Source organism: Electrona antarctica, assembly GCF_951216825.1.
Source record: "Electrona antarctica genome assembly, chromosome: 7".
NCBI lineage: Eukaryota > Metazoa > Chordata > Actinopteri > Myctophiformes > Myctophidae > Electrona > Electrona antarctica.
The window spans coordinates 20,016,957-20,161,135 of record NC_136812.1 but is presented as its reverse complement, the minus strand read 5'-3'; the positions used below and the strand labels follow the sequence as shown (position 1 = coordinate 20,161,135).

At 42.1% G+C, this 144,179-nt stretch overlaps 7 protein-coding genes across 13 annotated transcripts in view; 3 read left to right on the top strand and 4 right to left on the bottom strand.

Moving 5' to 3' along the window:
* Nucleotides 1-38,314, top strand: part of arhgef18b (rho/rac guanine nucleotide exchange factor (GEF) 18b) — a 46,626-nt gene extending 8,312 nt beyond the window's left edge. For all 6 annotated transcript variants that reach the window (XM_079505102.1, XM_079505099.1, XM_079505101.1 and 3 more), the window contains 22 exons: nt 2,719-2,786; nt 3,498-3,543; nt 5,064-5,304; nt 6,015-6,121; nt 8,986-9,126; nt 13,683-13,933; nt 14,125-14,250; nt 14,351-14,468; nt 14,731-14,985; nt 15,578-15,654; nt 15,896-16,074; nt 16,217-16,290; nt 17,044-17,229; nt 17,370-17,516; nt 17,960-18,066; nt 19,729-19,800; nt 20,218-20,265; nt 22,049-22,330; nt 22,500-22,649; nt 33,314-33,704; nt 33,994-34,122; nt 34,645-38,314. In XM_079505102.1, the coding sequence (XP_079361228.1) occupies nt 2,719-2,786; nt 3,498-3,543; nt 5,064-5,304; nt 6,015-6,121; nt 8,986-9,126; nt 13,683-13,933; nt 14,125-14,250; nt 14,351-14,468; nt 14,731-14,985; nt 15,578-15,654; nt 15,896-16,074; nt 16,217-16,290; nt 17,044-17,229; nt 17,370-17,516; nt 17,960-18,066; nt 19,729-19,800; nt 20,218-20,265; nt 22,049-22,330; nt 22,500-22,649; nt 33,314-33,704; nt 33,994-34,122; nt 34,645-34,946 (3,497 nt within the window). In that variant the 3' untranslated portion in view covers nt 34,947-38,314. The remainder of the gene's footprint in view (nt 1-2,718; nt 2,787-3,497; nt 3,544-5,063; nt 5,305-6,014; nt 6,122-8,985; nt 9,127-13,682; nt 13,934-14,124; nt 14,251-14,350; nt 14,469-14,730; nt 14,986-15,577; nt 15,655-15,895; nt 16,075-16,216; nt 16,291-17,043; nt 17,230-17,369; nt 17,517-17,959; nt 18,067-19,728; nt 19,801-20,217; nt 20,266-22,048; nt 22,331-22,499; nt 22,650-33,313; nt 33,705-33,993; nt 34,123-34,644) is intronic.
* Nucleotides 38,315-63,455: 25,141 nt separating this feature from the next.
* Nucleotides 63,456-78,099, bottom strand: enc3 (ectodermal-neural cortex 3). Its single transcript, XM_079506795.1, has 4 exons — nt 77,761-78,099; nt 75,443-76,477; nt 74,536-75,308; nt 63,456-65,162 (listed from the first exon to the last, which is right to left on the bottom strand). Exons 2-3 carry the CDS (start codon nt 76,463-76,465, stop codon nt 74,562-74,564), a joined length of 1,770 nt encoding a protein of 589 aa, XP_079362921.1. The 5' UTR covers nt 76,466-76,477; nt 77,761-78,099; the 3' UTR covers nt 63,456-65,162; nt 74,536-74,561.
* Nucleotides 78,100-82,213: 4,114 nt separating this feature from the next.
* timm13 (translocase of inner mitochondrial membrane 13 homolog (yeast)) lies at nt 82,214-84,472 on the top strand. Its single transcript, XM_079505916.1, has 3 exons — nt 82,214-82,505; nt 82,661-82,729; nt 82,945-84,472. Exons 1-3 carry the CDS (start codon nt 82,386-82,388, stop codon nt 83,041-83,043), a joined length of 288 nt encoding a protein of 95 aa, XP_079362042.1. The 5' UTR covers nt 82,214-82,385; the 3' UTR covers nt 83,044-84,472.
* A 213-nt stretch (nt 84,473-84,685) lies between these two features.
* tmprss9 (transmembrane serine protease 9) lies at nt 84,686-96,416 on the bottom strand. 2 transcript variants are annotated; one of them, XM_079505060.1, is made up of 16 exons: nt 96,047-96,416; nt 94,887-95,117; nt 94,004-94,131; nt 93,827-93,894; nt 93,175-93,350; nt 92,938-92,979; nt 92,383-92,496; nt 91,851-92,016; nt 91,375-91,649; nt 90,975-91,117; nt 89,494-89,776; nt 89,119-89,232; nt 88,847-89,015; nt 87,744-88,015; nt 86,465-86,601; nt 84,686-85,286 (listed from the first exon to the last, which is right to left on the bottom strand). In XM_079505060.1, the coding sequence occupies exons 2-16, from the start codon at nt 95,026-95,028 to the stop codon at nt 85,125-85,127; spliced, it is 2,391 nt and encodes a 796-aa protein (XP_079361186.1). In that variant the 5' UTR covers nt 95,029-95,117; nt 96,047-96,416; the 3' UTR covers nt 84,686-85,124. The 2 variants fall into 2 exon arrangements, with proteins under 2 accessions (XP_079361186.1, XP_079361187.1); XM_079505061.1 differs by lacking the exon at nt 96,047-96,416 and adding an exon at nt 95,716-95,811.
* A 1,092-nt stretch (nt 96,417-97,508) lies between these two features.
* Nucleotides 97,509-100,627, bottom strand: lsm7 (LSM7 homolog, U6 small nuclear RNA and mRNA degradation associated). The gene is made up of 4 exons (XM_079505681.1): nt 100,474-100,627; nt 100,165-100,255; nt 99,236-99,307; nt 97,509-98,124 (listed from the first exon to the last, which is right to left on the bottom strand). Exons 1-4 carry the CDS (start codon nt 100,477-100,479, stop codon nt 97,982-97,984), a joined length of 312 nt encoding a protein of 103 aa, XP_079361807.1. The 5' UTR covers nt 100,480-100,627; the 3' UTR covers nt 97,509-97,981.
* A 4,101-nt stretch (nt 100,628-104,728) lies between these two features.
* Nucleotides 104,729-107,352, top strand: LOC306926403 (kelch-like protein 23). The gene is made up of 3 exons (XM_079505670.1): nt 104,729-105,731; nt 106,102-106,513; nt 106,711-107,352. The coding sequence occupies exons 1-3, from the start codon at nt 104,741-104,743 to the stop codon at nt 107,018-107,020; spliced, it is 1,713 nt and encodes a 570-aa protein (XP_079361796.1). The 5' UTR covers nt 104,729-104,740; the 3' UTR covers nt 107,021-107,352.
* Nucleotides 107,353-110,444: 3,092 nt separating this feature from the next.
* LOC306925864 (ceramide synthase 2-like) lies at nt 110,445-135,633 on the bottom strand (the record flags this gene model as incomplete). The annotated part of the gene is made up of 10 exons (XM_079505001.1): nt 110,445-110,899; nt 111,257-111,413; nt 111,961-112,067; nt 115,059-115,187; nt 116,238-116,330; nt 129,370-129,420; nt 129,863-129,920; nt 130,008-130,126; nt 132,779-132,896; nt 135,458-135,633. 10 exons carry the CDS (start codon nt 135,631-135,633, stop codon nt 110,699-110,701), a joined length of 1,209 nt encoding a protein of 402 aa, XP_079361127.1. The 3' UTR covers nt 110,445-110,698.
* Nucleotides 135,634-144,179: the final 8,546 nt, after the last annotated feature.

Genomic DNA, 144,179 nt, shown 5'->3' with positions numbered 1-144,179 from the left:
AATTCGAATTGAAACGCACAATGACCGACCTCTGTAGAGTGCACCTCCAAAAGCTATTTACCCACGCAGCTTCCTCGGCTCCTGGCGGCTGCAACCACAACTTGGAACAGTCCTTGTTAGGCAACCTAGCATACTGTATGTGCTCCATGGAGCTCACCTTTATAGTTGGTTGTATCGTGCAAGATCCCATCTGATTGGATCATTCAATTTGTATACAGGGTGCACTCTGACTACATGATGACATCCTTCATAGGCGAAATAGATGGAAAGAATAGCAACAAATGTTTGAGTCTACAGAAAGAAATGGCAAGAGAAGTAGATGGATTACTTTGAGATGGATTTCTTTCAAGTAGCTGGCGTAGGCCAGCTACTTCGACGATTCCATATTTCAAGGGACGGTTGGCAACACTTCTGGCAGCTGAACCGTAGAAGCTGTATCAGACATGTTTGCATTGTATTGTTCATCAGGAGCTGCAGCACCTTTTGTGAGCAGCCCATGTAACCTGGAGAGTTATACAATTACCACAGCCACGTGTTCTGCTTCATGTATGGTGTCACACACACACACACACACACACACACACGCGTGGAAACATGGAGTTGCTAGGAGATGTGCAAATCAATGTGTTTAAAGACAGACTGACTGAAAAACAGAACATCTCACGCACACTTTCTTCCCAAATCACTGGTTATTGACCCACTATACTCTACTCAAGGGGGTACCTATAAGGTATATGTCTCTCTAATGGCTGTGTTAGGCAAAGGTGTTTGAAATAGGCCGACCTCACGTCACTAGACGTTAGATGGGGGTGGGGGGCATGTATAGCGAGAAGACAACATAATTTGTATCATGAGCCAAGGGAGAGCGATAGCCCTTAGAGAGAGGAGGGATAACTGGTTGCTATGGATCCCTGAATTGTTTGCCAGACAGAACATGACCACAACTGTGGTCAGAAAGAGTGAGGATTAGCTAGTAGGGCTGTCAGTTCACCTCTATAATCTCATTAGAATTTCATTGCTTTATTATTTTTAATATTAGAATATTTACATAATGAATTTTAGCTCATTATAGACTATAATAAAAAATTTTCATTTTCGAATTTCATTCATATTAAGAAATTTGTTCTGACAGCTCTATTAGCTAGTCAGTCTGACAGAAAATATATATGAAATCAATAATTTTACTACTATGCCAGCCTCCAGCACACACACCACTGTGTTCTCAATTTTCGAACGCAACGTTTGTGCCTGTCTTTCCCCAAATAATTTCTGCATTATTTCCTTGTTATTGATAGTGAGGGATAGAAAGAAAGACAGGAGAAAGAGAGGGCATAATTCAAGCAAAGAGCCTCGGGTGAGATTAGAACACAGCCAGGCCAGCTGCTGGAAGGACTATAGCCTTATTTATGTTGTATTTGCTCTCGCCGTGTGAGCCAGTGGGGCGCCTCAGACTTCGTGAGCTTGACGAGACTGAGGTCTTTTTCTGCGATTATCTTGTATTGTATTATTCCTCTCTATTTTGAACAATGCACTTGCAGGACTAAGTGTTCTCCTACTTGGATCCTTAACTAATGATTACGGGCTCGTAACGTAAATATTAACGTTCCCATACCGCTTTGTGATGTTTTGACCGATATTCAAAAGGCTCCGTCTGTAAATATTAACGTTCCCATACATATTTGTGACGTTTTGACCGATATTTAATTCTTTGTACGAGATATCTCGTACTTTCCCTCTACTCCCGTTGTATGCTAAGTAAAGATAAAGAAAACTTTATTGTCCATGTTCACAGCAGTTGGCACAAAGGAAGTCTTGTAACCCTTCTTTTTAGCTAATTTTGCTCTAAGCCTCCTGCCTGATGGTAACAAGTCAAATTCAGAGCGAAGAGGCTGGGTAGAATCATTGTAAATCTGAATTGCCTTTATGCTATATGTAAGTGTATATATATTTATGAGCTATATGTCTGGGTGGGTGGGTCTGAGCACGAAAACAGCACGGTTGTTTTTCACCACCTGTGTGTGTGTGTGTGTGTGTGTGTGTGTGTGTGTGTGTGTGTGTGTGTGTGTGTATATATATATATATATATATATATTTATGAGCTATATGTCTGGGTGGGTGGGTCTGAGCACGAAAACAGCACGGTTGTTTTTCACCACCAGTCTATATTTATTTATGAGCTATATGTCTGGGTGGGTGGGTCTGAGCACGAAAACAGCACGGTTGTTTTTCACCACCTGTGCGCAACCACACACACACACACACACACACACACACACACACACACACACATTAATTGTATATATGATGATTTCGGGTGTGCCAGTACAGTAGAGGGACCCCAGTAACCAGTTGAAGCCCTATTCCAAAATGTAAAAAAAAAGCTTGTGCCTTTGATTGTAGATAGATATTTTTGAAAATGACATGCCCAAAAATAGATGCCATGTTGAAACTGGTTACAAATCAGGAAATAACAGCTGCATACTGTATTTGTCGATACCGATGTAATCAATGACGTAAAATAATGACTCTATTCCTGACTTGTCCACTATGTGTATGGTCTCTGGATGGACTCTATTCCTGACTTGTCCACTATGTGTATGGTCTCTGGATGGGGGCTCTATTCCTGACTTGTCCACTATGTGTATGGTCTCTGGATGGACAACGGATCTTCTACAGTAAAGTCTGAACTCTGAAATTCCCATTTTTGCTGGCTTTCAGATTGTGCAGTGAATGTTCACAAGAGCTGCAGGACTCTGCTGGGTGACTGCAGCAGCACAAGGAACAAGGTCAGAAAAACAACAGCATAGAATGTAACATACTGTAGCTAACAAGTTTTTTTTCTTCCTTTCCCTCAGGCCCTACCAGTAGTGTCATGATTGTCAAATTCAATACCACCATTAGTCATTAGGGCTGTCACGATCATGAAATATTCACACAAAGTATTGCGATTAACAATTTAATTGTGTTTTTGGCATTGAACATATAAATAATTATCTCAAATAATTGCGATTAGGCCTTGCTGTCATGTAGTATATGTCCTTGTATCAGCATTGTAGCTCAGCTGATGTCAGAGTTAACCCATTTTGGGCGGGAACCCCTTTTGGTGTTAGCATTATGTTATGCTTTAGCTATTGAAAAATAGCAGACAGTTTTGAAAAATCGAAGAACGACTGACATAGAAACATAGCTTTTTCAGAAAACTGTCAGGATGTAGAAGACATTTTTAGAATCGTTCCCAGGTCAAAATGGGTTAAAAACCATGACTTCAAACAATCAAACATATAAAAGCAGTGTTGCTGAGAGCCATGGTGCCACGTTGTTGAGAAGCACTATAATAGATTGTGTGGTTAGTGTTCAGAGGCATTATAAGTTCCTTGTTCATCCATGTTGCTGGGACTGTGTGATTATTGCAGTACTTGATTTTATACTATAATTCTCATTATTTTTTGTTCGAAAGAATACCTTCCAATCAATGCTGTCCTTTTTGTCCTCTACAGAGAGATTCCCCGCACAGGACGTCATCAACAGCCTCTCCCAACCTTGGTGAGCACATGCATATAGTGTATATACAGTAAATTATATAAGTGTACATGCACACACAAGACTTATTTACTTATATCATTGACATTCATAGTCTAATGTATGAAGAGAAAGGGGGATGATCAGAGGGCTGGCTTGAAGTCAGAGGGTGTAGTTATTGTGTCAGTCCCACTGTGTTCAATTAACAGGTTCTGGTAGCTTCTTAGAACGTGTGTGTGTGTGCGCGCAAACTTAAAATACACAACTGCAGTGTACATTAGTATACTTATAAGATTAAGATGCATCCATGAATACATTCCTGAATATTATAACCATCGTTGGGGTTGTGCTAGGAACGATTATAAATTATGGGAAGAAATCATGTTAATGAGCTCTCAGTTGAAAAGCAGTGAACCAATCCATTAAATAAAAGGTACGGTTGTTCACAAACGATGCCTTTGAGTGGAGCCACAGGAGACAGAGGTGCAACGTCAGAGCAGTAGCTCCAGTTATTGTCCTATAGAGATTGTTATCCTCAAGGTTGTACTTTATTGTTCCATCTTGTGTACAAGAGTAAAACTTATTTTAGTTTGGCTTGCTTCAGACAATGCAGCAGCAAAGATTATAACAGTAAAAATAATGTAAAAAGCTTAAAGAGGCTAAAACCGATTCAAGAGCATCATCAAATGTACTTGTGCTTATAATCTTAGTATATTGGTGGTAATAGCAGTTTAAAATCCCTCTCAGCTGGAGTGCCCTTACCTCCTGCTGAATCCTGTAATGGTCTGTACTGAGTACTGACCAATCAGAGGCTGAAGTGTCAGGAAATAACGAGAAAAACAACTAGGGGGGGCGGGGGTGATGTGGAGACAGAGAAGAGATGAGAAAATTGTGAAGTTTGAAGTACATGTCACGCATGCTGTTGGATTCTAGAAGGTACCAGATGAGATCATCAGGCACATGGGCGGGTCAACTGATGCTATAAATCTGCTGTGTGTCCACTGTGCAGTGTTTGGCACACAGCATCACCTGCAGCCCGGACTCTCCTGCATCCCATCTGGTCCCAGCCTTGCTCTGATTAGGACAGAAGCCTACTGCTCTCACAGATATACGGCTATCTTTGTCTTTGCCATAGTTCTACTATTCATTATACTGCACTTGACTGATAGTAAGAATGGAGGGTGCGGTAACCAAGGGCAGTGGTCGTGCCACTAGAGCGTCCAGAAGATCATCCTCCTCTTCCTCCTTCAGCTCGTCCTACAACAATTTGGGGGCTCGCGTGTTAATGCACCGTGACCTTGCCACCTGCGACTTCTTTGGATCCTTCCCCCGATCCTGGCTAGTGAAGTATGGGAGGCCTGGGGCACACCTTGGACGGAAGTCCAACAAGAACCCACTGGCCTCCTCCTCGTCGTCGTCGTCCTCTTCTCCTTCTCACTGGTCATCTGCTCATCTCACCCTGTCCCCTCGTTTCACCTCCTCCTCGTCTAACCGCTCCTCTAACCGTTTTCTTCTCTCATCCCTCTGTCGTATTCCATCCCCAGTGGCGAGAGAGCGGAACAGGGAGCGGGACCAGAGCGACCCAGCGTCGGCCCAGGCCGTGAATGGCCCCCCGGGTTCGTCTCGCACCCCAGGCATGACCCTCACGCCGCGGGCAGCCTGCACTCAGCCCACCACCGCACACGTCTCCAGCATCCCCACCACCGCCACGACTACCACCGCAGCACTTCCAGGCACATCGTCCAGCTGCAGCCACCATCACCGTAACAACCACAGCAGCTCAGGGTCAGTACCTCAGCCGTTTTGTCTATTATTGTTCTTAAAGGGATATTTCACTTCTAATACGCGAGGGGGACGCCCTGTCTCTCCATTCCACTGTTTTTATTGATTTTATTACATAGACTTAATTAGACTTGTCTTAATGTTTTATCTAATGGCGTTGATCTTTTTTTGTTTTCTCCTCCTTTTGAGATATTAAGGCTGACTGACACTGTATTCATACTGTAAATCAGTCTAATATTCTCTTGATAGTAAATATATGAATCTATTCATATATTAATTTCCAATAGATACATACATTAACTGGTGATAGCTTGTACATTTATACTTGTACTATATTTATTGATAGAATGTGACTCAGTCAGACCAAGTGAAGATGTCTAGTGGCACTCCTCTAGTAATAAAGTCTTATCTTAAATGGTTAACTGTTTAACTGGAATTTGTGTTGCATTCTGAGACGGAGGAGAGGCAGTGCGGAAGAGGAAGGCAAAGCTAAAGAGAAATGGAGAATAAACTTAAATAAAAAGTGAGACAGAAGGAAATGGTAGAATTTGACTGAAGTAAGGAATTTGTAGAATTTGACTACAGTATACAGCGATAGAACCTGCACGAAAACGAATTTCACACACTTTCATTTTTCTTTTATTTCTTTATTTCTTTTATCTTATGTAAACCTGATTCTGATTCACTCTGGACATATGGTTGTCTTCCCTCAGGTCTCTGCTCGGGGAGATGGACGAGACCGACACCAACCGCTTAAAACGCTTCAACGAAGACACCGTTTCCATCGCTCCTTCCACCACAGAGTCCATTATTGTAGAGGGTGAGTTCACTGTCTGGGTTATGTAGTTGGTAATGAATAGTTGAATACCTGAGCTAAGTTGCCCCCAGCAGCCTTGCTTGGCTTGACATTTGATGCAATTAAATGAATATATGTTAACAACGGTTTCATAAACTCCATTTCATAATGAAGAATGTTATCTTCAACCATCCCAGTCCAGGCCTTAACAAGTAGTGAAAATAGCCGATTGTAGATCTGCTATTTTTACTAATTTGTGTCCCGGGTGAATGTCTAATCTCTCTTTTGGGTCCCGACTTGAAAAGTTTGGGGACCACTGGTTTAGCATATTTGCAAACTGTGAAGCATGCTCTCAAAGCTGTGAGGTTTATTTGTTTTTTTTATAGCGACCAGATTGGTTCTTATGGCTTAAGTATAGTATGCAGTACATCTTTCCACAGTAATAATGAGCAGGGCAAATGTTTGTCTTATCTTACATATGAGGTAAAAAATACGAACTCTCTTCCCTGTCTCTTTTAGACAGGGAGGAGAATGTATGTGGGAGTCACAAGTCACCTTATACTGTCTCATTAAGCTGGAGTGTGTGTGTGTGTGTGTGTGTGTGTGTGTGTGTGTGTGGGGGGGAGAGGGCAAGCAGGCAAATAATATGCAACATAGTACCCAGTCAGCCTCTCTGTGTTACAAGGCATGTTGTAATATTAGACTCACCCTTTTTATGAAAGAGCTACTGTAGCGTGCAGCAGCAGTCAGCAGATACTGTACCGTGCAGCAGCAGTCAGCAGATCAGATCTTTCCTTAAAGGTTCTCCAAGATTCTCAATAATATTGTCCATCTCCTCCTGAGAACCAGCAATTATTTTTACGGGGGCCAGTTTCGAATTGCAGCCATCCGTAGGTGCCCTTTGAGAGCGGTTTTGAAGGAGTCAAGGGATTCGCATGTCTTAATGACTGTTGGTAGGGCGTTCCACATTTTGGTGGCATAGGAGCGAAAAGAATTTAGTCCCTTGTTTGTGCCGAATCTGGGTTGTACATGGTTCGTTGCTCGTTGCACGGTATCTTTAACGTTCATGTGTGCTCAGCGAGCAGCAGCAACAACAAGCTGTAGACTATCGCGCTATTGAAACAAAACGCTACACGGTGACGGTACAGGATTATTATTGTCAAAACAGTCGAGTATCAGAAGATCATGTTACCCAGGTAAAGTAATGCGTCACTCTGGACATGTGGAAAACTTTAGTTAAATATGCAAAGTCATTTCTGAAAAAGACATAAGCCTAACCTTTTTTTAATCATACTATCATTGTTGATATAACGCCATTTAGCCATGTTGAGCTATTATTATAATAATAATAAATATAGCTGCAAGCAGCGATAAGGCGGGACCAAGAAAGAAGACAATACGCAATAAGAACAATATGTACAAATAAGACTGACGAGCTGAGTTGACAGTACCCGGATTTGAACACGAAGGCCATGGCAAGAGCTCTACTGACTGAGCTACACAGACAATTAACATTTCATGCAAATGGCTCAAAACACAAGGCAGAAAATCAGGTATAAGCGTATTTTAAACTGCTCAAAGTGACACGTGTGTTCCCCATGAGTCAAGGAACAAATGGAAACAAGTGCCATGACTTTTGGACAAACGAGGCATGAGTTATGCCTGTTCAAATGTTTCATTTTCAAAAAATTGTCATAGCGCCCCCCTTTGACCTATTGGAGTAAGACTGCTTTCAGTGCTATTTGGCATGACCCTTTACCATACTGTACAGTTGCAAAAGCATATGACGCTGCATGTATGTATTAGGGACAAAAGAAGAATTTTCACAAACCAGCAATTTTCATTTGCTCATAAAAACTTAATTTTTTGACCTAAAAGAAATATACTACGATTATTTGTCCGTATAGGTCCAAAGTTCACGTGTAGACGTTTTTGTGCATTTTGATCAAAGATCCTGGGAGGAGATACATTTGAACTGTTTTTCATATAATTAAAAATGGCGGGTGATCTAAAGGTCAAAGGTCAAAAGTCAGAACACGAAAGTTGTTCGGCATGAGGAGACACATGTGTATCAAAGTGTCATTGCTAACGGTCAAACGGTTCATGAGATATTCACGTTCAAAGTTTTCATTTTCAATTGAGTGCTATAGCGCCACCATTTGGCCAATCTTCATGGGCTTCGCATAGTCACCGTTTGGCATGGCCCTCTACCAGATTACCGCGTTTCGCGAAAACCGACTGCACCGTTCAGTCAGAACTGCAATTTTTGGCGGAAGAAGAAGAAGAAGAAGAAGAAAAAAAAACACAAACAATAAGTGACCAAAGTTACTTTGTGACTTCTTGGTCCCTTAATAATAATAATAATATAGCAGCGGATAGCCTGCCTACTTAAGGGCCAGTCAACTGTCTTCCGTGAGTTAGGTTTTGGTATGATGACGCGCAATGCCTACCCCCCCCCCCTTCAAAACACCACTGAGCAACTTCCATTGAAGTGAATAGCGGGGCTATCGCTCCTCAATTCGTTCCCTAGATATATTCTAGCTCTATGGCCACAGCCCCGACATTGTCGGGGTGTCATCTGTAAGTAACAACAGGACTGAATAGAGTATATTATTCGAGAAAATGTACAAAAACTGATGCTGGGTCTCAGGAAGACAGGGATTCTCAAACTTTTTAATTTCAAGGACCCCCAGTTTGATATGCAATAGGCCACCGGACCCCCATTTGATCTCTGGGACTCCAAGATCCACATGTGGCCAACTGGAGCCTGTACCACTACTGGAGGAACAGAAAAGATACTCTCATACTTGTAGACAGATTAGGGTTCAATAGATTTGATCACTGCAGTTGTCTATCATGGTTGCTGACGCCTTGGTTCTTTCCTGCAGATGCTCACTATGCAGCAGTGCGAGCTGATCTGGATTCAGACGCTCAGGACCTGGAAGCTGAGTCCTGGAGTATGGAGGTCGACCAGCAGTATGTGAAGACATTTACTAAAGAAATGGTGAAGAGACAGGATGTGATATACGGTGAGTCTATGCATGTGAATGTGTTCACTCCTCACTGTCAAGAGAAGAGAAGTGGCTGACAACGTCATGTATGTCACAGGAGACGTGCTCATGTAGACCCTCCCACATGACCAACTGTAGGGTTTAGCAGTGACGTGTGTGTGTGGGGAAAGTTGGGAATTGACATAATGACTAAATAGGAAGAAGAATGATTGGTGGGAAAAGGCTACATTATCTGGTTATTGCTGTTAGCCTTCTAGAGGTCTCATGATGAGCCTAGTTCAGAGAATATGTGATATGACCATACGGGCCTACAGTACATTAAAATAGCAGTAACATACCTGCTCTCACGTCACCCACTAGCCTTTCCTCTGACATGCATAGCAGAGTTCTACATAGAGTAGGTGCTCAACATAATTTAATGACACAATACAACAAAATTGGCTTTCTTTGTTGGTGGGATGGCGGTAGGGGAGGGCGTTCTCTGTTGCTGCAATAGTGACTGTTTGCTGTAATCCCTGTTCAGTAGGGAGTAGAACTGGGAGGGACACAAGAGAAGCAGCTGGTAACACCATGTGTATCAGAAAATGAAAAAGATCAAGAACGTAGCAAGAAGGACAATTTCAAACAGAAACTAGAAAGGTCGCAATTTAAAAAAATTGCAAAGTGTGGTTGCCGCAGTCGCTTACATAGTCCAACTCAAAAATACTTGAGTTGGACTTTTAGATCTTCCCATGTTAAGTGAATGGGGAAAATTAATTTACTAATTAATTAATATCAATTAAACTATACAACATTTCTCTTAGCAATGAGCAAGCACACCATTCCCGATGAAGTCGTCGATTTGACATATGGCTCAAGTGCGTAGCGTTTCAAAAAATGTCTTACTCCAGTAAAAATAAAGTGTTACAATTACAATAGTCTGGCAACCACACTAATAATAAATAAAGTGTTACAATTACAATAGTCTGGTTGCCCACACTAATGAATGAAAAGAAAAGGTAAGGGGAACAATAGTATGGTTGCCCATAGGCAACCACACTAATACAGTGTTACAATTACAATAGTCTAATAATAATAATAAAGTGTTACAATTATAATAGTCTGGTTGCACTAACTAGCTTTGGGGATGCGTCAGAGCTGGATTCCTGAATGGGAAATTCTGGGCACAAGCCCTGCAGGGCCCAAAGAGCAGGGTGGCACTGTAGAAAATTAGGCCAATTAAGTCAGAGGCATTCACCCTGGAAATCTTAATTATAGCGGCTCTCATATAATGTTATGTATTGTTACATATACAAATAATAAAGTGGTGAAAGAACATAACCAGCTGATCAGTCAGTCTATCATATGATTCTAAAGTAAAGGGCCCCAGCACGAAAAGCTACTATAGTGTATCCACATACGGCCTGTTTTGAAACCGAATATACAAAAGATATTTTGACACTACTTTTCTTTCACTTAAAGGAGGAAACTGATGACAAAAAGATACAAAAAGAGAGAACTATGACTCATTTCGACTTCATGTTGACATATCCATGGTGCAGTAGATCATATCATGGAGATGCGGTCCGATACGCTCTTAACCCATTTAGACCTGAAGACGTTTCTGCAAATGTCTTCTAAATCCTGACAGTTTTCTGAAAAGCCTATGTTTCTATGTCAGTCGTTCTTAAAGTTTTTCATGTCAAGGACCCCAAAAATATATGTAATTGGCCGCCGACCCCCATCTGAAAATATGTTGTTCCAGGGATCCCCCATGAAGCAAAGATTGAGTTAAAAACGATCGCTTTGACAGAATATATATTCAAAGATTTGCACCACATTTTCTCGATTTAAAAAAAATAGCAGACCGCTATGAGCTTGTAGATCTGCTATTTTTCAATAGCTAAAGTATAACATACAATTTGATAGCATACAGTAGATCACCCAGGTTTTATGGTTTTTCAATCCCCACACGTGTATGTATAAGTGTTGCAACACTTAAAATGCAGAATATGAAATTTTAACGGTAATATCGTATATCATATCGATATCGCAATATTTGGCATAAATACAGAGATATGAAATTTTGTCCATGTCGTGCAGCCCTACTTGTAATCCAGAGCCCATAGAGTATAGACAGAGTTACGACAACTCCGTTCACTTCATGGGGCCAGTCCTCTTCTACATAGACTTCTATTGGCGAATAGGGACACCGGAAGTTTACAGAATCTATTGTAGTCGATAGGGCTCGCGCGAGTACATGAACCACGTGACCGGGCTGTTTTCTGCCCCCTCAATGTCGCAACTCTGTCTATACTCTATGGCTCTGTTGTAATCCAAACGTACATGCGTGTGGGGATAGGGTGGCCTGGCTGGGTGTATGACTTGACTACCGCGGCCTGAATGATTCAGCCCTGCAGCCCTGGTGTGAGATATGATCTGGACAACAGATGTCAATATGAAGTTGAGGATAACATTGACCACTTCTGTGTCTTAGTCATACTTCTCTCTCCTTTCTTTCGTAATCTTTTTTGTCAGACGGACAGCTTGGTCATATACTTCTCTCTTTGTTGACGTTTTGTTAACTCATCCTCCTGCCGTTAACCCAGTGGTGGAAAGTAACTAAGTACATTTACTCAAATACTGTACTTAAGTAAAATTTTGAGGTATTTGTACTTTACTTGACTGTATTCCATTTGAAAATAGCTGCTCTACAAGCTCACAATGCGTCGCGATGCGATGCATTGTGTGCGACCTCTCTTTTCTATTCAAATATGAATATAAACTGAAAAAGTGCAAAGTGTGGTTGCCGCTGTCGCTTACATAGGCCCCTCCCACTAATATTGCCAGCCAATTACAATGTCGCGTCACCCCTGTGATCATGTGTAAGTAATTCGAGGGGATTTATGCCCCCAAAAATCATGTTTTTTTGCGACAAACGGTTAAAATCTTCGCATTTGTGGCGCCCCCTATGGATGAAAATGGAATTGCTTTTGGCTTTTGGTTGATTAAACCACCCACGACATTTGATTCAAATTTGGAGTTGATTGGACGTTTGGTTCGTGATTTGTGGCATTCTTTGTAAAATAGGCCCCTCCCACTAACTTCGGAAGCCAATTACGGCCGAACGATGCGCATCAAAATTCCGCCTGTGGTGTTTTCATCGGAACAGTCCAGAGATCATGTGTACCAATTCTTGTGAGATTTGGGCAAAATCTGTAGGAGGAGAAGCAAAAAGTGTGTTTTGGAGAAAATTCAAAATGGCGGAAAATCTATCATGACGCAAATGGGCGTGGCCTATATGGGGAGATGCGTCATGACCCAAGCCAGGGAAAAATATAATTTTGATTTTACAACCTACGGTTCAAGAGTTATAAGCCAAAACGTAAAGTGGGCTGTTATAGCGCCACCATGAGGCCGACCGATAACATTATAAGTTGATTAATTTTAGTAATTATTATGAACCTACCCTCCAAGTTTTGTAACTATAGTGATTACAGTCTCTGAGGAAAAATACTTGAATGTGAGAAAATGCGAAAAATCGCATTTTACCATTCATGTCAATAGTTAATCAATTAAACTATACAACATTTCTCTTAAAAAAATACAAGCACATCCTTCCCGATGAATTCGGTCAATTTGAGATATGGCTCAAGTGCGTGCTGCCAAAACTGTGGGAGAAGTAGTGTATCAAATAAAGAAATAAAGAAAGTGTTACAATTGCAATAGTCTGGTTGCCCTTTGGGCAACCACACTAATGAGATACTTTGACTACAGGAATTCTTCAGCATACCCCCTGTGACATCATGTGGGAGCCAAGTCTATGGATACCTTTTCCCTCATTCTTTTTCTTTTTTTTTAAGCATAGCTTGAGTCGAATAGTCAAGCTGAAAATAGCCAGAGAAATTATTGACATACATGATTCAAATTTCAAACATACCGTGGAGAACATGCAAAAACAGTATGTGCATTAGAGATGGACAGTTAAATGGTCACTAACTTTTAAGGACTAAGGACTAATAACCGACATTAACAAATTAAAAATATATAAAATGTTAATGATATAATTGTTCATAAAACATTTGAAGAGAAGAAAACATTTCAGATTCAGATGGACCTAATGTATGTCACACTGATGTTTTCGGTCCTATTTGAACTGCCCACACATAGGACTGCAACTTAATTTATTGATATGATGTCATAGACTGTTAACCACGTTTAACTGACCACAGTCCAAAGGTTAAACATTTACCAAAAAAGGTCCAACTGCCCAACTCTAATGTAATGTTCATGTACGATAATATGGCTGCAGCTCTAAATAGAATACATTATTGACCATTGAGTTTGTGAGGACAGAGACCCTAGTCCATTGCCTGCCTCTAAAATAATAGGGGATGCACACACAGATTAGACACCAACGGACTGACATGCGGTCGCACATGCGGTCGAACATGCGCTGCTCCCGTGCTTGTTGGTTAGGGTTAGGTTCGGGTTCAAGGTAGGTTGTCGGTCTAATGACAGTCGGACCAATAGTATGTCTAAACTAAAGCCTGTACTAATAGGAGCAGTAATAATGCTTCTGTTCCTTGGTATAGAACTGATGCAGACAGAGATGCACCACGTGAGGACCCTGAAGATCATGTTGCGAGTGTACATCCAGGAGCTGAAGGAGAACCTGCAGATGGACCCGGGAAGGCTGGACTGTCTCTTCCCTCGGCTGGAAAAACTCCTGGAACTCCACACCAACTTCCTGTCCCGCCTCAAAGAACGACGGCGGGAGAGCCTTCTGTCACCCAACGACAGGAACTACTCTATCAATAGACTGGCCGATATACTGATCACACAGGTACTGGCCGTAGTAGGGTCCAGCAAGCATACATTGTGCATGCAGATATTCACTCACACATACACATGCCAAGGACACGACAAGATTTTTTTATATACATTCCCAACATGACACCCATGCCACCCTAGGTTGTGCGAACAGAATAATGAGCCTTCTGGCCATCAGAGGTGACTGTTGTATTTGTTGTCCAGTTCTCAGGTGATATAGGAGACAGGATGAAGGAGTGCTACGGAGATTTCTGTAGCCACCACACTGAGGCTGTCAGCTACTACAAAGAACAGCTGCAGAACAACAAGAAGTTCCAGCACCTCATACGAGTGAGCATTTGGCATTCTTCTGCTTTCATTTGAAATCCACTCTCTGAGACAAAACGTTTCATATTCTAAAATACGGTTCTCTTCTGTTCTTACCTGTCAGAAACTCAACAATCTGTCCATTGTGCGGAGGTTAGGAGTGACTGAGTGTATTCTGCTGGTGACGCAGCGCATCACCAAGTATCCAGTGCTAGTGGAGCGCATTCTACAAAACACTGAAGGTAAAGTGTGCTGCACACATTCTCAAATCCTTATTTCATTCCTCATAATATTTGTGTTTCATGACAGCTAAGCTACACAGCAAGTGAAGGTAGTCTTTGCTAAATAACTCTCAGCTGTGAATGGATAATGATGAAAATTAAAGTATTAAAGTATTGCTGTCTCATTCATTTAGTAATTATAACTTGCTTCAGGGGTGGCATCAGTGACAGTGTTTTGCGATTTGCTCCATCTAAGCTGTGTGGGTGTGCGTTGTGTCTCTAGCCGGTACTGAGGAACATGAGGAGCTGACACGGGCGCTGGGTCTGATCAAAGACACCATCGTCCGGGTGGACGCACTGGTCAATATCTACGAGAAGGCCTCTCGACTGCGGGACATCCACAACAAGATGGAGCCCAAGGTGCTGGGCAAGTTCAAAGATGGCCGTGTGTGCCGCAGGGAGGACCTGGCGCAGGGCAGGAGGTGGCTCCTGCATGAGGGCACAGTCAACTGGAAAGCTGCCTCTGGTAGACTCAAAGGTACTATATATATACACTTAGGGTAGATTCACACTATGGTCCCGTGTGTGCACTCGGGACCACTTGTGGTAGTGTGAATGCTGCGTACCGGGAGCGGATCACCCAACCGTTCCCGGGACCACATGGAGGTAGTCTCTGGCCCGATTGAAGTGTACATGGATATGGATCGCTGCAATGTGAAAACATTGAATACAGTTGAATGAAGTGTACTCTGGTGTGGAAGAAATGAATCAAGGCCAATGTGAATCATGGCCAGCGGTGACCAGGCAATCATATTTGGGAACAGTTTTAATCAAACAGACACTTTTTTATTGTCCGGTATTGTGCTTATGAACTAGTCTTATGTAGTATGTAAAGGGTAAAGACTGGCATTCTAGTTCAAGTACTCTTGATTAGGGAGACATTTCCACTAGACATTGCCATTTCCATTGTCATTGCTAAAAGCAATGCATAATGCCTAACATATAGTAGATATAATGTGTCATACTATTTTATTTCAATAATTTTAAAAATGTTTATCAGTGTATGGCTTTCATATGTCCATTTCGTTACATTGTTTAATAAAGGCTATTTCTAATTTCCACCCCTGTAGAAATTCTGGCCGTGCTGTTGTCCGATGTGGTGCTCTTGCTGCAAGAGAAGGACCAGCGATATGTGTTTGCTACAGTGGTGAGTAGACTAGTGTATCTCTACAGTATATGCCATTATGTGTTGCATGACAACTACTGCAGTGTGTATGTGCATCATACATTAATATGATTGAATGGTAAATGAGAATTAATTGTCCCCACAAGTCGGTGAAATCTTTTCACTCCCGTTTCAGTTCAGAATATTTCAATTCATGACTTCAAATCGGTTGATCTGTTTACACAACCGACGAATGATCTCTCTCGCTCTCTCTCCATTCTAGGACAACAAGCCGCCAGTGATCTCTCTCCAGAAGCTGATTGTCAGGGAGGTGGCTCACGAGGAGAAGGCCATGTTCCTCATCTGTGCCTCCTCCAGCGAGCCGGAGATGTACGAGATCCACACCACCTCCAAGGAGGAGAGAAACGCCTGGATGAGCCAAATACGACAAGCTGTCGAGAGGTAAACTCCATTTAAAAAGGAGACGCAAAAATGTTGCGTGCACATGTTCTCCTGAATACACACCGCCTTTAATCACTAGCGCAATACTGCTAAAGTGTGTTCACCTGTCCCCACATCTTATCCACACCTCTCTCCTTCTCAGCTGTCCACATACTGAAGAGAGGCTGTTCAGTGAGGAGGAGGAGGCACGAGCTGCCAGGTTTAAAGACTTCCAAGGTAACTAGGAATGACTTCTTGACACAGTGAGAATAACAACAGACCTCAATGACGAATAATAAATACACTGTCTTCAGCGGTTCAGCATCAGCAATGAAGGACTATGGGGCCGTTGCTGTGGTCGAACGTTGTGCGTAATGTGTGTTATTAACACAAATAGCCTGGTTGAAACAACGTAAATATCAGGTTGTAAATGACTGGCTTGCCACAGCCAGGAGGTTAAGAGATTGATGAGCAACACTCCTCTCCAAAAGATTGCTTGGTCACTGGGAAGAGGAGTGACCCAGCGTGTCTTTACCATAGAAATGCATGACAACTAAAAAACAAAATCACTTTCTGTGGACATTTCCCCTAAACTTGCCTTCTTTGCCCACTAGAAGGTGCTCATGCATCACGCTAATCTGAAAAATCATCAGGTTGTTGCTTTAGTTTTGATGATGTGGATTTTTAAACTTTTGTCATCTAGGGAGTGTGTGTGTGTGTGTGTGTGTGTGTGTGTGTGTGTGTGTGTGTGTGTGTGTGTGTGTGTGTGTGTGTGTGTGTGTGTGTGTGTGTGTGTGTGTGTGTGTGTGTGTGTGTGTGTGTGTGTGTGTGTGTGTGTGTGTGTGTGTGTGTGTGTGTGTGTGTGTGTGTGTGCGTGTGCGCGTGCGTGTGCGTGCGTGCGCATGACAACATTTCAGATCCTCATCCAGGGTAAGAAGTTAGAAATTATGCCATTCCACTTCATTCACACATTTCTTTCCTAACTCCCAGAGCGTCTGAGCCAAAAAGACACGGTGATCATCCAGGCTCTGACTGAGAAGCTCCAGCTCTTTGCAGACATGGCAGAGTCTGTGACTGGACTTGAGGACACTGCCTCCCGCTCCAGACTGCTGCTCCGAGGTGATGCCTCTGACCTCCAGCAGGGGGAGACTCTGCTCAAAGGAGCCATCACTGAGGGTAGGTATCTCATTGATCACCAGAGAATTGCAATTGGCAACATTGCCAAAATTGTGTGAATTTGACTGTGCCCACATACATTTCCAGTTTACATTCTGTATATACTTATACATCTACATATTCCCATCCCTGCAACCCAGTGGAGAACCTTCAGAAACTGCTACAGTCTGGAGTGAGGGAGGAGGCTCCAGCTCCACGCTCAGAGGAGGGGGGCACCTCCGGGGCTCTGCCCAGGAGAGCAGGCACCTTCGGGGGCTACGATAGCAGCCCAGCCATCCTCCACAAGAGTGAGTCCAGCGCACACCACGCTCAGAGGAAGTCCACTTAGGGCCTCCACTAAAGGCCTTCATACCTGCTATTCTCAACTTCAAAAATAAATTGGAGAAATTCAAGCCTATTGGTTGTTTTGGTTGAATTTATTGACTGATCTTGATAGTTAATTAGTCAGTTGGGAATTTAGTTAGAGACTTGGTGCACAACACCAGCAACAAAACACCTTGCATATGGGTGCTTTCTTATATCTTATGTCTATAGACGTTGTTAATGTTTGTTCATGTTTGGGTGTATCTGTTTGTTATATGCCTGTGTTGTGCTCGTCCATCTTTTGGTTTATTTGTGTATTTCTCTGTGTGTGTTTGTCTCTTTATCTGTGTGTGTGTGTGTGTGTGTGTGTGTGTGTGTGTGTGTGTGTGTGTGTGTGTGTGTCTGCGTGTGCGTGTGTGCGTGCCAGATGGCAATGTGAAGAAGAAGAACTGTTCTGGTAGAGACAGGAGCCAGAGAGCCAGCTCTGACCCTCAGCTCAAAGAGATCTGTGGCAGCCACACCCTGGAGCAGACGGTGGGACACACACACACACACGGACACACGGACACAGAGACACACCCACACACATACACAGAGACACACTTCAATTCAAAGGGCTTTATTACATACGTTTACATTACTAAAGCAAAAGGTGGAACAATACAATCAAAACAATGTATACACAATTGAAAGTCAGAATCTCCAATAAATCAATTTCTCTACCCAGTGTCACAGAAATACGTAAATATGTATGGAATTGCAATTCTTTTTTTTATGATCAGTACACTCAGCACAAGCAACAACAACAACAGAATACGTCTACATGGACATTATGTATGAGCACAAAAACATAATATAAAACAAGGATAGACAAGATAAACAAATACAAATTAAAATGAATCAAATTAAAAGTTTAAATTAGTTTACACGACCAAACACGCAGCATCGTATCATATGTATACTAAGACAGTAAGTTAATCAAAAGGGCATTGCCTGACCATGGATCACATCAAGGACCTGCAACATGACTGAGGAACACGTTCCACTTCAAATCATATTTATCCAGCTGATTATTCATAACTTCTCCAAAGCAGCCACAGTACCAAGCTGAGTGAACCATACATGTGCTGGAGGCAAATCCTCAGACTTCCATTCCTTAACAATGATTTTTGGAATTGCAATTCTGTACATGCACACCTAGAAATCTGTACATATGACACTGAAATCCACCCCATAGACAATGACGAAGGGGTGCCGTCTACAGCAGACTCAGCCCCGTCCGAGTTGTAACCCGTTATGGATGGTTAGGGACAGATGGTTAGGAAATGTAGCTCAGTTTCCACTTCATTTTGTGTGCAGTGGGTTCATAGCCTGTCTTCTCTAGGGCTTCCTATGACGTCTTTCTCGATCGCAAGACTGCTCACTGAGTTTGTACCTAGTTACACACACACACACACAATCTTTCTCTCTCACTCACACGCGCGCGTCACACACTATGATGGTTACGCATGCACCACACTATTACACACTATAACTAGTACACACGGACTATCGGCACACATACACGATATGCAACACACACACACACACAAACATGTACGGTACCTCATGACTGTGTCACGCCGTCACAGTGTCCAGGTATTTTCTGTAAATAACAGTGTCCAGGCCAAGTCATTCGTCACTCAGAAAGTTTCCATGTCCTCATGTTGACTTTAACCTTGTTCTCTTAGGTAACTGTGTTTGCTCATAAATAGATTAAGCCCTCAACACTGAAACAATATTTCCTGAACATTGTATTAACCTGTCCTTAGTGCAAGGTTCTGGGCCCTAAGACCCAGCAAAATAGGATGATCTCACTCTGGTCAACCCAGCCATCTTTCATCTACCTTAAAACATTTAGGATAGAAACCCCTTTTGGGGTTTTTACCTTTCAAGATGGGAACCCATGTTTGGGTTCTTGTTGCTATGTATAGTTTATAACAACATAATTGTTTTTGTAATTTTTTCAGAAAAAGGTCAGGATTCAGAACGCGTTTTTAGAATCAGACAGTCACCTTAAACACGCTGATCTTACTGATCCCGAGTGTTAGTACAGCACATTACCCATAACCCACCATTTTGGTTAACCATCGGTAATGTTTGTGTCACTGCTTCGTGATCTGTGTACGACTTGTTGATGTCTATCTTGTTGCTCAGGTTGATGAGAGCTGCTGCTCTTCCCCAGCCACCTGGAACCGCATCTGGTCCAATGCCTTCCCCGAGGCTGAGGTTAGCTCCAAGCTTGCTCTCTGATCTGTCACCCTGTGTTAAGGCTGTGTTAAGGGCACCAAGAATGATGACTATGATCACTGATAACTATAAATATATCATTTTATACATCGTTCTAACTCATGCGGATGTCATTGGGAACTTTTTCAGAGCAAAACAATGACAGCCAATCACCAACCCATCTGAATGTATTATACAGGGCAGCCCGTTCAACACGTCATGTTCAGTACATCACCTACGTTCGACATGTTTACTGAACGTTATCGTTCAGTGTGGCTGCTCATCGTTATCATTATGGTTATTATTCTTGGTGTGGACACATTACCGGATTTATCATTCTGATTGAACATTTACATCATCTCAGTGGCTGTTTGATAGCATACATTTGACCTTTTGTTTCTGTTTTTGTCTTTTCAGTTCTTTGACAAAGTACTGATGCTGTCCCAGAGACTCTACAGTCTACAGGTGAGACATCAACGTTGTGTCACTAGAGACCACGTGTCTTCCTCTCTGAAAATAGTCTTCATGTAATCTGTAATGCATCTAACGAGACAAGCACTCGTTATTTAGCACTTAGAAAAATAATCATCTGCAAGGAAGTTATTGACAGGAAGTAGCTCATAACATGTCTACGGTGGATTTTTATGAAACAAACACTTTGCAGATAGTAAGACGATAATTCAAGCTTTTCGTACAGCTGCAATGTTGGTGAGTTTGATGTTATTTAATACAATGAAATAGGACTTTTCTGTTTGGATGGATGGGCTGTCTATGGGAAGTTGCACCTCGGTAGCACCTTGCTGGCAATATGGCAGCCGTGTGCATATCATCATAGGTATTACGAGTCACGACACATCGATGACATCCGGGATATCATCAATGTGTTGATGTGCAAAATGACATAAAAGGGACATGGACAAACAGATATCCCAGACAGACAGATCTGCAGATTTTTTTAGAACAGCCGTGTGCATATCATCAATTGATGTCATAGACTGTCTTCCAAGTACTATGATACTGGCTAATAGGTACTGTACTGAGTTCTCGGACAATGGGTACAAAAGTATTTCATAACTGTAGGGGCATGCGTTCCGATGTGCATCATCATAGTACTGGCATCATATACGCCATAGAGTGAGTGCAGTATCCAAGTAATGGAAACTGCACTAAGTAACTCAGACAATGGGTACAACAGTTGGTGCCAGGATATTTGTTGTTGAAGTGTCACATGGCATGGTGGTTATGCTTTATCTTAATAAAAGAAAATGTAACTGTTGTCGCAGTAGCAATAGTTTACAACTTTACATCATATCTTGCGATGTTTGATTTGAAATAAAGAGAAAGGATGAACTAATTGTAAGTTAACTATTGTAATTATCTTTTGACTGAGTCAGTCAGTCAATGACGTGTGTGTGTGTGTAGCGCTGGTTCTTGCAGGTCCAGCCAAAGATCCTCAATATAGCAAAACGTTTTTTGATTTGTAATGTGTGGTGTCTGTGATCTGTGTACTCTATGGACCCCCTGTGTGTCTGGAATGAAGTTTGAATTGAAGTTTTTATTCATTGTTTGCGTTGGAAAATACTTTAAAGTGATAGTGATCTCAACCAAATAGTGATGTAACCACATTTGCTGCAGTCAACATTCCCAGTAATGCTTTTTTTTGCTGATGTTTGTATTTGGTTTACCCACATTCTATATTCATGCAGGCCATTTATCACAGTAGACCAAGTGATGGCAACGTACCAAATACATGTTTACTTTTGTGATATTTTAAACGAGTATGAAAAATTCACTTGACATTTGGATGGAGATATAAATATCGTGTGTGTGGGGGTGTGTGTATGAGTTGTGAACACCCTTTTGATGTTAGCTTGTGTACGCTGTGAAAAAGGGGCAAGACAGACACACTTTTCACACTTGACAAGCCTAGACGCCAGAGAGGAGTCGAGAGGAGTCTGAGTTTTCAGAAGGATGTACCAGTGAATTATATGTTTTGATTTTGGTCTTCTGTGATACTGTTCAGCTGAATAACAAACGTGGTTTTAACCACATTCTCTGAGCTCTGCAATGTGTTTTTAGTTAGAAATTTAAAGCGTGTGCATATGCTCCCGTAAACGTGGACATTTACATACTAGCAATTCTGAAGGTTGTAACTTGTAATGCATGTCTGGTCTCATGTCTGTGTGACACTGGAACTTCCAGAACTGTTAGGAATCGTGGATCTAAACAATAAACCCTCCACCTCCAGGCCATCGTCTCACAGCAGGACAGTCACATAGAGGTCCAGCGGGCCTCGCTGACCGAGAGGGCCTCCCTGCCGGGCCGGCACCGGGGGAACGTCTTCTTGGAGCAGGAGAAGCAGCGGACCCTGGCCCTGCAGCGGGAGGAGCTGGCCAGCTTCCAGAAGCTGCAGTCCCAACACCGCCAGGAGCAGCAGCGCTGGGAGAGAGACAGGGAGAGGCACCGGCAGCAGGCCGAGGCCACAGAGGCCAGGCTCAGACAGAAAGAGGACGAGTGCCGAAGGCTGGAGGTGAGTGTAAATGTGGTCGATAGACCCTTGGGGGGGTGTTTTAAAACAAATCTTCTCTTCTGGGGGTCCCTGGCACAAAATATTTTCAGATGGATGCCAAATACAGTACAATTCGGGGGTCCTTGACATGATAAGGTTGGCTAACGTTGACTGCTCCCCTGTGACACAGGAACGCTTGGCGGAGGAGAGGGCGGAGCTGGAGAGGCAGAGGGAGACGTACCAGCAGGACCTGGAGAGACTGAGGGAGTCCACCAGAGCTGTGGAGAGGGAGAAGGAACGCCTGGAGCAGCAGAAGAAGATCAAGAGGAAGACCATCGAGGTGGGGGATCTAGTCAGGGTGTCTGCAGGTTCCAAAATAGTCTTAAAATGTCTCAATTCAGACACTCTTATCCTCTCATTTTCCATTCATGTTCTTTGAGTGAACATGAGTCTTATATTCTAACCAGTATTCAAATGATCTTAAAATGTCTTCAATGTATCTTTCTGAAACATGCAGTCACCGTGTCTGGTAAAGCACTGGTAAAGTGATAAGTTAGCATTAAGCAATTATTCATAATTTATATTTTTAATATATTTTGGGGGGTTTTCTGCATTACAGTGTAGTGACCATACCAAATAGATGCCTTCATAGAGAAGCATCATTGATAACTTATTTAATTATTGGCTTGCTCACAATGATGGTACGTAGTGGAGCATGCCTTAGTCAATTTGGTTCTAATCCAAAGTGAGGAAGAGTTGGAACAGTTTACACATCATACATGTACTCAACTGTACAACAGTATCATGTGTCAAAACGTGCCTATAACCCTGACTGGTGATGAGTGGAGTAAAGATAAGAGATAATTACAAACAGGATGGTGGTGAATAGGTTGTTTTCAACCCCCACCATGTTCTCTCTCTCTCTCTGCCTCCCTGCATCTCACCTTCCTTGGTGCCTTCCTTCATTCCATCCCCTGGGCATGAATCCTGTATCCACCCTTACAACTCCCACAACCTGTTTGATAGATAGATGAGTGGACACACACACACACACACACACACACACACACACACACACACACACACACACACACACACACACACACACACACCTGCCTGAATACAATTCAAACACTGGAAACCACCTATGCAGAGAACAGTCTTTCCCTTTACCTCTTTCTCGCCTTTCCTCCCTCTCTTTCTCCTCTTACCTCCATCCCTCTCTCTCTTCCTAGCTTTATGCAGCAACAATGCGTGGCATTGTTTTTGAGTTTCATGGGAGAGGAGCCTTTATATAAAAAAAGAAAAGATCCACTGACTGTAATTTCATGCTTGGTGTTAATAGATATTTTAGAGTAGCTACAGTAAAGTTACCCAGTATCAGAGTCTTTAATGGTGCTCTCACTGGTAATGTAAGGAGAGGGAAGGGGAATTCTGTAGCCGTGAAGTTTCACCTATCTGATGTGGCATGTATACATGCATGATTCTGTGCGTGCACATGGACGCTGATGCATACATGCACACACGTGCGTATACTAGTATACGTCTACTATATACAAATGTTTTTATGCTAGGTTTGGTCTGATTCGCGTTGTCTCCATTTTGAGCATGTTGAGATGTCATCCCTAGCTCTGTGCCGTCTGCCAGAGCTACTGTTACTGGCTGACAGGCGCCTGTCCGATATATCTTATTGGACAGCGTCTCCTCCCTCTTGGCACAGAAGGCTGACTGAATGACTGAGAGATGACACAATGTAAGCCATTCAAGTCCCGACCTGCTCACAAGCCTGTGTTTGTTTGAGCAAAGCATGCATTCCACTTAGGCGTTTATGTTTATTTGCACTATTTCAAGTTAACTGTTCAACTGCTGAGCCTACCAATATGCCGGTGAAGTCTGTCCGTCTAGCAGTGTGGCTGTATTTCAAGAGCTTTTGATGATACTCACTTGGAGTCTTGACTAAGCATCACACACACACACACACACACAAACAAACATCTGACATGAATTACTGCCCCTATCCTGCCCTCATCATCTCATTACCGCAACAGGCAGGCCTTTCATTCTACCAGGAGTTTTGCCCGTAACCATTCTACGGGGGCTCCTGGAAAACTACAACTTTTGGCCTTCTGGAGTGTGCTGAATTCATTGGTTGAATTGAGCTAATATTATCGCAGGGACCCAGGTAATCCCTGGGGCAGTTTATAGGCGAATCAGATTATAGTGTAGTGTGTTTCTATGTGCCTATGACTAGACCTGACTGGTCAAATCTTATCGACAACCCCATAGGACCCCATCTCTTAGGGTTTGGGTATGTATGATTATAGAGTTCGGGCATATGCCTTGCATATGTACACAATCTGTTTTTTGGGGCACACATTCTTTTCTGCAATCGTCATCCTGGTTTCTGAAATGCTGCCCTGGTGCTGCAACCGGGGGACTTTTTTTCTTGTCTGTGGTTCCACAGCATATTTGGAGACGATTGTGGACCCCCCTTCTTTTCCCAACATCAAACGTGGTCTTTTTCATCAGCTGTGACCTCAGCATCTGCTCCAGGCTGCTTGATATCAACAGACGTTTAATCACCACCACCCTTAAGTTAAGGCTCATCAACCAACCCACAGACCCCCACCCATCATTAAAAAAAGAAAAAGAGGCCAGCCAAGGCCAGCCATGTTATGTATTTGTATGTGTGCACAAGATGTGGCAGTTGTCCCAACATGTCTTGACTTCAAAAGAACCTCGCTCTCTTTTTAAAAAGCGCTATCTCTCAACTGATCACACTTGGGTAATGTTACCACGGCACCCGCAATGGGGAGTGGTGCCGGGGTGTTTTTTTTTGTTTGTTTTTGTGTTTACTGTAACTGCCTGTGCCCACAGGGCCTGGAGAATGGGTGGAGGAAAGATAGTTGCGAAAGTGTCGGCTACACTCTTCAAGAAGGAATGTTCTCACAGTCACACAGAGCAGGGAAAGACCTGGGCTACAATTGCTCAATAAGCCTGTGGAAGGTTAAAGGTGGTATTTTGTTTTAATGCCCGGAACGGCCCGCCCAGGCAGCACGGCATGACTCGACAGACGACAAAGCCCCAGAACAGTTGCATCCTTTAGATATGCTGGTGATTTTATTCAAACCAGAGGTGGTTTGAGTCCGTCCTTCCACTCACAGGTGGAAGTCGATGTTTTAATCCTTAACTTTTCCCCCACAAGAACTTCCATTGAGGTTTTTCTTACCCAAGGCACTTAACCTCCAGTTGCTTCAGCAGAGCTCCTCTGTGGTTAACGGTAGGAGACTGTGGCTTTGTTTGGTTGCTCCCTGGTGAGAGGGCAGTGTGTGCAACTGTATGGACACACAGTTGGGCGTTGGGGAGAAAGATTTTGTCTTCTATACAAAAAAAATGCCCCGTATTAATAAAACGAACATCACAAGATCACTCCTTCAACTATGAATATCATTATATTTACCTTCACATGGTGATCTCTTACACTTTTTAGTGCTACTAGCGGTGGGGCCTGATTGAAATGACATTAATGTAGGCTCATTAATTAGCCCACGATGTAGACTTACTCTCTTTGTACTTGTACTACATAATCAGGACATATTATACCGTTGTCCCTATTATCATACTTTTTCCATGTCTCTTTTCTAGTCATATGACTATATTTTGTCATTTGCAAATGGTTGTAGCTTGTACGTTCTTTCTTTATTTACAAATTTGCACTTTGCTTGTCTTGTGGTGGTTGGGAAGTAAGGTTCATACTCCATTGAGATCCCTAAAAGTTGGTTTGGAACTAGAACCAAAATAGACTTCTTCTTGGAAACCAAAGTGGGCGTGTCACTATTCGGGTTGGAAGATGCAGATGTGATATAAACCATTATAAAAGAATGGAGTTTTAGAACCAAAGAAAAAGGGGCCTGCTGGGGCCTGGGTTTCAGTTAGAACTAGAAAAAGTGCCCTTCTGGGCACAGGTCTCCACCAGGAGGATAGGACTGTGTGAGATGTTTGGCAAAATGTTTAGGAGTAATATAAACATTTTGTGTTTTGTGTTTTTTGCAACAATTTTCATCATTTTGTTGAGGAAATGCAGAGCCAGATCACTCATAGCATCTCTGAGGATATAATTCTGGATGAGCAGGACATGTGCAGCAATTTGAACGAAACGGGCCACTCCTGAAAACTTTGGAAGGCAATGTTAGCCAATCAGTGTAGAATCTGAGAAATCCAGCAGACTCGTCTTGAACACATGACTACAGAGATCATGTGTACCGATTTGCGTGAGATTTGGATGAAATCTGTGCGACTAACATGTAAGCAATGTGTTTTGCAGAAATCGGCCTCATGGTGGCGCTATAACCGGCAGATGTGGAGGGATGCAGGGACAATGTTTTTCCATGGCCTCTAGGGAGTGCGCATACATAAGTTGTATACAGATTGATGCAGTTATAGCTAAAAACAGGAATTGGCCTGTTATAGCGCCACCATGAGGCTGATTTGGAAAAAAATGAGTGGCATGTCGTCCTCCGCCTAGTGGAAATGTGCGTGTATATTTTCCCGGAAATTGCACACTGTTTGTGATTTGTGGCATTTTGTTCGAAACAGACCAATCATGTGAGCTTTGGAAGCCAATCTTAGCCAATCAGGATGGAAGATGGGAAATGGTGCAGATCCGTGTTGATCACATGACTATGGAGATAGTGTATACCGAATTGTTTCATGTATGGATAAAATGTGTACGAGTAATCTACAGAAATGTGTTTTGCCTAAATCGGCCTCATGGTGGCGCTATAACAGGCCGTTGAAGAATATTTGGGGCAGAGGTTCGTCGTTGGCATCCAGGGAGTGTGTGTGCACAGTTTGGCATGGATTGGGCCAACGGTGCCGGAGATTAGCTGGTAACAGACGGAAGGAAGGAAGGACGGACACACACACTCACTCACTCACTCACTCACTCACACACGGACGGACGGAGTACAAAACATACTCTCTCCCCATGCCTTCGGCCTGGTGGAGACAATAAACACATGACATAATGCTCAGGTTTATTTAATATTATATATGTACACAATATAATAAACAGTCATGCCATTGCGGAGCAACAGCACAACCACAGACCGCAGATTGGGGACCATTGCCCAAGCTGACTGATGATCTGACTGTGTTCCTGTTCCTGTGTGAGACGGTGTTAATTTTGTAGACTAAACAATTTCAGATGATTGAATAGGACTACAACTAAATGGTGTGTTCAATGACTAAGACTGAATCATAATTTGCTGTCAAAATGAACACCGGTGTGAGAAACCCTCTGAGTAGTTCTTAACCCTTGACACATACACAATGTAGACACACTTAGACCCTGGTGAATCATTTCCTGTTATGTGGAGTCAGACTCTGAACAGATCATGTATCCCGAGGGGAGCCATTCTCTCCACACTTTATGTACCGTGTCGCTACAGTAATTCTACCTCTAGGCTAACCAATACTACACTTAACCAAGTCATACCTGGGTCAGTATGAGTGTACAAATTGTGTGTTTCACACTTCCTAGTCATAGCATGACATACTCAACTGAACAAACTGCAGCCAGTGTTGGAAGTCACTCAGCTTTTTTTCATACTGATAAATCACAAACTGTCTGCAGACTCACTCTGCACGCCCTTTGAGCTAAGACTTGAGACACTACAGTAGAGTAGGTGTAGGCCTACTTGCTGATCTAAATGAGTGCTGTGCTGCTGTGCTCCATGGTGCACTGCAGAGGGTCATTCAATAACACACATCCTTTGTCATGTTGAGATTTCCCCAAAATAACCACTCCACAGCCCAACACTCCATTAAGGTTTCACAGCCAGCGTCCTTTCCCATGGCGTCTATTGTGTACCAGGCAACACATTGTGGACGCTAAGCTGTTTGTATATGCTGATACAGGGCGGCGTATCCAGGCAGTTTTGACGATGAGAGGAACCTTAGCTGTATAATTAGCCGACCCAAGCTTGTCATTAATGGAGGCCTCTGGAAGGCAGCCAGTGCTAATTGTTTATGTGCTGTCAGTCAGGGCTCTTTGTGCTCCCTGGCTTCCGCACAGTTACTGCCCTGGAAACCTGCTGTTTATGCTGCTTAATGCTGTGCACCTCACGCTGGGAACAATAGAACATCTGTGTGCCAAGATTAGTGACTATTGGAGGAGAGGGAGGAAGAAATAAGGGGATGTGAGGGAGCTATGGACTGGACAGGTTTCCCAAAACGGGGGCCCCTTCTCCGCCCTAGGCTACACTGTTGTGCCTCAGCAACAGCTGAGGGAAGTCCCAATCTACAGTATATACACACACACACACACACACACACACACACACAGAGTTATAGCTGGCTGTCTGTGATACATTGTGTCATGTGTACCTTGTCCTCTGCAGGAAGTAGTATGTACACACTACACAGTCATCAGTCATCAGCACTGGAGGTCGACTTTTATCCGTCCGACTTTTGTTTCAGTAATTAACACGGAAGCCATTTGCTCTCACTTCACATTCGTGGGGATGGGAAACCCCACCTAATATATTTATTTGTATTGAGGTTTCACAACAATGTCACAAAGAGCTTGTATAAGTAAAATGGTAATACACATAAAATGAAGTGCAATGAAACGGCATAATGCAAATATACACAATGGCAATAACCAGGGATACCAAAACAATGGTCTAATGTGGTCTAATATTTAAAAAATATATATAAAAGAAATAAGCAGAGAAAAACGTTCTTGGCAGTGTGCACAAGACATTGGCCACTGATCCGTCCAGCAGTTTGCGAGATTAGCCCTCACGCATCTCACAACTCGCACACAGACCCTCTCCTAGAGAGCTTGGCTCTCTTGGAGCCATGCTGTAAAACTGCAATGATAAACAAGCAATAAACATATAAGAACTGAATTATACTGGGCAATAGAAACCATTTTGAACCTTTAAATTACAGTTTTGACTTTATTAGTGTAAAGATGAAAGGATATATAATGACCATGCTGATAAGATAAAAATACAAATCAGTAGGACAGATTTATGGAGCTGTTGCAGGTGACCTTGTTTTCATGGCATGGCTGTCTATGTGTGTGTGTACGTTCACACACATTGTCAGTAGGCCACAAAAGTATCTCCACATTTCTTTTCACATACAGTATGTTTTATACTTAACATTATTTAACATTCGTTTTATAAGTCAATGGCCAATGGGGCTGTGATCATGCTGAAACCGTGCCCAGATTTGGAGTCATACGTCATAGATATGTCAGACCACTGACTCATAGAACACTGGTCACATGAAGACGGAGAGCCACATTGGAGCCATGCTGTTTCTATGTGGATCCAGAGAGACGCATCATTCATTTCCTAGTAGTTTCTAATTTATGAGAATTCTGTTTTTGAGGGGCTGTTTTTTGGCCCCTCCAATGTCTGGCTTTTGAAATGACGTCATATTGCAGCCAAGTCTATGGACTTTTAATGTTTGTTCAGAGAACATTTAACAAACAGAGTAGCAGCCAAGTCTATGGACTTCCCTCCCGTTACCATAGGCAGGATCGTGAGGCCAGTGTAATGCGCGAAATTAGCAAAGAAGAGCCTAAACATAATCAAAATGAATGTTCTTCCAAAACTACTATATTATACTACTACTGTTCTAATTTCATTTGGGGCAATAGACGACACAGATTACGTTTTACTTTATATTTACCATATGACAGAGGGGGACTTAAACTTCCAAATATTAAAAAGTTAAGGAAACAAACAAGCAACCCTTTCGTACTAAATAGTCAATGTGTGGCACAATACTAGATAAATGATGGGGGAAACCAGTGTGTCGTTGTCACAGTTTAGCCCAATATGGGGAAATGACCTATTTAAACCAGGAATAACAGACCAGGGGTTCTGCCTTTGGGCTAATAAAGGTCTAACTAAAATAGGAGATATGTTCCAAGATGGAAATCTGATGACATTTGAACAAATGCGTACAAAATTTGATCTTTCAAATAGCCATTTTTTCAAGTATTTACAGTTAAGAAACTTTATAAGAGCATTTGGTAACCAAGCATTGATTACTCCATTTCTTTCGGGAATGGAGAAACTTATATCTGATCATTGTTATAGTAAAGGGCGTATCTCCGTGATATATGACATGCTGGTTTCCAATTCATCTGAAAGCTCTAATGATAGACTGAGTGAGGGCTTGGAAGGAAGATGATACAAGATGATATATCCTTGGTTGACTGGGGTGCCATATGTGCGGAAGTACACAGACAAACTGCAAATACTAGATTAAGATTGCTACAATGTAACTGCTTGATATAACACCAGCTAAATCAGTTCAATGAAAATATTCCAGATACTTGTAAAATGTGAGCAGTCAAAGGGCACACTTTTTCACTGTATGTGGGAATGCAGAGAGATTGTGGCATTTTGGAGTGAGATCTTACAAATACTTTATAGAATGCTGATGTAAGGATACCATTGGATCCAAAACTCTGCATATTGGGATTGTACCCGGTAACCCTGGTCATACCAAGGAATAAACAAATTCTTATAGATATGTCACTACTCCATGCAAAGCTCTAACATGGAAAAACACTCAGAGACCACGAGCAAGCCAATGGCTCAGGGAAATGAGCAGCTGTTGTGCTATGGAAAGGATAACTTATATTTTGAAGAAAAAAAGTGAAATGTATGAGGAAGTCTGGGGACCTTTCACCCAACTCTCAACGAATGTTTATGTGTTGAATATGCTTCGTAATGATAATGGAAATGCCTCATAAACTGTAGTGATCTTATGGACACTCATACATCTCACCTGTGAGGACCTATACTCATTTATCTGCTTAAATATATTGACTTCTGCTAAATGTTTTGTTTATCGTCGTTGTTTGTTGTCGTTTTGTTTTTAGTTTCTTGGTCTGCTTTATTGATCCTCAGTTTTATGTTTTATCATGCTCCCAACATGGTACTTTATCGGATAAAGTTTATCCCATTCTGAGTAAAAAAAACTCTAATAACGTGTGCGCGGGTGTATGCACAGACGTGTGCACCGAGGATTCGGATGTAGCCTATTTCTACCATGTGAGTAAAAAAAATATTTTTAAAGCTAGATTAATGCTCTTTAATCAAATATCGTAATCTCGTGATTGGTATATATGGATTAAGTATCTATTCGCGAGTTATCTCGAGGTTGGCATAGGTTGGCGTTTTTAACGCCTTAACTTTTTTTTTTTTTTACTTTTTTTTTTTCAATCTTATAAAATAAAATGAAAAAAAAATATATGTTGGCGGTTGCTGAACTATCGGCGCCCCCTGCTGGCCGGGAATGAGTAGTAGTAGCCAAGTCTATGGACTTTAAATGTTTGTTTAGAGCCCTTTTAGTTTTAACAAACGAGTAGCAGCCAAGTCTATGAACTTTTAATTTGTTTACAGCACTTTCAATAAACATTACCAGGCACTCCTCACTTCACATGAGTGTGATTTTTTTTTTTTAATTAATAGATTATAATTGTTTTGTACTATGCATACCCCCCCCAATGCATTTCATATCAACGGTCTCAAATGGTGCTTTGCATGGCTAATCCAATCAAATATTTATGGATGTTCTCCAAATGGTAATATACAGTGCTCTAAATGACTGATGTCTGTTTGATCTCCAGATTAACATTTTACCAAGAAGGTAATTAGATGGACAATACAGTGAGTTACTTTATCCACTGATGTCATAAGAGCCCTTCATTTGTTTATTTAAACGCTTAGTTAGTTAGACACACCTTTTATGTGTGCAGGGACTATGAAGGGTTTATATTTCATGTTTTTGTGTGTGCTTGTCCCAAAGCGCCTCTTGGAGCACTTGAAAAGGCTGTACCAAACTGTGTGCTCAGCAGAAAGAGAAGCATGTGTTTCTGATTCCCTTTTTTATCCCGTAAATACAATGTGCCTCAACAGATTGTGTTTCGTTAATGGCATAGCGGTACACATGCACAGATTTATTGTGTGTGTATGTGTCGTCTGTGCTGAGCTCAGCCACTCTTTAGATGTTGTTCAAAGTTTATTTTTTTTCTTCTAAAACATGCTCTCATGCACAGGCCGCCACACACACACACACACACACACACACACACACGGTTCCACTTGAACTCAAATCCCTAACTCAAATCTGACCACAAAATAAGGATAATTACAGTGGAGAGTTGGGAAGCCATCCTTTGTGAACTTTGAATAGTAAATCCAAAGCCTCGTATGATGTAGTTTAGTTTGCAACCATTGAAGACACAACATGTGACCTCCCCCGCCCCCAACACAAGTGTTAGTCCGGGGATGTAGTTGGGGGCGCAGCCCCAACTACATGCACACTTGGGACCAAATATGCTAATATGTTTGGGGAAAATCATCTTCATCCGTCCCTGCCTGAGAACATTTCAGATTGATTGGTCTACCCAGTGAGGAACATAGCCAGCTTTCTGTGTCTGTGTGTACCACGGAATTGAGGATAAAAGAAAATCACACCCGTGTGAAGTGAGGGGTGTTCTTATCATCATACATCATCTCATTCTGGCCAATTCGAATATGCGTCCTCACCTTCGTCTACAATGTTTGTGTTTCCGCAATGTTTGTGTTTACACAAACACTCAAAACTGACCATTATCAATGGCATTTAATGTTTGTGTTGGGACAATGACGTAAAACTGGCCATTCATTATCAATGGCATTTAATGTTTGTGTTGGGACAATGACGTAAAACTGGCCATTCATTATCAATGGCATTTAATGTTTGTGTTAGGACGATGTTTGTTTACACTCACCCTCAAAGCTGTGCATAGGAGGGGCTAGCGCCCATCAAAAATGAAGACAGAAAAGTGGGGACGCCAATTGTGATTGTCCAGAATGTGATGTATGACGATAAGAGCGCCCCTCCCTTCACACGAGTGTGATTTTTCTGTATTTTGTAGTAGTTTTAACAAATGTATAATCTGTTACTCCCTCCCATCTATTGTCCTAGGTGGCTCCTCTGTCGGGCAGTCTGAACGGGGAGCTAATGCTATCCTCTGGGCTGGGCATTGGTGGGGGTCTCTCCTCCAGCTCCAGCACTGGCTCTGACCTGCATCTTGTGCCCCAGAAGCCCCTGGTGCGCTCCAGCCTCTCTGTGGCGCCGGCAGACTACCTGGAGCGCCCCGAGGTGTCGTTGCGACGTGAGGCGGGCGGCGGCGGGGGCTCTGCCGCCACGTTGCCCGTGAAGACGGAGGTTCCTCTGCATCTCTTCAGCACCACCAACCAGCAGCACAAGCAGCTGGGGGTGCAGCAGCAGATCCCCACCAAGCTGGCAGCCCTCAGCAGAGGCAAGGAGAAGGGAGGCAAGACTGGGAAGGCATCGCATCGTACCGACAGCACTGGTGAGTGTGTGTGTGTGTGTGTGTGTGTGCGCGCGTGTGATCAGACTTGACAGCTAGGCAGAAGCAGGGTGGTGAGAAATGACTGAAAGGGCACAGGTTCAATTCCCCTTGTGTTCTTGAGCAAGATCATAACTACAGCCCAATGGCTGTAGTTATATTACTGTAATGGTACCTGTTAAATATTAAAATCCAGCTTACCATGCTCTCTCTGACTCTTTTTGTGGTCTGTTTTGTTTACTCCTTCCTTCTTTCCTGCTGTCCGTCCTTCCTTCCTACCTTCCTTTCATAGCCTCTGTGGACATGAAGCAGATGCTGTCGTTGAAGCTGTCAGCCAGAGAGGACAGCACACTGAAGGCCAAGCGCTCCATCAGTCCCCACCAGCAGCTCCCCCACTCCCACTCCCACCATCACCTCACAGGTAGTGCAATTATACGCACAGACACAATCTCCACCCATCTGTCCTAAATTAGGATAAGACACACACACACACACACACACAACTCCTGGGAAAACCTAGACCCACCCAGGCGCATTCCCTGTGTAAAGCTTAGCTCCATGCCAAGCCTCGCCCTGTGTAAACACCTCCTGATGTTCCACATGCTTCCCTCAGACTAATGGCCCTTGTCACTGATGGCACAAGGCTTTTTTGCACTTTGAAGTAAATCCCTGCACAAATACCATTTGCTAAAAGAATCGATGTGCCTTGTGGCTGTGAGGTTAAACGAGGCCGATTGTATGAATCAAGCAGAAAAGAATCATGTTTATAATAGTGTCTCTGCTAACAAAGTTACCTTCAGCCGTCTGATGGATTATCTGTTCACTGTTTCCCTTAAGTGTGTTTATTGTAAATGTCAGAGCAATTTTTCATCTCCACTGAAACAAATTCCCTACCCTGGCTGTGTTTTACAAACGGAGGATTTCTCCTCTCTCTGTCTTCCAGATCAAATCAACCTATCAGACAACAGCGGAGCGGACAGCCAGTCCTCCACCACCACCGTTATCAGCTGCCACCCTTCAAGTAACCAGAAGCCCCCCATGCCCCCTAGTCAACCCACTGCCCCTGTCCCCATCCATTCTTCCCAGAGCCCCAGCTCCATGTATTTCCAACCCCAGGGCCTTAGTCCTAATACCCAGTCTCTGTCCGAGGGCCAGCTCCATATCCAGGGGCACAGCCTCAGCCTACCATCTCCCTACAGGATCCCTGCAGAGGAGCTAAACAAGGAGGACGTCATCTTCTTTTAACCTTCACTCTGATCAGCTGCTGTTCATAAAACCAGGATGTTGTCTGGGCCGGCGCTTCTACAAAACTGGCCCCTGATCAATAAGTCTAGTCCAAGAAGCCTGTGGCAGCCTGATGGGTGAGATGGTAAGGGTATGTAGCCATAAAATGGTGACCTACATCTGCACGAGGGTGGGTTTTCTGGGGTTTGTTCGAGTAACTTAGCCAGAGTTTCCATGGTCCATGGCAAGGACCAAAGGACACACCTTTATTGGCAGAACTTTAGAAGCACACAAACTACACAGAAAAACATCATTACATTTTTTTTTAATGTGCTATTTTAGAAGTAGACTATTCCTTAGTAGTAGGATCACTGATTGTAGCTTTTGCTATCACATCATTTTTACATGACATTTTTTTAAACTGGGTGTCGGAAACTCGACTAACATACAGGAGAAAACTGACAAGATGAAGGCTTTTTAAAACGCATAATAAAGTTATACTGAATCCAAAGACGCTAGCCCAGAGAGCTGAAGTGATATATCCTGACGTGCATTTCAGACAGGTTAGTGGAGGCAAGGAGACGTGAGTGCCTCTGTGTGTCCAATGGACCTCCAGTCAACACAAAGTGAAGGAACTAGAGCAGGGAGCCAGAAGGAATCAAACGTATTGCATGAAGACTCGCATTGATGTTTGAGAGTGGTTTCTTTTGCACAGAGTACATACTCCATTCTAGACAAATGAATGAACTTGGATGGGGGCAAGCAATAGAGGTATAGCTTGTCTGTGCAGTTGTCGTCATGAGGGTTCATTTTATTTCTAAATGATGTCATTCTTATTGCTGAAGAGTGAAACACTGGACTGCAGCTTTTAGACATTCTTATTGCTGAAGAGTGAAACACTTGACTGCAGCTCTTAGCAGTGTCATTTGTGAAGTCACTTGAAATGTAAAACGGTACAATTCCTGAACCAAATCCAAGTATCAAAATTAACAAAGCACCTGTTGCTACAACAAGTTCTGTTTATATGATGCATTGTATGCTTGTAAACTGTAGGAGTGCAATGGCTTTTTGAATGCTTCAGTTTTCTAATCTAGAGTGTTACTCTCCCCGGATTAATTGAAGGAAGAAGGAAGTCTAATTATGGGAATAAAGCATGAGTAAAACACAAAGGTAAATAAAGGTAATAAATGTTCATATAGTTGTTCATATAGTTGTTGCAGAAACAATATGTTATGGAGATGTATGATATAATTTTTTTGAGTTTGAGACATGGGCATCGTATCCTCCTCTTGGTCTCAGAACATCCACATAGCCTCAGGACAAACAATGAGGCTCATCTCTTGTAGATAATTGAAACATTTAAAAGTATAGTATATTCCCCAAGCCAAACAAATGCAGTTGACTTCAGTCAAGCCCCAAGGTTTTGTCGACAATTCTTGAAGGTTTATGCCATTAGAACAGATCTGGCTGACTTGACAAACTACACATCACTAGGCATATTTCAGAGATTTGTACTTGATGTGTCAGTGTAGACTGAGGCCCCAAGGCCTCGTGGACACTCATTGAGTTTTAGTGCGCTTGGCGATGACATTTCATTAACTGGGTCTTACATCTTCAAAAGGGTTTCTTCCACACACATGTCTCTGTCTGACAGACAGCTGTTTTAACTCAGAGGAGAGCAGTGGGCATACGAGTAATATGTAATAGTAATATGGCCCCTTTTTATTTGCGTACATCACCAGCCAGTGTAGATATTTATAAATAACAACGCGGAAAAGTCGGCATGTTAGAGAAAGGGTGACATTATGGACAGAAATAATTTGTCAAGACATTTTGGCTTTTAGTTTCACCTCACGGCTAACTTTTGAGTTTGTCCAAATAGATATGGTACTTAAGCCATGATCACCATCTTGTGTGAACTAGAACAGCTCCTTGAGGTAATTCTGTCAACCCTGTATTTATGTATATTATGTACATAGTGATTTATTGGGAATTGGTCATGTCTCTTTACATGTGTATGGAGATATTAAGGTCAGGGCTTTTCATCATCAATTCTGATACAACTTTTGGCCAAAAGTCCATGTGTCCATGCGCATACAGTACATGTTTATATAATGCGTAGATTCATCATCGGTCAGGGATGTGTTAGTTTGTACAGTACCATATCCCTAGGATAGACTGTAATGATGGTTTGTGACCCAACCACCACCACATGCCAATGCCGAATGAATTTAAAATGAAGGTACTACGTATTTAATGTGCACTCTCGGTGCACTCTCCATTGTCTCCGTACTCTCTTTGTAACGACACTGATGTCTGACCAATATTTTGTAGCAGTGATGTATCTTAATTCCAATTAATTAACCAAAGAGACTATTGACTGAATGAATTCTGTTTTCTTACTGTACTCCAATATTATGAAGGGTTAATGTTACTGTGATGATAATAGGGTACAAGTGTAGCACCGTTGCTTTCATATTCCTCACACCAGCTCTTACCCTGCTTCGGGTCTTAATTGGGGACATCAATATTATCTGAATATTGATGTTGTGCATGTAAAGGTACACTTGTTTGTGTTGCAGGAAAGTCTCTGAAATGTAGGTCTCTTTAAAGTGAGCTTCCGTAAAATACAAAATAAACTGTTCCAAAAAAATAAATAAATGGAGACGCAGGTATGACGACTCATATGAGAGCACTTTATGAAAATCCACTCCCAGGAAAAGGACCTAAATCTGGATGACATTTGGACAAGCTAAGGTTACAGGAAATCAGAAGTCTACTGTATATTGGTATAACTGTTGTTTAGTAACAAATTCTAGTCTTATTGGTAGAACTGTTGTTTAGTAACACTCCAGTCTTTATTGGTATAACTGTTGTATAGTAAACTCCAGTCTTAAATGTCCTGTACGGTTGCTGTACTGAACCACTTAAACTTGTGCTGTGTCTTAAACTTGGGAGCCAGTCAGTCATATTACTGTACGTGAGTGTATACGTTTGTTCGAGTGAATATTCTGGGTTTGCTGTTCACACACTGGGACATTCTTAGTTGACTTTCAGTTGTGTGTGTATTCCACACACCACCTACACACATACTGACTTATCTTTGGACCTGTAACGTGTAAATAACCGTGATCATGTTTGTTTCCTCTGCCAATTTACACTAGTCACTTTTGGATAGTAGCATACTTGAAGGGGGAAAATGAATGTTTAAAATGCATATTATTGTGTATTGTGAACTTTTATTTACCGAGAGCTGTTTAATGATGTTTGTAGCACACGGAGATGAGGATGATGATTTTTTTACTGCAAGACATTAGAGAAAACCTGTGGACAGAAAACTGCTGCCTTAGAGAAATCAGATTTTTAGTAATAAAATGTCTTAAACATAATTTGTCCTCTGGCTCTATTGCTGTCCGAGTCTCTATTTTTACATTCCTGGTTGGAACGATTTTTCACTTGGGTTATTAAGGCAAGACATGCAATGAATATTCCCATGTAAGCAGACGTGCATTTTTAGCAGGATTTTCTTTCGACAACCACATGTGCATGCAGCATATAATAATGGCACATTATTGTTTATCCCCTTCATTCATTCTCATTTAAATAATCCTGACCACCCATTTAGCCACAACCATAGGTATTTCTCTGTCTCAATGTGCAATAGAGGCCCTTATTATTGACCCTGTGTTTAGACTGACTAATGGCAGTCTATTGCCAGACAAAGGTCTATTTTCAGGTGCTGTGGCTGGGGCCGTTCATCCCTCTGTAACCCGCTGTAACAGCAGGGCAGCCAGTTCCTGTGTTATTGTTATTCTGACTGGGAAGATACTACAGTAGTGGTCAGTTTTATTGTCTGCCGTCATTAGTGGCTTTCCGCTGTCTCCTCGTAACAATCATTTTTTCCAGGCTGCTATAGTATGCCCTGTGGAGGGATGGTAGCTTTTGAATTTGCCATTGTTTCTGTCAATTCCGCCACACTGTCTCCCTCAGTCTAGCAAGTCTCTCCCTTAACCTCCTTAACAGAGCTCAGAGGAATAACAGTGCTGTTTGTAGGAAGTTGGGAGTCATGACTATTTATTCCATGTCAGAGATTTTTCTCACCATAAAGCTAAAACAAATACAATATGTTACAGAGACAGTCACACAGACCTCCCTGTAACTATATTCAAGTCAAATACCAATCCAGACCGGCCATTTGAGATAATTAACCTACCTACTTTAACAAACCATTGCAAGTTTCAAAACCCACTCATTGATCACCACATGATCATATGCCAATAATACTATTATTTATCAACCCTAGCCCCCAGCAGCCTACAAACTCTTTGGAACCCTAGTTGGAGAAATGTCCTGCCTGTGTGCATATCTTCTCCACTGATGGCCTGTATGTTTTACTGCTCCTAAAAGGGACACAAAGACCTTCTGTGTTATAAAGACACAAAGCAGACTATTCGTCTTCCTCTGCAAATACCCAAGGTGATTATAAAGAGATAGCCAGCAGTAAAACATGTCTCCCAGACAGGCCGACTTAAGTCTTGAGTTGAGTTGTACAAACTCACACTTATGTAATCACCTTGGCTGGCTTGGAAGGAAGTTTTGTTCCAGATAACGCATCATTTGACTTTTCTGGTTGAGGCTTTTTATCTGAAACAGGCCTGTAGGACAAATACAATACAGTTCTGTAACCTACAATAAATGTTTGTTATGGAGTGTGTTGCCCCAGCAACAGGGTTATATAGCAAAGATGCTTTATTTTATGAGCAGTAGCCTGCCGCTGGGTTCATAGTTCTGCTATGAATGAATAAGATGCATTGTTCCTTCAACCAGCTCCCTTCATCTTCCATTCTGAATCGACAATGGAGATCCCTGAGCAGGCCAGGACAACACTGGAAAGGCTTCTGCAGCAAAGGCCCATGCCAGGTAGGAAATCAGATCAGATGTATACCATATTGTTCCACTTCCACCAGAACGCCTCGGGTGAAATTGAAACAGGGAGATGGTTTAGAAAGGAAGTGTGTTCTACGCTGACTCGCACATTGTGTTCAAAGGATTTGCATTTTGTCAGATGTTGGTTGTCAGTTGATGAGAGATCACCACGGCTGTTCAGTTTTATTCCCATGCAGAACTCATATCTGTATCTGGAAGTTTGAGTTTGCTGTTGTGATAGAACAATCTGTCCCTGAGAAAACAAACAAGGTAGAGTCTCATCTAGTAAAATTACTTAAGATTAGTTTTCATGACACTCTTTTAAGTAAAATAATGGCTTGATTACTGGTGGGTTTAGCCTGAGGATAGTAATAGAATAAAAGATAATTAATTCCTCTTCACCCTATGAGGTAAGAAGGATTTCTCATCCTTACCATCTCATCCTACCAATTGAAAGCAAGTCTTCAATCTGTACTCGTATTCTGTGCTGTCGGATACATGCCAGGGATGATCTGTGGCCCACCACTATTCAGCAAGCTCATATTTTTCACTTCTATTTCAGGATACAGTTCTTCAAGGCTGATGCTGCGTGGGAGGTCTCTGGCAGATGCAAAGATGTTGAACGAATTCTACTCTTTCTCTACACATACACACAAACAAGCACATGCACACATACACACGTATACAGTACGTGTGTGTGTGTGTGTGTGTGTGTGTGTGTGTGTGTGTGTGTGCACGCACACACCCACACACGCACGCACGCATGCACGCACGCACGCACGCACGCACACACACACACACACACACACACACACACACACAAACAGATGCATAGTTTTGAAAGGCAACCCTGGTACTTTAACTCAAACACCATTGGTGCCAAGACAAATAGCCTCCTGGCAACAAGTGTGGAAAACCCTAGCTCTCCTTCACAGAATGTGTAGATGTGGGCAATTTGAGTTGCTTAGTTTCCCTTTCCCCATGGGTAGAACAAATAGGAGGTTTGTGCAAAGTTTCATGCCATCTACAAGGCAGTTTGAGATCTATGCCAAACACTGGAGGATACAATCACTGTGAATGTTCTAAGCCTAAGGTTACCAGAATGGGAATTAGGAACGGAAATACAGAAATATTAATAGTATAATAAAATAATAATATAATATAATATATTTTAGCCAGAGGTGGTTAAAATAAAACCAGTGCAAAAGATCGAGAGATAAAAATACAGATGTACCTGTAATATCAAACAATGAACATTTGTGGTGCTGGCGGCGTGTTTCCTCCTCCTTTCCATCAGTGCCCATACCCGAGGCGAGGTTGGCGAAAGGGCCTTTCTGTGTGGAGTTTGCATGTTCTCCCCGTGTCCCCTAGGGTAGGTACCCTCACAAAAAACATGCAGTAATCCTGGTCTCTAAACTGCCTCCCCCTCTGGCCAAATATATTTAAAAAAACAAAACAATGAATGTGTGGCTCTGTGTATGTCAGGTAAAGTTTGCTTTTGGGTGGAAAGTGCACTTTAACCATTATCTCAAAGCTAGCTTTTTCTAGGAGGAAGGGAAGGCAGCCTGTGGCCACATAATATATTGTTGTGTTTTATATACGTGCTGTTTTCTTTGATATTTCATGAAACAGTGACATCCCAAATGCCACAACGTTCTCTAACCCTGTCCTTTTTGGATTCGTTTTGCATGTTGACATCGTCTGATGGGTGAGCTCAAGCGAAGACAAGGAGAGCATTTACTGGAAAGCCCAACAGACAGGCTGCCTGTCTGCGCCCGAGCAGGAAGAGAAAGCTCTGGCCTCCAAAAGGGACAAACTGGGGCGTGAGTAACGGCTCCTTCAGCTCAGCTAGTGCTTCCTTCTTTCATCTTCAAGCTAAAAGCCGAGCTCAGCCCAGTGCAAGAGTAGAGCTTCTCTGTGGGTGGGAGGGTGGGTGAGTGGGGGGGCTCTGATTTAGGAGCTGGAACGAAGCAGCCGCCAACCTCCCACCGGAACTGGCAGGGTTGGCTGGCTGGCTGACTCAATGCTGCGCCTGCAATGCAAACAACACAATTAGACTGGGCTGAATTGAGAGAGCCAAAGAAAGAATCTGTTTTCATTGCACTAAGGTGCAACAATTCCCTTCAGATATACAGCCTAGTGGCTCAGATTTAGATTTCATGTGGTCTGTTACTCTCATGCTTGGCCACATAGGAGGTACTTTGGCATCACAGCTTATTGCCACTCCACTGATCTATAAACAGAAACACTAAACACACCCACATACAGTACATACAGTACACACACAGCCTCTACCAGGTTCACCTTATCGCTCTGTTCACGCCAATGACTTTCACAGAGCCATTGTGTTCTGATAACGTTCTCAACACCTCAAAAGAAGAAACTAGGCCTGTGCAGTGCACTGTTCACAACCCTGTGTGATGACACAGTGGCATGCATGCCTGCATGTATTGTGTGCACAGTCCGCACGCACGCACGCACGCACGCGCACGCACGCGCACGCACGCACGCGCACGCACACGCACGCACGCATGCACGCACGCACGCACGCACGCACGCACGCACGCACGCACACACACACACACACACACACACACACTGTTTCACTACAGTTCTTTTGTACATGGGTCTTGTTTCAGATCATGCATCACTGTGCAAAGATACAAGTATGCACACACGACACACGTGCGCACGCGCGCACACACACACACACACACACACACACACACACACACACACACACACACACACACACACACACACACACACACACACACACACACACACGCACACTCTCTCTCTTGTTTCAGATCATTATCATGTAAAGGAATCTTGGCAGAATGTCTTACAACAATTTTTCCAGGATAAGATAATGACACAAGTTCAAATGAATGCACAAGAACCTGTTAAACCACAAACAAAGGAATACTGTACTATTGTTTAATCCTCCCCTCCTGCCTGTTCTTGTCCTCCTCCTCCCTTCTTGTCCTCCTCCTCCCTTCTTGTCCTCCTCTGCGGGGTTTCTCGTTTATTTCACAGTTACCCCTCCTTCTGTTTTAATTATCCTCCCCTTGGCCCTCTGGCAATCCCAGTCAGACAACCAATCAGTGGAGAGCAGTCCTTCTTTGAGACTATATACCAAATCAATTCAACCCTGTTCACCAACCACAGACCACCACCAACAACAACAACAACAACAATGAGCAATGTTATACATCCTGATATCTAGATTTTGTATAAATTCCATCATGCAGACTATTTCTTACTTTTTTAAGGATTTGTTTTTATTTATTTTTAAATCAGTGTAGATCAGATTTAAACCCACATCACGTCCACAGGCACACACAGGGGTGTGTGTGTGTGTGTGTGTTTGTGTGTGTGTGTGTGTGTGTGTGCGTGTGCGTGTGCGCGTGCGTGCGTGCGTGCGTGCGTGCGTGCATCGGTGTGTTTGTGTTTGTTAATATAGCATGTGTTGGCTCCATTAGTTTCCTATAAGCCTCAGTGAAAGAGGAGTGAGGAGGAGGAGTAGCATCATCAGGGTGACACACGCGTCGCAGTGTCCAGACTCCAGACAGGGACAGATGCCGCGGAACAGGTCCCAGTATCTCTCTATTGTATTATTCATCCCAATGTCACCTCCCATCCGAAGTGATCAGTCCAAAAGGTCGAGGAGGCCTCAGTCTGTTCAAACACACACACACACGCGTCTCACACACACACACACACGCACGCACGCACGCACGCACGCACGCACGCACGCACGCACGCACGCACGCACGCGCATACATGGCACACAACAGATTTTCATAATATTGATTTGGCGTGTGTCTCGCTACTACGTGTGAGCGTGTGCTGGGGGTGGATTTACATCTGTCACACTTCAGCTGTGAGGGCAGGCACTGTGGTACACTATTCTATAAGCATATCAATGGGGGGAAGGCTCCAATTTGACGGTCTTGACGCAATGTGACGCTTTGTGGTCATTTGTGTTGTGTGTACCGTATGTGCATACTGCATACTGCATATGTAAGTGAGCGAGTGTGTGTGTGTGTGTGTGTGTGTGTGTGTGTGTGTATGTGTGAGTGCGTGCGTGCGTGCGTGCGTGCGTGCGTGCGTGCGTGCGTGCGTGCGTGCGTGCGTGCGTGCGTGCGTGCGTGCGTGCGTGTGTGTGCTTGTGTCACCTCAGGCAAGATATCAACCCCCCCTCCCCCAACGTTCCCCAACCCCCTCTTATTAGAGTCCCACTTCAACACAACTGGGAATTCATCTCTGTTTTATTAATGAAACTGGAAGGAAGTGACAATAATGAGAAGGGGAAAAAATCCCAGTATTTCCAGAAACAATTAGTCTTTTTACAACATGGCTAACGTTGCATACATTTGTCTTGGACTGATGTAGGGCTGCATCACAGATACACTAGTCTTTGTCTTGGACTGATGTAGGGCTGCATCACAGATACACTAGTCTTTGTCTTGGACTGATGTAGGGCTGCATCACAGATACACTAGTCTTTGTCTTGGACTGATGTAGGGCTGCATCACAGATACACTAGTCTCTCGAGACAGACTGTTGATACTGTAATGCAAGGAAAAGAGGGCACTGTTTTTCGTTTATGTTTTGACGATGCATGGGTTCTCAGATTGCAAATACACAAACATGCACACACACAATATAACATGTACATGTGTGCGTACGCACGCGCACAACATTGGTCTGGAAATTAGTATTTCTACAACGTGGCGAACGTTTTATACATGTATTATACTTTGTCCTGGACTCATATAGGGCTGCGACACAGTCAAAAAGGTCGAGCCCTACATCATCAAATAGTGAACATATATATCAAATCTAAAAGCTCACACGTGCCACATTATTTTATATAATATAATCGGTAAATGATTATTTTTTCATAATCAAATATGTAACATTTATTTCAGCGGGGCGTAGCCCCATTCACACTAATTCAGTTCACTGTGGACACACATGCTGGAACTTTTTACTTTTATGTTTTGTAGTTTTTGAGATATTTAACTTAAACTTAACTTAACGGCAGACTGCTGGGCGAGAGCTGGCGCTTTCGGGCCTGTTGAGAACTCTAGTTTTCGGTGGTTGCTGGGCACGGGTGCACTAATATCTTTGGGGCAGGCCCGTCTGGAGTTTGAATGAACAGGTATCAGTCAACTTGAGTCAAGACTCAAAAGGGATCGTCTCCATATATGGGCATAACAGGGATGGTATTAGGGTATCAGCTGGGAATGCCCCATTACCATATATGGGCAGATCAACACTGACATCATCATTTGGATCATCAGGTGGGAATAACGACACATCACTCTGACAGTATCTGGATCTCCATATATGGGGATCAAGACTGACATCATCATTTGGATCATCAGGTGGGAATAACGATTCCCACCTGATACCTGACAGTATCTGGATCTCCTTGTATGGGGATAATGACACATCACTCTGACAGCAGACTAAACAGCATAAAAGAAACCTCTCTGCTTTCAACCAACGCACACGGTATCTTCAACGATCTCAAATCCTACAGGACCCAAGCAAGACACAGGATACCAGACACAGCACATAGTATACAGTACTGTAAGTTAAACTAGGAGTATACCAGTATACAAGTATTATACTAGGAGTATAGAAACCCCATTCAAACTTTTAAATGTTCATCTTACGGTGGACATGTTTGCCTGAAAATTAATATTTGAAATATTTCATAGTTTTATGACACATTTTTACTTTGAAATGTTTTTTAGTTTTTGAGTTATTTAACTTAAACGCCCAATGCATTCTCAATGGTAATAGCACAAACTTTGGCATGCTACTAGTCCTACATACTTACACCTAGAAACTCCATTCAAGCCTATTTAGGTTCATCTTACGGTGGACATGTTTGCCTGAAAAGGAATCTTTGAAATGTTTAATAGTTTTAGAAATATATAGCTTTCAAATTTGAGAAATTCAGAATGGGGCTCAATGGCAGACCTATGGCACGTCAAAAAAACACTTTCACCTAGAAACTCCATTCACACTTTTTATAATTCAGCTTACTGTGGAGACACATGCTGGAACTTTTTACTTTGAAATGTTTTATAGTTTCTGAGTTATATAACTTAAACGCCCAATGCATTCTCAATGGCAATAGAACAAACTTTGGCATGCTACTAGTCCTACATACTTACACCTAGAAACCCCATTCAAGCCTATTTAGGTTCATCTTACGGTGGACATGTTTGCCTGAAAAGGAATCTTTGAAATGTTTCATAGTTTTAGAAATATATAGCTTTCAAATTTGAGAAATCTATCATGGAGGTCAATGGCAGATATTGGCACGTCAAAAAACCACTTTCACCTAGAAACTCCATTCACACTTTTTATAATTCAGCTTACTGTGGAGACACACGCTGGAACTTTTTACTTTTAAATGTTTTATAGTTTCTGAGTTATTTAACTTAAACGCCCAATGCATTCTCAATGGCAATAGAACAAACTTTGGCATGCTATACTAGTCCTACATACTTACACCTAGAAACCCCATTCAAGCCTATTTAGGTTCATCTTACGGTGGACATGTTTGCCTCAAAAGGAATCTTTGAAATGTTTCATTTTAGAAATATATAGCTTTCAAATTTGAGAAATTCAGAATGGGGCTCAATGGCAGACCTATGGCACGTCAAAAAAACACTTTCACCTAGAAACTCCATTCACACTTTTTATAATTCAGCTTACTGTGGAGACACATGCTGGAACTTTTTACTTTGAAATGTTTTATAGTTTCTGAGTTATTTAACTTAAACGCCCAATGCATTCTCAATGGCAATAGCACAAACTTTGGCATGCTACTAGTCCTACATACTTACACCTAGAAACCCCATTCAAGCCTATTTAGGTTCATCTTACGGTGGACATGTTTGCCTGGAAAGGAATCTTTGAAATGCTTCATAGTTTTAGAAATATAGTGCTTTCAAATTTGAGAAATCTATCATGGAGGTCAATGGCAGATATTGGCACGTCAAAAAAGCACTTTCACCTAGAAACTCCATTCACACTTTTTATAATTCAGCTTACTGTGGAGACACATGCTGGAACTTTTTACTTTTAAATGTTTTATAGTTTCTGAGTTATTTAACTTAAACGCCCAATGCATTCTCAATGGCAATAGCACAAACTTTGGCATGCTACTAGTCCTACATACTTACACCTAGAAACCCCATTCAAGCCTATTTAGGTTCATCTTACGGTGGACATGTTTGCCTGGAAAGGAATCTTTGAAATGTGTCATAGTTTTAGAAATATAGTGCTTTCAAATTTGAGAAATCTATCATGGAGGTCAATGGCAGATATTGGCACGTCAAAAAAGCACTTTCACCTAGAAACTCCATTCACACTTTTTATAATTCAGCTTACTGTGGAGACACATGCTGGAACTTTTTACTTTTAAATGTTTTATAGTTTCTGAGTTATTTAACTTAAACGCCCAATGCATTCTCAATGGCAATAGCACAAACTTTGGCATGCTACTAGTCCTACATACTTACACCTAGAAACCCCATTCAAGCCTATTTAGGTTCATCTTACGGTGGACATGTTTGCCTGGAAAGGAATCTTTGAAATGTTTCATAGTTTTAGAAATATAGTGCTTTCAAATTTGAGAAATCTATCATGGAGGTCAATGGCAGATATTGGCACGTCAAAAAACCACTTTCACCTAGAAACTCCATTCACACTTTTTATAATTCAGCTTACTGTGGATACACATGCTGGAACTTTTTACTTTGAAATGTTTTATAGTTTCTGAGTTATTTAACTTAAACGCCCAATGCATTCTCAATGGCAATAGCACAAACTTTGGCATGCTACTAGTCCTACATACTTACACCTAGAAACCCCATTCAAGCCTATTTAGGTTCATCTTACGGTGGACATGTTTGCCTGGAAAGAAATCTTTGAAATGTTTCATAGTTTTAGAAATATAGTGCTTTCAAATTTGAGAAATCTATCATGGAGGTCAATGGCAGATATTGGCACGTCAAAAAACCACTTTCACCTAGAAACTCCATTCACACTTTTTATAATTCAGCTTACTGTGGATACACATGCTGGAACTTTTTACTTTGAAATGTTTTATAGTTTCTGAGTTATTTAACTTAAACGCCCAATGCATTCTCAATGGCAATAGCACAAACTTTGGCATGCTACTAGTCCTACATACTTACACCTAGAAACCCCATTCAAGCCTATTTAGGTTCATCTTACGGTGGACATGTTTGCCTGGAAAGAAATCTTTGAAATGTTTCATAGTTTTAGAAATATAGTGCTTTCAAATTTGAGAAATCTATCATGGAGGTCAATGGCAGATATTGGCACGTCAAAAAAACACTTTCACCTAGAAACTGCATTCACACTTTTTATAATTCAGCTTACTGTGGAGACACATGCTGGAACCTTTTACTTTTAAAAGTTTTATAGTTTCTGAGTTATTTAACTTAAACGCCCAATTTATTCTCAATGGCAATAGCACAAACTTTGGCATGCTACTAGTCCTACATACTTACACCTAGAAACCCCATTCAAGCCTATTTAGGTTCATCTTACGGTGGACATGTTTGCCTGGAAAGGAATCTTTGAAATGTTTCATAGTTTTAGAAATATAGTGCTTTCAAATTTGAGAAATCTATCATGGAGGTCAATGGCAGATATTGGCACGTCAAAAAAGCACTTTCACCTAGAAACTCCATTCACACTTTTTATAATTCAGCTTACTGTGGAGACACATGCTGGAACTTTTTACTTTTAAATGTTTTATAGTTTCTGAGTTATTTAACTTAAACGCCCAATGCATTCTCAATGGCAATAGCACAAACTTTGGCATGCTACTAGTCCTACATACTTACACCTAGAAACCCCATTCAAGCCTATTTAGGTTCATCTTACGGTGGACATGTTTGCCTGGAAAGGAATCTTTGAAATGTTTCATAGTTTTAGAAATATAGTGCTTTCAAATTTGAGAAATCTATCATGGAGGTCAATGGCAGATATTGGCACGTCAAAAAGCACTTTCACCTAGAAACTCCATTCACACTTTTTATAATTCAGCTTACTGTGGAGACACATGCTGGAACTTTTTACTTTTAAATGTTTTATAGTTTCTGAGTTATTTAACTTAAACGCCCAATGCATTCTCAATGGCAATAGCACAAACTTTGGCATGTTACTAGTCCTACATACTTACACCTAGAAACCCCATTCAAGCCTATTTAGGTTAATCTTACGGTGGACATGTTTGCCTGGAAAGGAATCTTTGAAATGTTTCATAGTTTTAGAAATATAGTGCTTTCAAATTTGAGAAATCTATCATGGAGGTCAATGGCAGATATTGGCACGTCAAAAAACCACTTTCACCTAGAAACTCCATTCACACTTTTTATAATTCAGCTTACTGTGGAGACACATGCTGGAACTTTTTACTTTTAAATGTTTTATAGTTTCTGAGTTATTTAACTTAAACGCCCAATGCATTCTCAATGGCAATAGCACAAACTTTGGCATGCTACTAGTCCTACATACTTACACCTAGAAACCCCATTCAAGCCTATTTGGGTTCATTTTACGGTGGACATGTTTGCCTGGAAAGGAATCTTTGAAATGTTTCATAGTTTTAGAAATATAGTGCTTTCAAATTTGAGAAATCTATCATGGAGGTTAATGGCAGATATTGGCACGTCAAAAAACCACTTTCACCTAGAAACTCCATTCACACTTTTTATAATTCAGCTTACTGTGGAGACACACGCTGGAACTTTTTACTTTGAAATGTTTTATAGTTTCTGAGTTATTTAACTTAAACGCCCAATGCATTCTCAATGGCAATAGCACAAACTTTGGCATGCTACTAGTCCTACATACTTACACCTAGAAACCCCATTCAAGCCTATTTAGGTTCATCTTACGGTGGACATGTTTGCCTGGAAAGGAATCTTTGAAATGTTTCATAGTTTTAGAAATATAGTGCTTTCAAATTTGAGAAATCTATCATGGAGGTCAATGGCAGATATTGGCACGTCAAAAAAGCACTTTCACCTAGAAACTCCATTCACACTTTTTATAATTCAGCTTACTGTGGAGACACATGCTGGAACTTTTTACTTTTAAATGTTTTATAGTTTCTGAGTTATTTAACTTAAACGCCCAATTAATTCTCAATGGCAATAGCACAAACTTTGGCATGCTACTAGTCCTACATACTTACACCTAGAAACCCCATTCAAGCCTATTTAGGTTCATCTTACGGTGGACATGTTTGCCTGGAAAGGAATCTTTGAAATGTTTCATAGTTTTAGAAATATAGTGCTTTCAAATTTGAGAAATCTATCATGGAGGTCAATGGCAGATATTGGCACGTCAAAAAAGCACTTTCACCTAGAAACTCCATTCACACTTTTTATAATTCAGCTTACTGTGGAGACACATGCTGGAACTTTTTACTTTGAAATGTTTTATAGTTTCTGAGTTATTTAACTTAAACGCCCAATGCATTCTCAATGGCAATAGCACAAACTTTGGCATGCTACTAGTCCTACATACTTACACCTAGAAACCCCATTCAAGCCTATTTAGGTTCATCTTACGGTGGACATGTTTGCCTGGAAAGAAATCTTTGAAATGTTTCATAGTTTTAGAAATATAGTGCTTTCAAATTTGAGAAATCTATCATGGAGGTCAATGGCAGATATTGGCACGTCAAAAAAACACTTTCACCTAGAAACTGCATTCACACTTTTTATAATTCAGCTTACTGTGGAGACACATGCTGGAACCTTTTACTTTTAAAAGTTTTATAGTTTCTGAGTTATTTAACTTAAACGCCCAATTTATTCTCAATGGCAATAGCACAAACTTTGGCATGCTACTAGTCCTACATACTTACACCTAGAAACCCCATTCAAGCCTATTTAGGTTCATCTTACGGTGGACATGTTTGCCTGGAAAGGAATCTTTGAAATGTTTCATAGTTTTAGAAATATAGTGCTTTCAAATTTGAGAAATCTATCATGGAGGTCAATGGCAGATATTGGCACGTCAAAAAAGCACTTTCACCTAGAAACTCCATTCACACTTTTTATAATTCAGCTTACTGTGGAGACACATGCTGGAACTTTTTACTTTTAAATGTTTTATAGTTTCTGAGTTATTTAACTTAAACGCCCAATGCATTCTCAATGGCAATAGCACAAACTTTGGCATGCTACTAGTCCTACATACTTACACCTAGAAACCCCATTCAAGCCTATTTAGGTTCATCTTACGGTGGACATGTTTGCCTGGAAAGGAATCTTTGAAATGTTTCATAGTTTTAGAAATATAGTGCTTTCAAATTTGAGAAATCTATCATGGAGGTCAATGGCAGATATTGGCACGTCAAAAAAGCACTTTCACCTAGAAACTCCATTCACACTTTTTATAATTCAGCTTACTGTGGAGACACATGCTGGAACCTTTTACTTTTAAATGTTTTATAGTTTCTGAGTTATTTAACTTAAACGCCCAATGCATTCTCAATGGCAATAGCACAAACTTTGGCATGTTACTAGTCCTACATACTTACACCTAGAAACCCCATTCAAGCCTATTTAGGTTAATCTTACGGTGGACATGTTTGCCTGGAAAGGAATCTTTGAAATGTTTCATAGTTTTAGAAATATAGTGCTTTCAAATTTGAGAAATCTATCATGGAGGTCAATGGCAGATATTGGCACGTCAAAAAACCACTTTCACCTAGAAACTCCATTCACACTTTTTATAATTCAGCTTACTGTGGAGACACATGCTGGAACTTTTTACTTTTAAATGTTTTATAGTTTCTGAGTTATTTAACTTAAACGCCCAATGCATTCTCAATGGCAATAGCACAAACTTTGGCATGCTACTAGTCCTACATACTTACACCTAGAAACCCCATTCAAGCCTATTTGGGTTCATTTTACGGTGGACATGTTTGCCTGGAAAGGAATCTTTGAAATGTTTCATAGTTTTAGAAATATAGTGCTTTCAAATTTGAGAAATCTATCATGGAGGTTAATGGCAGATATTGGCACGTCAAAAAACCACTTTCACCTAGAAACTCCATTCACACTTTTTATAATTCAGCTTACTGTGGAGACACACGCTGGAACTTTTTACTTTGAAATGTTTTATAGTTTCTGAGTTATTTAACTTAAACGCCCAATGCATTCTCAATGGCAATAGCACAAACTTTGGCATGCTACTAGTCCTACATACTTACACCTAGAAACCCCATTCAAGCCTATTTAGGTTCATCTTACGGTGGACATGTTTGCCTGGAAAGGAATCTTTGAAATGTTTCATAGTTTTAGAAATATAGTGCTTTCAAATTTGAGAAATCTATCATGGAGGTCAATGGCAGATATTGGCACGTCAAAAAAGCACTTTCACCTAGAAACTCCATTCACACTTTTTATAATTCAGCTTACTGTGGAGACACATGCTGGAACTTTTTACTTTTAAATGTTTTATAGTTTCTGAGTTATTTAACTTAAACGCCCAATTAATTCTCAATGGCAATAGCACAAACTTTGGCATGCTACTAGTCCTACATACTTACACCTAGAAACCCCATTCAAGCCTATTTAGGTTCATCTTACGGTGGACATGTTTGCCTGGAAAGGAATCTTTGAAATGTTTCATAGTTTTAGAAATATAGTGCTTTCAAATTTGAGAAATCTATCATGGAGGTCAATGGCAGATATTGGCACGTCAAAAAAGCACTTTCACCTAGAAACTCCATTCACACTTTTTATAATTCAGCTTACTGTGGAGACACATGCTGGAACTTTTTACTTTGAAATGTTTTATAGTTTCTGAGTTATTTAACTTAAACGCCCAATGCATTCTCAATGGCAATAGCACAAACTTTGGCATGCTACTAGTCCTACATACTTACACCTAGAAACCCCATTCAAGCCTATTTAGGTTCATCTTACGGTGGACATGTTTGCCTGGAAAGGAATCTTTGAAATGTTTCATAGTTTTAGAAATATAGTGCTTTCAAATTTGAGAAATCTATCATGGAGGTCAATGGCAGATATTGGCACGTCAAAAAAGCACTTTCACCTAGAAACTCCATTCACACTTTTTATAATTCAGCTTACTGTGGAGACACATGCTGGAACCTTTTACTTTTAAATGTTTTATAGTTTCTGAGTTATTTAACTTAAACGCCCAATGCATTCTCAATGGCAATAGCACAAACTTTGGCATGTTACTAGTCCTACATACTTACACCTAGAAACCCCATTCAAGCCTATTTAGGTTAATCTTACGGTGGACATGTTTGCCTGGAAAGGAATCTTTGAAATGTTTCATAGTTTTAGAAATATAGTGCTTTCAAATTTGAGAAATCTATCATGGAGGTCAATGGCAGATATTGGCACGTCAAAAAACCACTTTCACCTAGAAACTCCATTCACACTTTTTATAATTCAGCTTACTGTGGAGACACATGCTGGAACTTTTTACTTTTAAATGTTTTATAGTTTCTGAGTTATTTAACTTAAACGCCCAATGCATTCTCAATGGCAATAGCACAAACTTTGGCATGCTACTAGTCCTACATACTTACACCTAGAAACCCCATTCAAGCCTATTTGGGTTCATTTTACGGTGGACATGTTTGCCTGGAAAGGAATCTTTGAAATGTTTCATAGTTTTAGAAATATAGTGCTTTCAAATTTGAGAAATCTATCATGGAGGTTAATGGCAGATATTGGCACGTCAAAAAACCACTTTCACCTAGAAACTCCATTCACACTTTTTATAATTCAGCTTACTGTGGAGACACACGCTGGAACTTTTTACTTTGAAATGTTTTATAGTTTCTGAGTTATTTAACTTAAACGCCCAATGCATTCTCAATGGCAATAGCACAAACTTTGGCATGCTACTAGTCCTACATACTTACACCTAGAAACCCCATTCAAGCCTATTTAGGTTCATCTTACGGTGGACATGTTTGCCTGGAAAGGAATCTTTGAAATGTTTCATAGTTTTAGAAATATAGTGCTTTCAAATTTGAGAAATCTATCATGGAGGTCAATGGCAGATATTGGCACGTCAAAAAAGCACTTTCACCTAGAAACTCCATTCACACTTTTTATAATTCAGCTTACTGTGGAGACACATGCTGGAACTTTTTACTTTTAAATGTTTTATAGTTTCTGAGTTATTTAACTTAAACGCCCAATTAATTCTCAATGGCAATAGCACAAACTTTGGCATGCTACTAGTCCTACATACTTACACCTAGAAACCCCATTCAAGCCTATTTAGGTTCATCTTACGGTGGACATGTTTGCCTGGAAAGGAATCTTTGAAATGTTTCATAGTTTTAGAAATATAGTGCTTTCAAATTTGAGAAATCTATCATGGAGGTCAATGGCAGATATTGGCACGTCAAAAAAGCACTTTCACCTAGAAACTCCATTCACACTTTTTATAATTCAGCTTACTGTGGAGACACATGCTGGAACTTTTTACTTTGAAATGTTTTATAGTTTCTGAGTTATTTAACTTAAACGCCCAATGCATTCTCAATGGCAATAGCACAAACTTTGGCATGCTACTAGTCCTACATACTTACACCTAGAAACCCCATTCAAGCCTATTTAGGTTCATCTTACGGTGGACATGTTTGCCTGGAAAGGAATCTTTGAAATGTTTCATAGTTTTAGAAATATAGTGCTTTCAAATTTGAGAAATCTATCATGGAGGTCAATGGCAGATATTGGCACGTCAAAAAACCACTTTCACCTAGAAACTCCATTCACACTTTTTATAATTCAGCTTACTGTGGAGACACATGCTGGAACTTTTTACTTTTAAATGTTTTATAGTTTCTGAGTTATTTAACTTAAACGCCCAATGCATTCTCAATGGCAATAGCACAAACTTTGGCATGCTACTAGTCCTACATACTTACACCTAGAAACCCCATTCAAGCCTATTTAGGTTAATCTTACGGTGGACATGTTTGCCTGGAAAGGAATCTTTGAAATGTTTCATAGTTTTAGAAATATAGTGCTTTCAAATTTGAGAAATCTATCATGGAGGTCAATGGCAGATATTGGCACGTCAAAAAACCACTTTCACCTAGAAACTCCATTCACACTTTTTATAATTCAGCTTACTGTGGAGACACATGCTGGAACTTTTTACTTTTAAATGTTTTATAGTTTCTGAGTTATTTAACTTAAACGCCCAATGCATTCTCAATGGCAATAGCACAAACTTTGGCATGCTACTAGTCCTACATACTTACACCTAGAAACCCCATTCAAGCCTATTTGGGTTCATTTTACGGTGGACATGTTTGCCTGGAAAGGAATCTTTGAAATGTTTCATAGTTTTAGAAATATAGTGCTTTCAAATTTGAGAAATCTATCATGGAGGTTAATGGCAGATATTGGCACGTCAAAAAACCACTTTCACCTAGAAACTCCATTCACACTTTTTATAATTCAGCTTACTGTGGAGACACACGCTGGAACTTTTTACTTTGAAATGTTTTATAGTTTCTGAGTTATTTAACTTAAACGCCCAATGCATTCTCAATGGCAATAGCACAAACTTTGGCATGCTACTAGTCCTACATACTTACACCTAGAAACCCCATTCAAGCCTATTTAGGTTCATCTTACGGTGGAAATGTTTGCCTGGAAAGGAATCTTTGAAATGTTTCATAGTTTTAGAAATATAGTGCTTTCAAATTTGAGAAATCTATCATGGAGGTCAATGGCAGATATTGGCACGTCAAAAAAACACTTTCACCTAGAAACTCCATTCACACTTTTTATAATTCATCTTACTGTGGAGACACACGCTGGAACTTTTTACTTTGAAATGTTTTATAGTTTCTGAGTTATTTAACTTAAACGCCCAATGCATTCTCAATGGCAATAGCACAAACTTTGGCATGCTACTAGTCCTACATACTTACACCTAGAAACCCCATTCAAGCCTATTTAGGTTCATCTTACGGTGGAAATGTTTGCCTGGAAAGGAATCTTTGAAATGTTTCATAGTTTTAGAAATATAGTGCTTTCAAATTTGAGAAATCTATCATGGAGGTCAATGGCAGATATTGGCACGTCAAAAAAACACTTTCACCTAGAAACTCCATTCACACTTTTTATAATTCATCTTACTGTGGAGACACATGCTGGAACTTTTTACTTTTAAATGTTTTATAGTTTCTGAGTTATTTAACTTAAACGCCCAATGCATTCTCAATGGCAATAGCACAAACTTTGGCATGCTACTAGTCCTACATACTTACACCTAGAAACCCCATTCAAGCCTATTTAGGTTCATCTTACGGTGGACATGTTTGCCTGGAAAGGAATCTTTGAAATGTTTCATAGTTTTAGAAATATAGTGCTTTCAAATTTGAGAAATCTATCATGGAGGTCAATGGCAGATATTGGCACGTCAAAAAAACACTTTCACCTAGAAACTCCATTCACACTTTTTATAATTCAGCTTACTGTGGAGACACATGCTGGAACTTTTTACTTTGAAATGTTTTATAGTTTCTGAGTTATTTAACTTAAACGCCCAATGCATTCTCAATGGCAATAGCACAAACTTTGGCATGCTACTAGTCCTACATACTTACACCTAGAAACCCCATTCAAGCCTATTTAGGTTCATTTTACGGTGGACATGTTTGCCTGGAAAGGAATCTTTGAAATGTTTCATAGTTTTAGAAATATATAGCTTTCAAATTTGAGAAATGTATAATGGGGATCAATGGCAGATTTTGACATGTCGCAGAAAATCGCTTTCACCTAGAAACTCCATTCACACCTGTTATAATTCAGCGTACTGTGGACAAACATGCTGGAACTTTTTACTTTGAAATGTTTTATAGTTTTCGAGTTATTTAACTTTAACACACGACAGACCGACGGACAGGGTTTGCAGGTATAGTTGCACCGCTCAGTTCAAATGGGTCTGACTTTTCTATGATTTAAACTGTCCAGCTATTGTAATGACACAGGATCACAAAGGATCTTTCATCGAAGTGCATATTTCAGATGGTCTTCCCACTTCTGTTTGTAAAGGGAAGAAAACACATGTGGGCGAAGCATCTTAAAAATGTTCTTTTTGTGGACAGGCTAGGTGGAGGCTTGATCATATTGACAGGACAAATATGTGAGCCTTCTGATGAGTTCCCATTGCGGGCAAGTCGGAATTTGAATCTGAAGGCAAATTGCAGTAAAATAGCTAGGTTGGGTGGGTTTGTATCATGCATGCCTGCGTAGTGTATACAGTATGTACCAGTGTGTGTGTGTGCGTGCGTGCGTGCGTGCGTGCGTGCAGGGGTGCGTGCGTGCGTGCGTGCGTGCGTGCGTGCATGTGTGACACCCAGCCCTGAGGCAACAAACATAAAACAGAGCGGCTCATCAAAAGCCTGAACCCTGAACAATCAACTCTCTCACTGTTTGCCTGCCAACACCACTTTGTTCCTCTCCTCTCCTGTCCTCTGCTCTCCTCTCCTGTCCTCTGCTCTCCTCTCCTCCACTCTCCTCTTCTGTCCTCTGCTCTCCTCTCCCCTTTCATTTTGTCCCCCTGCAATTTACTGGGTAATTATTCTATTGTGTAAACAGCTATTACTGTGGCCAAATGCTGGCAACCCTCAAAGTGCCTTCCTGTCACAATGCTCTCTCCTTTTGTCAAAGCCGCAGCTCTGCACAGACACTGTCAAAAATAGAAGCCACGCAATTCATCTGCAGAGAGAGAGAGCGAAATAGACAGTAAAAGGTTGCTATATTATGTAGTCAGAAACATAATAATCAACTTCACGTCACATCACACACATCACATCACACTGTTACAGGTGTAAAAGAGTGGGTGAGATTATTTTTGTGTAGCTGTAACATTGCAGTTACAGGAAGGTTGAATAGGGAAAGAGAAACTATAGAGAAGAATGGAACACAGAAGAAGTCAAATAACAGGAAGGCAGAGTCAAAAGCAAATATACAAAGTCCAATAGGCAGAAGTGCTTATTGTGCAGGTGGAAAACATATCCAGCCTATAAAAAGGCTTATAAAATCACACACATGAGGAAAAGATCATTAGGTTTAAAATTACATCATATAGCAGCAATTAAAATTTCATGTTTCATGTTTCATGTTTCATGTGCATCATTAAAGTGTCATGGTAAAGAAAAATGTAGCAATATACTGCAGGTGCATAACCGGGTGGGCCGAGCATACCCAACTTGCATTGTTCTAGACTTGCGTGGCCCCATGCCTGCCGATGCCGGGCACCGGTCTATGATGTAATATAGTATGACCTTTTTTACGACATGGTACCGAATGGGTCAGCTCAGCTGACCTGTCTGGAACAGCCTTTTGTCTGTAATGTACTGTGACCCTTTTTGGGACCCTGCCATTATGTGCAGGCTTCTAAAAGCCAGGCGCCCCTTATTTCACACGAGTGTGATTTCTTTATTCCGTATAAACTTTTTAGGCCCCTGCATCACGCAGATCAAAAGTGGTGTCATCATCATCATCATCATGATAAAAGGCACTGTTCACTTGAAAAATTAGATGAAAAGAAAGAAAGCATAGGGAATCTTGCATTACAGTTAGCTACAGCCAAGTGGTTGCATATAGGGTAAAGTTTGCAGATGTTATAGCTGCATTGAAGCAGGGTTCTGGAATTATCTGACCTTTCCTTTCCCTTCACGTGGCAGGGAGCAAACCTGCTGCACTGCTGTGTTCTCCCAGTCAGTGTCAGGCAGGATAGATCAGACAGCTCACTACATTCACTTGAGCGGTTAGCCTGTCTGTCTGTCTGTCTGTATGGCTGGCTCAGACTGTTGACTCTTTCCGTGCTTAGCCAGCCAGCCAGCCAGCCAGCCAGCCAGCCAGCCAGCCAGTCAGCCAGCCAGCCAGACAGCCAGCCATAAGCAGAGACAAACATTGGGGGACAAACAGACACACATACAACATAACATGCAAGAAAATGCACATGCACACATACGCACACATGCACGCATGCGCGCACGCACGCACGCACGCACGCACGCACGCACGCACGCACGCACGCACGCACGCACGCACACACACACACACACACACACACACACACACACACACACACACACACACACACACACACACACACACACAGAACCACAGTCTCACCTAGGAATTCAGGCCAGTGTCTTCATCAAGAGAGCCAGCAGCCTGAGGTGACTGCTGTGGTTTGACACACACACACACACACACACACACACACACACACACACACACACACACACACACACACAACTATCGTACACTGCTGTATCTCCGTCCGAGTGAGAGAGGAGTGAGAGAGGATTTACAAGTGTAAATCTCCCAGTCCTTTGTCCAAATCCTTACCAGGCTTGACAGGATGCATTCCCCCTTTCCATCTATTGCTCAACATAGCTGATTAGACTTACTGACCATGTCCTCTGTTTTAACCATTTCTTAGGGAAGGGCATTACTTATTAACCATAATATGATCTGTCCACAATGCACTGCGGACAGAGAATAACATAACTGATAATAACAAAACCTTTCCAGGTAGTCCTCAGTAGAGGAAGATAAGATTACCAATGCTGATTTAACCTATGTTGAGCCTATCTAATTAACCCCTTTGATGGTTGAAAGCAAAGGCCTGTCTGGACGGATCGGCCCTTGATTTGACCATAATGTGTGTGCATCGATCCTCTCCCTGTGGGGCTCCCTTGTCCAGCCAGCGGAGGCGTCTGCCTGGCTCCCTCCCTGGGGAAGGTGAGTGAAGGTCCATTCTAAGACCTAATCAAGGGGCTTTTGTCCCTAGCCAGAGCAGGCGAAAAGGGGGGGGGGGGGTTTCAGGGGCCACAGCTGTGGGGTTCTCAGGCCAGCAGACACACGCCAATATTTGGGGTGTTCGTTCCAGCTCGCTGCCTCCTTTCTTGGGAGATAACCAGAAGCAGAACTGCCCCCCCCCCTGCCTCCGCCTCTCTACCACACACAGATGCACAAACTACAACCTTGTATGCAGACACATGCCCTGCAGCCCCCCCCCCCCCCCCTCCCCACCCACACACACACACATGCACGCACACACTCACACATGCACTAAACATTTACTCAAAAGCAAACACCCACACCCACACACACTCAAAAACCATTCATCAGTCCAGATTGTTGTGGCGGTTTGTCCTTTATCTCCTGTTATTCCCCTCCCTCTCTCACTATTTTTTTCTTTTTTTTCTGGTGAATTCTGGGTTTCTTTTGTCTTCGGCCGACTTTCAAGCGTCTATTTATGCACGGTGGTTTAATTGTGTGTTGGCTGAATGTGTTTGGAATTGTTGGGTTTGCACATTTTGCATAACAATAGGCCCCATTGACTGGGCCTGATCGTCCTTCTGTCCAGTGCCAGGTCCCACTTTTCAGACTGAAGTGTTTCATCTTTTTATGCATAGATATCGGCATTGTTTTTGAAAATCCATACATTAAACTTTGATGTTTCCATGTGCCCGTACTGCCACAACCATGTCTACATGCTCGACTGGTCACACATAGCCTCTGGCAGGCATGATGTCATGGCTTGTGAGAGGAAGGTTTTGAGCTGCTCTATTGTGTACATCTAATTAAAAGGATCCTTTGATGTGTTGTTTTTTTTCTTTCGGGGTGGCTTTGAAAAATATTTAACAATGCGGTTGCATTATGTCACCATTTTGTGGCCGTTTCAGAGCGCCGTTTCTAGATTTTATGTAATTTGTTAGTTACAGAAGCGCTTTAATGTAATTTATAGCCAGTAACATGCAGTTCACACTGGACCTGTTGCTCGCTAGTCCCTTGTAAACATTTTGCACATCACGTTCTACGTCAACACTGTATGGTATTAAACATACAGTATGTAAGATAGGACTATTTGACATTCAAATAATTGAGAGCAGATTGCAAACAAGATGCAAAACAGTCCAGACAGCCATGCTGCCCATTTCCAGTATCGATGACATAATTAATCTCCCTAGCATGCCGCTCCCTTCCTTTCTTGCTTTCTTTATACACTTTCTTATCACACAAACACACACACGCCCACGTGCACACACACACGCCCACCCCGCGCGCACACACGCATGCACACACGCACACGCTTGCGCACACACACACACACACACACACACACACACACACACACACACACACACACACACACACACACACCATTGCATCCCATCCATCCATCCATGCAGCACAGCTTGGGTCGATGTCTCACCCTTTCCCAAACAACCCCAAGTACCACATCTCCACTGGTGCAGAACAACTGTTTGACAGTGGACACTAAGGGGGAAATAGTCTAGGGGAATGTTATATGGAAGGGAGAACTGGATGAGACAATTATATGTAAGAATTGGTCACGATTTCGGCCAAAATACTATTGCGAGTTTATTTTCAACTCTCCATAAACTAATACTGCATGTCTACCCAGACCAGACTTGGGGGTTTCATTTACTGTTGCCACCCAGTTGCAGTGTTTGCTCGGCATTCAATCACACAGGTTCAGACTGTCCATGTCTGGGCCGCAATCCTCCTTCTCTGTCTGTCCTCTCCTCCCTTCCCTGACATCTGCTGTTTCGCTATATTTTATAAAACCATATTTAGCCCACACAAGCACAAAACAACAACCCATTAACCATCAAACCAAAAGCTGACAACAGCATACTGGGTTCTTATTTGGACTCCTTGGACAACATCAATTTGGGTGACTGTAATGCAGCAGACAATGGCAGTTGACAAGTCAACTTTCAAAGGCAGTCAGAGCCTGGCTGCAATGCATTTAAAGTGCACAAATGGATGCATAAAATATAGAAGAGAGTTGGGTCTGGGTTTGCATGATATCCAGCCATTATTAGAGATGGATGTTGGCCCATTGATACTGTATGAGCAAAAAAACACAATGATGATCTCTCTCTCTGCCAGTCTGCACTCAGGAATGTGCCAGCTAGCTTTCCTTTTGCCAACACCTCATTTTGCTCTTTGTCTGTAGGGTGACATTTCTCACGAAAACCTAGACACTGAAGAATGAAAGGTATGAATTGGTATAGCACCTGAGTGCCACAGAACAGGATCAGTACATTCTCAGAGATTTGAGGGTAATGATGTGTTCAATGTGTGCATATGTGCGTGTCTGTGTGGCAAATGCCAGGGGAAGAGACGGAGACAGTTCCCATACCGCATAATCAGCCATTACGCTGAATTGCACCTTGCGGTGGGTGTCTCTGTTCTGGGGCAGAAGGAAGGGCGTTTCATCACATTCCACTGTTCAGTGGCAGGTAACACTGCAGCACTGTCTGCAGGTCAACGAAACATTTATTTACTTTTGAGGAAAAAAATAGTGTCTCCTTTTATCTCTATATCTCCATATTGGGACAGGGACAATTCATGTTGTTTCATTTGAAGTGAAACTATGAATACGATTTATAAGTATTTGCATCAGCATGCGTTACGTTACTGTGCACAAATGCACGTATGGCATTGGCTACTGGTCCTGATGGAAACCCTGGACGCAGTCTCTGGGTTTGCGCTGAACAGCTGACTGGAGTCCTGACGGACATCTTCAAGCGGCTCTCCTCATGTGCTTCAAATACACCACCGTTGTGGCGGACAGGTACTGAAACACTTTTCTGCAGTAAGTCTGAATGACTTCTATTCTGTTGCACTCGCCTCCATGATCACAGAATGCTTTGAGGACCTCAGATGGAACAGAGGTGGTTGGATGCTCCCATCCATCCATCCATCTTCAACCGCTTATCCGTAGTCGGGTCGTGGGGGCAACAGATGCACCAGAGAGCTCCCATCTTGCTACCATCTACATCATTTCTCCTTGAAAAAAGGAAAATGCGTGAGCACTTCAAAGTGTTGTTCACAATAAAGATATTTGAAACAAACAAAGGGTCCGTAATTCAAAAGATCTTTCCTGGACCCTGTTAACACTTTTGGGGCCTTAGATTCATCTATCCATCCATCCTATCTAGGCTGCCGGGATCGATCTATTACCTTTGGAGCATACGCCGAAGTATTTGCAGCTTTGATTCACGAAAATCCGGCGGAAAATAGTCCCATGGTTTGTTGAGAAAAACCATGCCGCCATTACAATGCAAAACGAAACCACCCTGCACAGCATGTTGTAGTCCAAGCAAACCCACCAATCACTTGCATTGAACTCATTTTCCCAGAAGCCTTAGCAGCCCAGAGCATGGCTAGATTTCCGCTCTTTAATTATTAAGAAACAGCGAATTAAACACATTAAACAAATAGCGGGTTTAGCGTATTACGCAGCACCGACACATGGATTAAATAGCGGGGAATGCGGGTTACGCAGAACAACTGTTAAAAGAACCCACCATTCTTTTTTTCCTGTTTTGGAAAGTATTCAAAGCATGCTGAAAAATAAATACCTGAGAGATTATATGGCTGCCAAAGATGTTTTAGTGACACAGCTATTCTACTTACTATTTGGACAACAAGACAAACAGAGCATCCGTTTCCAAGCAGATGAGGTTTATTGACAAGTTATAAAATGAACTGGACATGTCTATTGCAACATGAAGTAACATTTCATCAATAACTTTCATAATAATGCAAAATCAATAGTTTACATTAAAAAAGACATTTCAGAATCTATGCACTCAGAAAATGTTGCTACAAAAATGCTTTGATTATTCACATTGGCCAAGCATGGGCCATGACAATGATACAAAAATTAAGACAAAAAGGAGATCTTTGTACAAATTATGTGCAAATCAAAGGTTTACTACAAATTAATTACAAAACTTACATACTATACACAAAAGGTTTGTATTAACATTACAAATGCAGAGAGAAAAACTATAAATACAAATATTTTGGGGCTTCAACTTGGTCAAATTGCCATGAATGTCCAGAATATCACATAGGTTGGGAGGGTGTTGTAAGTTGTGTGTGCAATGTGCATGCATGTTTGGAAAAATGTATGTTTGATAAATGTACATGGCATTCATACAGCATCGAAACTGTAGCTTGGACATGAAAAATCAGTGGTTGGCAATATCTTTAAAAGATTAGTGTAATTTGTAAATGGAGCCTTGTCAAAACTTGTGTAACAATTGTACATTCACAGAAAATATACATTAAAAAAAACATGAGCTTTGAGGTCATTTTCATAACAGAAAAGACTAGGTTAGCCTACTTTGAGCAAATAGAGACAATGTCTATCTATACAAAACAAACTATATATAACCCTGAGACACAAAACACAGGAAAAAAATGACATGATTTGCAGCAACATCGTGACTTAGAATAGAAATGCATCTTCTTTTTAATCATCATGGGTCACATTCTCTCGGCCAAGTTTTTTAACTTAAGGAAGAAGATACAGATTTAGTTGACCAAAATTGAGGGACGTTTGCGTCCAACTGCTAAAAATACAGAGACAAAGATTGCTTCTGTGCACAAAATCATACACTAGCCAGAAAGCGAGGCATGGCAAAGGCCGTATTCGGTCAGCAGTCCAAGTAAATTATACCTGAGAAACAGAAAAGCGGCCAGTGTCAGGAGAGGAGCATGAGCCACAACAATACACAAGTATATACATGCATGTCTTTATTTTAACATCGGTCGCAAAATGAAACAAAATGGCATCCTCCTCATGCCATCATAAATGAGTCAGTGACAACACTAATGTCGTCCCTCCAGAGTTCGACGAGTCTCAAACTCTTTTTCTGATGTTCTGCGATTATACAGTCAGTCAGTTAGTTGAACTGTGCTGGATTGATACGGTCAGTTCTTTCCCTCAGTTTGTTAGCCCCAGGAAGAGAAGGTCTGAACAACTAAAACCTGATTCATACTTTGTCGCAACACAGTGTCAAAATATAACATTTTAAAGGTAAGAAAGTGACAGCCAACGTTGATAGCTTGCAGTTTCCCACAAGGAGACATGATCAGGATACAGATCAGGTGGGGAGAGGCCGGAACGGGGGTATGGGCCGGGCAAGGAGACACAAGGCCTGTAGTCACAGAGTCACTGAGCGGTCTCCCAGAACCTGTGTCTTTTGGTCCTGCAATGCAGAGGACATGCAATTCATGCTGGGTTGTACCGATAGCCAGCAGGAACACCCTCCTTACCCCCCTCTTCTCCTCCACACCCATGCAGAATTCCACAGCCATCGGAGGGAGACACATGCCTGCATTCCAGACATCACTGCTGTCCGATCTGGGAAGAGAGAGAAAGAACATGGCGTTAGGCATGCAAAGAACTCTTGAAGAGCCACTCTATGGGAATCCTTCAGATTTGTGTGAAGGCGGACCACATGACCGTAGGGCAGTCTGGACATGCTCATAGAACAGAGAGCAATGTAGTCATTCAGATTTACAGATCAGCTTATCACCATACCACATTATCAGGCTTACCCACATAGCATTAATAATGCCTTAGGAATGGGCAGTATTTAGCCAAAGTCCTCCAGGCATGCAGGATTAAGCAGCTCTAACCATTTATGTCATTAAGAAATAAATTAAATATCCCTTTTAGTGGATAGAGTTAAATCTCTAGGTGATGTGCGTACAACGGATGGACGGACACTCCAAAACCTGAATTATAATTTATTTACTTACTACAATATTTATTGTACATTTGGGGGGTTTCAGCTCTCCCTTCTCAGTGCTGATTAGCATCTAATTTGGAGTTCCTAAATGTGTTGAGCGCCAGTTCTGCACTGCATACGTTGTGGTGAATTCTTTGGCTACCAGAGCTGGAATCTCTCATATCCCATCCCGTCTCTGCGGCCTCAGAGATATTTTAGCATCTAATTTTCCCTCCCCTGCTGTTAAGATGGAATGCCTGAACATATCTTTTTTGGGGTAGGAGAGAAAAGGAGACTGAAATGGATCTCTCATTTGCATAGTTTTAACGATGCAAAAGCTAGCAATGAGATTCTGCCAGAAAAGATGAAGTGTGTCTGTGTGTGTGTGTGTGAGTGTGTGTTTGTGTGAGTGTGTGTTCCATCCTGAGGCAGACAGATAGAGGCGACATAGCCTGTCTCTGCTGGGGGCTTTTTTGGTCGGCCTAATGAGCTCTCATTAACATGGCTGTCTAAGCCAGCAGATATAACTAAACCTCCACTGAATGGTAAGCATCTGCCAGTTACTGTTGAGTACTGAAAAACTTAAAAACTAGCCATTCAACTAAGAACTCTATAACTATCCAACTAGAACTCTGAAAAAGCGATGGAAGCTTTGATTACTTCTGTGAAGGTGTGTGTGTCTGCTCCTCTTAAATTCTACTGCCATTTTAATCTCTTACGAGTGCACATGATGCAGATACCAGACATCTAAAATACCCATCCACTCTGCTCCACTCCACGACAATGTGAGCAGCAGCTTTATATTGATAGTATATCGCTCCATTGCATGGGAGAGGGCTTTCAATCCTTTCATGTGTACTCATGTACAGTATACCTGCATTCCTGTTCACTTGCCACTTGCACAATCTCAACTCATTTAACCACTTGAGGCGCAATGACATTGGTTAGCAGTTTCGGTCGTATAGTCAGTATAGTCACCGTGCCATGACATAACTCCAAATATCGGTGAGATATCTTACTCTATTGATTAGAAATTGATCTAAAATAGTTTCCTGGTTCATTTACATTTCACGGTAAAACAGCTCTCAAAGTCACTCGTTTAGCACATAACGCAAAGAAACCAAATACTGCTAAAATACAGTATAACATCGCAAAACCCAGTAAGGCATTTAAAAAAGAAAGACAGCCGTCAATGTGTGTTGATTTTGCCATTTGTATTCGGAAGTAGATGTGGACTGGATTTGCATATCCAGATCTTCAAACGGTAAAATCATCAGGAAGTATAAAAGAACACACATTTGTCGTTTGTGATGTTGTATATTGGCAGAATCTGCATATTTATGTGAAGAAGAGTGATGAAGGAGACTATTTTGTATAATTTCTAATTAACGGAGCAAACTAGACAATATGTGGAGTTACATCACGACATGGCAAATACACATGGTAAATACACAAATCTAAACGTCTAGAAGTGTCATTGTCCTTTAAAGTTGAACCCCTATATTCAGTTCACCAGATTCCCACAGGCTTTATACTAGCCTAGGCTCCTTCCCCGTTTTCATTATATACTAAATATCTTCGCTGGAAATAGCCAATCTACAACGTCACGTGTTGCTTTGTGAGATTGTAGATCTGCCTCTTTTTTTGTAATTCAAAAGTTTATTTATTTTTCAAATGTAACCTTCGGAATAGCTACGCAAAGGATTCATGTGGTCATCAAGTACCCTAAAATTAATGAATTAGTTTCATGAGAAGTTGTATCACATTTAGTTGTAATACACACACACACAAACACAAACACAGCCTCACTGTCATCAGTTCAATAACCATCAGACAGCACCTTCCCCGACTGCCATTATCCAACCTTGACTCAGTCATTACACAACAAGAGTACCACTGTCACCAGAGATGAGCTCTAGCCTGTAAATCAGTCTCTTCATATTACTTGCCAAGTTGCCAGCCAGGTCACGGTCAGTTTGACAGAACCCTGGGTTGTATCAGCAAGGCTGTTCAGCTCTCAACCATATAAAAAAAGAACACATTCATTGTATAGATAACACAGAGAGGTAGCCGTAAGCAGGATAGCGAATACAGTCTCGGTCCCTGCTTGTAGGTTCCTATCCACAGCACATATTTGTGGATTGTCAGATATCCAAATCTTATCTAACCATGCCGTTACATATTTCATATAGCCCATGCTCCATCTAGCTACATATCTGGCTTTCTCTACTGAAATCACACTGAAATCATGGAATTTAATAAGCATGCAAGTGCATGGAGGGATAAAGAAATCAAATTTACACAGTGTTTCCAGCCTACTCCACATAACAGTTTGACTGTGGATCACGACATTCCAGACTTTTGTTTTGTTTAATTCGCCGTTTTTTGATAACTTTTAAGGTTTCCGTCAGACATCCGTGACACGTCACACGTTTGGATCACATAAGAGGGGGGAAAAAAACACAGACGCTCGATTCCTAGGGCTTCTGGGAAATTGTAATTCTTCAAAGGTTAGTGAAAACATCGACAGGGAACGGGAGTTTAATTTAGATTAATTTATAACGCAGTCGACGTGTTAATGCACTATAATATGCACTATAATAACCATAGGATTTCTTCCCATCGTGAAGTCTGTGACCGTCACCAGACCAAGCAGCTGTGCAGGACAAAACATGAAATGACTGGAACACACTACACACACGTCTTTCACACGGCATCTTTCTGCCCCATATGGGAATGTGGTCAGATTGGCTGGCTTCAACATCACTGGAACACAAGAAAATAATTACCAACCCACAGACTTTTGTTTGATGGTAAGAACAAAATGCCTCCAGCAAAGAACGCATGGATACAGTGTGGGGGCACAAGTACACAGTGGAATCCACTGGAGTCCACTCTGCACACACCTACAGGCAGGCAAACAATGATTTCAGAGAAGAAATGTACACACTTCCCCACTCCAAAGTGTGTACTGTTCCTTCCTGTACATCATGTAGTAGGTCACAACCACATAGGTTTCATATCATTTAGCAGGGTGCCGAATCTGCCATAGTCGAGTGGTTAAGGCATGTACCAAATAGGGCCTGACAGCCGAGTCCCTGGTTCGATTTCCGGGTTGGGCGGACCTTTGTGGTTTGTCACTCCCTGACTATCTCTCCTCGCTTCCCCTCACTCTACACTGTAATTATCATATCAATAAAAGGCAAGAAAGCCAAAAATCTGCATTTAATTTCTCCACCAGTGCCAAGACTAGCTTCAATAGAAATCTGATGATTTCCTGTAGAAACTAGGCAGACTTCACAGTGCTTGCACAATGCTTAAGGACAGTCATTTCTATTCCCTTTAGCTTTGTCATACCATCGCATCAACATCCCCAAGAAACCCAATTACCCACACCAGAGTCCCCATCCTTTATGTGTCCCTCGTGTCCATCAAGGTCTGCATCATGTTTACTAATGTCCAGCTACAATTACACTGTATTGACTAACGTATTTCCAGACAAATCCTCATTCATTTACCTCATGAATTTACATGAGTTTTAGGGTTTCATGTTTATAAATAGGCCATGGTTGGCGTAGCAATAATGAATAACACCACTGATGCAGTGTGACAAATCCTACCAATCAGCAGTATCTGCCACTGGCGGGCGGAAACACGTGTACGTCCAAAACGGTTACTTTTCAGGAAGCGGAAAAAATAACCTGTGTGCTAGTGGATCCAATGTACTAGAATTTGGTCGATTACATGATTTATAGAGGCATCACACTGAATAACTTTCAACCTGGCATCCCTATTGCACATGTCTTATGTGTAAAACAAGCTCACATCGCTTCGTGACTATTTAGGGCATTAATGTATTTAAAAAATATATATACACTCACACACACGAAATATGGAGATAAAGGCATTCTGGCCGACAGCAACAATAGTCTTCAGTGCTGGATTGCAGCTAGCAGCGGGCACAAAGTAATGGCGCTGTGACTGAATACCAGCCACTCTATTGCTACTTCAGAGAGACAAATGTTACATAATGCAGATTAATTACAAAGCGTCTCTAAGCCCAGCTGGCTGTTCTGAAAAGACCCCAGCTAACTGTATGACAGCTCATCTGTTTTTAAAGGAGTTAATCAAATTAGTCTGGGAGATTATTCAGCCACTTTCAGCATCTTTCTTTACCCTTTACTTTTTTGTCACTCTCAGCATGTTGAAAAATAGACCAATAAAAACTCTATTAGGTTTATGCAAATTTCAGAAGCCGTGCCGAGGGCTGTAATGTGGCAGATTGATTACTCAGGGGACCGTAGACACATGATGTGCGCGTGCTCTGCATCTGTACAGTGTGTGTGTGTGTGTGTGTGTGATGGGGTTGACCGAGAAGAGGGAAAGGGATAGTTGTTGTACACAGATGCCACAATAAAAGGCTCATTCAGCATGCGTTGCTGGTGGCCCTCACAGCCAGACATTAATAAAACATTAGAATAGAGTGTGTGGGCCTGTGGGGCCCCTCTTCTCCTCCTCCTCCTCCTCCATGGTCCTGCAGTGACCTCTCCGTTTTACAGCAGCTGTCTGGGGATGAAGTCACCCGCCCCACCCCACCCCAGCGACCTTTGACCCCCCCAGGTGTACCCTAGTATCACACAGAACCGTGCCCTCCTCATAAGGGCTTCATTTGAAACCTTTAAAAAGGAGAATGCTTGCGTCGGTGACTTTTGGACGTGTGTTTGCTGGGGGAGTGGTGGGAGGAATGTATGAGTGGATGGAGAAGGTGGAAATGGGTGCAGAGAAGAAAGGGCAGCTTTACAAGTAGACAACTAAATAGCCATTTCTATGCCTCTATAGTTCAGTGGTGTGTGTGTGTGTGTGTGTGTGTGTGTGGGGGGGGGGGGGGGGGGGACCATGCTGAACTTTGTGCAGGAATCTCCAATTACATTCTGTCTGCCTTCACTCCACCACAAACTAATAATGCAGAGACAGGATGAAGCAAAATATTACACTCTATATACGATAATTGTACTGTGTCCACCACCAACTACCATATTATACACATTACTGGCAACTACCTTATTAAAAGTGAAAAGCATATATTAAAAGAACTTAAGAAAACAACTAGCTACAACAAGCAAAAAGGTGATGAAAGGAGAAAGTCAAGCTGAATAACCAATGCTTTATATGTCGGTTTCGTATTTTGTGTCTCTGTCAAAAATAAATCTTTGTTTCATCTCTACTCTCGGCCATAATAACAAACAAGCCATAATACTTTCACATTTACAAATACTTTTCCATCAACAGTGGGTTCTGGTCTGGCCATGCAGTCTGCGGTTAGTCACATCTGGGGTAATGCAGGGATAGACACGAGGTGGTGACGACAACACTGGAGCGGCCTCATAATAACAACTTAACAAGCAGGGCAGACCCAACAGAATGCCTGGACAAGTTGAAGGCTTTATATTTATATTGTTGTACGCCCGTGTTGTGTACCAAAAAAAAGAAAAGAAAACAGATCTACAAGCCCATGAGTCACGCGTTGTGAGCTTGTAGATCTGCTATTTGTGTCCTCCACCATTGTAAGAGGATGTATAAATTAAGCATAAAACCTGTCAACTGCAAAGCAGCATTGACAAATTATTGCTAATGGAGACCCAGGCCATACCTTCATTCCTCCCAAATTAGAATAAGGATGGCTGGCTTTTTAAAGGACAGGCCATGCCAGCAATGTGATGCCGGTTTGTGTGTGCGTGTGTGTGTGTGTCATACAAAGTTTCACAGCTCACAACATTACTGGATACTGAGGAAAAACAGACCCTGACTGTGATGGTTTTCAGCCCCTCATAAACATGAAGATGCAGGCACACAGACATACATACACACACACAATTATTTCTCTCTCTGACCCTGGTTGAAAGTTGACAGCCTAGGGAGCTAAGAGTACTATTTTTAACCCAACGTTAGTCGTGGCTGCCAAACGGTGCAAAATATAGCCCAACTGCAGCACTGTCTCACTCTTGTTTTTCCCAGTCCCAGAAATCCCTCTTCGTTTTGCCCCCCCCCCCCCCCCCCCCCCCCCGTCACGGGTGAGAGGGAGTCTAGCGTCTTGGTGCCGTGGCGTCAGAGGAACAGGGTAGGATGCCCGCTTAACAAGCAAGGCTTCTGGAAATCTGAGCTTTTTCCATGTCAGTTGTAATTAAACATAAAGACTCGGGCAGCAGGATGGTTGCTACTGTAACTCTTGAAAGCTCATACGGATTCGGTGCCTTGATCTTTCATTGCCCGCCTGTCTGTCTCCATCCCAGCCAGTAGCCCCAGCCCAAAAATCTAAACTAGCATGAAAGCAGTGTATATACCAGGAGCCCCATGCTGCTAAGCCCGGAGTTCCTCCTCATACAGCTGTTTACTGTAGGGAGAAGTCAAACATAAGCCCCCTGCTTCTCATAAATTTGCTGCCGCTCAGCTTTTCTCTCCAGCTGCTTGTCAGTGGCACACAAAGGGGTGCTTTTAAATTACTTTCCCCATTTTCCTTTAGATGAAGACCAGCTGTTGAAGATAAAGTACAGTAGAACTTGGCCAAACTAAACGGCTGGACTAACAAACTATGCAGAAATTCAATTCAAATTCAATGATTCAATTCATAGTTCCACTTTTAGAGCATATCCGTGGCCATGATATGGGCATACCCAACAATAGATGCCAAAACAATGGGAACATTTCCATTTTTGTATATAGCCACTTCTTCCTTTGAACGAAAACTACTACCCTAAGATGAATATAAATCAATCTTGATTTCATTAACCTGTTTGATTCCCATAGCTGCATGTTCCTCCAAACACAGTTGATTTTGATTACAGAACTACTCTGTCTACTACACCGTCTGGATGTCATTCAAGATGACATCCAGACAGTGTATTACTAATTTTAAACTTAATCAGCACACTAAAATATGTATCTGAAAACATAACATGGTTTAGAAATAAGTCACGTAGTAGCAAACATGCTGAGCTGGACGTCTGTCTCTCACTTCTCTTAACAGGTATTAATTAATGAATTATTCCACCACTCACTGCCAGTGTTTTTCAGTGTAAACCCTTAAGGTCCACTGGGACCCGAGACATGAACCGGATGTAAAGAAAACGCAGTGTTTTGTCACCGACGATCGTCTTTTACCTGGAAAATACATTTTGTAACCACAATCGGTTCATTAGTTATGGGCCGATGAATAAAGCTCATCTGTCCAGAGCCTGGGCAGAGGCCTTTTTTGGCGATTCTGGACAACCATGGATCCGACCAACTCAAGGCCGGCACTGCACTCCCTGTGGTGGTGTGGAACGTGTGTCGAATTTGAAGTCAGTGGGGCGAACGTTTCTCGAGTTACGTGGATTACAGACGTACGTACAAATGTACAGAGACATGGTGCATTTATAGATAGATTAATTAATTAACTATCTAACTTGTTAGCACAAGGACGCAGCTAACAGCAGTGGGTTACACTTTCTCATGTGCTCCAGTTTCGGTATCAGTGTTTGTTTTCTTGGCTGAATGACTGAAGCTCTGTGGCACTGCTCTTTGAACCATATTGAACCTGTAGCATAGCACGCACATCAAGAGGACAGCATACCCTTTATGAAGGCACAGTGAGCCCCATTCAGAAAGGTTAATAAAGGACACCATGCCGCTTTGTTTGCTTTTGTGGAATGACAGTTTGACATTAGAAGACTATTACCCTAATTAAGAAGGAAAAAACTAAAATGTGATGAAAGATGAAGCCGTGTTTGAGCTGAATATAATTCAATTGACTAGAGTGGCAAATAATTTTGCCCCACCTATTGCATCAGTGCCAACAATAGATCACAGGACGGGCTTCAAGTCATGAAAACAAAACGAGATCTAATATTGCCAGTCGACTCACAAGTCAAAACAACCTGGAGAATATTCTCAGTTTTCCCTATCCATCTTCATCAACCCCCCTTGCCTTTCCTTTCCTTACCCTGCCTGAAAGCCAATACACCTCAGGAAAAAAATTTATCATCTCTTATCAGAGTTGAAATGACATGAAGCTATGAAAAGTCAGCCACCTGTCTTTTCATCACACAGACTTTCCCTCGGGCCCTAGACATAGAATGTTACAAATCAGTCGATCACTTATCACATCTTGAAATGGATCCTTGCCCGCTGTCCTGTCTAATATTTACTCTTATCTGCTTTTATTACTTTGACTAGCACTGATTGTTGTGTGTTGTGGACACAGATACTCCATTAAAATGTATACATTTCCTTTTGTTTATCCATAATTACTCCGTTTTTGCACAAAAGCACATATTTTGGATAAAAACTAACATCTAACCACCAAATGGCATTTTAAACAGCATATGTCGCCTCACTTCAGACAAATGACACCACATCTTGGAATACATTTCAATGTATTGACTCATCTGCAATTAGTTTCTACCTTGGGCTTGCCCTGCAGTGCACCCTGTCAACTTTCATGCCGGCCTTGCAAGCACAGACCTGATCCCATTCCCTGCACCATCGCTGCTCACTGCATTCAGGGACTGAGCACTGCTGTTGTACTGGAGACTCTACAGTGTAGAGCTCTGTCTGTAATTACTAGCCTCGGTGACATTCTTCCTTCACTCTAAACCAAGACTCCTCCGTGTTTATTCAACACCCAGCAGCTAGATAATGTGTAACTGTAACCACTGGCAACCCTGAAAACAGCTACAGGGGATTTTAAACTGACCTTTTCCACAGTCAAGTGTCATAAACATGGGTCCTGTTCAGTGAAGTACAAGTTGGTCTTGAAAGTCATTCGATTTAAAAAAAAACAAAAGAAAAAAGAAAACACTTCTTGTTTGCTATTCCACATTCATGTTATAGGCATTTAGCTGAACAACATAGGGGTGATAAGATAATGATTATTGCTAAAAGTAAAGTAGGGATGGAATCCCACTCAAAAGAAACACATTGACAACGATAGCGATTATGTAATTTTAAGAAAGTCAGTGAACTCACCAAAGAACCATAATCATTCCTCTCCTCTAGGCTGAGAGGTACTTCCATGTGCTGACAAAGGCAGTGGGGATGAGAGAGTAGGGAACACTGGTCACACTGTCCCAGGAGTCAGACGACGGGTCATAACAGTCCAGTGTCTTGCACCTCTGAGCCCCGAAGTACCCCCCGACCACATAGAGCCTGTTCCCCGACGCCACCGCATGGCAGCTGATCCGCTTGGCCGTCACGTCGCCAAACTTGGACCACTGGTATGTCTCACTGTTGAACCGGTAGGCCGAGCTGGCAGAGAATTCCGTGTCCCCACCAATCACAACCACATGGTTGCCAACCACCGCTGCGGCCGTGTAGCGCCAGAGCTGCGGGCAGGAGGCCGGTACCGTCCACCGGTTCTGGACCGGGTCGAAGCACTGGACTTTGGGGAACTTATCTCTGTTGACGCTGGTTCCCCCGAAGGCAAACAGTTTGTTTTTGGCTCCAACCACAGCAGCGTTGCTCACCCCTTCTCTGAGGGGAGCCACAAGTGTCCACTTATTGGTCTGAGGGTCATACTGTTCTACCTGTTTGAGAGAGACAGACGGGGAGGCAGGGAAGGAGCCCGTTAGAGACGTGTGTCCTCCCACGACATACAGGATGTGGTCGAGCTCCGCCGACCCATGTCCAAACCTAGCAACCAACATCGGTGCCGCTTTGGACCACTCATCGTGTAGTGTGTCGTACACCCAGACATCTTTCGAAGCCCCGTTCTCAGAGCCACGGCCCCCAGTAACATAGACCTGAAATGAGACGAGAGAAAGAAAGAAACTGCATTAGGAATATTTTTATAGACATTCACATATTAAGGACATTATGTACATTAATTAACACGCAAGAAAATACATTATATTACACACACACACACTTCACATACCTTACAGCCAATGGCACAGGCACTACACTCTTTCCTTGGGCTAGGGATGTCCGTTTTTGGTGTGATCTCTTTGGTCTTATTGTCGATCATGTAGATCTTATCACACATGAAAGTCTGTCCACCCAGGAGCAGCAGAGCCTGGCTGACCTTCCTGGGCCGTGCGCAGAACCCCGTAACGATGCCGTCGTTCTGGAGGATCCTCATCTTGCAGCGCACAGCGTCCTCTACGATCTCCCGGCCGACCTTGTGGCCCATCACGAGCTCCTCCGAGGCGACGTTCTGCAGCAGGTACGTCTCAGGAAGCAGAGCGAGGCGGACACAGCGCAGCAGCTCCGGCAGCTCGCTGTGCCTCCGCTCCATGTCCGCCTTGACCCAGTCGATGACGGCCTCGTACACCAGGCTTTCATCCTCCACCTCCAGCTCCTCGCTGAAGATCAGCTCCTGCACTTTGTCCCTGGGCAGACTGAGGAAGTCCTCCGTCCTGTAGAGGGCAGCAAAGTCAGCCAGGCACATCCTCCAGGACAGTTCGTACAGCCTGTGACACTGGTGGGCGTCCGACAGCAGCATCATCCCCAGGCAGTTTGACGGGTGAAGGTTCTTCTCGAGGAACTCTGCCGCCGCATCCATGATGTCGTGAAACTGAAGCATGTCGCCAGCTTCCAAGAGTGACTCAGCGTTTTCCTCGTTGATGAGGATTCGGGCTGAGTAAGCGTAGTCGAGCAGAAGCTCAAGCACCTCTGGGTGGAGAGAGTCATGAAAGTCGACTTCAGCGTCACGACTCTCCCGGAGCCCGCCACTGAACATGGCCTCGAAATAACGACTACACGAGGCCAGGACGGCCCTGTGGCAGGGGAATGTTCGGTTACCAGCCTTCAAGACCACGTCTGTGAAGACTCTCCGTTTGCGGAGCAGGTTGAGTTGTGTCAACAAGCTGTCGGCGTGGGACGTCTTGTGGAACAGATGGATATTCATGGAGCCAGAGCTGGACCGGGACTTCCTGTTTTCGTGGTTACTGACAGACATCTTGACTTGGACCTGGAGAAAGAAAGACAATGGGGGAAGACATTTTATCAGTGGAATGAATAACTCATTTCAAAGTTATGTTCCATTTGTTTTGAATAGTTTGGTATAATCCAGGGGGAGATTGAAAAATACACTACTCTCACGATCTGGTCAGTTTGATGCGAGTGCTACAGGGATGCAAAAAGCTCACTACACTCCCTTTCCAAATGAACAGAATACAGTGTTCAGCTGATGATTAAGAGCAAAGTAAAAAGCCACACGATTGAAATTAGTCATACACCTCATATCAGTATGCTTGGTGAAAGCGGAAACTACCATAAGACTATCACAGGGATGAAAAGTGATCAGATAAGTGCCATTCATACAGGAAAGCATGTGTGCGTACTGTGTGGCAGAGTGATATCAGTATGTTTAAAGTCAAATCAATAAATGTGTCTGATCTGAATTCATCTACTCTTGTTGTATCCTTGGGTAATTAATAAGAAGGTAAGAAAGCATCTGAGTGTCAAATACATCCATGCTCAACACCTCTGTCAACATGCCATGCCTCTGAATCACCTCTACGGCATTTAAGCCAATAAATTCCTGGCAAACTGCTCTGTTCCCATGTTGGCTCACACATACAAGACTGAGTGTGTCAACGGCTATTAACTTTCAAGAATATCTGATGACAACATGCAAGGACTGTACAAAAGATAAAACTGATTATTTTGATTTTGTTGTGTATAATTCAAACTTAAATCCAAGAGAAAACATTCTACAATGTGTAGCGACCAAGTCTACAACTGGATATACATTTGTTATAACTTATAATATCATTATAGCGCCTGTTAATATATTTAAATTAAATGTATGTAGCCAAGACAAGGTACTGGTAGGTAGGAACTAAGACGTAATAAAAAACACCATGACAGCTTGAAGACTAGAGAAGAAATACACGCTACAGTTTGTTATAAGTAACTCTTCTAAATAAAATACTGTCTACTACTCAATGTGACAAGAAACAAGAACCCATGGACTTCCGTGGGATGTGAGCCCGGGGGCGATCTAAAGCGAACCCTGCGTGAAATCCAATTCGTTTTGTGCAGTAAATGTAACCCTTTGTCAGCAGGTCGGTGTGTGATCAACTTTCCTCCGAAGTTAGCAACAGTCCGCAAAGCTCAAACTGCGGCTACAACTGCCAGCTGGAGCATAGATCAAAGGGTCGGATGTTACAAGCTGTAACCAAAGTAAAACACTTCGGAAGTTCACTAAATGGCAAACAAGCCTAACTATTTATTTGTAATCCACCTTACCCAAGTTGTGTCTTTGTTGACCGCTGGAGCACAGCAGAAGAACGAAGTTGCTCAGATGTTGCTGGCCGTTTCTCAATTTCGACAAAACTGCTTTCCGACCCGCAAAGTTTTTGGGGAAAAAACATGTCCCGATGAAATGGATGGTTGATAACCCATCGCGGGCTTCGATGTGTATTCCACGTTATACGTACAAAACGTTATCAAAGTTTGGTAGCTTTTATCAAACCTCTCCGGGCTAACTAACCACAGCCGCGTGGACACCAGGCAGTAGGCAGCAGCAGTCACTGTGTGATTACTGTGATACTAGTGACGAGACCAAAGGCACTAGTAGTGTTCCATCTGGCTCCTCCTACTCTTCCCCAGATTCATGAATCTCCCGAGTCCCAACATCCTTGACTGACCAACAACAGCCCTATTCATTTCTGTGTTTATAGCATGAATAACATGTTGACCGACCGCATAAAGATAATCTCAACCGAAACACAGAGCTAACCTAGATATTCCTAACTTAATAACTTTTCTAGCACAGACTTGATTCTCAACCCTTATCATTTCAATAAATTATGACTCCCAATTTAACAGGATAGTACATAGTAGTATGCATTAATTGTGTGTTATCTCTTGGAGTGGAACCCCGAATCTAAGAACATTTTAATTGATATATATTTTTATATTCAATATGGGCATTGGTCTGTCACATAGTCTATCTATACCAGGGGTGTCCAAACTTTTTTCAAAGGGGGCCATATTAGAAAATATTAAAACACCCAAGGGCCAACTACATAATGTACCTTCGGATTTAAACTCTTCTATATATCCATATTTAATATCAATGGTCTTTTGTCAGGTGTGTGCTGTGAACAAAAAGTGTATCTCAGCCTTTTTTCAGCCTTATGGCACATTACCAAATGTAACCAAGCAAGCAAGGTAAAAAAAGAAAAAGAAAAAAAGAAAGAAATACAAGGAACACTGACAAATTATACTCTGGGAAATGCCCAGGTTAAAAAACTTTAATGTAAAAATGTCCCATATACTGTTGGGCGGGCCAGTCATAATGCAATTCAGGTATGAAGCTGCGGGCCGTATAAAATTCGTCCCTTGGACACAGCTGATCTATACTGTGGTCTGTAGACTATAGAGTGAAACTGGTCAAAATAGCAAATGTACATTCTCTAGTTGTATCTACTTATAGGCTTACATCTGTAGGCCTAATGATAATAATGTGAAGATTAACTATGACTCATTTAGCCGGGAACCCATGAAGGACTCCAGTCCACTCCACTGCCTATCACTTTATAATTGAGCTGGACTTGATGCTGGCTACAGCTAAAGGTCATTATGATGATCATATGGCAGGTTAAAGTCCTTCAGAGCACCATGGGTTATTGTCTTCAGCTAAATTCCAAGCATTTTCTGAAGGATTCAAGCAATCATGAGGTTCATGGAAACTTCTCAAGAATGTCTCACTGCTCGATTCAACTAGACTACCGGTATTTACTTAACAGCATGTATGTGGTCATGGGTGTAAGAAAAAAGAAAGGATTCCAAGATACACAACAATGGGTCAAACAATAGAGGTGTTAGATACTAGTGTTCACACCTACTAAAATAAAGATACATTTGAAATGACAAGGGAAGGGATATGAATAGCTGACGTTTTCAGATGTGTTCCAACAATAAAGGCTCTGGTGGACATTGAACCTTCACAGCATCAAGCCCAAAAACAGACTGTGAGTGACCATATGCCCAGTTGCCCACCCACGCCATTGATCTTCAAAGTACCGTGGGGCCTCAGTGGGGCCTCGGTTCACCACCACCATCAACACCAGCAGTACCAGCTGGCCAGGGTCGATACCACACTGATCAGGTTCCCCCCCCCCCCCTCTCTCTCTGTCTCTCTTTTTTGATTCATCTCTTTCTCTCCCACTTCTTGTCAATCAGCAACTGCTTTTGAAGATTATACTGCTGCCCCGTTTCTTGGTTGTTTAGTACACAGTAGCCTACTGTGTGTGTGTGTGTGTGTGTGTGTGTGTGTGTGTGTGTGTGTGTGTGTGTGTGTGTGTGTGTGTGTGTGTGTGTGTGTGTGTGTGTGTGTGTGAGATGCATTAGAGTCGAGATACTCATTCAGTCATCCTTTCTAACAACATAGATTGTTTTTGTATCCTTTTGTGTTATTGACCTTGAAAGAAAAGAGCAGTACTTAAAATGTGTTGCATATTGTATTATTATTATTGTTTAAATGTAACAGTTTATTTTTGAGCGGTGCCTCCGCTCCACTACAGAGCTATCAGCTATGTGTGTCCATCCATGTCTGTCTCTGTGTCTGTGATGTCTGTATGTATGTATGTCTGAGCACGGAAAGCTGCACCTAAAGTGGCCAGTAGAGTACAGCACAGAGTAAAGTGGCACAGAGTGAACTACAGTACGAGCCCTGGGCCGTTCCTGGGGCTCTGGATGTTCCGGGGACCCCCGCGGACCCCCACATGGTAACTCTGTCATTTCTCTGCCGTTTCGGACGCGGGGCAGCTCACCGGAACCGGGCCGGCACCCTGGGCGTGTTCCTGGGAGTCTGAATGTTCCGGGGTCCCCTGCACAGTACACTACAATACAGTACAGAGCACAGTAGAGTACATTAACTATAACAATAAATGTATATTTGCACCGCTCCGTTCACACAGGTGTGATTTTTACTGTCATCTTCACTGGAAGGCTCAGTGGTTGGCACTGTTGCCACACAACAAGAAGGTCCTGGGTTCGAACCTGATTGGGGACTTTCTGTGTGGAAGGCCCATGTTCATGTGGGTTTCCAAAACAAAAGACATGTTAGGGACAGATTCATGGTCAGTGTTTGCCCCCTGAGTTAACCCCCTGGGTTAAATGCAGGGGACAAATTCTGTGTGTGGGCAAATGTTCTTGGCAAATCTGTTATAGAGATAACATCATTGCATCTTATTGCTGATAGAGTCAAATGCGTTCATGTAGCCTACAAGTATGCCAATGGGAGATTACGATTTTAAGAAGATTAGTTTAATGAACTCAAGATTGTAATCTAAGGTTAATCATTTTACTGCATTTTAACCCTATACCACCACCACCTCATTCATTCCTGTGGCTTGGGGCCACAGGAATTGTGTGTGTGTGTGCGTGCGTGTGTGTGTGTGTGTGTGCGTGCGTGCGTGCGTGCGTGCATGCATGCGTACGTGCGTGCGTGTGCGTGCTTGCATGCACACACTGTATAACTGATTGTTAATTACTCTTACATACTGCCAGTCAGACCCCCCACAATTTCTTTTCAAATCCTCCCAGCACCACAACAGTGAACAGTCTTGCATTGCAGCGTGGCGGACAGTAACGGTCACTATATTGTTGTCTCTACTGTATTACATGTTAATTTTCCCATGGCAGGTGGCCGTCTCAGTGAGGTCATCCAGTCTGAAATATCAGTGTTGGAAAGTAACTAAGTACATATACTCAGGTTCTGTAGCCTACTACAATGTACTTTTACTTTACTTGAGTATTTTAATTTCTTCACTCCACTACATCTCAGAGGCAAATACTGAATCTTTAATCTTTTAGTCCACTACAATTATTTGAAAATATAGAAAAAGAGACGTCATGCATCAATGTACTCATATAAAGATATAGATGATGAACAGATAAACCAAAAACAAAAACAGACTACAGACCGTTACATATGCATATGCGGTATCATGCATTAACAACATACTTAAATTAATACACAAATATAAACGTGCACATGCGGCAGTTACTTCTTCCACCATTGATTGTTGTCTCTACTGTAGGCTATTTTCTCAGGGCAGCTGGCGATCTCATTGAGGTCATCCAGTCTGAAATATACAGTAAGGGGGGTCCTGGGGAGTGGGACCGCCTCATGTCTGGGCTGCTTCAACAACACCAAAACAATGCCATCACCACACATACAAACTATCAGGGAGAAGAACAGAATGCTAGGCTAAAGGGGTCATGTGAATGGTCTTATTCCAATCTTAATCCTCCATTAAATGTATAGGTATTAGTTTTTGGTTAAAACAAAAAGTGTACTGTTCTTCAATATAATGTTTGTTCAGTAACAGGGGTTACTGTCTCTGAGTCTCCATCTCTTTGATAAACAGAACATTTTCAGGTAGCTGGCAACATTTCAGCCAATCAGGAGAGAGTACCCATTCATCAGCTTCATTTGTATTGTGTTGTTGCGCATTTCTTTGTATCATGAGTATCATATAAGTTCCATATAAGTTCTCTATCCTGATTGGATAAAACTTAATTGTGTCCTGGCCTGAAAATGCATTTTCTATTTAATAAAGAGCTGGGGCCCAGTGGCCTACTATCAGAATAATGAAAATATAAGAGCAATTTACTTATTTAACCAAACAAAATCACATACCCTTGATATCTTTGAATACAACGCCACCAAGTGGAAAACATGTGACTCTGCGTGTTAACCACTAATCCAAAACTACACTACCCATGTGCACGTGGAAATGACGCACTGAAGCTTCCGGCGCTGTCAAGGGCAACTGGCTAACTTTTATCATTTGGTTCACACACACGTGCAGTGTAAAATAACATTATTAGTCTGAAGTAAAAAAATACCAAAGCTCGAAATGGACGGGTTTGGTTCAGACATGTCAGCTGGCGGAGCGGGCGGTAAAATGGATTCTGCGACGATCATGGAGCAGGTCAAGGTCCAGATGGCGGTAGCTAACGCGCAGGAGATACTGCAGGTAACTTAACGCTAGCTCCTTTAAGCTAGCCATTGAATTGCATCATTATTATATTGTTTTGTTGTACTTGCTGTTGTGGTAAGAAGGTGGTATTCAAAGTTGACTGTTGGCTGCCTACTTTCAAGTTGCAATCATATCTTCATGACATCTTTCAGAGAATGAGCGACAAGTGCTTCAAGAAATGTGTAGGCAAACCAGGCAACTCTTTGGACAACTCTGAACAGGTATGGTATTATGGTGATCCAGGATCCTCCACTGAGTGACCAAATTGAAGTTTATGTGAAACTGTTACAAGAATAACCAGCACTACTGTCTGACTACAGAAGGCCACATTTTACATTATTACTCCATATTTCATTGACATCGGAATTACCCATAACGGGGCTAAGGGGGCTTTAAATAAATGTATCTCTCTCTCTCTCTCTCTCTCTCTCTCCAGAAATGCATTGCCATGTGCATGGACAGGTATATGGATGCTTGGAACACGGTATCTCGGGCCTACAACTCCAGACTACAGAGGGAACGAGCTCGCATATGAGCATCATCTCCTCAGTCCTCACTCACCCTGCCTGCCCTCTCCAGAAGTCAATCTCCAACTTGACTTATCCAATAGGAACAGGATGTTGTACCACTGATGCTAAGAACTTACCCGCTGTAATACCTCACAGACAGGCTAGAAGAGCTGTAGCCCTAGAATGTATCTGTTGTTGCATGCATTGCCAAGTATTTCACATACAGAGCCATAGAACACCCGTGTCTGCTTCCAGTGAGTGCCGGGACATGTGCGGCATAAATGTGATTAGCCCTGGTCCAGCGTGTTGGCGAATCTCTAGACACTCTATAAGCACTGGACCAGGGCTAAAATGTGATCGGCGCTCCGTTTGTACTCACCCATTATTCTGGGCCCCTTTGCCCGGAGTGAAAGATGTCCATGCGAATCCGGTGGAAAAGTGGAGATATTTGACTAAATACATGTTTTGTGCCAGAACTTTCACATGGACGAAGCAGACATGGGTGTTCTATGGCTCTGTATGTAAAATACTTGGCAATGTATGTAACAACAGAGATATTCTAGAGCTAGAAGAGCCTGTATTTTAGCCATAACAATATTGCAAGGAACATTTTCATTACACTGAGGATTATTGCTTGGCTATGATTGACTATTGTTTTTCAAGTGAGTTTTTTTGTGTTTTTGTGTTATACATGTTTTTATGAACGGATGATAAACAACATAATCTAAACGGATCCTGAGTACACAGTCAGCCCATACTGTTCCAGAGCCTCTGTTAATGCTGGTTTTCCGTCCTACCAGGAAGTGAATTCCATTTACCCAGTGTAATTCTAGCTGTCTAGTCAGCGAGTTCGCAGATCTACAAGCTCACAACACATCCCAGCATGGCACGTAAGCTTGTGGAACTGCTTTCTGGTGCGTGACACAAGTGTGCAATTAACTGTAAAGTTTTGACCAGACAGGATGGAAAACCAGCATTAGCAGGGATTTTGAGGATTGGGAATCACTTCACTTGGCACAGTCTCCTTTTTTTTTTTTTACAGGGGTAGTGTCAGAGAGCAAGAATTCAATAAATGAAACACCATTTCAGGCACAGGGCTTATCTTACGATGCTGTTCTGCAGACCTAATTTCATTCACCAGAAATAATTGAGGAACAACTTTTTGTTTTCATAACTGTAAACCTGACATCCAAGAACATCAAAACAGACCTATATCGGAGACGGTACTCCTCGAGAACAAAACTGTTCTGTCTGACCCGTTTTCCCGTTGTCACCCTATCTGCCGGCATTCACAGTAGTGGTCTTGTTTCAACAGGGTCTGCTTTGCTGCAGACAGGAGGATTGAACCCTTCTCACATTTTGAGCATGGTTTGTCTGGGAACTCAAATCCTTCTGTGAACCTATGTATGTGTCTTGACTGTACCAAGAAACCAATAAATGTTATTTTGTGTCTGATTTAACCTGTGAATTATTTCCATGAAAGAAATATGCCTTAAGTCTTGTTTATGGAATGTGAACTTTCTCTCACAATATTAAAATGTACAAACATTACCAGTGAATGTTTATTGTATGTTTTAGCTTAGTTTATCACAGTTGCTCTGTAAACATGGATACAAAAATAAGCCAAAATACCAATAAATGAACCACATATATTCCAAAGCCCAAACACATTACATGGCATAATGAATGTTATGACAATAAATAACTGAAATAAATACACAAATTCCCATTATGCATGTGCTAATAGGAAGTCCAATGGTCAGAGTTCAGAATTATGTTTCCATAGGGTTCTCATCTCCAGTTCACATTAGAGAAGTTGGCCCCAGGCCAGATAATTGCACATTAATACAAACAGTTTAACAGCACCCATGAGCAGTATATCACACACAACAGTAGTCTGAACTGGAGACTGGAGTGGGTCAGATAAATGGTGTTTCTGTGCCTATACAGTATGTATTAAATACAATGCAACATGCTGACTCAGTCCATTAGCATGACTTAAGTCCTTGTACAGTACAATGTTCTGTAGAAGAAGCACCAGGATCGTTTATCGGTCTCCACATGGAATGTAGTGATTTCCCGTGTATCATTTCCTTTCTGCATGACTTCAGAAAGGCAGGTATCCTGATATCCACTGCCTGATGGCCGTCACACGTGTGTACACCCCTGGGTAACCAAATCGTCCACAGCCGTGTCCCCAGCTTGTCACCCCGGCAACAAACCACTGGCCATTGCGCTGTCGACATGTAAGAGGCCCTCCAGAGTCCCCCTAGGTAAAAAGACATGAGACAGGAAACACTGTCAACACAGGGGAGTGGCACTAAAACCAAGTTATCAGTCATATTTAACATTGTTTTCTCCGTTCTATGCAAAGAAAAAAGGAGAATAAAATGGTTGACTGGGGAGAGAGACAGACCAAAAAGAAAATGTCACTTGGATAGCTACTGGGTGCCAGGTGACAGGAATGCATCTGGCTAACTTCCATAAGAAGATTACAGAGACTGAGAGGGCGAGAAGGGAAACAACATAGTTTTAGGGAAGGAAATTGTACTCTCTCCCATCAGATAAGCATTTCTCAGTGTAGCAGAACTCCTGAATAATAAGATTTTATCTGTCATGTCTGATGCATGTTATAACTGCTGATGTGTCATCAAGCCATGACATGATAATAATAAACATTCATTTGTATAGCGTTTTTTTAGGGGGGAGGGGTTGCAAAGGGCTTTACAAGACTAGATAAACCTTTATGAGAGAGGTAATTGCAACAATGTCCAATAGTACAATAACGATGGCAGTGCAGCTTGTGTCTGTTGTGCAAAAAACTATATTGACATGGAAGAGTAGGAAGACCTCCTCCAACCACTGCAGATGTGCTGTACTAGCTACTATATTGTATACTCTACCATACAGTTTGCGTAAACAATCTGGGTTGCAGTTTTAACATAATGTGACAGGTGGGACTTAAAAGGTGACACTGACTTTGCTAAACTGATCTCTGTCCAGAATAGCAAGTCAGTCAGGCCTTAGTGCACTCTTAACTATCCACTCTAAAAGAATGATCTAATCTACACCATTGCCCCAGTTCCCAGAGCACTAGGATAATCTTTGCGTATGGCCTTAAGGTGCTGCTGTCTAAAGGGTAATATAACACACACAGGCTGCGAACAGCACACGTAAAAACAGCCGCCTCCATTATTCTGGACCTATCCCACGCCGGTGACGTCAGATGCGCATTTATTTTTATTACTACAAATCTGATAGGCGTGCGGCAGCGTGCCGTGTCCTGTTGTTGCTTATGGGCGGCACTTTACACACGCCGATACTGTGCTGCTACGCTGCGCAGCCTGTGTGTGTTGCCCTTTAGATCTTTTACCACCAAGATGGCCAGCCTCCTGAATGAGAAAAGAACATGATCGTGCCACATTGTTGTACAACATCACATCTTACCAGGCAGGTGTCTCTTCCTCCTTCCATGTTGCCAGCACACATCATGCTAGAGGTCAGCCCAGTGCCGTAGGATTGCAGACAGTCTAATTGGTCAATAACGTTCACTGAAGCTTTTTGCAGTAGGTTAGTCAATGAACCTGTTGACAGAAAATGAATGAAAACTTGGTCATGCAACACAATTACAACCTAATTACACCAAAACGATTGGTTTTTGTTAATCCTGTTTTATTTTTGTTTTGCCCAATTCAGTCATTGCCAGTTCCCTGTGTGTATTGTGGTCCATGATACTGCCAAAACCCACTGTTGGCCTGGGGAGGGGGCAGACATCCAAATTCCAAATGCTTCTACCGGGCACATACACATAGAACCACCAGCCTCCTCTTTTCATCTGACAGCGAGGAGTTTACAACGACCAGGCTGAAAAACAGCTGGGATCACTGAGCCTTTCCAGCGGCCACCCCAGGCTCTAAAAGTATTTGCCCATAGATATCAATGCTGCTCGATTGTTATTTTAAAATCTATATTAAAGATGAATTTGTTCTCCCTGGCCTTCAGTGACAGCTGATGGAACCCTATGCTTTCCCCTACCGGTGCTAATGTATTGTTTGTGTTTATTTCATTGTGTCTGTTTACATGTTTTGCACGCGCACAGCCATTCACTTCCTTGTTTACAGGCCGACAAATATGCTATTATATCTAAATCTATGGTGCTGTCCATGGTTTCGATCAGAACACCGGTGTTCTGTCCCAATTGTATGACTTAACCAAGCATCTCTTTAGAATATTAACGCTTCTAAAGAGAGATCAGACTTGACAGCGCGAGGTAGTAATGGAACATTATAACTCCCTGTTTTGGGGGGAAATGGAAAGCGGGCATTTCAGAGTAAAATCTGTCTCATCTGCTAGGCACTCTAGCGCCTATATTTTGAAAAATTCCGGGGCATAAAAAGTGTTAATTGTGAAATGTTTGTTGAACTTCCCAGTCAAGTTAGGAATTGAACCAAGGTCTCCATGCTGGTGTTTTCCCTTTATGCCAGCAGGACTCCCACTGGCCTTCGCATTTTTATCTATGCCTTTGTCAGGTGTACTGAACAGTATGTAAAAAGGCAGGTATATAAAGTCCATTAATGAAAGACACCCGGGTTATTTATCTCATAAACCTTTCACTCACCAAAAATAAATGACTTTTCGACCAAAAGCATGTTTTTCTTGTGACCTTGTAGGTCGGCTATTATCAAAATAATCTACTTTTTGTTTTCAAGTGTTAAATGTCCCTCACCTCCTTCCCTCATGGATCCCCAGCCTGCAATGTAGCACTCTGCGTCCTTGAAGAAGCCGTGGGCTGGTGAGGGCAGGCAGGCCGGCTGAATGGTGTATGACCTGGAAGCCGGCACGGCCAGCTCTAGCAGAGCCACGTCATGATCCATGGTGGTGCTGTTAAAGCCTGGGTGGAGAATGATCCTCTGGACGGGTATGACCAGGGCTCCCACCCCAGACCGCAGCACAGAGCCCAAGCTCACCGACCAGCCAGCAGGGTTGGGGTTGGTGCCACTGTTGGATGGTGGGGACGAAATAAAGGGTATTTTAACCACATGAACCCTAGTGTTCCTGTACTGGGCATGTCATAATAGTAATAGGACAAAATCACATGTGAAGTGACGGGCGCTCTTATCATGATACGTCATCATACATCATCTCATTCTGGCCAATCAGAATTTGCGTTCTCACTTTTGTCTTCAATGTTTGTGGTTACAAACTTTTGTCTTCAATGTTTGTGGTTACACACTTTTGTCTTCAATGTTTGTGCATACTGTATATAACCCTCAAAGCTGGACATAGTAGGGGGTAGCGCCCCTCAAAACTAGGCAAACATTCTGCAGAAATTATCAATATACAAGCTTACAATGCATAGTGTTTCGATTCATTGACCTTGTAGATAGGTCATTTTTATTTGTTTCAATAATCTTTTTTCTTACAATAGCCTAGGAAAATACAATGACTGGAAAATGTATTTAATCTACAGTACTTAGAAATAACTCATATGCCGGAAAGGTCATCAGGATCGGGATTCGAACCCGCAACACGTTGTCGCAGGTTCAACACGGCATGGGTGCCAGTGGCCCGGGCCGACAGCATATATTTTAGTCTTTCATAGGCTATATTGACATTCACAAACTAAATTCAAATGTCCATGACGTATTAACCACACAATGATGCTAGCGGTCAACATTGACTGACTCCATTATTCAATTACAACAAATAAAAATCACACCCGTGTGAAGTGAGGGGTGCTCTTATAATCATAATGATGCCATTCACAAGAAAAAAGGTCTATGTTTATGTACAATATATGGCCGAAACGGCTGTTTGCATGAGGCAGACCTTTTCAAGCAATGTGCCGCAGTCAGCAACCATTTGCTGTGTATGAGTGTGGCGCCACAACGGTGAACTCTCTGATACTGGAGACTGCCAATCCAGGGCCACTCCCCTCTCCGAGCTGTTACGCCACCCACAATCCTATGGGAGCCCAGCGCAGGACGAACACCACAATCTGAAGTGAATGCAAAAAATATTGTTAATTTGTTCCCCCCTTGATTCACTTTTTCCTTATTTCCATATAGATTATTAGTTGGATCTTATTAGGAGTAACTTACCACAGTTCTTTTCATCAGCCTGGTTTGAGCAGTCTGGAACCCCATCACACTCTGGATTGACCTTGCTTATGCAGGAGTTGGCACTACATTGAAAGATCCCACTGCAGTTCGAAGCTGAGAGACAAACAACATAATGTATGAGATTTCAAATCACATTTAGATTACACTGTATTTGTCAAATCCTATCTGTCTGTCTGTCTGTCTTTCTGTCTGTCTGTCTGTCTGTCTGTCTGTCTGTCTGTCTGTCTGTCTGTCTGTCTGTCTGTCTGTCTGTCTGTCTGTCTGTCTGTCTGTCTATCTATCTATCTACAGTATATGTAAATGTAATTGTTTTATATGTTGATTTTAAAAGTCACTGGTCTCCCCGGGCATTACCAGTTTGGGCTGGACGGGAGGCGATATCTGCAGCTATGGTCCTGGGTATAGGTGGCTGATTGTAGGCTTGTCCCACAGTAACTGGTACAGTAGCAACATAGGGGGCTTGAAGAGGGACCAGGCTGGGGTCAGCGTAGCTGAGAATCCAGTTGCGGAGCCGAGTAACCCGGGAGTAGACCCCAGGCCTATTGACCTGGGCACAGCCAACACCCCAGCTCACCACCCCAGCTAAGAAGAACCTCCCTGGGGCCTCCTCACACACTAGGGGTCCTCCAGAGTCTCCCTGGTGAAGAAATACAGAACAGGATCTGTGATTAACTGGTAAATGGTGCATTTATATAGCGCCTTTATCCAAGGCGCTTTACAGAGATTGTGCATTACATTCACCCATTCACACTTTCATTCATACACCAATGGCAGCGGAAACCATGCAAGGCACCAACTAGCACATCGGGAGCAATTAGGGGTTCAGTGGACACTTCGACAGTAACTCTGGGGGAGCCCGGGTTCGAACTGGCAACCTTACGGTTACCATCCAGGCACTCTACCCCTGAGCCACCGCCGCCCCCGAATACTTTGATAAGAAGGAATGACTAAATACACTGCGTGTGTAGTGTAAGTGTTTTCTTGGTGTTACTCTCTACTATATTCTTGTTTCTGTGTTGTCATACCCAAGATTCGAAAACATTAGTGCCGTAATAAGGGCCTGGGAAGATTGCATTTTGAACAAAAGGCAGTACCAATTGTCAACTAGTAGTAGTTCTACCCACAGAATCTAAATATCTCAATAGAAGAACAGGTAGACCAAATTCTATTAAAAACAGTGTTTAATAGTATTTTGAGAATTTGTCAATAACACATTTATGTGGAATATTTATTGTGAAAGGTCAAAGATTAAATCAAAAAGAATTGTAATTGAAAAGGTTACACAGTATGACTTTAACGAAAATTTCTCTAAGGTGTTACATTGAACTGGAGTGGGAGGCAGATACCGGTAATAATCATTTGAGCATCTTCATTTGAGGGGAAAAGTTTACCCATGTCATTGTCAACCATAGTCCTGCATCCAGATCAGTAGCCCACGTTACGATGACACAGTAAAATGTCAGCCTATTTAGGGTGTAACCAGTGTCACTGCGCAATTTAACCCCTGGGTGCATATTCCAAATAACAAAAGGGAGAAACTACAGTATCTGTGTATTTATAGAAGCTCACCCAGAAAGCAAAAATGTATTGTCCATAAATGTAAGCAGATAGCCTGCAATTTAATACTGGTGACCTTTTGAATGGGAATGTCTGATAGCTGAAAATAATCTCAGCTGAGAGATGACACACAAACACTTACAAGTAAACTCAACAATGTCCTGTTACATTATATCCACCCTAGAGGCAGAATAAGTACTAGATAAAAATGAATTAACTGAAACTCTGAGCAACTGCAATGTTTAAGCAAACAGGGCCAGTATGTGACACACACTAACCTGACAAGAGTCCACCTTGCCCTGCAGGAAGCCAGCGCACATCATGTTTTGAGTGACAGCTCCTCTGTAGACGGACGACTTGTTGCACATCTTGGTGTCAATGATCTTCACCACTGCCTTCTGCAGTGCAGGTGGCACCGAAACTGAACAACAAAATGCACCAGTTACTTAAATGATCCATCTCTAATAAGAGCTGCTTCATGAAGCCTGAATTCACTTTCTACAAGAGGATAACATACAATAATAAAATATGTTTATTATTATTAAGTATGGCGGATTACAAGCTGTGTTTTGCCATATGCAATTAGAATATGTCTCCACAGGGTGTTACACAGAATAATATGCAGGAAAAAAGACCACTATAGGAATAAAGTAAATTAATCAACTCAGAAAGACTCACAGATGAACTGATGGAGTGCTCCCCAACCTGACACCATACAGTTCTGGCCCGGGACGAAGGTATGCGATGGGGATGGCAGGCAGATGGGCTGGACGTAAGGACTGAAAGTGACGGGAGTCTCCAGTTCAAGCATGGCCACATCGTTGTCTGAGGTACTAATGTCATAGTCCGGGGACACCACTAGAGACTTGATGTTTATGGTGACGGTTTCAGTCTCCTCACCACTCACCAGGTTGGCCCCAATCAGGGCTGTCCACTCTTTGGGGTCATAATGCCTACAGCGAGGAAGATGAAAAGGACAATATTTAAACTATATCATTAAACATAGCACCCTTTCTAACTTTACAAGGTGCTTTAACAGAACAAGTACAAAAATACAACATTATAACAACAATAGAAACCTTACATTACAATGATTTTCAAAGACTACAAGATGACCGATTGCATTACTGGTGACTGACATAATGGTAGCATACCTCTCAAAGCAATGTGCTGCACTGACTAGCCAACGTTCATTGATGAGGGAGGCTCCACACATGTGACGTCCATGGAGTTTCAGACTAACTTGCCATGGTGCCTCCCCACGCCGAGCGTCCTCTCCACCCACAACACGACTTCCCATGGCAGGACGGGTGCCACAGGCTGCGGGGAGAGAGTTGGAAAAATGGCGAGAGAGAGACAGAGGGAGGAAATGAGGGAGGTTAAATCATGGGAAAGAGTTCATTACGGTTTTATGTGTTTTAGCTTATTTTATCTTTTTCTTTTGCCTTGCGCTGTAATATGTGATAAAGTAGGATTGGACTCAATTATCAAACTATTCTTATTTAAAGTATGACCTGTGTATGCTGCCGCTTATAATGGTACATTTATGCCATTATCTTCTGCAGCATATTATATCAGGATGTAATACAGGTTATGTACTATTTTTGATAAGCGATACATAATCATATACACTATATCAACAAATGAGAACTGAAAACCAAGTATGACGTTTGAAGAGACACTCACAGCAACGAGCTTCATCAGATCCATCGGCACAGTCAGAGATGAAGTCACATTCTGGGTTTGATTTGGTGACACACTCCCCATTGTCACAGGTAAAGGTGTTGACAGGACATCCGGCTAGAGACAGGAGAACACAGCAGTGTCAGCCAAGTGTGTAGCTACTGTAAGCACGAGTGACATACAGTCATGTATGTTACATCACTGTTACTAGAACTTACAGTGTAATACAGTGTACTACAGTGTACTACAATGTTCAGTAGGCTACATGTCATTGTCAACATCAGCTACATAGTAATAATAATGGAATGGAAGGTACCTGACTTTTTTGCTGTAACTCATTAAAATCCTGCTTCAAGACCTACTAAACTAAAGTATACATTGCATAAACTATGTACAACATTTTTTGAAGACAGGGGCAATCTCTGCTAGTGTGTAGAAGTCAAAATTAGTCTGCTATAGTAATTTAAGTGATTTGTCTTATTAACAAATAGATAATAAACTTTATTTGTATAGCACACAAGCAGCAAGACAGATAAAGAATACAAATACTATACTCACACATCATTTCATCAATATTATAGAATGACTTTCCACTGGTCCCTTTGAAAAACAGAGAAAAAAAAGAAAGGTAAGTTTGCTAATGCTACAAGAAGTGGTGAAGTGGTCCTTTAATAGTTACGCTATTATTGAATGTGTCTGAGGGTCATTCTAACATCATACAGTACAATTGGAGACCCTTGGATCACACTGGATCTATTACTATACAGTCAGCTGAAAACGTTACAGCTTAAGTACCAAGTAAAACGATAGCGTTGATCTCTCCAAACTCAGGCACCACCAGGGGTTTCCCATTCAATGCTGAACTGAGTCCCACTCTCAGCAAGTCCTGGACAAAATTCTCACTGTATGGCTGGATCTTAGATACTCTGAAGACCAGCCTAAACGTGGCCATCACATCATCGTTGATGTTACTAGAAAGACAAGAAAAACACAACATGGTCTGCCATTAATTATGTCTGTCCACTTGACTAGAAGAATCAAGAACCAAGGAGGTATAATATACTACTCATACTGGTAGAAGCAGCAATACGTTAGTGTGGCAGGTTCTGCAATGCTGTACTAACAGTAACACACAACCATAATAACAAAAACAAACAAAAAAGATATGATATGAAAAAGAAAGAAAGAAAAGATTAAAAAAAATAATGATTCAATTAAAATAATACTAATAGGGAATGAGCAGTGGAAGGGTTTAGGGGTAGATTAGTGTCTGGGTTTATAGAATGTGCAATAAGGCATAATTGTATACAGAAGATACATTGAATTGTGCAATATCGATTTGAGCAATCCATAGAGGATTAATTAAAGTTAAAATTTTCATCTCTATTAACATCATTTTACACTTCTTTACACAAATAATAGCTACCACAGCTTTGTTTTCACTCACCCATAGGTAATAATACTGCAATCAACATAGTGATGTGATACTGATGAGGCAATGAAGACATTTTTTATCTGAAAGAAATAAGGGCGGGGGGGGGTCACAGTTTAATGAATGAAAAATAGTGAATGAAAAATCAGTATACCATGCACCTTGAGGCAAAAAAGACTTCTTCTTTCTAACCTTGTTCTTTAAAACTGAGGTCAGCATTATAGAGTAGCCAGAGTCCTCGTTCTGCAGTTTGGAGTCATACTTCAGACCCTTTAATTCCACTGTCTCCATGAAGTAATGCTGCTCCCTCACTAGGTATGCTGAAAATGACACAAGACATTGTATACGAATTGTATACATCCATGAGATCATTGTTCACCATTACAAAACACGCCCTTCTGTTACTGTTTAGAGAATAAAGGCCATCATCAATGATAGCATATCACTCATATCAGTGTTTTAATTTTAAGTGTCTGTGAATTCCGGTAGTTAACATCTCCTTTTTAGAATAAACTGTAACAAATATTGTTTGTAATAAAATGCAACAAGCAAAAAAGCCTAAAATCTGGTCAGAGATTGTGTACACCGAATTACACAAGATACAAGATTAGATTACACATTACACAATTACATATTAATTTATTCATTATTTGTTCCTCTCATGGTAATGCATGGAATATTCATAATAAGAAACACAACCCAATTCACACATCCCATGCCACATCTGTGAGATACTGTGAGATGAAAACTGGCAGAAAAAGACTCGTCCACTGCAAAAAAATGCAAAGGAAAACTCCTTAGACTGTGACTTAAGAAAATAAATTGTATTGTATTTCTATATGCTCATTATAAAGTGCTCTGTGCTCAAAGTGAGATTAAAATAGCAATTTATTTCGGTCCTGGGACCTTTGTCAATGCTGCTAATCTCACTTTGAGCACAGAGCACTTTATAATGAGCATATAAAAATAAGTAAGCAAGTATTTTTCTTCTGTTTTTGAGACGACCACTCCTGCAGTTAACCTGGAACTAAGGAGGATAAAAAGTACAACAGTTTCTCCTGTGCTTTAGTCCTACCTATGAGTAGGCCTGTGAAGACCCCGATAAGGAGGAAGACGAAGAGGAAGGCTAGGAGGATGCTCTTGTAGCAGCCAGATTTAGAGGAAGAAGAGGGACCTGTAGAGGACCACGGCTCTCCTCCGTCTTTCTTCACCTCCATGGTGGATTCACACTCACAGCACCAGCCTCACAACTCTCCTTCCACTGGCTTGAATATCACATTAGCCCCAAAGACACCAAGCCTATAGTCTTGGGAGGAGGGAAAGAAAATGCCTCTATATTATTTCCTGTACTGGATATCACCAAAAACAGGTCAAAGACAGAGAGGGTGTCAGTAGTAGGTTGTGTGTATACAGTCACAACAAGATGTAAGGAAACACCATGCGTATAGTAGGCTATTCCCAAAGGAACTGGGTAAGTGGACTGTCTTTGACCTGGTAAAGACTTTGGCTATCATACTAGGCCATAACATAACAATAACATGACATGACATAACAAACAATAACATGCATGCATGGGCGGGGTATTCATGTGGATAAATGTCTCATTTACTGTAATCCAGACTTCGGAAATTCACTAGATTACTTTCTACATCTGATCTGCATGCAGTGTACCGAAAATAAACAAAGAATCAGATCAACTTGAAGACAAATTAAAGGACAACTTCACCCATTTTCAACTTTTCAGCTTTCATTACAGCATGCTAACTTTCCAGGAATAGAAAACCTGCTGTTTCTATTAGCTTAGATTCCCCAGAATCTCCACTAGATGATGTCACTGGTAAAACAGGTTTCTGAACTGTCCACAGCCCTCCTCTGAGACAGAGTACAAAAAAATGGTAGCCTACCATGATAAGCATTAGTGAGGAGTCACCAATTATATGAAGATACAATTAAAATGGGTGAAGTCGTCCTTTAAGCACCCTTAGCAGGGTGCATAAACAGATAAGGCCAGGGAGGCCATCTTGCCATCCGATTATATAGATGTTGAAAATAAAGTTAAAAGTAAAAAAACAAAAACATTTTAGCAATATGTTACAGCTTTTGGCTTATAAAACCCGTGAAGACCCGGAGACATGAGTTAAATGCACCAGAGCATTTTACGCACATCAAAGCCAGGTGCGCCCTGCCATTAAAACAATAAAGGCTTTATGTTCTACTACAACTAAACTCACTCACCGCTCCTGTGTGTGATTGGATAGCCTTCCTCTGTGCGCTGACATTCACAAAATCCCTCGCTTCACACTGGAGTGGAGGACAGGATGCAGACAAAAAGATATAGATGGATGGAAGAGAAGCAACAGGTGCAAGAGGTCCGCTATAATAGTTCCAGATGCCAAGCGGAGATGCGTGTGTGTTGTGTCTCTGGGTCTGGAAGCAACTCACATTATATAGTTCGGCTACAAATCCCCAATCTGTCCTCCTCCCACTGGTCTGGATTAGGGGCGACTTTTGGTTACACCTCGGTGTACACAGGCATTTGTCAGAATCTTGCCATTATCTCATAATCTTCGAGTAAATAATAACACCCGACACTACCATCCTCCCCAAAAACACACGAAAACTGAAAAACACAAGGACTATAGGAATAATAGCCGATACAAAAAACTAAGTATCCAAATGATGAAAGTCTTTCAGTCCGTCAACATGCAGCCTTACAATCCATGCTCCCTTGACACAGTGACTGAACAGCAGAGGAGGAGCATAACGTCCTGGAATTCTCTCTTTGCCCCCTGGCACTGTGCCCAGGGCTCACTACGGTTGGCAAACCATTAGTCTTCTTTTACCTGGATTACAGCCTCCCTAGACGGCGTCTTCTATAGCTCTTTTTCGTCTATTTACGGTTAATTTGTTTGTTTTTAGTTAAAATTTGTTTTAAAAACGCCATTAGCAATAAAGAGAATTTAATGTTTGTTTTACATCATCATTACATCACCTAATCCTAGCAACATGAGTTAGAATTCCCTCCTCGGTGTTGTAAAATAAGAGCGCCCCTCACTTCACACGGGTGTGATTTTTAGATGTCCACGCAGGGTAAAATAAAAAAATAAAACAGTTGCTGTAACTAATAATAGAAGGCTGATGATGGCTGATTTATCAATTTAAATGTACATTTAGATTATAAAGCAGTAAAGCACTGCTTTTAATATTTGGTCACAATTTTTGACCAACAGTTATCCAGTCTGTAAAGACAAATACAACCAGTTAAGCTTATTTGTGTAAGAAAATAAGTAAAAACTGGCTGCACTGAGATTTTGACACGTTTCTAATCTAATTGAAGACACACCTTCCAGTTTACATTACCTCATGCAGCTTAGAGCTTCCAACCTGATGCAGTTAATACAGTTGTCTCTTTGTTAGTGTGCAGACAGGGTTGAACGGCTAATCTCCACACACAACACACACTCCCTTTATCTCTATAATACACATTTTAACTTAGATCGCAATCAAAAACCTCTCTTCCCGTAGGAATAGAAAAGGCTGTTCAACTCCGGCCTGTCCGGACACAGCTGTAAGCACCACTATGCTGAGTACCATTTAGACTAGAGTAAGTACAAAGTATGATATACCAGCCAGATCTCTTTGGAGCTCACACACATTTGAATTGCAAGGGAATACGCAACTGAAGCGCACGGACAAATGAGTTTTTAAGGGTATTTTATTATCAAAACAAAGAACAGTAAAAAGTTCACAAATTTTAGATAAAAAGAAAACATGGATAGACACTGCCCCAGGAACCTAGGCTCTTTACAACTCAAAAATATTTGTTTTAATTAAATTTCGACAACACAAATAGAAACAAAGGTGTCTTTTTTTCCAACCAACATATGACTCAACGCAACTTAAATTTGCTTTGACATATGTACATAATTGCCATTACGTGATTTCAGAAAACTAAAATGATGGCTGTGAAACCAAAAACGTTTCACAAACTGCATAACGCATGCATGTATAGAATGGGATTGTGAGTGTTTTAAGCCTCAGTTATACTTAGTTGCGAGTAGGTGCAACACATCAAACGTTAGCCGATCAACAAGCTCAGGGCGCGCCCTGAGATTGTAGATCAGCAATTCGACACATGACACTGACACGCAACCAAGTAAAAATCAGCTATTAGCCGTCTTGTTGCTGGATAAAGGGGTTGGGTATCGCCTCCATGCCATCCTGAGGACAGATGAGCACCACAGACGTTCCTCTGCACACCACCAGTCCCAGCTGCCTTGTGTCTTCTGTCAGCTTAAGCTGGTCATCTGGGTCTGTACAGAGATGGAGGGTATGGATACAGGAGAAGAGTCATTTTAATATGAAGATGAAAACCGGGAAAGCATCCGTATCATTTTAGATTTTAGCGTTGGCTATTCAGAAAAATGCACATAAAGTGCACAAAGACCCGCACACCGTCTGCACTTGTAATACGAACTTTATTGGCAACGTTTCGGTCAAAGACCTTCTTCAGGCATCTCAGCGTTGGCTATTAAAAAATAGCAGATCTACAAGCTCTCAGCGTGTCACTTTGTGGGTATCGGTTACGGTCGCCCCTAAACCATTTTTTCCAACGACCTCACGCCGACCGCTTGGTGCCGCGGTTCTTTTATTCTTTTTGTTTTACTGAGAATAAGGTTAGAAATAAGTTTAGGGTTAGGCATATTTTTTTTTACTGGGGTTAAGTTTAGGTATAGGGTTAGGTTTAAGCATAGTTTTACTGAGGTTAAGGTTAGGTTTAACCGTTTAAGCATAATTTACTTAGGTTACTTTAGGAATGCCAGGCCGCGCAGTTCCGCCGGCTGTACGCCCGGGGCGAGTTGGTAAAGGGGCGACTTGTTTGGTATTCACTTTGTGCCACACTGAGCTTGTCATTTATTTGGATCATTTTGGAACAATACTGATTTAGAAGGAATTTTAAGAATTTGCCTCAGGTCTTAATGGGCTAATAAATTAATTTAAAAATAAATGTGGTTAAAGTGATAACATTTACAGATTTAAGTGGTTCTCAAACTTAATTTTCAAGGACCCCCATTCACTCTGAGCATGTACAAATGGGACCAAATGGACCCCTAAGACCGGTAATGGTTTGAATGATTGAATACTTTATAGTTTACAAAAAAAGAGCACAGGAAAGTACATGTACAGTTCAATACAAGGTCTGCTAAGAGGATTTAAACCCAGGAAAGCCTCTATTGGCTTGTTTCCATTGGGTCCGACTCCTCCATTGCATTGCATTCATTGAAAATGGTCCATTTGGAACCCCATCAAGGAACTCTGAGGTCCCTGGACCCCACTTTGAGAACCACTGTGCTAGTACAGTATATTAGAGCAGCTGGTCTCAGGTAAATTTCACATGGGTCTATAATGGCTCTTAATTCTTACCGCGCATGTATTCGATCGTACCATCCAACACCAGGTTCAACAGAGGATCAAATCCCTTCAGCACACCACTGGCTGTGGACGCAATACAACGACAATTAGATTTGAAAACACACAATGAATTCTAAACTATTATAGTCCAATGACAATTTTGCATTGCATTCATTTCTCATCATTAAGGAAAGAATGATAATCAGTAGAGGGGCAGAGAAACACAGCAAATTAGATAAAGTGCCCCTCGGGGCACAGGTCTCCACCAGGGCACTGAGGGCAGGTCAAGTGGTGGCGCTATAATAGGACAATGTGAAAAGGGTGCCATTTCTTCCTCAGCCTAGTAGGAAAGTCTGTGAAAGATTTCACGTAAATGGCACGCTGCGTTCATGATTTGAGGCTTTTTATTAAAAACGGGCAAATCCTGCAAACTTTGAAATATAATGTTAGCCAATTCGGATGGAATATGAAATATCGGACAGATCCTTCTTGAACACATGACTATAGAGATACTGTGTAACGATTTGGAGGATTTTTGGACAGAATCTGGAGGAGTAATATGCAAAAATGTGTTTTTCAAAAGTCGGCCTAGAGGTGGCGCTATAACAGGCCGTTCTGGAAGATTTGGGGCAGAAGTTCATCGTTGGCATCCAGGGAGTGTGTGCAAATGCAATATTTGGCATCGACCGAGTGCCGACAACACAGTACATGCTATAATCTAGCTAGCTATAGCATGATCAAGAGAAGACTATCAGATGTATTTGATCGGTTTTGACATTTCAGACTGTATAACATAAATCTGATCGTACTGATCCAAGGCTATTCATGGCATATACACGTAACAGTCGGTATGTAAATAACAACGTAACGTCATTCATTGTGGCTGCACCTGACCAGCTAGCTTGGCTAGCGTTAGCCTCCAGCAGCTCTAGTGTACACACCTTCTCGACCTCCTTGAAATTTCACTCGAATTGGTTTGTCGATGTATTTTGACAGGTCGAAGATACTCTCCTTCTTTTTCTTCTCTTTATCCTGCAGACGAAGGACACGCACGCACCAACACCGAGTTAGCTTGCATGCTAACAACCAGTTAGCATTCATCTGGGCTACATCTTTGCATATCTCAAATTACAAGGTGATTTTTTTCATAGCTAGCTCAAAGAACAAAGCCACTCTCAATATGAAATGTGTTTGTTTAAACGTAATAATGGTGAAACGTTCCCATTGAAACGAAAACCAGTCGAACTCACCGCCATGTTTGCAGAATCACACGAAGTTCAACTTTGACCCGTGAAGTCTTCCACCAATCAAATTGCCGAGCGCATGCGCATCTGCCTTAGCAAATAAACATGACACAAATTATTATTACGTTTATTTCAAGGGGCCGGGGGTACCCGGGTACGTATAATAATTAAGGACTAATCATGGTGCAATACCAAGACGTGAAAATACAAATAATAATTTGTGATCAATATTAATCCGTGTATCTGGACGCAAAATGCACGGATTAATATTATAGGCCTAAATCGATTTGTGTCGATTTAGATTTTAAGCTTTCTTCCAGCTTGTGGAAGAAAGTGGTTTACCAACACTGGCCCCTGGTGGTCAAAGTGAGAAATAATCTAAACGTGTGCATATGAAGCACACGTTTGCATACAGTGGATAAGGGTGGCCACTGAGCTGCTGAACATTTATTTAGATTTTTTACCTTTCCCTCCTCATTTTCCTTTTTTTAGTTTGTAATAATGTCAATAATAACATATTCAATTACCTTGTGTTCTGGATTGGTTTTATATTTGGCAGTGCCAGTGATTGATATAATTCTTCTTTTTCTTCCTCATTTTCCTTTTTTGGGTTTGTAATAATGGCAATATTAATATTATAAAACGACCTTAACTTAATATATAAGACAAAAATAAATGTCTGCCAAATACACCCCTAGACTTAACAACTGGTGTAGGTGAGCCTCCTATGTGCCAGCCAACGAAATCGTGCGCCTCTTCCCTCTATATATGCAAATGTGGGGCATTGTCTTCATGTCCAATACCTGCCAGGTACACTGTATAAAGAGCACACAGCTGGGAACCAGAGACTATTAGCTTATCGACAGACAGACAGACAACATGCCTCCGCCAACTAAAAAGAGACTCATCGAGGGCCAGAGAACGCTACAATTCTTCAATTGCCGCTGCCGCTGCCGGCTCCAGGAAGCCGCTGCCGGCTCCACGAAGACTCCACCAGCTGCCGCCGAGTTGCCGATCCTGCCTGCCCTGGCACAGGACACCCGCAACACCAGCAGCGGGATATCCTCACCATCACCAAGCCCCGACGACGCCGAGATGCCACCAGAGCCAGAGGCAGCCGTGGCATCTCGGCACCGGGACGTTGCGGTCCTTTTGATTGACAGTGTCGAGCTTGTAGCAGAGGACGAGGTTGAGCTGGCAGCCGCCATGCCGCCGGCGCATTGGGGATTTTTTTGACGTCTGCACTGTACAAGTTTCTGAGAAAGCGCCTAGACTGGACATCTGGATACAGTGACTGTTTTGTTGAAATCACACAGCACGCTTGTGGAGTTTCTCGACGAACTCAGAACCAGAACAAGTGCTGATGTGAAAATTGAAACTGTTGGGCTTCACACAGCTGAGCTATCACAGATCCCATGTTCAAATTCCTTGCCAGTGTGATGTACAAAGTGCTGTTACAGGCAGAAGGAACGGATCTACTCACTGGAATTCGGCTCATTCAGAGTGCCACTAGCTGCATGGCCCGGCTGCGTTCGGATGCAGAATTTGATCAACTGTGGGCTGACACTGTAGCTGATGATGCGACACCGGGACGTTGCGGTCCTTTTGATTGATTGATTGAACATTTTATTAACAGTTTGCAGAATTACAGTACATTTCAAGCACAAACTCAATACAAAGGCTGTTAACTGTGAGTGGACGACCCAATTAAGCATTACACTTGTTTACAACAGGGTCCACCATGTTCAATTCATCAAAACATTTAGAGACGTACAAATAGACACTTCTTAGACAAAGAACAGTACAGGAATTCATCATAATGGAGGTAAAAAGGGAAAAGAAACATATACAGTGAGGGGAAAAGGGGGGGGGCGGTGGGGGGGATTCAGATAGCCTAATTAAGCTGTTTTACTGAGGCCTTTTTGTATATAGCCTAAGCCACTGTATATATATCCATTTTCTTAACCGTTTTTATTAATGTATGCTTTGACAATGCAAACGTATGTTTCTCATGCCAATAAGAAAATAAAAATCTTTGCATTGAAATTGAAATGTGTACGTGTACTTTACATTTTACTTTTTAATTCATATATATTTTAATTTAAAAAAATGCATGTGTGCTTGCCCTGCAATTAAAAAGATGATAATAATCTAATATGAGTTCTTTATAGATCTAGCCTCTTCATTTTTATCTCAAAGTGCACCAGATTGAAGCATTTTCATCGCAAATTTAAAAAAAAATCCTGGTGGGGCAGTGCTATCATTTAGCAGTGCTATCATTATTGTGTTGCTAAATCAACACGTCAGCGAAAATCTCAATTGACCCCTCGGTCATTTCATCCTGGCGCCGGGCCTGGGTTTGATTGATTGATTGATTGATTGATTGATTGATTGATTAACAGTATGTAGAATACAGTACATTTCAAAAGAAAGCACAACTCAATACAAGAACTTTTACTGTGGACGACACTTATTGTTTTACAACAGGTTGGCAGAGGAAGTGTAGAGCCCAGCATTACATTAGATAATTGACACTGGGTGAAAACGTGGGTTGCAAAAATCGTGGGATAAAAAAAACAGGGTCCACAATTTTCAATTCATCAGAATTTAATTAATTTATTTCAACATAAATATAAATCACACACAGGTCTGCATGCTTGCTATTGTATAGCACTGATGCCCCCCCTGAAAATTATCTATGTGAAAATAATAAATATACAGTTAGTAGGCTATGTGATGTGAAACATACTTGAAAGTGAAACATTTAATTCAAACTGTTTCATATTAAATATCTATAAATGCACCACATATCTCTGTCTCTGTACGTGTGTGTGTGTACTGTACGTCTGTAATCCACGTAACTCGAAAACCGTTCGCCCCACCGACTTCAAATTCGACACACCCGTTCCACACTCCCACAGGGAGTGCAGTGTCGTGCACTGCACTGCAGTCGGTCGGACCCATGGTTGTCCAGAACCGCCACAAAAGGCCTCTGCCCGGGCTCTGGACAGGGCCCCTGCCCAGGCTCCATATATGGCCTGTTCTGACATCACAACAGAAATCTCATATGGGCATAAAAGGGACACACACAGATGGGTGGAACGGGTACTCTGACACGGGTACACCGGGTATTGCATCTCCAGCTTCCATTGTTACCGATTTAGGCATTTAGCAGACGCTCTTAATCCAGAGCGATTTACAATAAGCAAGAACAACACAAATACATAGAAATAGTCATCAAGGATCAATAATCTAACATAACCTCCCTAACAGTATAATATCTATACAATGAAACTATAGGCTACACTATAGAATGCTATGTCTACATAATATGCTAAATTACCGTACATAATTTAGCCTGCAAGTGCTGTGGAGTCTGAAGAGGTGGGTTTTCAGACTACGGCGGGAGATTGGGAGTGAGTCTGCAGTTAATTTTGATTACAATGGGAAGTTCATTCTATAGTTTTGGAGCCAGAAGGGAGAAGAGTCTGGGACGTGTGGATATAATTTGTTCTGTATGTTTAGACACATTTGAGAGGAATTCCAAAATGAACAAATCCAATTTATGACTGGCATGTCCTCTCGAGAATAAGTAAAGGTTAGAATGAAATGAATGAAGATATTTGTGCTATAATTAGCATCTGTTTTCAAAACTGACCTCCTTTCCCTGTTGTGATAGTGGGATGGCCAACAGGCAGTGTTGCCAGAGAAGTAGTCCCAAAAGAAGCGACTAGGCGGCTAGGCCATATGAAGACTTTAAACATGTATTGGCTATTTGAGAGAAAATAGCTGATCTACAGGCACACAACACGTGATGAGACATGCTAGTAGATCTGCAATTTTCCAAAGATCTATATTTTATTTATAAATATTTGGAATATCTTGTATGGGCGTATGGGGCCAATGGGGGAGTGTCCCTGCCACAAAATATTTTCAGATCGGAGTATACCGTATACACTACAGACAAACACATTCTTTGGAGGTCATTAAATTACTGATTAAACAATAATTAAAACATTTAGAAGGAAGCCCAAATAAGTAACTACACTTTAAAAACTGGCCCAATAAACGCAACCCACAAGTACCAATATTTACAAGCAACTTTTTCAGAAATAGAAGCCCAAAGTCACTTATAATAAGCTGACATGGCAACACTGTTGGGGTGAGGAAGGGGGGGGGGGGGGGTATTTAACTATTAATAGTTGTGTTGGCATGCCCTAAACCAGAGAGAGGCACTGCCTGTTAGTGTGGCTGTGTTACTTGAAGCTGTGACATGGCCTGCAGCGCAAACAGGGAGCTGGAGAGTTGGACACGACGCATAAGTCCTTCTGAAGAGATCAGCACACAGGAGGACAAGTCTTTATGTGTAAAAGAGCTGGAGCTTGGGCCTGAGCCTCACATGATTCCTGACGTTGTGCTGCAGGTAGAGGGAGAGTGTTTCTATGTCAATCGTCGACACCTGGCCCTTCAGAGTCCTTACTTCAGGGCTCTCTTCTTCGGCTGCGGCAGGGAGAGCAAGGTACGGCAGGTCGAGATCAAAGGAGTGGGCCTGCAGCAGTTCAGAGCCTTACTGGACCACACTCAGACATCTGTTCTACCTCTGCACCGAGGTAATGTTCTGGAAATACTTGAGACGGCAGATTTCCTCCAGCTGGAGCGAGCCAGACTGCTGTGCTGCAAATTCCTGGAGAGGGAGCTCCACCTCAGTAACTGCCTGGGCATGATGGCCTACGCCTGGCATCGGGGCTGCATGCAGCTGTACATGGCAGCGAGATACGTAGCGCTCACTCACTTTCCAGCTATCGCCTCAGAGGAAGACTTCCTCTCCCTATCCAAGGAGAGTTTGGCCGACCTTCTTGCCAGCAGTGACCTATCCGTCCCCAAAGATGACTTGGTTCTGGAGGCCACCATGAACTGGGTAGCCTTTGACCCCGATCGAGATGAACACTTCCAAGAGCTAATTGAGCTGGTGAGACCTGAGTTTCTGTCTGTGTCTTATTTGACAGAACTGTTAACCCACCTCAACGGGTCTGACCCAAGAGCCAAACTCATCTGTAAATTGAATGAATTGAATTTCCCAGGCGCTTGGTCTATGGGCAAGTCTGTGCATCGGGCAAGGGCTCAAGACACTGTGTTTGTACTGGGAGGGCCCCATGACCAGGAAAAACAGGCATTGTACCAGTTCTTTCCCCACACTGGAAGATGGCAGAACTGTGCCCCTTTGCAGAGGAAGAACCTCACCCAGTTCTCTGTAGCTGCAGTAGGTAATGATATTGGTCATGATGAAATTAAGGAACAGGATAATTATTGGATAATGGTTTTATAATGTGTCATTTGTAAGTGCATGGATTAACCACATTAACCCTGGTGTCCCTATTTTGGCCATGTTGTGGGAAAATGTTTCAAAATCTTTTGAAATGTGTTCTAAAATGCATCACATTGTGATGCATTGTCAGATTGTAGACTGGCTATTTTCGCTGTTCTAATTAATTCACTAGCCATTTATGTTTGTCCAGCACATTAAAAGTATGGGAGAAAGTTTAGTATCATTTATATTACATGGTTAATACAATTTGGCTCATATGTTACGGTCAAGTTTTAACATTTGTGCCTTCTCATTCTACAATCATGCAGGAGACAATGTAGTTGTTACAGGTGGCCATTTCCGGAAGTGCCTGTGGTACGTCGTGGACTGGGTCAAGATATATGAATGTGGGAACCATCGCTGGGTGGAAGGGCCAGAGATGCAAAAGCCCAGACACAGCCACTGCTCAGCGGGGATGGATGGAGCACTGTATGTCATGGGAGGGAATATGGACGAAGGGCTTGTGGCTGATGTGGAGAGGTTTGTCCTGGGGTCGGAGGAGGGCTGGGTGATTGTAAGCCCCATGGTGAAAACTGTGGAGAGAGCAGCCATTACTACTCTACATTCTTGTATCTATGTGGCCTGTGGATTGGATGAAAATGGGGATGTTTATTGTGGAGTTCAGAGGTACCTGGTTAAAGAAGATCAGTGGGATGTAGTCTCCTACTCTCCCTTTCCACGGTGAGTAAAATTACATTTAGAAAAGACATCTACCGGTACATCTCTCATGGACCATGTTCACACAGCAGACCATCTAGCTACGCAATACAAGTTATACCCTTGCTTTGCTGATTGTTAACGTCTGATATGATAAATAGCTATTTGTTCATTTTCCTTTACTTTGATTCTCCCAAGTAACAATGGTCTTCTCCCTGCAGGTATGACATTGTAGCTACAGCGCTCAATGGTGCCCTCTATCTGTTTGGAGGTCAGACACTACGTCTGGATGTAGAAACAGACGAATGGACTATTCTAGAAGAGGAATGCCTGAACGAGAAATTCTTCGGTGGCTGCACAACAGTCAGTGGCCAGATATACCTGGTCAGTGAGACCAAGACCAAGAATGTATTAACCAACATGGTGCTACTAGATCCCTACATAGACACTTGCATTGAAATTGATGATGCCATACCCTGCCCTGTGCCCATAAGAGGATGTGTTACCTTGCGATGGTCACCTGATGAATGATGCTACCTGGTATGGTGAGAATGGGCACCTAGCAACTCAGTTAAACTTGATTGTGTATACAGTAATACTAAAAGCACCATATGATGAAATATAAATCAAAGCTTAACGAGCCACTGTGTAGCTGAATTTAAACCAAAAAAAAATTCAACCAGATTTTCATTCCCCAAGTGTGTTTCTTGGTTCTCATACATACAGTGTACTAAGTTTTAATTTAAGTATAATAAACAACTTAAAGCAAATAAATTCCGCTCAGCCCCTTGAAGCTTTGAATAAGACAACATACAATGTCCAGTTGTTCAATAAAGTTAATTTATTAAAAGTGATAAAATGACCAGAGCGTGCAAGCCAACCAGATACAGTATGTGCGTTAAAAAAGGAAAAAGACCAATCATACATTATTGACACAACAGTCATAGCCTCTCTCATTTCTGTAAAAATATGATTATATTGTTCAATGTGCTCTATTTATTTTTTACATTTGTAATGAAACAAACTCATAGCAGGTACAAATTAGCCCGGGCTACTATTTGGAAATTTATATGGGCAGCTGTTCATTATTTCATACCTCACAGTGCAGTGTGGAGTGCAGTGCTACTGTTGGCCTTGTTAACCACTGGTGTCCCCAGGGCTCTATACTAGGCCCCCTCCTGTTTTCGTTCTACACTAAATGTATTTGCATTATGAGCTTATAAATGTGCTATTTTTGCAGAATGTTCTCCCCAGGATAGGGATGAAACCCCAAAGTTTGTGTTTTTGACTCCTTAAACACATGAATTTAAAAAAATTAAATAAAAGGTGGAATTTGCAACCCACTTGCCAATTTTGGTGTTTCTAGATCAATATGGTTTTTGTTTCGCAGATAACAGATAACAAAGACAATAGGGTTTCTGCAGTTGTGCAGATGGTGCAGCATTTACAATATGCCTGTAAAAACACTTTGTAACAATTGCCTGTCTTAAAAGGCTGTACACACTGGCCTTATAGAGACAAATGGAACGCAAACATTTAGTACAGTAGTGTATACTCATACTGTATATACTGTATAAGTGTTTAATGTAAGGATGTGAAATTGATTTTCTGGACAAGGCCTCTGTATCATACTCTTGATAATACAGGGGATAATAATAATAATCGCAAAACCATAGAGACCCACATGATTGGACTAAGCAACAATAGTCACACGCAGTCTTTAAGAAATGCATTGCACTGAATTCCACTGATTGATTGGCATTTCATTGTTGACAAACATCTCTGGGAAAAAAAGAATAGGTTTTTCATAGACAGCAGCAGTGTTCAGTGTACGTGACTGCAGTAACAAAATATAACATCAACCTTTTTGCAAAAGTATCTAAATCCTTACATTTCAGGAAAAGTCTTCACCAACAATACCGGTATACACAATTCTTCATTATACAACTACTTGCACAATTCAAAACATCTCCTATTTTAACAATTCCCATCAGTGTGGATACTTGTCTTTACTCATCTAGGCACTACCTGGCTCTCCAGAATATGGGAAATATATGTGGGGAATATGTGAATTGACAATATCTGCAACAAAAATATGACCTTATAATTCCAGTTTCAGATATAAAATGTAATTTTGACAAGTGAAAAATAATCTTGTAGATACCACGAACTAGGAATTAGGAATAGTCATAATTTATTTGTAGATATCTAACGTGATTTGAGATAACTTTAATTTTGTCTAGTCGGAATGTAACTACATAAATTTGAGTTTTGAGTAGGTGAAATGACATATATATGCATATATCTGTAGTTAAGTAAAACATGCTACTGGAATTGGGATTGGCTTGCTATTGAAACATAGCACGCAACTGTGACGACTGTAAGGTAACGAAGGTTTCTCATGTCGGAACAGTCTGAGGTATAATTGGTGTGTTTGATAGGGTTTTTCATGAGACACTAATACGATACAATTTACATTTCTATCACAACTCTGTAGTGAATGAAGTTCTTGTTTGAAACAAATTCCAGATACGGGTGGACTCTTCATGGTGATTATATTTGCAACAATTTGGAACTGAATTACAGATATTTGCAATTGTCATTTAGGATGTGTGACGAAGTGTTGTTTTCAGTGACATGACATCACCGCTGATGTTCAGCTTTGATTCAATTCATACTGTATCTCTAAATATCATTAATAATTGATTCATAGATATCTTTAAAAAATTCTTAAATATCTTAATCACAATGTAAATTATAACTATTGTTATGTTGTTAATAGCGTATGTTAAATACGGATAGTCAAACAAATAAATTAAATTTTTACATTCAAATGAAATTAATATAAAACAACAAAAAACAATCATTTGTAAAAGGCATCAAGTCATATAATAATCTCCTCCACCAGAGGGAGGAATCTTTGTAACAAGTATAAGCACAAGAGGTGACACTGGAAAAAACTTGAAGAATAAAAAAAGACAAAAAAATAATTTGCCAAAGGCATCAATAAGGTATGTTTGCTATAGCTGCTCTTTAAAGTACGTGAAAAGGAAATGGTTGAAAAGTCTATGATCTTCACTCAAGCATACCATATTCTAGATAAGAAGCTGTGGGAACGATTTCATAATGTAGCCTATATATACAGCAACTCTTGGTTCAAATATGCTTAGTTTAAAAATAATGCATTCTGTATACCAGCTAACATTACTTTGGTTTTGTGTAAGAAATCTCAATAAGTTCTGTCCTACTGATCTAAGAGACAAGGAAAACAAATTAATAGTTTGGTTGCAGATATTTTTGTCTAGAAACAATTTAACTACGTATGTAGCATGTGGACAAATCTCAAATCTGATGGAGAAAACTGTGCATAGATATAATCTTTAAATGACATGCACAATAAATGTTTATTTGATTGACTATTCAAATGTATATTTCATAATATGCAGTGCAGTAGAATTTATAAACAACAAAAAGTGCAGTCCTTATTCTTAGTCTAACAGGATAAGAACTTGGCCTCATCTGAAATCATGGACATGCAAAAATAAGTCATAGTTCTCAACCTTTTCTGGATCAGGGCCCACTTGAAAATCTCAAAGGTGTTTGCGGCCCACTCATCTGACCACTTAACACCCAGATGGGTGGGCTGCATGCATTTTCAGAGCATCAATCAATCGATTGTGTTCTGGCTTCAGTAGAACTAATGTAGTATACTTTAAGCTATTTTGCTCCTTTGTACATAAAGTGTTTTGTATTTGTTGATGTCATGTATTATTGTGTTATTATTATGGCTATGGTCATGAATTGAATACATAGGACCACATTGGAAACAAGTCCCCAGGACCTTTCTGGGTTATCCTTTTAGCTTTTATGTCTGACTGTGGTATTAATTAAGTATTCAATCCATCAATTAATCAATCAATCAATCAATCCATTTAGTGGTATGACAAATTGAAAACAGACAAAAAATACCATTACATTTTCTTTTACGTCTATATTTCTCAATATTAATGTTATATTAACAATAAAATCTTAGTGTTTTGCCAATTATTTTGGGGCTCACTTGCAATACCATCGCGGCCCAACGGTGGTGTCCGGCCCACAGGTTGAGAACCACTGTAGTACAGTATTTGTCTAATGCAGTAAAAGGAGCTTAACACCAACACACCTTTAGTCTTGTGCAGAAGTTCAGATGAAGGACAGAGACGTTTACTATCTGGCTTTAGGCAGTCTGCTGTTCATACTCCTCTGGTTGGTGAGGTTGTTTAAAACACAGTTGTTAGCCAGTGATACCAGCTTGGAATTAATGGTGCCCTTTCTCTGCTCCCAGCTTCTCTCCTCCTCTTCGCCCTCAGGCTCCTCCTCTTCCTCCTCCTCCTCACTCTCGTCATCACTGCGTTCATCTCGTTCCACCTGCACAGAGTAGAACAGTTGTTCTCAGACTTCAAGGACTCCCAAATTTAAAAAAACATGTGACGTCATGTTGTTTAGTGTTTTTTTGTTGAAGAGTGGAAATAAGCCCCCGGGCTTTATTGTGTTTTCATCCTCTGTGAAGACTGTGATGCATTGACTGTATGTCGGAAGGTCTCTTTTTTATGTCACCAAATAAAATCAATCAAACACTCAATCACTCAATCACTCAATCAATCAATCAATCAAGCAATCAATGTATGATTGTTGATAATGGTTACCGATTTTACTGTATGGTCATGGCAAGTTGAAGTGTACTATATACCGTACTGACTCATTGTAAATTTGGCATGCTCTCACCTTGCCCATGAAGACAAACTTGTAGACCATGCGCAGGATGAGGTAAGCCCAGAAGACGTGCAGTGCCTGCAGCACTAATAGCAGAGCATTCAAAAAATAGTAGCCAAAGAACGGCTGGAAAAATTCCAAGGACACTACCAGTGTTGAATGGATCACTCTGAAAATGACAAAAAACAACAATATTGTGCATAAATTATACTTGTGCGATGATGTTGCACACAGAAAATAACAGATCTACATCCTGACTATATTTGCCAAGTGTCCTGTCATGGTACAGACAGCAATGCAGCACTAGCCAAAATCACAATTTTTGTGAATTGTATAACATGTAGGGGACAGTCATTGTATAAAACAGTTGCCTCCTTCAAAGTTTAAACAATTCATAGAACTACCGGGGCAGTTTTTGTAGGGGAGAGAAGAATATGAGCTCAAGTGCCAATGTGATTGTTGTTGATCATTTTTTATTTACCTAACTTCACTGAATAGGTGAAATTGGTCAATTTGAAAATGATCTGTTATACTTCAGTGTCAAATGATGTGTTATGCTTTGAATATTTCCGCATCTGATGGAGGCATAAATCGCATAATGCAAAGGACTTTGGGATAAACAGCAACCATTGTGATACCTTCCTTCATTAGACTGCAAGGATATAATGTTCCTTGACCTGCATATATATCTTAAACATTGCACCACCATGTCTCACCTGCCAGGGAACACAACAAGTCTAGTGAGCAAGAAGACCATGGAAAAGATTACAAACAGCGTGTCACAAGTCCTCCTCCAGCCAGCATAGTTGAACATCTTAGCAGACTTAGGAGAAAAGAATAGTTCTGATCAGTTATGCCTATTGTACCGATACTATATTTGATATTTAAAGTGTGCAATACAGCCTTCCTGATCATAACTCTTATGCAATGGAGTTTGTTTTACAAGCAAGTTATTCATGTTAACAAAATATTCACATTTCATGTCAATTTCTTCTATTCCAAAATAGTCCAAATATTCAGCCTAAAGTCTTCCAGTAGTATGGCGGCTCCTGGTGGCTCAACCAGTTAGTGCATGTGCAGTACTACCGAAATTGCTACTTTATCATGGGTTCAAATGTTGTTTGTGACCTCCGTCAAACTCGTGATGTGATCCCCTCTCTCTGACCATTCTTTGCTCCCCGTATTATGTAATAAATAAACACATGCTGTGTTGTACAAGTCAACAGGCAGAACCTGACACCCTACTATTGTCCACTAAATGTCTATTGTCTCCGTTTCAACCCCACCAGAGGACAGGCGACATCTAGTCGCGTGTCACCCCAGAGGTCATATGAGTAGTCATACGGTGAACATTAAACCAGCTCTAAACTGACGATGGCAACCAGGCATTTTGGAGATGTTATCAGTGAAATATGAGACTGTGCCAAAGAAGGCCATATTAAAATGGGATACAATTGAGTACCACAGACGAAAAACAGTCTAAGTCCAAATTTCATTCTGACCCCTCCACGAAAAGGCCTCGTTGTCCTGACCATCATTTATACATTATGGATCAATAGTGTGGACTTAGACTGTTTTTCGTCTGTGACATTCAATTATGCAGACTCTAGATAATTTTGTTTTTGTTTTTACAATATGTATACATGTATGTATGTATTAGGTATATAAATTAGTATGTAATGCATTATTATTTACGGCCGCAGTGTATCAGGTTATATTGGACATTACAGTACAGTATAATGTTTAGGGTGTTCTGATGGAAATACTCCAGCAGTGAATAAACAAAGCCTGCGTTCAGCATGACCTTTGTGAAAACTACTGTCAACAGAGTTATAGAAGAATGATCACACTGTGCAACATTTCCGGTACCTCCATGCATTGTATCAATAGCCAATAGAGCGTCGCAGTCCCGCCCCCTACCCTGGACCAGGAAATGATTCTCCGTTCATTTTCGTCATAGACATTTCAGAAAGTATTTATTTAAAGACGTTCACGCCGCGGACAAAGCCAACTCGAGTCGTGACAAATCATGACAACAAACACGAACAAATAATTAGAAAGAAGAAAAAAACGGCAGGTTGTTGTTTTTCTTCTTTGTAATTATTTGTTTGGTCCAAAATATTGTTTGTGTTGTCATGAGTTGTCACGACTCGAGTTGGCTTTGTCCGTGGCGTAACCGTCTTTAAATAAATACTTTAAGAAATGTCTATGGGAAAAATGCATTGGGATTCATTTCCTGGTCCAGGGTAGGGGGCGGGACTGCGACGCTCTATAGTCTTTTCTTATTGTTTGGTCATCAACAACCATTCTTCCACCACCAGCCATAATTTTCCTCATTTGCACTATTTTCAGTTCCTCTTTCCTCATTCCTTTAAATGGTAAATGGTGCATTTATATAGCACCTTTATCCAAGGCGCTTTACATAGATTTTCAGTTCCTCTTTCCTCATTCCTTTCCCTCGCTCTAAAAAAAACAAGACATGGTCTAATAACGTGTGACGTGCAACTCTCATGTGGATCTGGCCAGTCTATGCCATCTATCTGCAAAAACCTCTTATCTCCATATTTTAGTTGTTTGGTAAAGGAATGCACTACTTGATCATACTACAGTACAGCGTCACACATGTATCAAAAGTAGCAGATGGACGAGCTCGTACAAACGCGGCGCAAGACAACGTGCTTTGAGCTTGTCGATCTGCTACTTTTGCCATTTCTGAATTTGAATCCTGAAAATCTTTTGGACGTTTCCACCTGACAAAGACGCTATGATGTATGACTCCATATTTGGGTGAAGTTTCAGCTTTCAGTTTTCTGCCCCCCATTCACTACCATAAAATTAAAGTTAAAGGTAGGGTTGGTAGTATTTTGTTTTAGTTAAAATAGCTCTATATTCTGATATTCTTCACTATAGAGTGTTTGATCTGTAGTACAGGACAGGTCTACCGATCAGTGCAGGTTTTTAAAAATGAATTAATAAAGACCTGGAGAGACTGGGATACCCCTGTTACGGAAACACTCTATAATAGTACTGTATATACAGAATATAGTACTAACCTTTCTTTAAATATTAACAAAATATATACAGCACACGACACGTAAATATGTGTAGCCTACTTCCTTGGCCTGCCCTATAGGCACGCGCACAAGGCATTTGACATTGAGCGTACCAGCAGTTTGCGAGATTAACCCCGGACAAACAAACAGACAGACCCTGTTCTAGATAGCTGGCTTCCTACAGAGCCACACCATATGAACTTTAAAGATGGAGTGCCGTGATCTTTTTCCACCCTAAAACATGATCATTAGGTATTATTACTATATCACTGTTGTTTTCATTGGCACGTTTGACTGTCAAGGTTTCAGCCTCCAGGAAGAAACCCTAAATACAAAAGGAAGACATCATTGCACATAACAACCACACCAAGAGGTCTAATGAAGTACTGTCACCTCATAAACACATGAAAAACTGGAAAAAATCACGGTACTCCATCTTTAATCAGGATTCCTGATAGAGTCCACTTAATAGTTCATCGTTGTGAAATGCTATAATCGTTTTTGTCTCAACCATAGAAATAGAAAAGAATGGACATTTTCATTCAATAGAAAGTATGCAATCCACAATGTATTTGATGTGGAATCGTGTACCAACATCATTGGGTCCCCCAGCAAAGTAGGTGGCTATGAACATGGAAGTAGGGCACTTCTGACCTGCCTGGCTGTCTATACTATGATATATTTATGTTGTCAACATACTAGTTTGTTAGAATTCAAATCAACAAACCATAAAAACTCCATATAAAGTCAGCCATGCTCACCTCAAGAAGAATGTCAGAGGAATCGTGCACTAGCATCACCAGTGTGCCAATCCTCACATAGTTGGCGCAGTAGGAGAAACCAATGAGAAATATGGTGGCAATGTGATGGATTATCTGCTCCTTGAAATCCTGGATACACAAGACACACACAGAGAAACCCAAACAGACACAAAGAGAGAAAGACACGCACGCACGCACGCACGCACGCACGCACGCACGCACGCACGCACGCACACACGCACGCACGCACACGCACACGCACACGCACACGCACACACACACACACACACACACACACACACACACAGTGAGAGAGAGAGAGAGAGAGACGTGAATATTCACGACAAGACCACACAGAATTAGAAGGATATAATATAACCTGTGTTTCAGCAGTTCTGAATCTGTGGTTGCATAAATAAGTAGTAGTACATTTACTGTAAAGGTGTTTTCACAAACTGTCCAGATGAATTTGTCTTTGCATGTCAAGCTCAATATCCTTTGATCAACAGTGGAAATCCAGTAAGAATCTGTATTGTACACAATGCCAACTGTGGAGAGGTATTAGTTCATGTTCGTCTTTATAATTAGTTTGCAGTGATTTTGAGAAATCGAGATAGCCAAGCATAATAGTCCTAATGGTGCAGACGATGCTGAATTTCATGTTGAAGCTTCAGTGGTTAGCACTGTTGCTTGCTTTACAGCAAGAAAGTCCTGGGTTCAAACCAGACGGGCATTTCTGTGTGTCTTCTGGGTGCTCCTAATTCTTCCCACACCAAAAGAGGCATGTTAGGGACATATCAGTGGTGCTATTAGTTAGGGTTGGTCAAATGTGGAGGACAAATTTACCCATGGATTTAAGTATAACTTAACAAACTTAATACAGGAGTGTAGCCCACCCATCTCAAAGTAAGTTTCTAACACCTACAGTATATAAGGTTGTCTAAGATAAATAAATTATGATCATGCCATCGACATATGTCCAATACCAGGCCGAGCAGTGTCACTGGCGTTTGACAGTGGATTTAATAAAACAAAATCAGATAAGCGATAACATAACACACCATCAACATCAACTGTTAAAAAAAGATATTTTACTAATTGGATAACATTTAACTTTAGTAGTAGAAAGTTGTTCCGTGCCGTTAAAAGTAGTGTGCATGAGAACCAGAATGTACTCACTTTCCGCTTCACATCCACAGAAACGCACAAAAGGAGAGACCAGTAGAATCCAAGCTCCAGAATGTAGTACCAGTAATGAGCCTCAGCCACAGGCTAATGGGAGAGAAAGAGACGAAGGTTTAAATCAGTGATACAATGGAGAACTGTTATAGACAGAATATAGATATAGGTAACCCTTTCTTTTACAGTACAGTAGAAACCATGAAATTACATGGTAATTACATGGTTATTACAAGGTAGTAAGGAGTAATTACTGGGTATTTACTAGGTAATTACATGGTAACTACAGGGTAATAAACACAACAATTACTAGGTAATTATCAAGTATTTTCTTGACTACTACCCAGTAATTACCATGTAATTATGAGTATTTACCAGGTAAATACAGGAATTTACATGGTAATTACATGGTCATGTAACCAGTAATTACTATGAAAACGAATCAGTAATTACTAGGTAATTATCAAGTATTTTCTTGACTACTACCCAGTGATTATTAGTATTTGCCAGGTAATTACATGGTAATTACATGGTCATGTAACCAGTAATTACTCAGAAAATACAAAGTTTTCCCCAGTAAGTACTAGGTAATCCTTATGTATTTTCCTGCCAACTACCAGGAAATTATAACCTATATACTAGGTAGTTACCAGTTAATTACACTGTAAATACTGGATAATGGCCATGTAGTTACCTAGTATTTACTATACAATTCACTGACGACTACCAGGTATTTACCCATGAATTATTGAGCCATGTGTTATCAATCAATTGGTGCAGTTGACCGTGAGGCTGTTAACGACGGTATTTACATTGTAATTACCAGATATTAACCTGATAACTACCATGTATTACCCAGTCCATTACATGTTAACTACAGGGAAATATACCCAGTAAGTACTAGGTAATTATCATGTATTTCCTTAACTACTACCCGGGAATTACCATGTAATTATGAGTATTTATTATTGATTCATGCCTTATCAATCAACTGGTGCAGTGGCCGTGCGGGTGTTAATGACTATTTACATTGTAATTACCAGATATTAACCTGATAACTACCATGTTTTACCTGGTAATTACTCAGCATTTACCCAGTAACTAGAAAATATTTAACCGGTAATTACCTGCTATTTACCCAGTAAGTGTGATTTGTATTTACCTAGTATATACTAAGTAATTAAAGTGGAACTGTGACTGTAAAAGAAAGCGTGGTTTGTTTCCATATTACTACCTGGTACTTTCAGTATTTACACAGTAATTACAGTAGAACTGGACTGTAAAAGAAAGCGTGGTTTGTTGCCATGATATTACTTGGTAATTACTCAGTATTTATCCAGTAACGTTAAAGGTTACTTTAGTAACCACGGTTGTATATATAAATTGAACGAAATACCTTTCGTTTATGGGTAGGTTTCCTTCAAAACCTAGCTGCAGAACATTATTTTATGTACTCCCAGGACAGAAAATTCTAGAATTTTCGCTGTCCTGGGCTCTAAGGGTGACGTAGGAAGCCACGCCTATCCCGTATAGATACCTGCGTGGCTACGTCAGCCCTCATTCGGAACTTTTCTTCTGCTTTAGAGAACAGAAGGGCGTTCCACGAAAGGTATTTCGTTCAATTTATATATACAACCGTGGTTACTAAAGTAACCTTTAACGTTGTATTATATAGAAATTTCACGAAATACCTTTCGTTTATGGGACTTTATGAACTCCCGTGACCTGAACTTCCAGTGGGTCCCAGGTAAATCTTTTGGGAGGGGCTCGGACCCTTTTGGGTCCAGAACCTAGTCCTTGTGGAGAGCAGGAGGCAGCGCTATGCTGCCCTGATGCCTTACTGAGCAGCGGCCCCCAAGACCGCGTGCGCTAGCGAAGGCGCTGCCACATCTAGGTTATAGTATGTGGCGAAAGTCGAGGGTGTAGACCAGCTTGCTGCTGTGCAGACTTCCTGAATGGAGACACCCTTGTAGAGTGCCCAGGAAGCTGCCACACCTCTTGTGGAGTGGGCCCTCAGGGCTTGAGGGGAATCCACGCCTTGGCTAGTGTAGGCCAGACGGATGGCTTCCACTATCCAGTTAGAGATAGTGACCTTCGTGACGGGCTTTCCTTTGGTCCTGGCACCCCAGGACACAAAGAGTTGGCTTCCTTGTCTGAAGGGAGCCAGTCTATCCGCGTATATGCGTAAAGCTCTGACTGGGCAGAGGCAATTAAGCCTGCTGTCTTCGTCAGAGGAGAACGGCGGGGGATGGAAAGCCTGTAGGTTCACTGGCACACACACTGAGAGAGCATTTTTGGGAATGAAGGCGGGGTTTGCCTTTAGGGTGACCTTGGTCGACCCCTCATCGAACCTCATGCAGTCTGGAGAGATCGAGAGCGCATGTAGGTCGCTGACCCTTTTTGCTGTCGTGAGTGCGATCAGGAGAGCCACCTTCAGGGTTAGGAGCTTGAGGCTCACGGTTTGTAGTGGTTCAAAGGGTGCTGTAGCCAGCGCCTTTAGAACCAGGGACAAATCCCACGAGGGAACGAGGGATCTGCATGTCCTATGTTCCCTGCGTACACCCTTCATGAATTGTTTTACCAGCGGGTGCTTCCACACCGTCTGGTTATCAAAGCCTGGGTGGCAGGCAGAGATTGCCGCCAAATGGACCTTGACTGAGGAGAGGCCTAGACCGTTGTCTAGGAGCTCCTGCAGGAATGACAGGACGTCGATCACTGAGGCCTGGTAGGGGACTGTTTGGTCTGGTCTTCGTGAGCACCAATGCTCGAAGACGCGCCAGGCTGTGTCGTAACGGTCCCTTGTTGACTGGGCTCTGCCTTTCTGAATCGTTTCGATTACGTTCGGAGGTAGACCCACGGCAGTCAACATCACCCTTTGACGGGCCAGACCCATAGGTCTAGGTCCTGGGGGTGAGGGTGGAAGATCTCCCCCCTCGCTTGAGAGAGGAGATCCGCTCGAAGGGGAATTCTCCACGGCTGGTCGTAGAGGAGAGGGGTTATTTCCGACCTCCAGACCCCCCACGACGGGGCTATTAGGAGCACCTTCAGACCCTGAGTCCTCACTCTGTCCAGAGTGGGGCTGATGAGGGATAGCGGGGGAAAGGCGTAGAGAAGGGTTTTGGGCCATTGGTGTGACAGAGCGTCTAGCCCCAACGTTGATGGTCCCCTGATTGCGAAGAAGAGGGGACACTTCGTGTTCTCCTCTGTGGCAAAGAGATCCACCTTGGATTTCCCAAACCTGCTCCAGACCTGGGCCACTGCATGAGGGTGTAGTGACCAGTCTGAGTAGCGGAGAGGTCCTCTGGACAGCAGGTCTGCCCCTGTGTTCAGAAGACCTGGGACGTGACACGCTACTATTGAGAGGACGCGTGTGTTGCACCACAGGATCAGTTTCTGAGCCAGTTGATGAAGACGAGGGGACCTGAGTCCACCTTGTCTGTTGATGTAGCACATGGCCGTGGTGTTGTCTGTCCTGACTAGGACATGGCAACCCAGGATGCGCTGCTCGAAGTGTTTCAGGGCGAGGAAGACTGCCATGAGCTCTAAGTAATTTATGTGAAGGGCACGTAGTGGCCCCAACCATAAACCTCTGGCTGTGAGTCCTTCCATCGTGGCTCCCCAGCCTGTCATGCTGGCGTCTGTAGTGATGACTTTCCTGATCAGAGGCTTTCCCATGGGGACGCCCTCTGAGAGGGTTTTCCTGTCTGACCACCATTGAAGGGCTAGTATGCATTGTGATGTTACTGTTACCTTCTGGTGCCGACGGTGCATTGGTACATGTAGAGAGCCTATCCATCGTTGGAAAGGTCTCATATGTAGCCTTGCTAGGCGGATTAAATAGACCGCAGAGGCCATTAACCCCGCCATCCGGAGGCATGCATGAAAAGGAATCGAGCGTCCCCTTTTGAATGACGCCACGCACTGCAGTGTTGCGTCTATTCTCTCTTGGCTCAGGCGGGCCGTGTAAGAGATTGAGTTCAGTGTTATGCCTATAAAGTCTATTGACTGTGTTGGCATAAGCATGCTCTTCTCGTGGTTTATTATAAACCCAAGCGAGTCGAGGTGGCTGAGCACACGATGTGTGTGCGACAGTGCTTCTCGTGGAGAGTCTGCAAGTAGGATCCAGTCGTCTACGTATGTAGCGAGACGGATCCCTTGCTGTCGGAGCGGAGCGATAGCTGCCGCGGTGCACTTTATGAAGACTCTGGGACTCAGTGACATTCCGAAGGGAAGGACTGTGTACTCGTACACTTTTCCTCTGAACCCGAAGCGCAGAAATTTTCTGTGCGGCGGGTAAATCGGAATGTGGAAATAAGCGTCTTGCAGGTCTATTGACGTAAACCAGTCCCCTTCGCGAATTAGGCGTAGGAGGACTGGTGGAGTAAGCATTTTGAATCGCAGCTTTTTTAAGTGACGATTCAATGCCCTCAGGTCTAGAATGGGACGGAGTCCGCCCCCCTTTTTCTTTACCAAGAAATAGCGGGAGTAAAAACCGTTCATTGATTGGTCGAGGGCCACCTCTGTGATGGCGCCTTTCTGCATTAATGAATTGATTTCCTCTTGCAGAATGGCGGCCTTTTGCCCGCTCGCTTCTGAGAAAATAATTTTCCTGGAAGTGGGCGGTTTCGAGGCGAACTGTAGCCTGTATCCTGTCTGAATTGTACGGATTATCCACGGGGAAGCCCCGGATATCCGCCATTGTGACAGATGACGTGACAAAGGGTTCCCTGTGCTTGTCAGCGTGGTGCATGGCCTGCCTAGGGGAAGACTTACTTTGTGTGAAATGTCTCCCTCTAGTGAATTTTTTCGGTATTGAGTTTGGAAAAAATTGGCGTGGAGTTTTTGGCCTGTGACAGCTAAAGCTGTCACAGTGTGGGTTATCTTTCCCACTGGGCCTATGCCCTTCAGAGTTGGTTTTATTGTTTTTTGTGTTTTTTGTTTTTTTGTTTTCTTTATTGAACAACGTGGAAAAACATACACATGTGAATTGCACATAACAATTTTCGGGGTCTGTACAACGGTGCTCACAGCACTGTGTACAGGCCCCCTTAAGCGCTTCAGCGCAGGCTCTGAGGTGAGATCTGTGATCCCCACCTCTGGCCTTGAACTCTGAGTGTGGTGGGGAAGATGACCCGGCCCGGGCAGGTCATTTGCGCTTCCCCTGGCCTCGGCCTCTGGGAGCGCTCCTGGCCTTGTAGGGCGGCGGAGAGGTGCGGCGGTCTGCTCTGCCTCGGCCTGCAGGCTGTCGCTGTCTATCTCCGCTCCGGTCCTGGGACCTGGGTTTGTCATCGGTCTTGGCCTTCCAGGGTGCCTTCTTAGCCTTGGGGCGGCCTACCGGGGCGGCCTGGTTGGCCAGCGGTTCGAGCGCCTTCATCGTCTTGGTGGAGGACTCGAGCTGTTGGATGGTCTCTGACATCTTGGCCAGAGCGTCCTTAAACATACTGTCTGGGTGGATATTTCCAGCCACAAACTCTTTCTTTGTCTCCAGGGAGATGGCGCTGGTCTGATCGACCCAACGCCATCTCTCCTGGAGGATGGAACATGCCATTGCCTTGGCGTTGTGGAGAGTGGAGTCCCTCTGGAGGGTGGCCATCTCGTGATTCAAGCGGCGTAACTCGGCCAGGTCTTCTGGCAGTTCCGCTAGCTGGACTTTAATGGACTTCTGTCCCATCTCAATGAGGAGGCTCTTCATGGAACCCTGGAGAAGTGCTCCTGCATTGAGGGCCTTCGCCACGAATGACATGTGTGCATACTGCCACTTGTTCAGTTTTGAGGCTTCCCTCACGCTGCTGGACAGGAGCTGCGGTTCCTTTACGTGGTGATCCACTCTAGGAGCTGCAGGGTTGGCCAGGTAGGCCGCTATAGCCTTGTCCATAGCTGGCATGAAGTCTATGGCGAGGGTTTGTTTATCTGGTATGTCGTTGGGCCCCTTGGCGCTGGCCTTGGGAAAATCCACCTTCAGGAGGGGTTCGTCCCAGGCGTGCATCATGGCCTCCTCGAAGCCCTGTGCCATAGGGAGCTTCTGTCTTCTAGGTGCAGGGGGGGGGGCGGACTCATCAGTCCTGCCTTCCCATGGTAGTACCTTGACAGTTGACTTAGGCCATGTGTGGTTACAACGTGCACTAGCCTTCCTGTATATCTCGTAAATATTGGAGTCATCCATGGGGGGTACAGGAGGCGGGGGGACAGGAGCCCTGGCTTGCTGGTGCTCCTGTATGTCCATGGCATCCAGGTCGTCGAAGGGGCGACGAGTGGTGCTGACGTAGTCCCCGGGGGAGAGGTCATCATGGCCATCTCGCTCGTCCGCGTAGGCCTCGTCCAGGACGTGGTAGTCCTGGAGTTGCTCCTGGAAGGAAGGGAGCTCGTCATCACGAAGCTCCCCTTCCTCCCTGGTAGTCCAATGCTCCCCACCGGGAGACATTGCGCGGTCTGGGGAAGGGTCCAGGCGGTCCACCATATAGCTGGGTGCAACGGCAGGCTGTCTGCGTCTAGCTGTATGTCTGGGCGGGCACTCAATGGTGGCCTGCACGACGTGTTGTCGAGCACGTGGAGCTGGGGAAGAGCGGCGCGGTGCGAAGGTATCCCTTGGCCTCGCGCCATGAGCCTCGTAATCAGTGGCCTCGTGAGCCCTGGTTGCAGAGGCTGAAGTAGCGTACCTGTCTCGGCTAGCGCCGGCAGGTGCTGCTCTTGAAGAAGAGGCTCCGGTTGGGGCTCTGTTGCCCGAGTAGTCGAGCCTCTGTCTCGGGGTAGCTCGTTGTCCCTCTCCGGTGGTGACGCGGGGCCAAAGCCCCTTTGGCGGGACTTGTATGCGAGCTCGTCGCGGGGGAGGAGTGGGGCTCCTCTCTCGGAGTCCGTGGGCGGCAAAGTTGTCATAATACCTTTGGACACGTCCGAGCCTGTTGTTTAGGACGTCGTCGTCCATTTTCTCACAATGGAGGCAAACGGGACCGATTTCCTCCATGGACTCACGGGTGTGGGTGAGGCCGAGACAATACATGCACTCGTCATGCCCGTCTTTGCCCGACATCGTGTTCCCGCATCCCCAGGTGGAGCACGTCTTTTGTTTGGGGCCTTCTTGACAGTCGGCGGGCACCGGCTGTCCTCGATGGCGTCTTTCCCCGGGCTGGGTCTCCCTCGTCAGCGACATGGTTGCTTGTAGAGAGAGGAGTCCGAGTGCTTAACAGCCACAGGTTTATCTTCCTCGTGGCGTGTAATAGTAGACCACAGGCGTATCTGCCTAGTAGCGCTAAGCTAACTATGGATAGCTTTAAGCTAACAAACGCTAGCTTTAGCGAGAGAGAAAAAGAGGCGCGAGCTGTTTTTTCGACAAGCTAGCGTAGCAACAAGTTGCCTAGAACTCACTTGTGTCGAAGTTCGGCTTTTTTTCTCGAGAAGTATCCTTCTGTTTGCTTCGAGAGTGTGCCAGAGATCTCACGGTCCTAAAGAATTAATCTCTCGGCCGAGTTTGCGAGATATATTACCCTGCACACACTGGAATGTTAAAGTTCGTTCTCGCAGCTTAGCAGAAGAAAAGTTGAATGAGGGCTGACGTAGCCACGCAGGTATCTATACGGGATAGGCGTGGCTTCCTACGTCACCCTTAGAGCCCAGGACAGCGAAAATTCTAGAATTTTCTGTCCTGGGAGTACATAAAATAATGTTCTGCAGCTAGGTTTTGAAGGAAACCTACCCATAAACGAAAGGTATTTCGTGAAATTTCTATATAATACAACTAGACAACTATTTACCTGGTATTTACCCAGTAATTAAGGTAGAACTAGACTGTAAAAGAAAGTGTGGTTTGTTTCCATGATATTACCCTGTACCTTCCCTGTAATAACCATATTTCAGTTTGTAATCAACGAGTAGCCCATGAACTCAAGAATGACACAATGATGACAGTTTAAGGGTTTTTATATAGAGATGGTTGCACAGCCACAGACAGACATGGATGGATGATTGTATGAATGGTATCTGAAATGACTAACCTTAACACACTTATCACTGTAAAGTTCAAATACATTAGCTGAGGCTAACTTAGCTTGTTAGAGCCCTGTTAGGCTACCATAGATGGCTGCCAATGTTAACCTAGCAACATGATTTAGCATAGCAAATACAGGCAAAAACGAACTTTTTAGAGAACACATAGATGAATGAATTGTTGCAACATTAATTAATATTGCACTGTATAAACAAACAATGAGCATACTTCCTGAAGAACGCATTCTGTGATCCTGTTTGTCTGAGTCTGTGTAGCTGCATGACTGAGTGGTTGGGAGAGTGAGTGTAGAGAGTGGAAACTGACTCCAATCAAGATACAGGTTTGGGGGATTTAGCAGGTGTTGGGAATTCACCTAATCAGGTCCAGGCTGGGGTTGCCATGGCGATCAATTATTTTCTACAGGTTAAACCAGTGGTTTTCAACTTTGGTAACCAAATGGACCCTTATAGTTCTTTAACTTTTGAGAGCATAAAATTAAACCAAGTGGACCCTTACAGGTCATATTTTTATGAATAGTTAAATAATTGTTAAACATCTGCATTAATTAATTTACAAGAAGTCTACACAAGTTAGAGAATGTAGAAGAATTTAATAATTAAATCTCATCAAATGGTGGCCCGTGCCGTGGCTCAAATGCAAAATAAATAATGGACCTTGATTTGAAAAGGGTTGAAAACCACTGGTTTAAACCATGAATTGTAAAAGTAACTGTGTACAAAATTCCCCATAGCATTTAGTGAAGGCTACTTCATGCACACTCTATTCATATTGAGGACCCATTTTTTTACTTTAGTTCAGGCTTCTGTTTGGGCAGTGTAGTCAGTGAAAGAGGACCCCAGTCCAGCTGCAACTCTACATGCAGCTACACAGACAGACAAACAGGATCACAGAATGCGTTCTTCAGGAAGTATGCTCATTGTTTGTTTATACAGTGCAATATTAATTAATGTTGCAACAATTCATTCATCAATGTGTTCTCTAAAAAGTTCGTTTTTGCCTGTATTTGCTATGCTAAATCATGTTGCTAGGTTAACATTGGCAGCCATCTGTGGTAGCCTAACAGGGCTCTAACAAGCTAAGTTAGCCTCAGCTAATGTATTTGAACTTTACAGTGATAAGTGTGTTAAGGTTAGTCATTTCAGATACCATTCATACAATCATCCATCCATGTCTGTCTGTGGCTGTGCAACCATCTCTATATAAAAACCCTTAAACTGTCATCATTGTGTCATTCTTGAGTTCATGGGCTACTCGTTGATTACAAACTGAAATATAGTTATTACAGGGAAGGTACAGGGTAATATCATGGAAACAAACCACACTTTCTTTTACAGTCCAGTTCCACCTTAATTACTGGGTAAATACCAGGTAAATAGTTGTCTAGTTACTGGATACATACTGAGTAATTACCAAGTAATATCATGGCAACAAACCACGCTTTCTTTTACAGTCCAGTTCTACCGTAATTACTGTGTAAATACTGAAAGTACCAGGTAGTAATATGGAAACAAACCACGCTTTCTTTTACAGTCACAGTTCCACTTTAATTACTTAGTATATACTAGGTAAATACAAATCACACTTACTGGGTAAATAGCAGGTAATTACCGGTTAAATATTTTCTAGGTACTGGGTAAATGCTGAGTAATTACCAGGTAAAACATGGTAGTTATCAGGTTAATATCTGGTAATTACAATGTAAATAGTCATTAACACCCGCACGGCCACTGCACCAGTTGATTGATAAGGCATGAATCAATAATAAATACTCATAATTACATGGTAATTCCCGGGTAGTAGTTAAGGAAATACATGATAATTACCTAGTACTTACTGGGTATATTTCCCTGTAGTTAACATGTAATGGACTGGGTAATACATGGTAGTTATCAGGTTAATATCTGGTAATTACAATGTAAATACCGTCGTTAACAGCCTCACGGTCAACTGCACCAATTGATTGATAACACATGGCTCAATAATTCATGGGTAAATACCTGGTAGTCGTCAGTGAATTGTATAGTAAATACTAGGTAACTACATGGCCATTATCCAGTATTTACAGTGTAATTAACTGGTAACTACCTAGTATATAGGTTATAATTTCCTGGTAGTTGGCAGGAAAATACATAAGGATTACCTAGTACTTACTGGGGAAAACTTTGTATTTTCTGAGTAATTACTGGTTACATGACCATGTAATTACCATGTAATTACCTGGCAAATACTAATAATCACTGGGTAGTAGTCAAGAAAATACTTGATAATTACCTAGTAATTACTGATTCGTTTTCATAGTAATTACTGGTTACATGACCATGTAATTACCATGTAAATTCCTGTATTTACCTGGTAAATACTCATAATTACATGGTAATTACTGGGTAGTAGTCAAGAAAATACTTGATAATTACCTAGTAATTACTGATTAGTTTTCATAGTAATTACTGGTTACATTACCATGTAATTACCTGGTAAATACTCATAATTACATGGTAATTACTGGGTAGTAGTCAAGAAAATACTTGATAATTACCTAGTAATTGTTGTGTTTATTACCCTGTAGTTACCATGTAATTACCTAGTAAATACCCAGTAATTACTCCTTACTACCTTGTAATAACCATGTAATTACCATGTAATTTCATGGTTATTACTGTACTGTAAAAGAAAGGGTTACCGATATGGTGGTCAAGGGACTTGCACCATTAGATGACATTTTTTAGTTCTTAAATTGTGAGGCAGTTTGGAACATTAGGTTAATAAGGCCGTCATAAATCAAAGTATTGAGTGCAGAAAACACAGCAGGTAAGTAAACGAACAAACAAACACTTGACACAGTGGTGAAACTCACTTACTACGACTTGGTGTCTTATGTACTTGATCAAAGCGGTGGCTTTCAAATAGGTCTTTGTCTTCCTATATTTCCTTTAGTTACAAAAGACCAAGGCAAGTCATTCAAGAGTTAACATTGTAAGAAAAGCCCACCAGGGACCACCAGCACCCACACAGCATTTGGCTCCATGCCAGACTTGTGCTGAGAAAGATCAGTCAGTGGAGCTGGAAGGTTCACCAAGGAAGCCTTTGTCCTAAAAACTATCCCTCTGAGACTGTACAGCTAAGCATTTACCACCCTATCTGGTGTGTGTGTGTGTGTGTGTGTGTGTGTGTGTGTGTGTGTGTGTGTGTGTGTGTGTGTGTGTGTGTGTGTGTGTGTGTGTGTGTGTGTGTGTGTGTGTGTGTGTGTGTGTGTGCGTGCATGTGTGCGTGCGCATGTGTCCAAAGTCTGTGTGTCTCAGGGCGCTTTTTGGGAACCCACTGCAGTAAACAACTAAAACCTTACCTTGCTTTCTAAACAGGACACGTGCTTATGTGTGTGCCGCCGTTTTCCCAGCTATTGCACAGGAAAGGGCAAGCCCCCTTGCCTTGAGGCCGGACTGCCTATAATAAACGTTGTAGTGAATTTACTGACGTGTGAATATTGTTAAATAATCTAAATGCTTTTTCAGGGGGCGGGCGTTGAAATCCACAGAAAGCGATGGTGGCACACTATCGGGAAAAAAAAGGAAAACAAACCTCCCACGCACGCAGCACGCGTCTCTACCGCTCCAACAAGACAATGGAGGGAAGTTTACTGAAGCATTTAACTCCTAAAAACACATCCTCTTGCCCTGAAAAGATATGGAAAGGAATGGGTCGACAGCTCAATGCCTTCTAGCTGCAGGGCTGTTATCAATGTTTTGAGGTTACAACAACCCCCACGAGGAAGGGTGGTGTGTCCTGCAGGAATGTCACCCCCTCCGAGTGTACAGTACATGCACAACCTGGCAGCCCAGCAGAGATGTCAGCTTTTCACTGTGCTATCACACTGACAACTAAAATAAAAGCAAATATTCATTCTATTCTTAAGGCTGTACGTCTGTACAAAACTTGGAAGAGGAATTAATCAATCCGTGGGGACCTCGTTTGTGACACGTTTGTTACTTTGTTCGCTATGTAGATATGTTGGTTTTATTGCGACCGGAGTTCGCATTTACTATGAAAACGTGCATTTCCCGTCAGTTCATTAGTTAGTTCGTCACCCCAGGCATGACCATATATGCCTTGTGACATCACGTGACATCATCAGGGATGGAGATCCCTGATGATGATCAATGATGATCAATATGAAGCCCATATATGGGAATGCCCATGGCCAGCAACTCTACATCTGACCTCAAACCCTGAGATCTCCATATATGGATCTGACATGTTCTGACATTCCATATGTTGATCCTTCCCCATCCATCCTTCCTCTTCGATGTCTCCCTTTTGACTGATATCAAACTCTAGACGGGCCTGCCCCAAAGTTATTAGTGAAGCTTAAATATATATTCACAAGATTATCTTGTTTTGGCACAGATTGGGTTAAGATATCTCTGTCGTTTAAGGGAAGTACTGCACTAGCCTATCACAGATATGCAATTATGCCAGCACTGAAGTTAGTCTAGAAAGGTGTATACAAATATCTGCCAGGAGACCTGCCCGCCTACCTCCATCATTCTGTCTGTGTCAGGGTTGACGTCACGACTACCTAGTCGTTACGTCACTTCCCCCTTTTATAAGGCTATGTGCCAGCAATTATCCTTCGACGGATTTAAAATCACTTTTGAGTTATTAAGAATATAAATGTAACTTTAAACTTAAGCTTAAGCTTCCATCTCTAAAACCCGGAACCCTACCTATTCGGCAGCCTTAGACAAGACTTTGCTCCTTTGAACTTTGGAGTTACATCTAGTCAGCACTTCCGCGCTTGCGATCGCGGAAATATCTTCAACCCCTACAGTCTGTGTGGTGCATACAGTATGATGAAGTGTGAAGTGTGAAGTATGATGAAGTGTGTATGAAAAGGCACCAGACAATGGGGGGAAGGTACAGGACTGTCATTACAGTACACATCATTACAGTGAAACAGGAGTGTATCTTTGGACAGTGAACACAAAAGTTGTGTTGTCATCACTCATCAGTAGGACAACTAATATATAAAATAAATAAATATTTGTTGATAAATCCCTAGCAGAAACATTTGATCATTTTCATCATTCATTAATTATCATAGCATATGAACTTATTCCTTAATTGTTTGCTCACCTGTTTGGGGTAGCCCCTCCAGCACTCTCTGTGGTCCCAGAACCATGGAGTCTGTGTGATTGAGAGGAAACCCATTAGAATCCTCCACCAGAAGAATCAGCTTCTACAAATGCCTACAGACTACGATTTGTTACTCCTATAACTACTATAACCTATAACCATTTGTTACTCCTATACCATTTGTTACTCCTAGCAAAGCAAAGCAAAGTTACTATATTTACCCAGGGTAACTGGACTAAGCATCAGATACTTGTTTACAGCCAGGCCCTGCTCATAGAACATTTCATGGTAGTAGTTCAATGCCTTGCTCAAGGGCACTTCAGCGGTGGTAATTTTAATGTGCCGGTCCGGGGATACGAACTGGCGACCTTCCGGTATCAAGACCGCTCCGCAAACCGTTCGGCCACCGCTGCCACTATAATAGCAAAGCTGTTGGAATGGTAACTAAGGGTCCCAAACTGTCACAGTGCCAGAATGAGATGCACAGACTTACATTAATTAGAGAAGTAAGACCTCCTGTGAACGCTGTAAGATAAAAGACAAACCGCCACCTGCACAGACAATCCACATTTCACAATCACATCACTATTATGTATTGACATTATTATATTAACAGATGAAAAAACTAAAATGCTTACGAGGCCTCGCAGAACTTTTTGGTGTTGCTGGGCCGGTCCTGGTTCCTTCTGTGTCGGAACCAGGTCTGAATCTGTCTCTGGGAGAGTCCACACTGCTTCACTAAGACCACCACCTCACTCTGTGGGCATATGTACACAGACATTTTGATGTAAGTCATTAGTACAGTAGGTATTACTACTTGTATGTGTATTACCAGCCTCAGCTCATCACTGGCTATCACTGGCAGTTCCTGTATCACTTCATTAGAAGAGAATGTACATACAGCAGCAGAGTGGAACAGTTAATCAACTAATCGATTATAAAAAAGAAATATCAATCAATCAAGTACTCAATTTCCCAAAATACCCCCAAAAACATGTTTTTTGCATGAGACCGTTGTACAACAAAGTATAAAATAGGGCTTCAGTTATTAATCAGACTAATCAGTTTAATCGATTATATTAAAAAGATGTGTTTTCACTTTCAGTAATAGGAAAAACTTTTAAGTAATTAGAAAAAACATATTTAATCCTAGAAGATCAATACACATGCATTTGTGACACAGATTCCTCAAGAGCAATTTACTATTTACTAGCACATGATCTTATTGTGGCCTGGCTGGTGTATACATGCCAGAGAGAAAACAAAGGGCATTAGACAGGTGCTGCTAGAACTAGCAGGATTAACGTCACATAGACTTTCACAACCCAGGGGGACACACAGGTCTTATAGAAATGGAAGAGTTGCAAATCAGCCAGGAAACTATTTCCACACACAATACCATGGCCATGTCTACACACAATGCTCATGCTGATATGTTAGTTAGTATTTCCATGATCTGACATGTGACAATGAGCCACATGATATGGCTGCACGTCTATATAGAAGTGTCTATTTGTACGTCTCTAAATGTTTTGATGAATTGAACATGGTGGACCCTGTTGTAAACAAGTGTAATGCTTAATTGGGTCGTCCACTCACAGTTAACAGCCTTTGTATTGAGTTTGTGCTTGAAATGTACTGTAATTCTGCAAACTGTAAAATTTTCAATCAATCAATCAAACATGTGTGCTTCTGAAGTCAACAAATGGGGTTCCACCTAAAGGTCTGCAGAGAGTGAGAAAATAAATAACACTCTGCATTAAACTGCATACAGCTTAATTGTATTGTCTTTATGTACAAATATTTTGAATAGGATTTCCCATCAAGCTAAATGTACTTCTAAGTACTATTTTCAAAAAGGTAATGAGGACAGCTGAATATAATATAAAGCAGGGGTGCCCACACTTTTTTGACTTGTGAGCTACTTTAAAACCAGCTCAACAAGATCCACCAAAAAAGTATTATCCCATTGCTGAAAATTGTTTCAAAATGTACCTAGCGGCGCACTTGAGGAAACTGGTAGGGTTTTTTAGGGTTTGAGCTGACAGGCCCTTTTTGATGCATGTCAATCAATCAAGTGGCAGCTTAATTCAAGTGGCAGATGGCAAAAAATATATATTTTTATTTTTAGGGTCATAGGCTATGTGATCTACCTCCACAGCCTTTGTGATCTACTGATAGATCACGATATACCTTTTGGGCACAACTGATATAAAGCATCAAACCTAATCAATTATCTTATCGTCTCTGTCGGGTGGAAACCTCATTATGTATTATGTCTCGAACTGTTACTTTCCAGGATACAAGTTCAAAAATATCAAAAGTAGCAGATCTACCTGCTCCATGCTTTTGTGTGACGGCCCGAAGAAGGACTTTAATTACGGAGGAAAAACCAAAAAACACAAAAAGTTGAAATATGGTGACAGGAGGTTTCTGCCCGACGTCGACGTTATACAACAAAAGGTTAGCGTGACTCATCATGACTACATGAGATTCACTGGGAATTTCCTTTTTATTAAATGTGCTCATGACTTCCTCCATGCCGAGCCAGAGCGCAGACAACCCATACAAATCACATTTCTGCCTGACCCGCAGGCTGACGTGCATGAATCCACTTAAAGCATAAAACCACAGCACATTCCATGTTAGATTGAAGCCACCTGTCACAAACACATATCCAATTGTGTTAATACAACTGCAGTGCATTTACACTGCACTGGTTAGTGTGAACATTATGAAAGCAGATCCATGATGAAGTGAAAATCACAGTTTGATCAGGTCATGTATTGTAGACAATGTAGAGTATCAGACAGTATGTATGTAGTGCAGACTTATACTGTATAGTGTATACTATACACAGTATACTGTACAGTACACATGTCTGTGGAGGCTTGCAGTGGAAAATGGGTGGGTTCCAGAATCCCCACACAGTTTTACCTCTGCATGCTGCGACAAAATGTCAGATTTTTTTTGTAGTCAGCAAAAAGAAAGGTGTTCAAGAATAAGAGAGCGAGTTTGCTAATATGTCGTGCATTGCATACTAATCTGTTCTTGGTTATGATGAACCATCTGTATTCCATTAATGTTACTAAAGCTATGATGTAGTAGAGTTGTGTGCATGCAGGCATACAATATTGTGTGTAATTATGTGTATGTGTACTAGAGGTCTTCGGGTAAACCTGAGACCCAAAATACCTGTGAACCGTGACTCCGGGACCGGGTCGGAACCGCTACCGTATGCCTCGGGTCTCCGACAATGAAGTGTGTGTGTGTGTGTGTGTGTGTGTGTGTGTGTGTGTGTGTGTGTGTGTGTGTGTGTGTGTGTGTGTGTGTGTGTGTGTGTGTGTGTGTGTGTGTGTACATACTATGTATGTGACATAGACATACAGGCCACACAAAATGTACGAACCTGTGAGGGCTGATGATTGTTCTGTTTGTAGAAGGTTTCCAGCTTTGGAACAAATGGAACTCGAATCCGCACCGGATCCTTCACACCTAAACCTCTACTTAATGGGAGGGCTACGACCCTGAAACGAAGAGAGGACAGGACAAGAGGCAATTAGTTGGCCAATCAAAACAAAGACACAATGGTTATTTATTTATCCATGCTTAGTTTATTATGTCAGAGAACACAGCCTGCAGAGCGGCTGTTCTTCTGAACATATTGTGACATTTGGCCAGACAGCCTTTGTCCTTAGCTTATGGGCCATCAACAGACACTTGATATGTGTTTGTCTCTGTGTGCACATGTGTGTATGTGTATGTGTATGTGTATGTGTGTGTGTGTGTGTGTGTGTGTGTGTGTGTGTGTGTGTGTGTGTGTGTGTGTGTGTGTGTGTGTGCGCGTGTGTGTATGCGTGTGTGTATGCGTGTGTGCATACATGCGTGCGTGCGTGCGTGCGTGTGTGCATACATGCGTGCGTGTGTGCCTGCCTTGCGTGCGTGTGTGTGTGAGAGAGAGAGAAAGAGACGAGAAGAAAAGCACAACAATGAGAGGACTGACAGATTGGGGAAGAGGATGTGAGTTTCAGAACAGAATAGGAGGTCTGATAATGCAAACCAATGCATGTGTTATTGATACTCCCACTCATGAATACCTGATGAAGAAGACACAAAACAACAACAGCTGCAATGTGGAAGGCACACATGTAGCAGAAACAGTTACATTGTATAGCTTGTAATGGAGAAACATGCAAAAGACGAGTCGCTTATCTGTTAACCCATCGTCTGCATACCCTGTGTCGCTAGGCTAATCTAGTTTGGATTCCTTTATGTTAGCCAGGGTAAGGATGTCTTCAGAATTGACTGTATTTCCATTTTACCCTGACAGCATCCTTGGGGAGGGGGAAACCACACCCGAGGATGACGACAGAGAACGCTCTCCTCTCCCTCATGCAATTATTACTGCAAATTTTCCACCTCTGCTGAGAGGTCTCCAGGCAGTAGACTGTAACACCTCACCAAGAACATGATAATGGGCACAGTTAGTAGTTTATGTTTCTGTATCAGAAGAAGTTTGCAGACTGGATGGTTTTCCAATTACCCAAATGCAGCGGTTCCCATCCTTTCCTGGCCATCTTGAAACTTTTGGTCAGACTATTAGTCCAGTTTTCAGTGAAGAGGTGACCACCGAAACGGTAGTTAGTAAAAACAGAGAGATTTGTTGTGTGAGTGGTGACCACTGCGGCGTGACATCATGTTGTAGTTTTTGGTGGTCACCTCTTCACCGAAAACTGGACTATGAATAGGCCTTTAAGTGGGTACTTTGGGTATAGAAAAGCGCTATATAAATTTGAGATACATAAATGATCAATCAATCGATTGAGTTCTGGCTTGGATCAATGGAACTAAAATAGTATACTAAGTTCCTATTTAACAATATCACAATGAGAACACATTTTTCAAGGTTTTAAAGAAGAAAAAAATCTTAATATTGCTTTAAAAAAAAAATATATATATATTCATTAATATAATTTTACCAATGATTTAGGGGCCCACCTGCAGTATCCTCACTGCCCAGTGGGCCATTTTGTGGTGTTTAAAAAAAAAACAGCAGCACGAAAAGGCTGAATGTTTCAATTTATTGTTCACATCATCACATGTGCCTTTTTTACCTGCTTCCGAGCTGAAACATTTTCAATTTGGGCGTTTGGAAATGTTTTTAGGCTCACAATGCTATTAGCAGCCTGATAATGTGCAGAAGCTTTTTCTATGCTGTGCTTAAAGGAAAACTTTGCACATTTTCATCCTAAATCCCATTGTTCTGTATTTTGTATGTTATGTATCACGATACAATGAAATCAAGCACGTTGTTTAAGGACATTGAGCATGCAGAATATATGCTTCCTATATCTTGTGTACATAAAATATTCTAGGACTAAATTACCCATACAGAAACCAAGAGGTCATTGTGAAGTTTCCTTCAAAAAACGTCCACACAAAGTACAAATATGGTATAATACTCCATACTGATCATGACTACTGTATAGACTAGACTACAGCAAAGTGTTACAGCATCAGCAGGTAAAACCGAATGCTGAGGGCTTCATCTCACTTTCAATGCAATCTATGCTCTCTGTCTCCTGGGAAAACATCTAAAAGAAACAGAGCACTTAAGCTTGCAGGCAAGTCTCACAGACAGCTGAACAGACAGCAAACCAGCCAGTCAAGCAGACAGTAAGCGAACAGAGCAAGCAGGGTCAACAAGAAGAAATCAATTCAAAGTGTTTTGAAATTCCACTTACACATTCTGAGAATCAAAGGGGATGTGTTCATGATAGGGCTGGCCAATATATCGGTATTATACCGATATTGTGATATGAGAGTAGATCTAGTAGCCTAATTCTTGATGATGATGATGTACGATGATTAGAGCGCCCCTCACTTTTCACATTCTATGTTCTTCTCTTTGGATATTTACTCAGTTACATCCTCAGTGTTGATTTAGAGTATACACATGTAACCAAATGGACCCACACTCTGACAGTCAACAACTGTGACTCTCAAAGGGAACATTTTGTGTGTAACTTCAGACATCTCTTGACCTACAGTAGGTCTGTTAGGACACTTGGAGGCAGGCAATTCTCACCTCTCAAAGAGGTATCTGCAGACTATGAAGCCAAGGGCCAGAGGCAGAGTATAGAGGAGGTCCCTGGGCAGAGGAGAGTGCCCCTCATCCTCCTTCTTCTCAATGTCCTGCCAGGTGATACCAGGAGGAAGCCAGTAGTCCTGTTGCCATAGCCAATCATCTAAGACTCTGTCCATCCTATAGGAGAGGTGAGGAGAGTCAGATAATAGCCTAGAAAGGATACCCGGGATACACCTGCTAAAAAAATTATATTGTTTTAATATTCATGATAAAGAACAGCCACGACCCTCCATATAAGAGACACAGAGAGGGTACAACACTGCCCTGTAGGCTAGCCTAAGCCTACTCCCAGTCCCAGCTGCCATTTTTCTGAACCATGCAGCACCAGCAATAGTTCACACCAGCATTTTTGTTTCCTTTTTAATAGATCATCTGGAATACCTGTCCTGGAACCTATATTATTGAAAATGTTGTCAACTCATCTAAATCCTGTACCAATTTAACATAAAAGACATAAACCCCATTCTTTGGATCAATGCATACACATTTAAACATGTACCACCTATTTCCAAACAACGCAAACCTATAGTAAAGCATGCATGCACTGCCCATAGCCTTACTCAGGGCTGTAGCCCATCATCTCTCGCTCTATAGTCGAATGTTTCTCTCTCGCTTCACAAAAACAAATGCATTAAAGCTGGTGCGCGCAAACGTTCACATAACAGCATGATTGTAACAGCATGATTGGTTGATTGATTGATTGATTGATTGATTGATTGATTGAGTGAAGAATTTATTAACAGTTTGGAGAATTACAGTACATTTCAAGCACAACTCAATACAAAGACTATTAACTGTGGACGACACCATAAAGCATTACACTTGTTTACAATATGGTCCACCCTTTTCAATTTATCAGAATCATTTAGAGACCAAATATACACTTCTATATAATCAAAAAGAGGAAAATCATCATAAAGGAGGTAAACTGGTTAAACCTTGTTTCTTATATAGTTATTCAATATCCATATGAAATGAAATGGCATGCTTTCAAATAAATAATAGTCATATAGGGTTCCATGAGCTGAGCAATGAGCATCAGCTCGGAGCAAAATGCAATGCATCCCTCAAACAAATTAACGAACTTGAGGCCGGGGGTGGGGGGTGCCAGATTTAAAGCACTGCAATGTTAAGAAGACTACGCCTTCTTTGCAGAGACTGCCTGCTGGTTTATTATTATTAATTTATTGAAGCCTAAAACCATATAAGTTTCCAAGAAGCCTACAGTCTTGATCACATCACGAAATGAATCAACCATTAATAAACATAATGTGTTCTGCCAGCCCGGAATCTGATAAAAATAGCTAAATATAAAATATACATAAATTAATAGAGAGCATCGAGTTTACCTGTCCTGTCCTGTCCGGGCTCTTGTGATGGGAAGCGCAGTGATAAACGGGGCTGCCTGCCTGCTAGGAGGAGCGTTTGACGCAACCTGCTTCTGCAGGGGGCGGGACCCACCGTCCCCCTATCCGTCCGACCTGTGTCTGTCAATCCTCTGGAAATAACAACAACCTGCGACAACACGGACGAGCGTAAGCATTGGATTTCCGCTACCGCTATGCAGATTTCAAAATAAATTTGAAAAACAACAGCAACAAAATTACCTTGCGAGGAAAGTCGTAGCCAAGTGACAAACTGTGCTGATAATATTGAAACTATTTTATTTATTGATTTAATTATTTCATGGTTTGCGAAAGAAGTAGGTCAAACTCAAGTCACATAGTGGCACAGAAAGAAATTATGTTCGTTCTGACATTATTTTAAATTCACCAACCGGAAGTCAAATGCTTACGACTCTAGCGTTGACGCACGCGTGTGCTTGACGACGTGCACATACTGGCTCTCGTCTTTGTTGTTGTTGTCGTCACTACACTACACTACACTACACTGTGCAGTCACACACTACTACTACTAGTACTACTCAGCATGAACAACGCATTGTTTCCAGCCCTGTGAAGTTGTTTTTACTATTCCTCGACCTAACACTGACACGACACGACCTAACACACAACACAGCTTGGGCGTTCTCCAAGAAAGATGTAAATGATAATTGCAGGTATTATTTATGTGTCCTATTTGTTTTTATTCTTTTCTCCCGTTTATGAGGCCAGGCAGGCGTGCACGGGCCTGACTGCCCTGAACCTCAGGTAGGCTGTTTCCATGCTCAAACAACATGAAAATAATCGAGTTTGGAGCAGTAAGAATTGTTGTTGTGTTCAACAATTGAGCATTTGAAAAGAAATAACGTGACACTTTCAAAGGATTTACTTTTCCCTTTAATTGTTCCCTCAAAACCATTCTGGTGGCCTGCCTATATAATTCTCAGTTGAACTTGAAGTGAAGAAGATGATGCAGATGCACACACACACACATCATACACGTAACACATATACACCATTCTTCAGATGGAAACACCAAAAGGAGGATATTCAACAGGAAACATTTCTACAAAGATCTTTGAACAGTAACAGTAAACTATTCAAGGTGTAGAATATGGTAAATAATGAATTATATAATATCTCAATGTTATTACACTATGTCTTTACAAGCAGTGGAACAAAACTGTAACAACGTGTGAAACGTGTTAGAGAACCACACAACTTAACACAATAACAATTCAGTACAGGCTTGTTTCCTGAGTTAAGAGAGCTGATAACATTTAGAACAGGGTTGTCCAAAGCCCTCGGGCCAAATGCGGCCCTGGGACACATTTTAGTCCTGCAGTTTCATAACTGAATAGAGGGTATGCGCATGGATACAGTGAGTGGAAAATCAAGTGCAAGTAAGTGGCAAAGTGAGTTTACGTTGTTTAAAGGACAACTTTAGTTTTTTTCAACAAGGGTTCATGTTTTAGTATAGGTTGTTATTGGAGAAAGTAAAAGATGAGTTAATTTTTTTTCATTTGCTGCTTTCTTTTGTTTTAGGGATTTTAGCTGTTTTTGACAGGGGGCGGGGGCATTCGAGCATGGGGCTAAATATGTATTACAAAATGTTATTTCTTTTTGTATAATTTACTATAGTCCTACTAGACCCCAAGAAATTACATCTGGCCACAAAAGATCAGAGGATCTACTGAATATGAAGGTAGCCTACTGGGGGGAAGCCACACTGTGTGTCATAGGCTCAATATGTCAGTTTGACACATTCAGTAGATCCCATGATCTTTTGTGGCCAGATGTAATTTCTTGGGGTAGTAAAAAAATAAATCGCTATAACATTTTGTAAAAAAAATACATATTTAGCCCCATGCTCGATGTCTAAAATGAAAGAAAGCAGCAAATGAAAAAAAATTAACAATCATCTTTTACTTTCTCTAATAAGTTGTATCAGATAGGACTTTTCTGTTTGGATGTATGGGCTGTCAAGGCCAGAAAGTAGTTTTTTGCCACTTAGTAGGCGTTCCCGCATAACTTCTGGGTACGATGATGATGTCACATGCATACCCTTTAGTCTATTGTATTAAGAAAAGCCCGCTCAACAGTATGGGACATTTCTGGGCATTTCCCAGAGTATATTTTATCACTGTTTTTCCTTGTTCCTTGTATTTCTTTTCATTCTTTTTTCTTTACCTTGCTCGTCTGGTTACATTTGGAATAAAGGCTAACATTTTTTGTTCACAGCACACACCTCACAATGTTTTTATTTAACCTTTATTTAACCAGTAAAAACACATTGAGACAGAAATCAAATTACACATCAGTGCTACCACAATACATGACATTACAGAAAACAGACAGAGTAATACATCCATGTTTATCCTCCAGAATACCTAAAAATACAATAAGAATCTACAAAGAGGTAACCCTAAGCAACGCAAAAAGGGCAAAGTGCTACATTGTTATAGAAATGTACAATATATACATAAGAAAATAAATATATAAATACATATATAAATATATATAGAGGCTACTCAGGCTAGTACCTGTCCGAACATGTGCAAATGTTGGATTGTACGTAAGAGGTGATCTTTTTTAACCCAAAAAGTAACAAAGACCATTGAATATTGATGATGATAGTGAAATAGAATCGTTTAAATGCGATGCATATGTATGTGACTTTGTTATAGTACGAAGGTACATTATGTCAGGAGATGTAGTTGGCCCTTGGGTGTTGGCCCCCTTTAAGGTTTGGACACCCCTGATTTTCTTTTCTTTTTGTTTTACATTCTTTTTGACAGTGACAATTAGAGAGATATGAAAGGCGAGAGAGAGAGGATGACACGCAGCAAAGAGCCCTGGGGTGGAGGACCCCAAACCAGGACTGCTGCAGCCAGAAGGTCCCACCAGGTGAGCTCTCCGTTTTCATGCCTGAATTGAAATGGTCTTTGTATTATGTACATGTAGACGCACAACCACAGGGCAGGCCCACATCCACACAGGATGTGTGGGTGTTGGGAGTTTGTCTTCAGAGATAATATTTATATATTTCCTTTCCTTTTGTCCCCCAGTTACGGTGGCTAACTGGTTGGTTCAGGCCAGGGTCACTGTTCCACATACTATAAGACCTGATCACGCTCCTGGTTGACAGATTTACCTGTGTCACATTTGGGCTTGTGTTGATAGCATCTCTGTAAAAAGGCCGACACTGTAGGATTTGGATCGTTGTGATTGGTTGTCATTGCATGTCTGTTGAAGTCCGCTGATGTCTGCAGGTGCAGGTGTTCAGGGCAAACCCTGTCTCTGCATTCTATCCCTCTCTTACATGCACACGCACGCACGCACGCACGCACGCACGCACGCACGCACGCACGCACGCACGCACGCACGCACGCACGCACGCACGCACGCACGCACGCGCACACACACACACACACACAAACAAACAAACATACACGAGAATACAGTTGTTGGTTGTCTATTGTGTATTTTGGTTGTGTAGTTGTGTCTCTGTATCAGTGTAGACATCAGTGTTAGGCAGTAGGCACACACACACACACACACACACACACACACACACACACACACACACACACACACACACACACACACACACACACACTAAAGAAACCCACGTACAGTAAATGATTTAGAAATATACTTTCTGTTTTACCATAATGTCTCCTCTCACGTTCTTAGTATTGTCCCACAGCAATGCTGTTCTGTGTGATCAAAGCTCTTCTCTACTGGCTCCACATCACACAAACACAGACAGACTGCCCAGACCCTTATAGCGTGACCCACAGCCATAAGATGGCTGCTAGCGACAATCAAACACAATTGGTAAGGTTCAGAGCGTGTACACAGAGTGTGACCGCAGTAAACACATTACCCCCAAAATAAACCTCACCCAATGAGATCCACCGTCCACTTTGAGTCAGGTCTAGCTATATGGCTGTCCAGACCTTGGGGAGTTAGGGGATCACAGAGGCCCCGGCAAAGCCCCAGTCTCCCAACTGGTTACCCTTCTGTCTGGGCCAACAATAACAAAGCCGGGGAGGTAGGGAATGTGGACAGGAAACCAGTATTTCACAGCAGCAGTGGTGGTGGTGGTGGCGGAGGCTCTGCACAGGGAAATCCTCAGTGTTAAATTCAGAGTATAAAAATCAAATGGACGCAAATGGTCCTGTCCAATAGATAGATTTCACTGTGACTGTGACTACTGTCACATTTCAGCCAGGGCTTTGGGGTTCCTCAAGGAAACACGCAATCACACATGCACAGCTTGCTCATGGGATCCTGACTACATGCGAAGTGTCCTGGCCTTGCACTCATAGGCATGCACTTGTCTTACACATGCATTACACACACCGATAAAGGTACACACAAGCATACATGCCAGTGCATTGAATACAGGGTTTCCTGCACAATGTTATTGGCATGGCGCCGCACCAATTAAATCGCGCCATGCTAAGAGCTGCAAAAAAAAAGAGGGGGTAGTGAATCATGGTGTGTGTCTTAATCTTAATTAATTAATCTAATTAATTAATTAATTAATCAAAATTTTCGGCAGAAGGTCCCCCCCCACCATGCCAAAGCTTTTTCTTTCAGGAAACACTGGAATACATGCACATTTTAAATCTCCCCCCCCCCCCCCCCCCCCCCCCCTCTCTCTCTCTCGGCAGGGGGCGGCAGTGGGTCACTGGTAGAGTGACCAGATGGGAACCGCAAGGTTCCCAGTTCAAAACCGGGCTCCCCCAGAGTTAGGGTCGAAGTGTCCTTGAGCAAGACACTGAACCCCTAATTGTTCCCGATGTGCAGGTTGGTGCCTTGCATGGTTTCCTCCGGCATCGGTGTGTGAATGTGTGTGTGAATGGGTGAATGTAATGCACAATCTCTGTAAAACGCCTTGGATAAAGGCACTATATAAATGCACCATTTCCCATTTCTCTCTCACTCCCTCTCTGTCTCTCTCACACACAGCAGCGGTGGCCGAACGGATAGCGGCGCGGTCTAGATACCGGAAGGTTCCCAGTTCGAACCAGCCGTCCGACACGTTAAAATTACCACCGCTGAAATGCCCTTGAACAAGGCATCAACCACTACGATGAAATGTGTTCTATGAGCAGGGCCTGGCTGGAAACAAGTTCTTGAGCTTAGCCCAGATACCCTGGGTAAATATAGATTTCATTTCATTTCATTTCATTTCATTTCATTTCACAGACACACACAGATACACTTTCACATGCAGAGGCTTCTTTCCTTCCATTGTCTCACTGCTCTCTTTTCTCTGAACCTCTCCTTCATCCGTCTCTCTCTACCAGGTGTTTCAATGGCTCCAAGCCCAGATTTAACCAGCTGGAGGAAGTGAAGTGGGGCAAATGCATAGAAAACTATCAGTAAACTACTTTGAATGGTTGGCAAATCAGGGCAGAGTATTATTCAAGCTGTTCGGCTAGGTGCAGAGAGCGGTCTGACTCTGAGCTTTTTATTTTTGAGCGGTGCCTCCGCTCCATTATGCAGCTATGTGTGTCCGTATGTATGTATGTCCATACTCAGTATGTATACGAATGTATGTATGTCCGAGCACGAAAAGCTGCAACACGGTAACTCTGTCACTTGTTGACCGTGTCGGATGCAGGAAGGCTTGCCGGGACCGGCCCGCCCCCCTGGGCGTGTTCCTGGGGGTCTGGATGTTGCGGGGACCCCCCCCAGGGACCCCCACACTGTAACTCTGTCATTTCTCGACCGTTTCGGACGCGGGGCGGCTCGCCGGAACCGGGCCGGCCCCCTAGGCACGTTCCTTCGATGTTGCAGGGACCCCCCACCGACCCCCACACGGTGCAGTTGCACATGTCAGTTGTCAGTGACATCATCAACATGACGTCAGAGATCCACAGGAAGGAACATTGTTATTAGACCCTGTCTTGTGTGTGTTATCATTTTTCGATTGCCAATCGAATTCCAAAGCATGCACTAAAATCAGTAGAATGGACTCCAGCAGGAAAAAGGAAGCACAGTCGGCCCAATAAAACAACTTGGAACTATGGCAGCTGAGCCAAACGAGATGACCCTTTCATGATGGGCGAGGCACAGCAGGTCTCGATAGAGGCAGATTGTCAAAGCCTTATGTCCCACTTGGGAGAAAGGGGATTAAGTTACATTTTCGATTGCCAATTTGTGGTCACTAAGCCACTAAGTCACTAAGGTTAGGATCTCTTTCTGCTTTCTATCACAGTAGGGAGACGTTCTGCCAATTCATAATCTCTTTTTAGGGCCAAATAGTGTGATTGGTGTTTGTAAGTCAGTATTGTTGTGATTGATTGTGTCTGAGAGGGCATGGGTAGTCTCAGCACCTGCTGACAGCTTTCTATTTGTCTCACTTTAACTTCCTCTCCCCAATCATTCTCTTTGTCTCACTCCCAGTCCCTTTTCTGTCCCTTTTTGTTTTCCCTTTTTCCACCGTCCCCCACCACAGTTGTTTTTCATCCTGTTGTTTCTGGCGTCAGCTCTGCCTCAGACCCCCGGAGTGATGGAAGCCAGTTAGCTCTCCAGCTCTAAGCCCTAAGGCTACAGTGAAAGTCTCCTCACCATATTCCCACTCCCAGCCTGAGATCAGGCTAACACAACAGCTCAAGGCGTATAGCGAAAATGTTGCTTCAGGATAATTGGAAAGCTCATTCATTCATTGACAATGATTGACTTCATTCCTCTGTGGGGTTTCAAAAGTGCTACTCTAGTGCATTCCAGCAGAGGGCGGCACTCCCTGCTGTACTGGTTTAAAGAATTCCTATGTCTAGGGGTTGTCCTTTTCTTTAGATTCAAAAGTGGGTGTAAAAGAACAGATACAACTAGAAAAAGTGCCCTTCCGGGCACAGGTCTCCACCAGGAGGATAGGATTGTGTGTGATGTTTGGCAAAATGTTTAGGAGGATGTTTTGTTTTTATTTGTTTTTGCAACAATTTTCTTCATTTTGTTGAGGAAATGCAGAGCCAGATCACTCATAGCATCTCTGAGGATAGAATTCTGGATGAGCAGGACATGTGCAGCATTTTGTACAAAACGGGCCACTCCTGAAAACTTTGGAAGGCAATCTTAGCCAATCAGTGTACAATCTGAGAAATCCAACAGACTCGTCTTGATCACATGACTACAGAGATCATGTGTACCGATTGCCATTTCTTCATACGCCTTTGATGGCAATTGGATGATTTGAGGCATTTTGTTCCAAAAAGGTGTTTTGCAAAAATCAACCTGTTGGTGGCGCTATAACAGGCCAATGT

What these genes read in the sequence shown, in the direction of transcription:
- enc3 (XM_079506795.1), bottom strand. Translation starts at nt 76,465, where the DNA reads ATGTCTGTCAGTAACCACGAAAACAGGAAGTCCCGGTCCAGCTCTGGC. An exon ending in CCTGTGCCATTGGCTGTAAG is followed by an intron (nt 75,309 to 75,442) that starts GTATGTGAAGTG and finishes GTCTCATTTCAG; the next exon opens with GTCTATGTTACTGGGGGCCG.
- timm13 (XM_079505916.1), top strand. Translation starts at nt 82,386, where the DNA reads ATGGACGGGTTTGGTTCAGACATGTCAGCTGGCGGAGCGGGCGGTAAA. An exon ending in ACGCGCAGGAGATACTGCAG is followed by an intron (nt 82,506 to 82,660) that starts GTAACTTAACGC and finishes GACATCTTTCAG; the next exon opens with AGAATGAGCGACAAGTGCTT. An exon ending in CTTTGGACAACTCTGAACAG is followed by an intron (nt 82,730 to 82,944) that starts GTATGGTATTAT and finishes CTCTCTCTCCAG; the next exon opens with AAATGCATTGCCATGTGCAT.
- tmprss9 (XM_079505060.1), bottom strand. Translation starts at nt 95,028, where the DNA reads ATGGAGGTGAAGAAAGACGGAGGAGAGCCGTGGTCCTCTACAGGTCCC. An exon ending in GCGGCACATTGCTTGAAAAG is followed by an intron (nt 88,016 to 88,846) that starts GTCTGCCTCATG and finishes ACCATCCAACAG; the next exon opens with TGGCACCAACCCCAACCCTG. An exon ending in GGGATCCATGAGGGAAGGAG is followed by an intron (nt 86,602 to 87,743) that starts GTGAGGGACATT and finishes TTCTGTCAACAG; the next exon opens with GTTCATTGACTAACCTACTG.
- lsm7 (XM_079505681.1), bottom strand. An exon ending in ATTTCAAGGAGGTCGAGAAG is followed by an intron (nt 99,308 to 100,164) that starts GTGTGTACACTA and finishes TTGCGTCCACAG; the next exon opens with CCAGTGGTGTGCTGAAGGGA. An exon ending in TACGATCGAATACATGCGCG is followed by an intron (nt 98,125 to 99,235) that starts GTAAGAATTAAG and finishes ATCTCTGTACAG; the next exon opens with ACCCAGATGACCAGCTTAAG.
- LOC306926403 (XM_079505670.1), top strand. Translation starts at nt 104,741, where the DNA reads ATGGCCTGCAGCGCAAACAGGGAGCTGGAGAGTTGGACACGACGCATA. An exon ending in GTTCTCTGTAGCTGCAGTAG is followed by an intron (nt 105,732 to 106,101) that starts GTAATGATATTG and finishes ACAATCATGCAG; the next exon opens with GAGACAATGTAGTTGTTACA. An exon ending in TCCTACTCTCCCTTTCCACG is followed by an intron (nt 106,514 to 106,710) that starts GTGAGTAAAATT and finishes TTCTCCCTGCAG; the next exon opens with GTATGACATTGTAGCTACAG.